Here is a 144,179-nt window from a genome sequence, read left to right as displayed (position 1 = left end):
GTTATACATAATTTCTACCACATGATTCTTATTAAAATTGAAAAAACTCAATTTCTGACATATTATCTTCTTTGGTAATTATGCTCCTCATTTTGTAATTATATTGTATATTTGAATAATATTGAGCGGTATCGTATTACATGCTATCTTACTTGAGAATGCACCATGCATCTCACTGTGGAAGATAAAATGATGTTTTGCAAGTATCCAAGTAGTCTAGTGGATTTCAACCATCTAAATACAAACTATTTCGGATTTGAATGTAAAACTTAATTCCAATACAAAGTCTTTAGAAATACTATTTTTAATAACTTCAAGATATTATAAGCACAAATTCTTTTGTTATTTGTTAGTTTTATTTTATTTTTTAATTTTTAATTATTATTTTTTAAAATTTTTAAATCCTAATCCTAGATAGCGAGCTTCGGTAAGCTATAATTCTCAATCTGATCGTCCAATTGTTGTAAAACTTCTACCACTATTGTCTTTGCAAGTCTTCTAAATGCTCAAGAAGTTTCAATCCAATCTAACTTATAGATTGCAAGAAAACGTCGTAAATCCACACTAATGTCCTTTGACCGCCACTTACAAAGTAGATGATGAACCTTGACTTGCAATTTTTCCTTCTCTAACCATTAATTCTCATTCAAACCTTGTGTGTAGCTCTCATTTACAATTCTTCGACTTATGACATCAAAATTCACCTTATTCCAACTGATAGATCTCCAAATATTATAGAAACCCTAAACAATCTCAATATGCCAACTTTTGATACCTCTTTACACTAATGATCAAATATCCTCTATCTGTACTGTTAGATTAATATAAATTTTTGTATGCACTTGGCATATTCAATCATCTAGATATCTCTAAAATTTCAATTGTAGATATTTTTCCAATTTCACAAAACAATCAAGAGTACTAGCCTTAACTTTATTGCAAAAAATCCAATCACCAATACAAACATTGACTTTGAGCAACGATTGCAAAGTCCTCCCAAATCCTATGAAACCCAAGTTTTACATCTTTTGAAGGAGCTTGAAGCTAGCTCTCCAATTCCAAAAATTCTGATCTCCAAATGCCTTCTTCTTTTTCCTCTCTTTTTCCTTTAACTCCGTGAGGTCTCCTATTCTTCCGCCTTGGACTCAAAATTGGAACAACAGACCGCACTTCTATAGAATTTCCACCTCTTAGAGGATCTTCTCACAAAAAAGACGTTTTTCTTGAAACGACATAGAGAACGGAACAACTTGAAATGCAACCGAAGCCTCTGTAATCGAGACCTCATTAGGTTGCCCAATCGAGTCAGGTATCATATCGGATAAGAGGCTCATAACAGGACCTAGATTGGATGTCTCCGTAATTGGATCAAATTGGTCCTTCGTATCAAGCTCAATCAAATGTTGAATTAGTCCTTTCTCCTTTTGCCGACTCTTGGTAAGAATGGCTTGGGCACATTCCACCTGATTTACTAGAGTATCTTGAGGACCTCAATTTATCTCTTCAATTTTTCGATAGCTTTGGATCTACTGATCCTAATTATTGAAATTGAACGAAGCATTACATTACTGATAAGTATGCCTCGACTGTTTGTAATTTCCACACATTAGTGTGTAATCGTCACTAGCTTTGGAATTGGGACATTCATTAGCATAATGACTAATTTGTTTGCAACGAAAATAACCAAGTGGTCTTCTTGTACCCTCTATCAGGCATATTGGGTGTCTCCATTGATATATACCTATTAGGCTTGTTCCATGTAGGGTTAAAAAATGATCTTGGTTGTCTCATTGATACAGAGGGTACTTGATTCGATAATGTCAGCGGAGCATATTGCTGATGTCACGTACAGTGGTATAGCTTACAATGGGGTGATATTAACTGGCCCTTGAATATTGGCATTAGAATTGGCCACTGTTCTTAACATCCAAGATGACTAATTATTAATAAAATCTTTTTCATTTATATTTTCACCATAAAGTCATGTTACAACACGACATCCATCCCCTCTGAACATGTGCATCCTCTGGTATGCACCAAATAACCTAATTGTTGTTTGATTCATAATATGTTCTCTAAGTCTTCGTTCAAATCCTCTTCATCACTTTTGTTATCCAAGTCAATTTCATCCTCCTATTGAGGAATATCTATGTCTTCTCCAACGTCTTCTATACTTATTTCTGTGTATCTTTGTTTAAATATTTTTACTCGATTCCTTGCAATTGATATTTTTTACCTCGTTCCATTTAACTCCCACAATGAGTAAGTTACATTATCATGAACAGTTGTTACCACATACGGTCCAAACCATCGTTTAGAAAACTTCTCTAAAGTACTATGTTGAATATCCAAGCTACTATCATAGATCAAAATCCAATCACCTTCTTCAATTGCTTTAGGCTTTAATCGATGCTGCTTATCAAATCGTGCCTTGTTTTGTAACCTTGCTCTTTTTAACCTTTCTAATGCTATTTGCACATCTTCCGACCTTTGCTCTAATTTTTGAATTCTAATAGCTAGAAGTTCTTCTCTTGTCAATCCATCTTCCCATGGTAGCATACTCCAAGTAGGTACCTTTTTTTTAATTGGCATAATTGGTTTTTGACCTGTCATAAGCTCAATAGGCATATATCCCGTTACTGAGCTATGAGTTGTTCGATTAGTCCATAATACAAATGACAAAAGTCATGGCCATTCTCTAACCTTCCCATTACAAGCTTTAACTAATACTTTCACAATTGGTGGGTAACCACGTTCACTTTTTGTATTTCTTTCAGGATTATAAGTAGTAATCAATAATAGTTTAATTCCACATCTTTCAAAGAATTCACAAGCTTTTTGTGTATTTAATTCTCCATAATCTGTAGTGATTTTTCCTATACATCCATAGGGACAAATAACAACTTCAAGAAAAAATCTACAAATTCCTTCCATAGATTTTGTTCTCAATGCTCTTCCTTCTACTTGATTTGATAAATCTTCACGAGCTAAGATCAAATATCTCATTTGCCATAACCCAATTGGCATAATAACCAAATCAAAAACTCATTTAAAATGAATAGCTAGAGGATATGTAGGATGAAGACCATCTCAATGTCGTATATTAGAATATGTTTGACAAATTTTACATGACTCTACAAATAAGAGCACATCTCGATACATATTTTTCTACCAATATCGTTCTTTAAGCTTAACAAAAGTAGCCCAAATTTCTCTATATTCTGCCTATAAACTATCATGAAACCCTTTTAATAATTTTTGTTTCTCTTTCTTACTGCCTATCACTCTTTGTGGCATTCCAATTCCTTTCTTTGGTCTCTTCCATAAAAATCCTTCTTGAAACAAAAATCCATATGTTTTTTTCTTATTTGTTTAAATTTTTCTGTAGACCAATTTTGTTGCTTAGTTAAGTTATTCAAGTAATGACCAATATCCAATAATTCTCTTTCATAAAATTCTTCAAGAAATAGCTTGTCTTCTTTGTTAAGATTTGATATTGAATAGAATTTTGATCCAACATCATTAATGTCTTCAACCATTTTGTCTTCTCTTTCATATCTTGCTCGAGATAGCATGTATACTACTAAATTATCTTTTCTAGCAACATTCTTAAATTCCGGATTTAATGACTTAATATAAGCAATCCATCTTAACATTGCAATATCCGGCGGTTAACAATTAATAATCATTCTAAGTAATGGCAAGCAATCTATTTCAATTACTACTGCTGCACCAATGAAATAATCCCTTTCAACTTTTATAGCCGAAATAACTCCTCAAATTTCTCTTTTGACTTGTGAATATGCACATTGAAGAATACTTAAAACTTTAGCTCCAAATCGAACAACAAATCTATTTCCACTTAAATCATCTTGATCCATAGTCCATTTAATAGCAATAGGACTAGTATCCACAATAAGAATTATTTGTCTATTACAGTTATAATCAATTCTTCTTAAAATTGGAGGTATCATCAATAACACCTTTAGCTTCTGAATTACTTTAATATGCTTTCTTTCCCATTTAAATTGATAATCTTTATATAATAATTCATACAATGGATCCGTTATATAAGCATAATAAAGAATCCATATACGATAAAATACACAAGCTCCTAAAAACCTGCGTACTTTTGTTAAAGAGTCACATGAATCTTTCATCCTTCCTATTGCATCAACTTTGCTTAAATTTGACTTTCTTCCATAAAACCCATACAAATGTCCAACAATAAGAACTTCTTGCACTCCAAATGTAGATTTTGCTCCTGAAAGTGTAAGATGAACCTCTTCAAGTTGAATTAAAATCTTTTCACAATCATGTATATGATTAACAACATGATTGCAACATCCCTTCTCATCTAAAGTTTCATCTTTTTTTCCTTCTTTACATCCTTTGATAAGAACATCATCTAAAAAAGGCATAGTTTTTTCAAAAATGAAGTCTCTTAATATCTTGTTCATCCCATTCATCATATGAGCAATTGAGTTAGTAGTACCTTGTGGGAGAGTACATATTTTAACTAATCCAAGTGGCATTCTCATAGTTGTTAGATCTCTACTCCTATGCGTAAGTTAAAATTGATCATAACCCGAATATAAATCATCCATTGAATAAATTACCTTTCCTACAAACGCTTCTGTAAACTCGTCTACTAAAGGTCCTATACCTACATTTCTTATAGTTACTGCATTCTTTGGCTGCATATCTTGAATAAAATGTAACAATCTATTTTTCTTAAGCATCGTAAATCAACGACTAAAATATAGAGAAAAAAAAGGCTCCAAAATTTTTATTCACCTCTTTTCTTTCAATAATTCTACAAATTTAGATAAATGTGCCCTCGGCACGGAAATTGGCCTTAAGTTCCAAGGCACATGATGTACTATAAAGATAACCATACGAGCAACAATATTAGAATCTACACATCCTATTTCACTAGACCCAAAGGTAAATGATTTACCTCGTTTCGCAAGCATTTTTTTAAAATATTCAATTTTTGTTGGAAATAAAGAACCATCATATCCAATCTTCAATTCTTCAAAAGTCTCCTTTGTAAACTAATGTCCAATCTTCTTTGGATCTCTTAAACTCTCTTCTTTTGATGCTTCTTTCATTTTTTCCTTAAAATCTTTTAATAAAGGTCCGGCAACAGATTTTATCTTTTTATCTAGTGTTTTATATTTTGTCTCTACAATAACTTTTGGTGCTTGAAAAGATTCAAGTATAGTATAAACCTCCCTGGAATAAATTTCCACAATCTTATCATTATCTCCTAATCCAATAGATGCAATTAATTCCAAAGAATCCTCCAATCTATTTTCTTTATAAATATCTAAAATCCTTTCATCATCTTTTAATGTCCCTAACTTGCATAATTTCCTTTCAATACTATATAATCTTTTTTTTTTCTTTTCTTTTAAAATCATCAACTTTCTTATATATAATATTTCCATTCTCAAAAATATCAATAAAACTTGCATCAAAGGCACCTACATTTCACGAGAGTACCTCCTCTTTTGTACCTCCATAATCTCGCTTTATAGTGGTACTTCTTCAAAATTCTTAAATTCTTCAACAATCCTTGGCAATGGTTTCTTCCTCAACCTATCTCGATTTCGATCATGATTAAGAGGTACTGTTAGAAATTATACAACTTTCCTTCCATCTTCACTACGTATCCTTGTATAAGTAGAACCATTATCAAGTACTTTTGTTTCCATTCTTGTTGCAGTAATATAAGGTTGTCCTAAAATCAATGGATAAGATGTTGTATCTTGAATAAAGAAATGTTGTTCTGTCCCAACATCTCCAATCTGAATTTTGACATCTAAACAAGCTCCATATAATTCACCTTGTGTGTTATTAGCTACCCGTATTACCCATCTATGTTCCAAATCAATTGGCCATTTTTTGCTTCTTATAAAGATCCTTAAACATAATATTTATTTCAAAACCATGGTCAATTAAAGCAACAATTGGTTCTTCTATATCTCCTACTTTTATTAATAATTTAGTAGTTGCTCTTGCCCAATGCTTTCGAGTATAATGGCTTAAAGCTTTCATTTCCTCATCACTATAATCTTTGAAACATACTCATTGATTATATTTATTCTTTTTATTTGTTGATTATTTATAACCATTATCAACTTTTTCTTCATCTTTATATAATCTTGCATCAATAGCATGAATCATTCCAGCTTCATCCATTAATTATCTCTTTTGCTTAATGCTGTCAATGATAATATCATGAAACTCCTTTTTTGCAATTCCCAAAATCTCTTTCAATGTAAATTCGACCTTGACATTTAATATACGTTCTTCTAGCACCCCTTTTAAATTGGTTGCCGCTTCAATATCAGAAAGTAGCTTATAAGCAATTGATTTATCCTTATCTTTTGTCTTCTTTGTTTTTTCTTCCAATGATGCTGAAGTATCCTTTAGAGGCAATTCTTGTGAAGCCGCCTCACGAGCCTTGTCTCATCGAGTTTGCTTCTTAGAAGAATTTCCTTCTCTTGTATCATCAAAATTTTCTCATCTCTTTTCTTCCATCAAAGCTTCATATTGGCTCTTAGCAATATATGCATGAACTAAAAGAGACTCAATAGGATCTTTCCAACCTATTGCACCTCATATTGTAGCTGTAGTCCTCAATAACACTTTTCTAGGCATTTTTCCTTTTTGTATTGTAGAAATGGCAGAAGTCCAAAATTCACTAGTTTCTATACTTCCACCAAAGTCATCATCTATTCTAGCACTATAACTTGTACTCTCTCATGTTGCTATTCCATGTTCTATTAAATAATCTTGAATCAATGCTTTCATACCTCCTTTGTCAAAATTGGTTTGAAAAAGACCCTTTGTATCCTTTAATACAATCTTTCCAACTTTCCAATAAATAACTCTTTGCTGTACTATATTATTAAATTCATTGCAATCCTTCCTAGTATCTCAAGCGTCATCACACAAGATACATCTTTGTACATATCTTTATTTTGAAACATTCTTCAAATTATTTGTAGAAGTGTTTTCTTCAAGTCTTACCAATTTGATTTGAAGATCTCGTATTCCACGTATAATTTCTTCAATTTTCATATCTCCATTCTTCGATAAAGATATTGAAGGTTGAACAGTAGGCATTGTTGATTGTGTTGTATGTACTGGAATTTTAGGTGCTTGTACTACTTTTGGAATATTACTTGTATCTTTCTTCCTTTCCCTTTTTATAAGCAAATCCACTGCATTTTTAATATTTTTTCACTTTCTTGTCAATCCTTCATCTTCTTCTTTGTCTTTAAGAAGCAACTCCAATTTCCCTTGTAATTTTCCATCAACAGCTTGAAGAAATAATTCAACCTTATTCGGCTCTAATGTCAATTTTTCTACCTTTGATAATTGAGAATACTGCCTCTCAAATTTCTTTAGTAGCTCTATTGCTTTCAAATTCTTATCAAGCCGCTCAATCCATTCTAGAAATAGTTTCTTATTAACACAATCAGTGTCCTCCAAAAAATATTCGTCTTTTAATGCATGCAAAAAAATCTCCAATGAATTTCCATAATACTCCATAATTGATGTAATATGCTTTCTTATTTTTGGTATCATGGCAAGTCCAAATAATTCAACCATCTTCTTTTGAGAAATCCAATTTAATTCCATTTCCCGAACATAATATCTTAAATACCTTGAAATATCCCTTCCATCAAATTGATCAATTTTATTGACCTAAAGCTTCTTTGCAATCATTGCTTTGTTGTTGCTGCATAGATAATGATAAGGCTTGAAATATACTAGCAATGGATGGATCCATGTACATACCTTATCTTTTAGAAGAAATCCCACCACAAGCTCCACTTGAAGCTCCTTCCAAAGCTCCTTCAAAATTTTTATTCTCATTCTCCATAAAATAAAAATAAAAATAAACAAATTTTAATATCTCCCACCTCAAGCATTTCACATCGGATTCACCACTTATGTCGTATTATATGCTCTATTGCTTCAGAATATACCGGATATTTTACTATGGAAGATAAAATGATGTTTTGTAAGTATCCAAGTAGTCTAGTAAGTTTCAACCATCTAAATACAAACTATTTCGGATTTCAATGTAAAGCTTAATCCCAATACAAAGTCCTTAGAAACACTATTTTTAATAAATTTAAGATATTATAAGCACAAATTCTTTTGTTATTTGTTAGTTTTATTTTATTTTTTTATTTGTATTATTTTTTTTTAATTTTTAATTATTATTTTTTTAGAATTTTTAAATCCTAATCCTAGATAGCGAGCTTTGGTAAGCTGTAATTCTCAATCCGATCGTCCAATTGTTGTAAAACTTTTACCACTAGTATCTTTGCAAGTCTTCTAAATGCTCAAGAAGTTTCAATCCAATCTAACTTATAGATTATAAGAAAACGTCCTAAATCCACACTAATGTCCCTTGACCGCCACTTACAAAGTATATGATAAACCTTGACTTGCAATTTTTCCTTCTCCAACCATTAATTCTCATTCAAACCTTATGTGTAGCTCTCATTCACAAGTCTTTGACTTATCACATGAAAATTCACTTTATTCCAACTAATAGATCTCCAGATATTATAGAAACCCTAAACAACCCCAATATGCCGACTTTTGATATCTCTTTACACTAATGATCAAATATCCTCTATCTGTACTATTAGATTAATATAAATTTTTGCATGCACTTGGCATATTCAACCATCTAGATATCTCTAAAATTTCAACCGTAGATATTTTTCTAATTTCACAAAACAATCAAGAGTACTAGCCTTAACTTTATTGTAAAAAATCCAATCACCAATACAAACATTGACTTTGAGCAACGATTGCAAAGTCCTTCCAAATCCTATGAAATCCTAGTCTTACATCTTTTGAAGGAGCTTGAAGCTAGCTCTCCAACTCTAAAAATTCCGTTCTCTGAAAGCCCTCTTTTTTTTCCTCTCTTTTTCTTTTAACTCCATGAGGTCTCCTATTCTTCCGCCTTGGATTTGAAATTGGAACGACAAACCGCACTTCCATAGAATTTCAGCCTCTAAGAGGATCTTCTCACAAAAAGGATGTTTTTCTTGAAATGGCATAGAGAACGAAACAGCTTGAAATAGAACCGAAGCCTCCGTAATCGAGACCTCATTAGGTTGCCCAACCGAGTCAGGTCTCATACCGCATAAGAAGCTCGTAACAGGACCTTGATTAGATGTCTCCGTAATTGGATCAAATTGGTCCTTCGTATCAAGCTCAATCAAATGTTGAATTGGTCGTTTTTCCTTTTGCCGACTCTTGGTAAGAACAGCTTGGATACATTCCACCTGATTTACCGGAGTATCTTGAGGACCTCAATTTATCTCCTCAATTTTTCCATGGCTTTGGATCTACTGATCTCAATTATTAAAATTGAACGGAGCATTACATTGCTGATAAATATGCCTCGACTATTTGTAATTTCCACACATTAGTGTGTAATCATCACTAGCTCTGGAATTGGAACATTCATTAGTATAATGACTAATCTGTCTACAATGGAAATAACGAAGTGGTCTTCTTACACCTTCCATCAAGCATATTCGGTGTCTCTATCAATATATACCTACTAGGCTTATTCCATGTAGGGTTAAAAAATGATCCTAGTTGTTTCGTTAGTACGGAGGGTACTGTCACGGACATACTTATATAAGCTAGTAATTACATATACAAATAGGTGGAAGTGAGTAAAAGTAGGTAAAAATAAATTAATTCTATAGTATTTAATATAGAAGCTTCTAAGAAGCTTTATAGACACTGTTTTGACTTCATAGGTGTCTTTAATTGACTTTTTGGATTAGAAACGTGGTCAACAAGTTGGCCATGTGCCACACATTTTGTTAGCTTGAAGATCAAGCTAACTATGTAGCCCACACGTAGAAAAACTTGTCTTGTAAGTCAAGGCATGTATCCTACAAAGTCAACACATATTGGAGGTCCTATAGAACGTCGCCACGTAGTCCCTAGTTGGATAGTATATATAGAGACAAGAGTGAAGACTTCTTCACTCTTGTCAACTCCTTTCTTGCTTCTAGTCTAGTTTCAAGGGTCTCTAGTTTTCTTATCTTTTGGCAATAGCCATTCCAATTTCTCTTTCAATATACATACTTATTTATTTATATTTTATTATTTTTTTTTGAGTGAAGGCTCACTTGTCTAAATTGTTTTTTCATCGAGTTCTTATTCTTGACAGATTGACAAGATTATACCTACAATATCAGAGCTTTGTCTAATCTTGATTAAGAGTGGATTACACCTTTTTCTTGATAAGATATAAGCATATTAGAAGTTGTAGATTACCCTCTTCTAAACTGATATTGTCCTTAGTATTTTCTTTGTTCTCAAGCCCTCTCTTCTATTTGTCTTGAGTGATATTAGACATCTTCTCTTTTTTAAGTGTTATCATGGCAGAACTTGTTGAAATGAAGAATGCAATGGCACAAATGCAAGAGCAATTGAGGGAGTTAATGCTTGCGATGCATCAACTCAATTTACCACCACAAGGAGCAATAAGATTGGCAGGAAGTGAAGATATAGAAATGGTTGGAGTTGCTTCAACATCTGTACCAGACCATGTCTTTTCTCCTATGGTGGAACGCCCTTCTAGTGTTAAAGAATCAAGAATTGTCCTATCCGAGAAGTTTGATGTCACCAGATTTAAGTTTCAAGGATTTATCAATCAAGTGTAACTTGTGATTGAACTTCAACCCCAAAGCTACCCAACTCCAGGATCATAAGTTAGATTTATTGATACGCTTCTTTCAGATTCAGTACTATCGTGGTTTTCATCTTTTCTTGAACGACGACATCCAATATTAGATAATTTAGAAGCTTTTCTAACGGAGTTTCGATCCATGTATAGAGAACATGATGCAATTCGTGTTGCAACCAATAAGATCCATATTTTACGACAAGGCAATCGATCAGTAACCTTGTATGCTTCACAATTTTGATAACTTGTAATTAATATCAAGTAGGATCATGTTGTACTTATTAACCAATTTCTCTATGGATTACAATATGAGGTAAAAAAATTAATGCTCAACTTACCTGATCCTCAAACATTGAGTCAAGCAATTGACTTTACTGTGAAGTGCGACAATCGCCTTTTTGAATTTCGATCTGAGAACCGTACAAGTAGACCTCAACGTTACTATAATTCAATGGCAACACCAACACCTCTTCAATACATACATTCGGAAGTAGAGGATATGAAAATTGATGCAGTACGTTTTAAACCTCTTACAGAGCAAGAAAAGACTCGTCGGTGTCAAGAAGGATTATGTTTATATTGTGGAGAACTAAAGCACACTGCTCAACATTGTCCAAAGAAACGACGCAATCACAAAATGAGGAGTATGGCTGTGAAAGAAGACAATATGTCCGAAAACGAGTTTGTCCAGCTACAATAAGGACTATGCGGTTGAAACCTTGCACAACATCTAATAAAGGTCCTATTCTTTCTTCAAAGCCCTCTCCTTGTTTTACATTAAATGTTATTTTAGGACCTAAATATTACAAAGCCTCTGCCTTGTTAGATTCAAGACCCTCGGCGTATTTCTTAGATGAAGAATTTACTAAAAGACATAGCATATCTTTAGTAAAGAAAACTAAACCTATTCATATAGAAGTCATAGATGGTCGTTTATTGTCTTCAAGAGATATTACTCACAAAACCCTTCCTATAGAAGTAATAATCAATAGTCATAATAGTTTTGTAGTACTTATTATCATTAGATTTCCCTCTAATCTAGTAATTTTAGGTTTATTGTGGTTAGAAAAATACAACCCTCAAATAGATTGGATTTCTCGAACTCTTACTTTCTCTAAAAGTATAATTAACAATGTAGTTAATTAAATAGAGAGTCATAAGTCCAGTTCAATTAAACCCGTATTGATAGGTGCAAAAGCTTTTTTGCATGCTGCTATGAAAGAATCACCATATATTATTTATGCCACACCTGTTTTTTCTAGTGAAAAGACTTCAAGTGGCATTCCAAGCCAATATGAAGAATTTCAAGATGTATTTGAAAAAAAGAATGCGGATACACTCTCGGAACATCGTCCCTATGATTGATTAATTGACCTTCAAGAAAGAGCATAACTGCCATTCGGACCAATCTATAGTTTATCATAAAATGAGTTGACTGAACTCAAGGAGTATATTGAAGAAAATCTAGCCAAGAATTTCATATGCCATTCTAAATCTCCGGCAGGAGCTCCAATTCTATTTGTGAAGAAAAAAGATGGATCATTGTAGATATGTATTGATTATCGAGGACTCAACAAGATTACTATCAAGAATAGGTATCCACTACTTTTAATATCTAGACTTCTTGATCAGTTGAATCAAGCTAAGTTCTATACAAAAATAGATCTCCGGGGAGCATACAATCTAGTACGCATCAAAGAAAGGGATGAATAAAAGACTACGTTTCGAACTGGGTATGGACATTTTGAATACAACGTCATGTCTTTTGGACTTACAAATGCACCAACAGCTTTTCAACATCTAATAAATGATGTTTTTTGAGAGTTTTTGGACGATTTTGTGGCCTGTTATCTAGACAACATCTTGATCTATTCTAAGAATCCAGAAGAACATGAACTTCATGTTCATCATTTGTTATAAAAATTAAGAAATACAAAACTCTATGCCAAGATAGAAAAGTGTGTATTCCACACTATTCAAGTCAATTTCTTAGATTACATCATTTCAAATGATGGACTTATCATAGATCCTAAAAAATTTCAAACTATTATAGATTGGAAGATCCCAAAAACGGTAAGAGATGTCCAATGTTTTTTGGGATTTGCCAACTACTATCGAATCTTTATCAAGGACTTCTCTCGAGTTGCAGCTCCACTTACATATTTGACTTGTAAAGACAAACTTCAATAGAATGAAGAAGCGGAAGTTGCTTTTGAATCTTTGAAGACAACGTTTGTTTCTGCACCAATCTTGTATCATGTTGATTTTTTCAAAGCATTCTTTATGGAAACAGATGCATCAGACTTTGCTCTAGATGTGATTTTATCATAAATGGGAATAGATGACAAACTTCATCTAGTAGCCTTTCATTTAAGAAAATTCTCAACAGCAGAAATCAATTATGAGATCCATGACAAAGAACTTCTTGCAATTGTGGATTCTTTTCAAGAATGGCATCAATATCTAGAAGGTGCTTCTAGTCCAATCACCGTGTATACTGATCACAAGAACCTCGAGTATTTTATATCAACACACGTATTAAATCATCGTCAAGGTCGTTGGAGTATGTCTTTATCAAGATTCGAATTCATCATCACTTATTGGCCAGGAAAACAACAAGGTTTGTCCGATGCCTTGTTTAGACGTTCTTATCTTGTACCAAAAGAAGGAGATGTAACTTTTGAGCAACAAAGAATGGTTCTCTTGAAGCCGGAGTAATTTCATCTTTTAGCAATAAAATCAACATTGACTATTGATTTAACTTTTCTTAAGGAAGTCCAGTTAAGTATGTCTTCAAACCCTCTTGTTCATGATATCAAGAATAATTCTTCTAAATCTCATGATCCTTCTAAATTTGAATTCAAGAACAACCTACTCTATTTCGAAGGATGCCTATATGTTCCAGAAGAAGAAGCACGTTTACATATTCTTCAAGCTCGTCACGACTTTCCAATAGCAGGATATTTTAGATATAATAAGACTTTGGAGCTGATATCTAGAGATTTTTGGTGGCCTCAAATGTGGAAGGCAGTCAAAGATTTTGTACAATCATGTGATGTTTGCTCAAGATCAAAAACTCCTCGTCATCAACCTTTTGGGCTTCTTCAGCCATTATCCATTCAAGAACAACCATGGTCTTCTATTTCTATGGACTTCATCACGGATCTTCCAATGTCAGATTCTTATGACTCTATATTCGTAATAATAGATCGTTTTACCAAGATGGCACATTTTGTACCATGTACAAAATCTATCACTGGTGAAGAAACAGCTAAGCTCTTTCTTGATAATATCCATCGCTATCATGGATTACCCAAGGATATTATATCAGATAGGGGAACACACTTTGTATCAAGATTTTGGCGGACTCTTTTCAAGATTCTTAAAGTGGATATAAAACTATCTTCGACATTCTATCCTCAAACTGATGGACAAACGGAGCATGTTAATCAAGTTTTGGAGCAATATTTAAGATGTACCATTAATTACCAACAAGATAATTGGACAACTCTTTTGCCATTGGCAAAGTTTGCTTACAATAACACGGTACATTCTTCTACAAAACAAACACCTTTTTTTGTTGATTATGGTTATTATCTACGACTTGATACTTTTGACTTTTTAAAAGTTGATAATCCTGTTGAGAAAGATATGGCGATTCATTTATCAGAGCTACATGCAACGATAAAGGCGTAGTTAAAAGAGGCTCAAGAACAACAAAAGGTCAATGCGGATGTATATCGAAAGGAACAACCACCATTCTTCTTGGGTAATAAGGTATGGCTACTTCGTCACAATATTAAGACCACTCGTCCTTGTGATAAATTGGACTATCAAAGACTTGGACCATTTTCTATTTCTACACAAATCAATCCAATTGCATATCGTTTACATCTACGAGAGTCAATGAAAATCCATCCAATATTCCACATGTCTCTTCTTGAACCATACAAGACAGTGGACATACCAAGAAGATGACAAGCTCCACCTCCTCCTATAGAAGTGGACAATAATAAAGAATTTAAAGTAGAAGAAGTCTTAGATTCAAGGCAGTGCCGAAATAAATTAGAATATCTTATCCATTGGCATGGATATGATATTAGTGAACGCACATGGGAGCCAATAAAGAATCTTGCAAATGTAGCAAAGGTAGTGGAGGCTTTTCATCAATGATATCCATCAAAATCAAGATGAAAATCTTTTTTATAAAAGAAACAACTTCTAGGCAAGATAACATTCTACTTTCAATCTTTGTTCGTAGCTTCTTTGTAGTAGTGATGCTTAGGAGATGGAGAACCAACAACCAGTGGATTTGACTCGAGAGCCTTCATTTGCTGATCTACCAGATGAGATATTACGATTGTCACAACCTTCAAGACGACACAATTGAGATGAAGATCTTCAAGAATGACATGTTCTTCCTTGAATAGATGGCGAGATACAATGCGTTTGGTATCACGATTTGGGAAGGGACTCTCAATGTTTGATGATTGTGCTAGAGGTAGGAAAAACTCCTGATGGTGTTCCAAATGTTCTATTTGAAGGAAGTTATGAAGGCCTCAACAATGATCAAATAACTGGGTGGTCTTCCCGCCCTAGTATAAGACACTACCGATGGTTGAGAGGCCCTATCAATCATCTTCGAAGAGAACAAAGATTAGAGTATGTGGCGAATACAATTCTTCGCATGATAGATTTCCTCAACATATGATGACCACTCCTCGTGGAACTCGTCCCTAGAAAGGAAGGTAATGTCATGGACATACTTATATAAGCTAGTAATTACATATACAAATAGGTGGAAGTAAGTAAAAGTAGGTAAAAGTAAATTAATTCTATAGTATTTAATATAGAAGCTTCCTAGAAGTTTCATAGATGTTGCTTTGACTTCATAGGTATCTTTAATTGATTTTTTGGATTAAAAACGTGGTCAACAAGTTGGCCATGTGCCACACATGTTGTTAGCTTGAAGATCAAGCTAACTATATAGTCCACACGTAGAAAAACTTGCCTTATAAGTCAAGGCATGTGTCCTACAAAGTCAACACATATTGGAGGTCCTATAGAACGTTGCCATGTAGTTCCTAGTTGGATAGTATATATAGAGACAAGAGTGAAGCCTTCTTCACTCTTATCAACTCCTTTCTTGCTTCTAGTCTAGTTTCAAGGGTCTCTAGTTTTCTTGTCTTTTGGCAATAGCCATTCCAATTTCTCTTTCAATATACATATTTATTTATTTATATTTTGTTATCTTTCTTTGAGTGAAGGCTCACTTGTCTGAATTATTTTTTCATCGAGTTCTTGTCTTTGACAGGTACTTGATTCAATGACGTCGGCAGAGCATATTGCCGATGTCACGTACGGTGGTATAGCTTGCAATGGAATGACATTAACTAGCCCTTGAATATTGGCACTGGAATTGGCCATTGTACCTAACATCCAAGATGACTAAATATTAATAAAAACTTTTTCATTTATATTTTCATCCTATAGTCGTATTACAACACGACAATGGTGTACTTAGCTTCTCTACAATATAAACATAAACCTTCTTGGCAACAATGAGTCTTTTCCTTCTTCGTGAGAGGGTTGAAATATATCGTTTCAATTTACATTAGTTCTAGCTTTGATGAATATGTTTCAAAAAACTTAGGAGTTGCCACTATTATTTGACTTGTTCTTCTTTAGCCAAGTCTTTATTCTTGACATCTTTCAAATAATCAATTGTAGCATACAATGGCTTAAGTAATAAATTGTTCCAAAGATTTTACTTTTGGTATTGTTAATAACAAATCTTTGACATTATCTTTCAATCCATATCAAAATTGATTGATAAGTGCTTTGTCATTCTAGTCCACATTACAAGCAAGGTTTTAAAATTCAGTAGTATATGTGGTAGTTGATTGTGATCCTTATTGTAAAGGTAAGAATTTGATCTTTGCTACTCGTTTTCAATCACTTTCTCCAAATGTGGCCATAAATAATTCTAAGAATAAATTTAAATCATAAAGAAGTCGAGAATCCTTTTCCATCAAAGGTACAAATCAAGAGAGAGCACTTCTAGATAGAAGTGTGCCTATGAAGCCAACTTGAGTAAATCCATCTGCATATTCAAATGGATGTAATCTTAAGTAGAGCTTAATTTATTATAAAAACCTTCAAAATTTTAATCTTATTCCATCAAACTTCTTGGGCATATTAATTCTTATTTTTCTTGAGCTTGTAGAAGCAAGATCCCCTGAATGTGGTTGTGAGGCTCATTGACTTGTTTCCTTCAATTACACAACTTCTTGATATAGACTCTAGACTTCTTCCATGTATATAGAAGTAGTGCTCCCATGTTTGATGTTGGTGATGCATGAAATTTCTGTCCTAAGAGTGTTGACAAGCTCATGAAGATTCGCAATAGTTGTAAATCTATTCTCACTTTTGCTAAGAATAGCATCCATAATCTTTCCTTCGATAGATAATTTAAACAAATCCAAAAAATTAAATTAGAAAAGAATAATCTGCAACCTCTAATAAAAATTTCTACAAAGAGAGATAATCCACTCTCTTGTAAAGAAAAGATCAATGTTAAAAAATAAGATTTTTTGTTTAAAGGTGGATAGTCTACAACCTTCAAAACACAACAATAGAAGTGGAATAATCCACTTACTTCTAAAACAAGACAAAAATTGTATATTAGCACTCTTGTCAAACTGTCAAGGACATAAATCTCAAAGAAAGATAATCCTCAATATACTCTTGTGTCACTGAAGAGAACTAAAAAGTCACTCAAAAGGTGATGTAATATCAAATTAGAATGGCTATCACCAAAAATAAGAAAACTAGAAAGTCTTAGAACAAGACTAAGGACTAGAAAGACATTGACAAGAGTGAAGAAGGCTTCACTCTTGCCTCTTTATATACTTATAACTAGGAGCTACGTAGTGATGTCATATAAGACTTCCAAAACGTGTTGACTTTGCTAGTCATATGTCTTAACTTGCTAGGCAAGTTATCTATGTATGTGCCACATAGTTAACTTATTCCACAAGCTACCAACATGTGGTTAGTTTATTGGCCAAGTTTCTAACCTATATATACATCTAAAGTCAAAACCCCATCTATGAAGCTTCTAGGAAACTTTTCTAAAAGACTTGATGAAATTAATCTATATTCACCTACTTCTATTTAATCATATAAATAACTATTGAGGTAAATGTATATATTTGTGACACTTAGTATATAATCATGTATTCTTAAATTTATTTAGTATGAAGCAAATATGTTGCTTATATTCATCTATATTCTTAAAATACATAAGAATGTTGATCAAGTAACACAACAAAATTATCTAGATATTCACAAAATATATTATTCATCAAATATTAGGAAGCAATTAGAACATTTGTAAATCCAAAAAGCATGATATTATATTTAAAAGAACTACACATGATCCAACATATAATAATATGAGCTATAATATCATTTAAGACCAAAACCTCTATCTTAGTATGAATTGTAATATGGGTAGTAGTGACATGAGTAGCAGGCTTAAGGTGGGTCGTTGGACCTCTTTTTCAATCAATGCGACCAGTTCACCCTGCATGTATCAAAAATCACGATACAAGACTCCTTACACACGGGAGCCAAGGAAGTGACGATTTGAATCCCAGAAGTCCTCAACAGGCAGTGTGAAATGAGCCAAATCGTGGCCCTCCGTCGCCGAATGAGAGCGGAGGAGTCGGTGACGAGTGAGGACAAAGGTGACGGGAAAGGGACGGAGGAGCGATGGCAGCGATGATGAAGAGATTATGCGCCACGACTCAAAGCAAGAAGCAGAGCTGCAGCAGCAGATGAAGCACAGAGGAGAGAGAGATGAGATGAGCGATGAGAGGCAGCGGAGAGGCCTTTCCCAGGCCACGCTTCGATCCCCACCCCGCAACCCTAAAGCCTCCCTCCCTCCCTCCCTCACGCCTTGCACCGTTCAGCGCCACTGCTGATTTGGGTCTCTCCGCCTCGAATGCCCAAGTATTGTTGTAGCTCTGCTGGGATGTCGCTTCCTCTTCTCGTGAAACTCAATCGCTACTTATTTCGTGTCTTGGAGTGGGGCTTTGCGATCGCGTTGTGAATTGGGCTGACTTGGGGTCGTTTGGTTGTTGCGACCGTGATGGAAGCAACGGGGCTTTCTCTTTCCGGAGCTAGGCAGTGTGCGCAACCATGGTCGCGTCGGATTGAGCACCAGCACCGTGGCACACTTGGCTCTCAGAATTCTCTGTCTTGTCGTCAAAAGGTGGTGATGAAATTGGATATTGAATCAAGGTTAAGCTGCTCTGTTCAGCACAGGGTATCTTCAGTACGTGCCAAGAGGTTTGGGTTTAGCGTCGTTGAAGCAAAACCTCGGGAATCGACCAAGGCAAGGTTAGGGTTAGCGAGGTCCAGGTCTGCTGTAGTTTGTGCTAAGAAAGAAGACGTAGAGCACCAGGATCTTGAAAAAGCGGAGAGTAATTCGTCTGGTAAGTTGATTGTTTGTTTTTGTTGCGAGTTCATCTCTGCTTTCTGTAAGTTTTAGATTGGGCTTGAAATGGTTTACGGAATTCGTTAACGTCTTCAGAAACGTTTTGCATTCTTTTGCAAATGAAGAGTAGATCTTGAAAGGTCTCTGAGCTTTATTCTGCGCCGAGAAAACCTGTAGTTGTCTAGGGTCAGGGGTGCGTAAAGTCGACCATATTTTGAAGGACTTATATAATGAATAATGAACTCTCACAATCCGTGACTGTTCGTGTAATTCGATCTCCAGGCTGCTCTGTATTCTGCGGAGGGATACAGCGATTTGCACTGTCAATTTCATATGCGACATGTGTGACCCAGAGTGATTACAGGCAACTGTCAAGTTTATGTGAGCTGATTCTTCTCGTGGCTCTTGGTTTGTGGGCCGCAGAATCATGGACTTCGCGTGCCCAGAGGGCAAATATTGTGTCTCGAATCTTCATGGTTACTTTTTTATGGATTTCTTTATTCTTTGGGATTAGTGTGGCAAACAATGAACTCGGTGGAGGGAGGCCGGGCCGACGGGGACCTCGCAAATAATCTCTTCAAGCAGGACTCTGCAGCAACTTATCAATACAGGGCGAGTACTGACGAATTCGTAGCCGTGCCCAACCTCTCAATGACCACCAACTCTATCAAAGTGTTTAATGCACGTAGGCATCCCTGCTGCATGTTTAAAGAAATTCAATCAGCTCAATTCTGGATTTCAGCAACACGTGAAAACCTATGTAGCACAGTTTTAGCTTTAGATTTGTGTCACCCATTCTTTATTTCTGCAGTGTAGTGAGCATATCAACTCAACTTGCAAGATTCTTCTGGTGAGTGTCGACCTCTGTATCAGGCATTTTGTAGGGGATTTAGAGGTTTGGTGAATGAAAATGGAGCATTTATGTACATGATCGTGTAGCTTGTTAAACGTCTAGTAAACTACGATACTAGTGCCCACTGTACATAGGTAGGTTACTGAAGTTGCTTCCTTAACGATGCAATGTTGATTGGGGCAGCATTCTGCATTATTAGATGATGACTGTAATATTGAAGATTATTGTACATGTACTTGGTAATGTTTCTGGTTTTGTGGATATGACGCTTCTAGGTGCTTGATTTTGGTTCATTCTTTGAGTACCGATGAATAGGAGTGATGGAAATTGAATTTTCGTAACATTGGTTTACTCTGTGGTTGATCATTTACGTTCAGAGGTTGAAGCTTGTAGAACGAATTGTTTTTCGATAAAACAGCCGGCATTGATGCAATGGAGTCTTGTAGGTATAAAATTCTACTTAGAGGTACACCAGCACAAGACATAATTTCAAAAAGAGGAATCTATATTAGTGTTTTCAGTTGCTTTCATTGGTTCTTTTTGGATTGATTGAAAAATTAGCTTGATTAACAAATTTGAATAGTTGTCAATTATTAATTTGATAAATGTAGACTCTTGCAATTCTCTCATCCAAACATATTGTCTGGAATTGAAAACTAATGCCATGTGAGTCTCAGGATCACGGTCACCAATCCTCAATTGTTGTCTGTACGCGTTCATTATGTCAAAAAGAGTGACTGTAGCTCCCAAATCAACACCTTAACTTTGAGTGCTTGTATTTCTTTCATATAAACTCCAAACCATAAACTTGTACCAAAACCATAGCCAAAAACCTAAACCTTTTGATCTTAGCTTTCAAAACTCTAATAGCCTTGAGAAACTAATCCTAATCCCTAATATGGCCTCAGGTAGCCTCCTCAAAGCTCATTGGTCATGATTTTTTACCAATAGGAATGGAGATTTTCATTATTCATCTCTATTCATTTATATTGGTGTCTTAATTATTTTCTTTGCTACCAAAATCCTTCTTCAATCCTTTTTCTTATAAGATTTACATAATTTATGCTCTAAACACCAAATAAAAGAACCAAAAGAAGTTTTCAAAGGTCACTAATGTCTAACAAAGGTGACTCTAAATATTTAGAAGTTACTATCAACCAAAACCAATCTTAAAAGCCACTATCAAAAGAAAATTAAAATTATACAAATTCTATAGTAATCTTTTTAAACAACCTCTTTTCAAGGTAATAATCAAATTATATTCTACAATCAACTAAAATCTACTAATATGGCTCTCACCATGTTACTTGATAAATCATATATTAAATACATAATTACATTATTTTCATATAGTAGCTAAACTACAATACGACATCCACCTCCTTTAAACTTGTGCATCCTCCGGTATGCACCAAGAAGAACCAAAGTTGTGGTCGGCATTATATTACCTCCTCAGTAATGTCTTCTTCAAAATCCAATTCTTCTTCCTCATACCTAGATAGATCAAATTCTTCTTCAACATCTTCGAGGACTAGTTCTTGATCTCGTTGTTTGAAAAGTTTTATACGTTTTCCTTCAATTGGAATTTTGAGTCTTGTTCCATTTAATTCCCTTAACGCATATGTAGCATTATCCAAAACATGTACAACTACATAAGATCCAAACCAATGCTTAGAAAACTTTTTGAGAGCACTATGTTGGTTATCCAAGCTATTGTCATATACTAAAATCCAATCACCTTCTTGAATATCTTTTGGCTTCAATCTGTGTTGTTTATCAAATCTATCTTTATTCTTCAAGCGTGACTCTCTTAGCCTTATAATTACTTTTTTTCATATCTTCAGATCTTCTTTCTAGTTGAAAAATTTGAAGTACAAGAAGTTCTTCTTTAGATATATTGTCTTGCCAAGGCAAGATACTCCAAGTAGGTATTTGCTCTTCAATGGGCATAATGGGCTTCTATCCTTGCATTAGTTCTACCGGCATACATCCTGTCACTGAACTGTGAGTAGTACGATCAGCCCAAAGAGCTAATGGTAATAATCTTGGCCATTCTCTTATTCTTCTTTTGCAAGCTTTAACAATGGCCTTTACAATAGGAGGATGACCTCGCTCACTGTTAGCATTGCCTTCCAGATTATAAGATGTAGTATGTGCTAGCTTGACTCCACATCTCTCAAAGAATTGTCTAACCTCATCTGCATCCAATTCTCCATGATCAGTAGTAATTTTTCCAATACATCCATATCTACAAATCACATCTTCTAGTAAAAATCTACAAAGTCTTTCAGTGGATTTTGTTTGTAGAGCTCTTCTTTCTACTTGGTTAGATAAATCTTCTCGTGCCAAGGTCAAGTACAGCATTTGCCATATTCCCATAGGCATAGTAACTAGGTCCACAACCCATTTATAATGTATTGCAAGTAGATATGTAGGATGCAATCCATCTCTATGTCGAATCTTCGAGTATATCTGACAGGTTTGGCATGATTCTACAAACTTCACCACATCTTTATACATGTTATGCCACTAATATTTTTCTTTGAGCTTGTTAAAGATGGCATAAATACCTCTATGTCCAGCCCACAAACTATCATGGAATTTATGGATTAACTGTTCTTGCATTTCTTTCTTGCAAACTACTCTTTGTAGCATTCCACTATCCCGTTTGCATAGCTTTTATAGGTAACCACCTTGTAAGAGGTAGTTGTAAGCCTTCCGTCTAATCTTTTTGAAATGAATATCACTCCATCTTAATTGTCTTGATAATGTGCTTAAATAGTGCCCAATATCAATCCATTCTTCTTCATATAATTCTTCTATAAATGGACTTGGATATTCATCCTCTACTTGTTGTGCCCTAGAATAAAAGGTAGTACCTACATCTTCAATATCTTCAATCAAATCTTCTTCTTGTTCATATCTAGCTCGGGATAGCATATCTGCTACAAGATTATCTTTGCCTGCTATATGCTAAATTCAGGATTCAAAGATTTAATATATGCAATCCATCTTAGCATAGCAATATCAGGGATGTTACAATTGGTAATCATTCCCAATAGTGGCAAACAATTTGTTTCTACTATCACTGGTGCCTCAATTAAATAATATCTTTCATTTTTCATAGCTGTAACTATTCTTCATAGTTCCCGTTTCACCTGTGGATAGTTTCTTTATCATTCACTTAATACTTAAGCTCCAAATCTAATAGCAAACATGTTACCTTCTTCATCATTTTGTCCTAAAGCCCAACCAACACCTATTGGACTAGTATTAATTATAAGTATCACCGATTTGCCATCCTCATAACTTATCCTTCGCAATACAGGTGGAGAAGATAATAATTGCTTTAGCTTTTGAATTGTTTCTTTGTGCTTCTTCTCTCATTTAAATCTCTTCTCTTTTTATAGCTGTTGTACTCGTTGAGTTCAAGCTTCGATATATCAAAGCAATTGAACTATTAGAGGTGGGTTCGAACACGGAGTAAGACTGATTATATGAATTGGGTCTATTAGTGTCACAATTGACTATACTCTAGCTATCTGAAATCAATTATCAAACTACAAAACACCAAGGCTTACTACTTCTATCTTAATTCAATACATAATCCATTCTACGACTATCAATTCTATAATACTTCTCTCAATCACAATTCTTCATAAGTAAATAATAAAAGCAAAGAAAAAAAAGAGGTAGTACCAAGCTTACTCCGGCTTACGACTCTCACAGTCTAGCTCTTGGCTTATCACTCTCTCAATGTGGCTCTTAGCTTACGACTCTCATAGTCTGGCTCTCGGCTTACGACTCTCACAGTCTAGCTCTCGGCTTACTTTTCTCAACCTATTTATTTTACCAAAAAGATGATCTATCGGCCAGCGGATTCAAAATGTTATGACCCTTTGAAATCTTAAGCATTTATTCCACTAACAACCTACTGTTATCAACTAAACTGTATAACCATTAGTTTAATTTTTAAGGTTGTCAATAACCAATCAGTTACTTACCACAAAGTTTATTTACCTATTCTACATAGCCCCACTCTTAATTGTGCAACCTCTTCGTAAATATTATTTAGTCTCAGCATATAAAGACATAGCAGCGTTGGCTTCTTCAGTCAATGGCGTTGGCTTATCATCCTTTGAATTCTTAATCTTTTCTTCTGCTACATCTTCATCGTCTGCCTCAGTATTCGAGGATTCTCTATCCAAATGCGTCATCAGATCTTCATTCAACAAATCCAATTCCCGTACCTGAGACTCACATCGGGCAATTTAGTTGTCACGCTCCTGCAACATCTTTTGCCATTCTTCTATCGATTTCAAAGGTATCTTCGAAGGTATTGTTGCTGAAACTGGTGTATTGGTTTGTACTAAATTATTCGCCTCCTTTGCTAATGCGACTAGTTTAGTCTTTAACATCGCAACCTCTACCTACAGCTGCTCTTGCCATTTCTTCCAATCAATCTCCATCCTTACTTTCTCAAACACCATATTCGCCATCTTTTCCTTAACCACAAAAGAAAACATGATGCTTTTCAAGAGCCCCCCACCTACTTCTTACTATGGTCAAATCAATTGGATCGACTCCCCCTTTTGTAACAAAAAATGTGTCCCGTATTTATGTATAATAAAATTTAAGCCGATTGCCATTGATCTGTGTCGTAAATTTAGTATCCATAAAATCTTCCAATTGTACTGAACCATTTGGAAATCCTTCAATAACTCGATATGGCCCATGCCATCGAACTTCAAATTTTCTTGAAAAATTTTTAAATCGACTATCATAAAGAAGTACCAAATCATTTGGCATAAAAGCCTTTGGTCTAAGCTTACTATCATAATAAGTCTTCCTTCGTTTTTGTACTGTTTCCATTATTATTAATGTATTGGTTCTAGTTTCATCTAATTTTTCCAATTCTTCTAAACAGTGTTGTAATGAATCCTAATCTCCTAATCTAGTATCTATAGCAATTCGTAAACTTTGGACTTCCAATTCAATAAATAAGATTGTTTCTTGGCCATAAACCAATTGGAAAGGGGTAGCATTGGTAGTAACTTTATATGCAGTACAATATGCCCATAAAGCTGCGAACAACTTAGTGTTCTAATCTGTTCCCGCTCCTGAAAGTATTTTTGTTAAGATTTTACATAAAATTCCATTAGTCTTTTCCGTTTGTCCATTGGCTCTAAGCTGATACGGTGTTGTAGAATAAGTACTTATTTGCTGATTTGTAGATACTTAGTTTATAGTGTAAACAAGGATAGATGACTATTGGAAAGGTAGTTCAGTAGTTAAAATGGATGAATAGTTAGGAAAAGTAGTTTTCATTAGAGATGTAGCAGTTGGTATCTCGTGGTAGGATAAGGAGGATGAGAGAGAGGAAGAAACAGCCATTACTGTGATAGTGTGAGCCGAGGTAAGCTTGGTGCTACCTCTTTTCTTTTGTTGTTATGTTCTTTGAAATAAGAGTATTGAGAGTTTCTGAATATTATGAAGTGAATCATGGAATGAAAGTGTGATTGGAATTATATGTTATTGAATGAGAAGAAAAGAGATTGAATGCTGAAATCTGAATGTAGTTCAGCAGAAAGAGTGAATCTGTGGTTGTGTGAAACACTGTAATGTGAATGGTAGTTCTGTGTGAAGAATTCTAATAATTGGAATGAGGGTAATTGTGTGCTGAAGCTGTGATGTTGCGGTATTACAGTTGGAAATTATAAGAGTGAAGATATATTGGTGGAAATAACAGTTATTGGTATGACTGAATTGTTGTAAGGAAGAGATTGATAAGGTGAAAGGAGAGATTATAGTTTCCTTGTGTGCTTAGATAATGGAAATAGAGACGATACATTGGAGGTAATTAATTGTGTGATCCTAACGTGAACGCTTAAGCAACTAGTCACTCCCCGTATTTGAATTCCCCTATACAGGTTTATTCTGGGAGGTTCCTTTCAAAATAAGTAAAACGATCAACCACAAGTGTCGTATGGCGTGATTTGCTATTTGAAAATACACCAGGTATCTAGCTGCAGAGAATTTATGTTTCACTTGTATATTATGCCTTAGCTCCCAAAAATCCTCTTTGCTTTGTATAAAAACTCAAAATATATTAAAATCCTTTAAAACATTTTTCTTCCCGCAAAGACCTTTTTACATCAGACTTTAGGATCTCATATATCTCGATCCAACCGTTTAGTTTGTTTCAAATTTCTACATAAGATAGATGCTATTCTTAACCCTTATCACAACAAAAATGAACTATGCATCTATCACCGAACTTTCAGCATCTTAGAAACCCTAATAGATGCACAAAATCCTAACTTACAAGCATCCAAAAACTATTTTCCCTATATCTCAAAAATCCAAACTCCAAATTCTACAAAACTTATGTATAAAGTTTTATAACAAGATTATACACAATCTTAGAAATTTTGACTCAAAACATCATCAAATTATCTAAGATATAGCTCAAATCACAAGTATAAGTAATTCGGGCTACTTATTACCCTTAGATTCCAAGTACTGACTTCAACTGCCAATATCTCTTTTATCAAAGCTTGGAATTTGACAAACAGTAGGCATAAATTTTAGCCGAAAAAGTGCTCTCTCCAATTCCAGTCACCGATCCTCGTTTGCTGTCTGTATGCGTGCGCAATGCCCCAAAGAGTGACAGTAGGTCCAAAAACTAACACCTTAACTTTGAGCGCCTATAACTTCTTCATAAAAACCCCAAATGACACAAATTTTGCAGAAAAACCATAGCCAAAAACCTAAACCTTTTGATACCAGCCTCCAAAGTTCGAATGCACTCGAGGAACTAACCCTAATTCCTAATATGGCCTCAGGTAGCCTCTTCAAAGTCCATTGGTCATGATTTTTGACCAATAGGAATGGAGATTTTTATTATTCATCTCCATTCATCTATATTGGTGCTCTTATTACTTCCTTTGCTACCAAAATCCTTCTTCAATCCTTTTTCTTATAAGATTTACATAATTTATGCTCTAAACACCAAATAAAAGAACCAAAAGAAATTTTCAAAGGTCACCAATGTCTAACAAAGGTGACTCTAAATATTTAGAAGTTACTATCAACCAAAACCAATCTTAAAAGCCACTATCAAAAGAAAATTAAAATTATACAAATTCTATAGTAATCTTTTTAAACAACCTCTTTTCAAGGTAATAATCAAATTATATTCTAAAACCAACTAAAATCTACTAACATGGCTCTCACCATGTTACTTGATAAATTATATATTAAGTACATAATTATATTATTTTCATATAGTAGCCAAACCACAACACAACAATGGTGTAGTCTTTTGATGTTTTATCTCATATTTAGCCGTGAGTGCTTTGATTGTATTATTTATAAAATAAATTCCTCGGTCACTAACCAATTCTCATGGACAATCAAACCGTATAATAATATTTTCATACAAAAAGGTTGCTACTGTACATGTACTATCGATTTTTGTAACTACGGCTTTAGCCTATTTTGTTATGTAATCCATTGCTATCAGTATATACTGTTTTTGTTCATTTCTCGAGGTTGATGCAATGGGTCCCACAAAATCAATTCCTCATTTTTTAAAAGGTGCTCGAGCCAGAATTGGTACCAATGGCATTGCCAAAGTTCCAGTAGATCGATCCGTTCTCTGACATGGATCACAATGATGGACGAATTGGTGGGCATTTACAAACAATGTTGGCCATTAATAACTAGCCTGTAAAGCTTTACGAGCTGTGCTATCCTCTGCAAAATGTCCACTACAACTGTCCAAGTGGCAATCTTCTAACATAGTACACACTTCAGTTTGATAAATATAGAATCACAAAACTCCATCTTTGCCTTGTTTATATAAAGCTTCACCAATCATCGTATAAGGTGCACATTTTAATATTAAGCGTTGTTTAAGATTTTCATTGAAATTGGGTAGGAAGGTTTGAAATGTCAAGTATTGAATTATTTCACTATACTCCAAAGTAATTACATCTACCACAAACAGTTCCACATTGGGTAGTGCATTGTTAATGGATTCATTACCGAATATATTAGATAACCAAGATAAATGGTCCGTTTTGGAATGTGATTTTCTTAGTCTTACTTGAATAATAAAGTCAAATTCGTACAAGAGTAGAACCCATCGTGCAATATGACCACTCAATTGAAGCTTATTAATCATATATTTTAAAGCATCATGGTCGACATGGAAAACAAATTTATAACTAAGAAGATAATGTTGAAACTTTTGTATGAAATAAATCATTCCCAATGCTTCTTTTTTGGTTGTTGTATAATTTCTTTCAGTTTCTACCAATTGACGACTTGCATAATAAATAGGGTGATCAAAACCTCGGTCATCTTTCTGGTTTAGCACAAAACCAATCGCGACATTAGATGCATCTACATAAATTTGGAATGGTTTTGTCCAACAAGGTGCTATCAATATTGGTGCTGAAACCAATTTCTATTTCAATGTTTCAAATGCAATTGTACATTCCTTTGTCCAAACTCGACTGGTCCCATCAGTTGGTAGTTTCTTCAAGAAATTTTTCAAGGAAAGGCATATAACTGTGAATAGATAGATAAATCATTGATAATAACTGACATGGCTACCAAATGCTCGAACATCCGTAATAGTGTCTGGTTGCTTTAATTCTACTATAATCTTTATTTTATCCAGATCTGTAGCAATACATACCATCGAAATTATATGATCCAATAGTTTACCAAAAGGTACACCAAATTGGTATTTATCTAAATTTAAAGAAATTTCATATTTTGTATATTGATTCAAACATTGACCTAGACATTCTAAATACTTGGCTCTTGTACTAAATGTACAGAAATCATCTAGAAATATTTCCATTGAAATTCATAGATAATCTTAGAACACTTGTGTCATTATCCTTTGAAATGTAGCTACTGCATTACAAAGCGCAAACAGCATAACCTTATAGGTAAAGGTCCCTCAATCCATAATAAAAGAAATTTTTAACTGGTCTTTTTTTGCAATATTAACTTAATTATAATTAGAGAATCCATCAAGAAATGAATAACATTCATGACCAATGACAGCATTCAATATACTCTCCGTGAATGGTAAAGGAAAATAATCCTTCTTGGTAGCTGCATTTAATTTTTAGAAATCTTGACAGATACAAATTTTTCCATTCTTTTTTGGTACTATAACAATTGATGAAATCTATGCATTGAAACGAACTGGATAGATAAGTCCAACCTCCAAGAGTTTATCTAGTTCTTCTTTTACCATAAGTGAGTATTTTGGATTAAATTGATGTTTTCTTTGGCATACTGGTGTAGCGTTCTCCTCTAATATAATTCGATACCCACAAACTTTAGCTAGAATTCCTTTTAAATCAGCATACAACCATATAAAAATAATTTTATGTCGTAAAAAGTAATCCACCTAAATTTCTTTCTCCTTGCCTTTTATACTATCATAAATCTGAATGATTTGGAAAGCCTCCCTTGTACCTAAATTAATTGGTTGACATTGTAGAAATTCAAAAGTCCCTAGAATAATGTTCTACTTAATTCCAAAACATTTCATAAAATCCGACACATTAGAACTTTCTAACTCCAGTTCCATAGTACTAACGTGATTAACATCCCATCTATTCATCTAATATGCAATCATATGATCAGAATCATCAATAACATCTGGAAGAACTAAGTACACTCTCGATCCCATACACTAGTAGTTTACTCTAGTGTGCTCGACAACTTCCCTTGTATCAGCATAAATTGGGGCAAGTGCATCAATTTCTTCTTTTATAGATTCATCTTTACAATCCGACATGAATTCTGAACTGGCAACTTGAGTTTCTCCATGATATTGGACAAAGTACATTTGAAGCACAATTTTATCATTATCTTTCCCAATTGTCAATGTACCATGGCCCCAGTAATTTCAAGCTTTAGCTTGATATAACCATGGTCACCCTAATAAAATTGGGTATAACAATATAGAGCTTCACAATCAAAAAATAACATAATCAATTTTGTAGGTAATCCCCGTAATTACTGTATCAATACTTCGTAAAATATCCATAGGTTTAATTCAAGTAGAGTCAGCTATTCTCCAAACTACTATAGTAGGCAATAAGTGATTCAAATCCAACTCCTCTATTGTAGCAACATTTATAAGATTTACACTAGATCCTCTGTCTACTTGCACTCCTTATAGTAACACTCCATCAATTGAGACATCAATCGTAGGTGCACCCGGATCGGGATTCAAACTTACTTCTTGGATTTCTTTATTTCGAGATCTACAACGAATTAATGAGGAATTCAAGATAGTTTGGCACTCAGGTGCTATCGCCAATAGTTGCTTCATAGAGATTGTAGGCTGTATGGTGCCCAAACCTTTTAGAATATCATATGGTTTTGTATTAGTATTAATTCCCAATGTCTGTTTCTTCTTCCTAGTCCTAGACACCAATGCATGTAAATTGGTTTTCACTATATTAGAAATTGATAAAGCTACTGGAGCTAAATTTGATGGAGCTTGTAAAATCATTTCTTTCAACGGGTAAGATTGTTCTCCCAATTGGACTGATATTGATTCATTGGAATTCATGCCTCTTAGAGAATCTTTCAACGAAAAGGACGTTTTTCAAAATTATATAGAGAACGGAACAGCTCGACACAGAATCAAAGCCTCAATAATTGGTACCTCATTAGGATGCACAACCAATTCACGTCTTATACTGAGTAAGGAGCCCATGTTAGGACCTGGATTACATGTCCTCGTAATTGGGTCCAATTGGTCCTTCGCTTCAAGATCATCCAAATATTGAATTGGTCTTTTCTTCTTTTCTTGACTTCTTGTGTGGACAGCTTGGATTACTTCTACTCAATTAATTGGTGAATCTTGAGGACCTTGATTTATCTGCTCCATTATTTCTTGGCTTTGGATCTTCTGATCTCGATTATTAAAATTGAACGGAGCATTATATTGCTAATAAGTATGTCCCGACTGCTTGCAATTTACACACACTAGTACATAATCATCACTGGCTCTGGGATTGAGACATTCACTGGCATAATGACCAATCTGTCTGCAACGAAAATAATGAAGTGGTCTTCTTGTACCTCCATCTGGCATATTGGGTATGTCCACCGATATATACCTATTAGACTTGTTCTATGTAGGGTTAGAAGATGATCCTCATTGTCCCATTCGTATGAAGGGTACTTGATTTGATGACATCGATGGAGCATATTACTGATACCTTTGTTGCTTCTTCTTGTAGTTCTAGGGATTTGATGCAGACCCCTGATAAAAATTGGAACTTTGAAAGTTATTGAATGTTTGATTTTATTGATTAGATCAATTTCCATTCCATCCATACATTTTTTCCATTTGAACTTGATTGACTTCCCATTGAATCGGTGGGATCATGGTCTGATTACTGAATTATTGTTGCCTTTGTAAATACCAACAGTTTTGGGTAGGGTGCTTTCCTTGGCAAAATATATATTGAACACCCATTTGTTTGAGTGATGGACATTTCGTATCAAAATGACCTTGTCCCTTACAATTATTACACCATACATTAGGTCTTGTATTAAAAGGCTTATATCATTTTTCTTTATTTTTAGTCAAATTCACGGCCAATTCTTCCATCTTCTTTGTTAGATTTAATAACAAGGCTTCATTTGGATATTTAACATTCACATTTGTGAACAACTGCAGTTGTTGATAGGTTGGCAATGTAAAATAAGGTGTCATTCTTATTGGCGCTATTGCTTGGAGTGGTGTAGTATTAATTGGTTGTTGCAACATAACATTCTTCACATTGGAGGCAACTATTTGTAGATAATTATTCATCGACACATTTCTCGATTATATTTGTTGGCTTCCTAAACTTAGAATCATTGTGGCCCCCATTCTTAATAATTGGTCATAATGACATTCGTCCCACACCTTTGTTCATGCCAACAATGCCTCTATCGTAGCTAGTCGAGCCTCTTTTACAAACATTTTTAATTCTGGTGGATGCAAACCATTGATTAATATCCACAATATAAACACATCTGACATTTGATTATTTGACCATTTACGAAGTATATCCGTGATCTGGCCATAATAGGACTCTACAGATTCTCCCAAAAATATCTTGCTATTCATCAAACTTTCTCGAAGCCGATCTTCAAATCCAATTGGTCTAAAATGGATTAAGAAGGTGTTTCTCAAGGCCTCTCAATTGAGAAATCTATCCACTGGTTGCTGAATATACCATTAAAAAGCTGTATCTTTTAAAGTTGCTAGTAACCATCTCAACCAAATGTCTTTAGTTCTACCATTATTAGCCACGCAGGCTATCAAGAATTGAGATATATGATGATCAAGACCAGAGTCCGGTATCGTATTACGTGAAGTCTTGCTTAAGAATGCCCTAGGCACCTCATTGTGGAAGGTAAAAGAAATAGGCAACAAAAGATCCAATTAGTTGATGACCTCAAAATTCCGCTCAGATATTGGTCGGCCTCTCCTTCTCCAATCTGATGCCAACTTCCAATGCTGATATCTCTTTTTTCCATCTTTCGATTGCTTCCAAATTTTACTTATATATAGGAAATCAAGTCTTCTATTGATAAAATCAAAAATCTTCCCAATCCAAATTGGCAGATTGCTAGCTATCTAAGAAAACCTTATTGGTCCTAAAATCCTAAATTTCGAGACCTTAGCTCATAAAACCTTCATATGTATTGATCTAGCCATTTGATTGATCTCAAACCTCTTGTACACATTTACAACAAGCATACCAATAAGTCTCTAAATTTTTATCCATAAAAATGCTATAAAAATCATGAAATCCAAAAATTTGTAAACCAATTTTATTTCTCAAAGATCTAAAATCACAGAGAACATCACTCGCTTTGAAAATCCCTCAAAATCCAATATTAATCCAAATGATACAAAATAACCTCGTCCCAAAATCTCTCCATAAGTTTGCCCCCTAATTCGGTTCTCCGATCATCCAAAGAACCCTTGAGTTGCCGTCAGAGCGCGGTTTTGTGCCTTCAGGTCTCCTTGAATTGGTCCAGTTGACGGAGCTTTTCTCCCTCATGTGGTCCAATCTTCTTGCCTTGGATCTCTCGAATTGGTCTAGCTCATGGAGCTTTTTCCTCCATGTGGTCCAATATCCTCTCGCCTTGGACTTCCCAAATTCGTCTAGCCAACGGAACAACTTACAACAGAGCCGAAGTCTCTGTATTAGGACCTCATTGCATTGCTAATCAAGTCAAGTCTCATATTGGATAAGAGGCCGTAACAAGACCTGGGTTGGACGTCTCCATAATTGGGTTAGATTGGCCTTTCACATCAAGCTCACTCAACGTTGAATTAATCCTTTCTCCTTCTGCTGACTCTTGTTATTAGAATTAAACGAAGTATTTTATTACTAGTAAGTATGCTCCGACTGACTGCAATGGGGTGACAATAACTGGCCCTTGAATATTGGCACTCGAATTGGCCGCTACTACTAACATTCAAGATAACTAAATATTAATAAAAATCTTCTTCCTTTGTATTTTTACTATATAGTCGTGTTACAATACGACATCCATTTCTCTCCCTTCCCCCTGAACCTGAGCATCCTTTGATATGCACCAATTAACCTAGTTGTTGTTTGATTCATAATATGTTCTTCAAATCTTCGTCCAATTCATCTTCATCATCTTTACTATCTAGATCAATTCCATCTCTTCCCTGAAAAATATCTTTGTCTTCACTGTGGTCTTCTATATTTATTTCTCAATATCTTTGTTTAAATATTTTTACTCGCTTCCTTACAATTAGTATTTTTTATCTCATTCCATCTAACTCCCATAATGAGTAAGTTACATTATCATGAATAGCTGTTACCACATACGGTCCAAACCATCGCTTAAAAAACTTTCTTAAAGTATAGTGTTGATTATTTAAGCTACTATTTTAAACCAAAATCAAATCATCTTTTTTAATTACTTTAGGCCTCAATCGATGTTGCTTATCGAATCGCATCTTGTTTTGTAACCTTGTTCTTTTTAACCTTTCCAATGCTATTTGCACATCTTTCAATCTTTGCTCTAATTGTCGAATTCTAATAGCTAGAAGTTCTTCTCTTGTCAATCCATCTTCCCATGGTAGCACACTCCAAGTAAGTACCTTTTCCTCAACCGACATAATTGGTTTTTGACCAGTCATAAGTTCAATAGGCTTATATCCTGTTACTAAGCTATGAATTGTTCGATCAACCCATAATGTAAATGACAAAAGTCGTGTCCATTCTCTAACCTTTCTATTATAAGCTTTAACTAATGCTTTCACAATCAGTGGGTGACTACGTTTACTTTTTGCATTTCCTTCCGGATTATAAGGAGTAGTCAGTGATAGTTTAATTCCACATCTTTTAAAGAATTCACAGGCTTCTTGTGCATTTAATTCTCCACGATCTGCAATGATTTTTTCTACACATCCATAGCAGCAAATAACAACTTCAAACAAAAATCTACAAATTTCCTCCATAGACTTTGTTCTCAATGCTCTTCCTTCTACTTGATTTGATAAATCTTCACGAGCTAAGATCAAATATCTCATTTGCCATAATCCGATTGGCATAATAACCAAATCAACAACCCATTTAAAATGAATAGCTAGAAGATACGTAGGATGAAGACCATCTCGATGTCATATATTAGAATACGCTTGACAAATTTTACACGACTCTACAAATAAGAACACATCTCGATACATATTTCTCCACCAATATTGTTCTTTAAGCTTAGCAAAAGTAGTCCAAATTCCTCTATGCCCTACCCATAAACTATCATGAAACTCTTTTAATAATTTTTATTTTTTTTCAATACTGCCTATCACTCTTTGTGGCATCCCAATTCCTTTCTTCGATCTCCTCCATAAGAATCCTTCTCAAAGCAAAAATCTATAAACTTTCTTCCTTATTTGTTTGAATTTTTCTACAGACCAATTTCTTTGCTTAGTTAAGGTATTTAAGTAATGACCAATATCCAATAATTCTCCTTCATAAAATTCCTCAAAGAATAGCTTATCTTCTCGATTAAGATTTGATACTAAATAGAATTTCAATCCAACGTCATCAATGTCTTCAACCATTTCGTCTTCTCCTTCATATCTTGCTCGAGATATCATGTCTGCTACCAAATTATCTTTTCCAGCAACATGCCTAAATTTCAGATTTAATGACTTAATACAAGCAATCCATCTTAACATTGCAATATCCGACGTCGAACAATTAGTAACCATTCCAAGCAATGGTAAGCAATTTATTTCAATTACGACTTCTGTCCCAATGAAATAATCTTTTTCAGCTTTCATAGCCGAAACAACTCCCCAAAGTTCCCTTTTGACTTGTGAATATGCACATTGACGAGTACTTAAAACTTTAGCTCCAAATCGAACAGCAAATCTATTTCCACTTGAATCATCTTGATCCACAGCCCATCCAATAGCAATAGGACTAGTATCCTCAGTAAGAATTACTTGCCTATTATAGTCGTAATCAATTCTTCTTAAAATTGAAGGTGTCATCAATAACATCTTTAGTTTTTGCATTGCTTCAGTATGCTTTCTTTTCCATTTAAATCGATAATCTTTACGTAATAATTTATACAATGGATGTTATGGTTATGGTATTCTTTGACTGCATATCTTGAATAAAACGTAACAATCCATTTTTCTTAGGCACTATAAACTAGCGACTAGAATACGAAGCAAAAGAAGGCTATAGAATTTTCATTCTCATCTTGTCTTTCAGTAATTCCACCAATTTAGGTAAATGTGCCCTCAGTCTTGGAATTGGCCTTAGATTCCAAGGCACATGAGGTACTGTAAAGATAACCATAGGAGCAACAACATTAGGATCTACACATCATATTTCTCAAGATTCAAAGATAAATGATTTATCTCGTTTAATAAGTATTTTTTTAAAATTTTCGATTTCTGCTGGAAATAAGGAACCACCACATCCAATCTTTAATTCTTCAAAAGTCTCATTTGTAAACCGATGTCCAATATTCTTCAGATTTCTTAAACTCTCTTCTTTTGATGCTTCTTCCATTTGTTCCCTAGAATCTTCTAGTAAAGGTCTGGCAATAGGTTTTATCTTTTTATCTACTATTTTGTATTTTGTCTCTACAATAACTTCTAGTGCTCGAAAAGATTCCAGTATAGTATAAACCTCCTTTGAATGAATTTCCACAATCTTGTCATTATCTCCTCCTCTTTTGTACCTCCATAATCCCGCTTTATAGTAGTACTTCTTCAAAATCCTTAAATTCTCCAACAACCCTCCGCAAAGGTTTCTCCCGCAACCTATCTCGATTTTATTCATATTTAGGAGGTACTGTTAGAAATTGTATAGCTTTCCTTCCATCTTCACTACGTACCCTTACATAAGTAAAATCATTATCAAGTACTTTTGTTTCCATCCGTGTTGTCGTAATATAAGGTTGTCCTTAAATCATCGAATAAGACGTTGTATCTTGAACAAAGAAATGTTGTTCTGTCGCAACATCATCAATTCGAACTTTGACATCTGGACAAGCTCTATATAATTTGCCCCATGTCTTATTAGCTATTCATATTGCCTATCCATGTTCCATATCAATTAGCCATTTTTAACTTTTATAAAGATCCTTAGACATAAGATTGATTTCAGAACCATGATCAACCAAAGAAACAATTAGTTCTTCTATATTTTCTACCTTCACTAATATTTCAGTAGTTGTCCTAGTCCAATGCTTTCGAATATAATGGCTTAAAGCTTCCATGTCCTTATCACTATAATCTTCAAAACGTACTCATTGATTATACCCATTCTTTTCATTTGTTGATTGCTTATAACCATTATCAATCTCTTCTTCATCTTTATATAATCTTGCATCAATAGCATGATTCATTTTAGCTTTGCCCATTAATTACCTCTTTTGCTTAATGTTGTCAATGATAACATCATGAAACTCCTTCTTTGCAATTCTCAAAATCTCTTTCAATGTGAATTCCACCTTAGCATTTAATATATGTTCTTCTAACACCTCTTTTAAATCTGTTGCTGCTTCAATATCAGAAAGTAGCTTATAAGCAATTAATTTATCCTTATTTTTTGGCTCCTTTGTTTTTTCTTCCAATGATGTTGAAGTGTCACTTATAGGCAATTCTTGTGAATTTGCCTCCCAAGCCTTGTCTCTTTGAGATCACATCTTAGAAGAACTTTCTTCTCTCATATCATCAAAATTTCCTCGTCTCTTTTCTTCCATCAAGGCTTCGTGTTGGCTCTTAGCAATATATGTATGAACTGAAAGAGACTCAACAGGATCTTCCCACCCTGTTGCACCTTGTATTGTAGCTGCAGTCCTCAATAATGTATCCCGAGGCATTTTTCCTTCTTGCATAGTAGAAATGGAAGAAGCCCAAAATCCACTAGTTTCAATATTTCTACCAAAGTCATCATCTACTCTAGCACCATAACTTGCACTCTCACGTGCTGCTGTTTCATGCGCTTTTAAGTAATCTTGAATCAATGCTCTCATACCTTCCTTGCCAAAATTGATTTGAAGGAGAACCTCCGTATCTTTTAATGCTAACTTTCCATCTTTCTAGTAAATAACTTCTTGCCATATCATGTTATTAAATTCATCACAATCCTTCCTAGTATGCGAAGTGTCACACACCAAATACATCTTTGTACATACCCTTGTTTTGAAACATTCTTCAAAGTATTTTCTTCAAGTCTTGCCAATTTAATTTGAAGAACTTGCATCCCTCATATAATTTCTTCCATCTCCATATCTCCTTTCTTTGATAAAGATGTTAAAGGTTGAACAGCAGGCATCATTGGTCATGTTGTATGTATTGGAATTTTAGGTACTTGTACTACTTTTGGAATATTACTCCTATCCTTCCTCCTTTCTCTTTTTGCAAGCAAATCCATCGTACTTTCAACATTTTTCCACTTTGTTGTCAATCCTTCATCTTCTTCTGTATCTTTAAGAAGCAACTCCAATTTTCCTTGTAATTCTCCATCAGTAGCTTGAAGAAATAATTCAACCTTGTTCGGCTCTAATGTCAATTTTTCTACCTTCGATAATTGAGAGTACTGCCTTTCAAACTCTTTTAATAGCTTGATTGCTTGTAAAATCTTATTAGGTCATTTAATCTATTCTATAAATAGTTTCTTAGTAACTTGATTAGTGTCCTCCAAGAAATATTTATCTTTTAATGCATACAAAAAAATCTCCCATGAATTTCTATAATGATCTATAATTGATGTAATATGTTCTCTTATCTCCGGTATCATGGTAAATCCAAATAATTCAACTATCTTCTTCTCAAAAATCCTATTTAATTCCATTTCTCGAACATAACAACTTAAATACCTTGAAATATCCCTTCCATCAAATTGATCAATTTTATTGACCATTGCTTGTAATGCTTTGGTTGCTAAAGCTTCCTTGCGATCATTGCTTTGTTGTTGCTACATAGATAATGATAAGGCTTGAAACATACTAGCAATAGATGGATCCATACACACACCTTGTCCTTTACAAGAAACTCCACCAGAAACTCTTTCAAAATTTTTAATCTCTTTCTCCATAAAAATAAGAATGAATATAAATAAATTCTAATACCTCCTACTTGAAGCTTTCACGTCGAGTTCACCACTAATATCATATTACGTGAAGTCTTGCTTGAGAATGCACCGGGCACCTCACTGTGGAAGGTAAAAGAAAATTACAACAAAACGTCCAATTAGTTGATGACCTCAAAATTCCGCTCGGATATCGACTAGCCTCTCCTTCTCCAATCTGATGCCAACTTTTAGTACCGATATCTCTTTTTTTCGTTGTTCAATTGCTTCCAAATTTTATTTATATATAGAAAATCAAGTCTTGTACTAATAAAACTAAAAATCTTCCCAATCCAATTGGCAGATTACTAGATATCTAAAAAAATCTTATTAGTTCTCAAAACCCTAAATCCCGAGACCTTAGCTCACAAAACCTTCATATGTATCGATCTAGCTATTCGATTGACGTCAAACCTCTTGTACACATTCACAACAAGCATACCAATAAGTCTCTAAATTTTTATCCATAAAAATGCTATAAAAATCATGAAATCCAAAAATTTATAAATCGGTTTTATTTCTCAAAGATCTAAAATCACAGAGAACATCACTCGCTTTTAAAATCCCTCAAAATCCAATACTGATCCAAATGATATGAAATCACCTCTCTTCAAAATCTCTCCACAAGTTTGTTTCCTAATTCGGCTCTCCGATCTTCCAAAGAACCCTTGAGTCGTTGTCAGAGCGCAATTTTGTGCCTTCAAATATCCTTGAATTGGTCCAGCTGACAGAGCTTTTCCTCCTCATGCGGTCCAGTTTTCCCGCCTTGGACCTCTCGAATTGGTCTAGCTGATGGAGCTTTTTCTCCCATATGGTCCAATATCCTCCCACCTTGGACTTTCCAAATTCGTCTAGCAGACAAAACAGCTTACAACGGAGCCGAAGTCTCCGTATTGGAATCTCATTGGGTTGCTAATTGAGTCAAGTCTCATATTAGATAAGAGGCCGTAACAGGACATGGATTGGACATCTCCATAATTGGGTCAGATTGGCCCTTCACATCAAGCTCACTCAATGTTGAATTAGTCCTTTCCTCTTTTGCTGACTCTTGTTATTGAAATTAAATGAAGCATTTTATTATTGGTAAGTATGCCTCGACTGACTGTGATGGAGTGATAGTAACTGGCCTTTGAATATTGGCACTAGAATTGGCTGCTACTACTAACATTCAAGATGACTAAATATTAATAAATAGATGGTCTATTAGGATGTGGTATAGGTATTTCTTTATTTTGTGTCATTTCTGGATGCCTTTGAGATCTCTTCTTGTTGGTTGGCTCCTCAAAATTTTCTTCTATTTCATTTCTTCCTCTTTTCACTTCCATTAGAGCTTCATGTTGAGACTTTGCCAAATAAGTATGTACAGACATAGTATCTATAGGATCATCCCATCCTGTGGCATTTCTAATTATTGTGGCTATATTAAGTAATACATGCCTTGTTATTTTTTTTTTTTATTCATGCTGATAATAGCATGTTTCCATTGATCTCCTATGTTTACATGCTTGTCAAAAACATCCTCCTTCTCTCTTACAGCCTCAATGCCATAAGTAATAACTTCTCTTGATGCCATAGCCTGTTGAGATAAATTCTCTTCGAAAACCTTCTTCATCCTTCCTTTTCCAAAATTGGTTTTGAAAAACTCACCTGTATCTCGCAATGCAATTTTTCCATCCTTCCATAAAATTACTCCTTGTCACAGAATATCAGCAAAATTTCCACACTCCATTCGAGGATGCTCCATACTATTGCACCAAATACATCGTAGTATATATCTTAGCTTTGATACAGATTTGCTCTTAGATAATCCTTCTTTCTCTTTTAGCTTTGCCAGTTTGATTTGTAAGTCTTTCATTCTTTTTACCAATTCATCAATTGCATCTTTATGTGGTGCAACTGTAGACATAGGAATTGGAATAGTACTTACTGGTATAGTAGGTTTTGGCAATTACCTACGAGATGTTGTAGTTGGTAGAGGTCTAGTCTCTTGACTTACTACCACCTTACTCCTCTCATACTCTCTTTTGGCAAGTATGCCCACAGCTTCAAAGACTTTCTTCTTATCACTAGTAAGTCCGTTGTCCTCTGTATTATCCTCCAATAGTAATTCCAACTCCCTTTATAAATCATTACTAGCTGATTGAAGAAATAACTCCACCTTATCATTTTCAGATATAAGCTTTTTCACTCGAGACAATTGAAGAAACTGTCTTTCAAATTCTTAGAATAACTCTATTGCAATCAAATCCTTATTAGATTTATTGACCCATTCCATAAATAATTTTTTTGTCACCCTTTCTGCATCTTCCAAAGAATACTCTTCTTTTAGCTGAAGGATAAAATCCTCCCATTTCTCTCCATGAGTTTTAATAATGTCCTTTAAATGATCACGAAGCTCTGGTACAACTGCAAGCTCAAATGTAAGGATCTTATCTTTTTCTGGTACTTTAATAAGCTCCATCTCCCAAGAATAATACTTAAGATATTTGGAAATATTTCTTCCATCAAATTGGTTCTATAAACCAACAACAGATTACAAGGCTTTAATAGCCATTACATCCTTGTGTTCCACTGCTTGCTATTATTGTATAAAAAGTGCAAATGCTTAAAACATTTAAGTTGTAGCAGGATCAAGTTACAATGGAAATTCCCCAATGCAATTCCTACTGCCACTTCTTTGCCCCCCATCCATAATCGAAAGCCAAAATATTTCTTCAAAACTCTCTACTCTAGAAATTTTCATGTCAGGTTCACCAGGTCTGTCATATGGTGTGATTTGCTATCTCCGAATATAGTGGATATCTAGCTGTAGAGTATTTAGCTTAAAACTTTATATGAATCTTGTATTAGCCTCCCAAAACTCCTTTATTTTGCATAAAACTCAAAATATAACAAAACCCCTTCATAATATATTTTTCTCGTGAAGAATTTTCTTATCCCGAAATTTAGAAAATCATAAATCTTGATCTAATCATTCAACTTGTTTCAAATTTATAGAATAAGTAGAATTCACCCTTAAATTTTATCACAAAAAAAACCAACTACAAATTCACTTCCAATCTTTTGGTATCTAAGAAATCCTAGCAGATTCTCTAAACCCTAATTTATAAGCATCTAAACACTATTTTCTTAATATCTCAAGAACCCAATACTCAAATGTCATAAAACTTATGCATAAAGTTTACTAACATAAAATTACACATTTCTTGAAATTTTGAGCCAAAACCTTATCAAATTGCTCAAGCTATAGCTCAAGAGACAACCACTAGCAAATCGGGTGACTTCCTACCCTTAGATTGCATATGCTGACTTCAAAATCCAATTACTACTTCACTTTAACTTAGAATCCAGTAAGAATTATGTGAAAAGTGTAGCCGAAAAAGTATTCTCTCTAGCCGCAGTCGCCGATCCTCAATTGCTATCCGTACGCATTCGTTATGCCAAAAAGAGTGATAGTAGCTCCCAAATCAACACCTTAACTTTGAGCACTTGTATCTCCTTCATATAAACTCCAAACCATACAAAACTTAGACCAGAACCATAGCCAAAAACCTAAACCTTTTGACCTTAGCCTTCAAAACTCGAATGGCTTCGAGAAACTAACCCTAATCCCTAATATGGCCTCAGGCAGCCTCCTCAAAGCCCATTGGTCATGATTTTTTACCAATAGGAATGGAGATTTTCATTATTCATCTCCATTCATCTATATTGGTGCCTTAATTATTTTCTTTGCTACCAAAATCCTTCCTCAATCCTTTTTCTTATAAGATTTACATAATTTATGCTCTAAACACCAAATAAAAGAACCAAAAGAAGTTTTCAAAGGTCACCAATGTCTAACAAAGGTGATTCTAAATATTTAGAAGTTACTATCAACCAAAACCAATCTTAAAAGCCACTATCAAAAGAAAATTAAAATTATACAAATTCTATAGTAATCTTTTTAAACAACCTCTTTTCAAGGTAATAATCAAATTATATTCTACAACCAACTAAAATCTACTAATATGGCTCTCATCATGTTACTTGATAAATTATATATTAAGTACATAATTACATTATTTTCATATAGTAGCCGAACCACAATAGAACACCATTCTATTTTTGAAAGAAATAGATCACTAGCTATTCGAAGGTCTACGGAGTTACGTAAGTGTCGGGGCTGGGATTCAATTCTTGCAGGGGTAGAATAGAGTAGCTTTTTTTTTTGTGAACTATAGTTTGATACCTCGATATTGTTCTTTCTATCTGCATTGATGTATCGATAAATGCCATGGGACGTGGGAAGAGGTGGAGCTCCGATGAGGACATGTTTCTTGCTCATTCAGTGGTCCATGTGAGTCATGATACTATAGTAGGTGCTGACCAGAAGAGTTCCAAATCCTACTATCGTGTGATGCAGCAGTTCGAGGTCTTCGTTCCTGATTCCAATCAAACCTTTGATGCACTGTGTAACTGCTGGAAAGAAATTTGTAGGACATTTCACCATGTCACTAGGAGATCCAAAATCAAGACAATAAAAAGACTATTACATTGAAGAGGGCCTTGAAATTTATGTCAAGATTGAAAAATCTTCCTTTAAATTCTGCCAAATTTGTGAATATCTCCGAGAGCACATTCCAAAGTTTGAACATGGTCTGACTTCCAAGGCTAATCATTCCAAATACATATGGCCAAACGAAGATGTTATGAATTTACCTTTCGATGAGGGTCAACCTATCCCATTGAAGTGTCCTATAGAAATTGAAAAGGCTAAAGAGATCGTTCGAAAGAACGTGGATGAAGATGACGAGTTAGTTGGTATTTAGTGCTCTTACGTGGTTGAAGCACGACGTCAAAATGATTTGATTGAAGAACAGAATCGGTTGGCTCTTTTCTCTGTAGATCTAATAGCATTAAATGATATTGTCCATTAGTTTCATGATCTGAAACAAAAAATTGAGTTGGAAAAATTAAAACAAGTCCAAGAAATGGAAATTTATTCAAACTAATACATCAACAACGAGATTTCCTATTGTTCATTTTCAGCCTTTTGCCAAATATGAGATATTAAATTTGATTGTAATTCATGATATATGGCCTGATCACGATGTCGTAATACGTGAAGTCTTGATTGAGAATGCTTCGGGCACCTAGCTATGGAAGAAAGAATGGAAATTACAATAACAAAATCTTAATTCTTATAGAATACTAAAAATGCTCTAATTAGACCATAATAATACTAAATAAGCTTAATCAAATTCAAAAAAAAACCTGAAAGAAATTTCAAACAAATAATAAGAATTCTTAAAGAAATATTAGAAGGATCACAAATATCACTCAAATACATCTCAATTCAATTTTAATTTAATCCTAGTTAAAATCCTATTGAACTTCATTCAAACTTTAGGCCAAAACTAATTGAATTTTAAATCCTAATAAAATCCTAAATCCTGAATCAAACCCTAAATAAATCTTAAACCAAACCCTAAACCCTAAATCAAACATTAATCAAACTCTAATCCAAATCCTAAATCCTAAATCAAATCCTAATCCAAACTCTAAATCCTAAATAAATCGTAACCAAATTCTAATCCAAACCCTAAATCCTAAACCAAACCCTAACCAAATCCTAAATCTTAAATCGAATCCCAACCAAACCCTAATCCAAACTCTAAACTTTAAATCAAATCCTAATCAAACCTTAAATCTTAAATAAATTCCAACCAAATCCTAAATCAAATCCTAATCGAAACCCTAAACCAAATCCTAAATCAAACCCTAATCAAAACCCTAAACCAAATCCTAACCAAATCCTAAACCAAATCCTAGTAATTCCTATAATAGATTTAAATCTCAATAACTAATGAATAAACCATTGATCTTAATTCAAATTTTGCACACTTCTAAAAAAATAAGTTAAAAACAAGCACAAAAAAATTCAAAAGGATCCAGATTACCAAATTGACAATAACCTCAAAAATATGCTTGAATATTGGCCAACCTCCTTCTCTAATCTTGATGCTAATCTTCTAGAGTCAATATCTCTCCTTTGCACCATTCAATTGATTTCAAAATTCTCATATACATAGAAAAATAAGTCTAATATCTTTTCACATAAGTTTCACTCCAATCCAATTAGTAGATTGCAAGAAATCTTAAAAACCCTTAATAGACCTAAAATTCTACTTTCTGAGACCTTAACCCACTTAAACCTCAATATTCCTCAATTCAACCATTACATTGAGCTCAAATTTATGATACATATTAAACACAACTATAGCCATAAATCCACAAAATTTCACTCATAGATCTATTACAAAACTCTTGAAATCTTCCAAAACATAAACCCTATTTTATTTCATAAAATCCAAATCATCCGAAACAAACCTTGACTTTGCAAAGCTCTTACAAAGTCGTATCAACTTCAAATCATCCAAAATTAATGCCCATAGAAATCCTATCCAATCTGCTATCAAATTCCACTCTTAGATCTACCAAAGAGTCCTTGAGTCGCCGTCAGAGCATGGTTTTGTGTCTCCAAGTATGATTTCGACCTAGGTTCATAACTGGTCCTCTTTAGGTATCAACTTTCATCTTCTTGAGGTTATTTTTTACTAATTTGCAGTCCTAACTCTTCCCTACATATTTCTATGTCCTTTATTTTTCTAATCTACTTTGTTTTGTCTTATTTATGGCCTTACAAAGTAAATAGAAGTATAATTTATAAATAGGCAATATTAGTATTTTTAATTTTTCTATCCTTTGGCAAATATCTATTTTTCCAAGATAATTTGCTACAATATTTTTGAAATGAGATCCTCAAAATATGATATTTTCTTCACCCTTTTACTTGATATCTGTGTTACATCAGGATAATGAATTATTTGCATACGAGCCACCTTGATGGCAAGAGACTATACGGGCAGATCTTCAATGGTAGTACGATAGATCTCGATTGGTTGCACTATCCTTCGATGGCAACTGCATCAGCAATCCAGAAGAATCTCGCCTGTATCAAACTCCTTTTCTAAGGTAAAATCTGGAGAGTACCTTTCATCTTCAACAATCATGTTATGCAATATAATGCAGGCCTTCATGATTGAAGAAAGTTTCTCCTGATACCCACTGTGGATTGGGTTCCTAACAATGGCAAATCACTTTAGTGAGACACCAAAAGTTCATTTGATGTCTTTACGGCACACTTCTTGCACCATTGCAAAATGTTTTCTTGTGGCTCTTTGAAGATTAGAAATGGATCTCATGAAAATCGGCCAGTTTGGATAGATTCCATCAGGTAACTAATAGGGCATGGAGTATGGACTTTCATTGACCACGTAATTGACCGATGGCATCTTGCCTGTGATAATAGAATGCAGCAATGGGGACCGTTGAAGAACGTTGATGTCGTTCATGCTATCGGGCATGTCAAAGAAAGCATGCCAAAACCAAAGGTCATGAAAAACGACACCTTTGAGCACAATCGACGTTCCTTTGATCCCTCTATATAATCCATGCTATGCTTTTGGATAATTTTTTTATTTCCAATTATAGCAATCAATGGAGCCAATCATCCCAAAGAATTCACATGTAATATTTTTTGTGAGAATTTACTTCAAATCTTTCTCTGTTAGCTAGCGTAAATACTCTGGACCAAAGTGTACTTTAATTGCCGCACAGAAATGCTACAGACAATTGCTCACTGAAGACTCACTAATTCGAATATAATCGCCAACTATATTGTAGCTACATCCATAGGTAAGTAATCAAATTACAGCAACCACTTTTTAGAGCAGATAGAGACCTTTCTTTCCAAGTGCATCAATTTTCTGTTCAAATGAAGGATCCTGAGCCTTAACGCCATTCATGATTCTAAAAAATACCTCATGGCACATATGGAAACGTCGCCTGAACAACTTAAAAGAGTAAATTGGATGATCAGCAAAATAATCTTGAAATATTTTTCTATATCATTCTTCAAAATCATAGTCAGTGTTGGCCGCTCAACCTAGACGAGAACCTCCATGATCAGGCTCGTCAGGTGTCTTCTATTTGAGACTGAACAACATTTTGGACTCCTCTAAGTCATTGTCAAGCAGATTTTCATGTTGGGCGTAATCAAACTAGTCTCGAATGCTCAAGATCATTGCACTTTAATTTGAATGATAGACAATAGTGCGCCTGTGTGTTGTACGGGGTTCTATATAGAACCATTCTATTTCAACTCTATGGAGCAAAAAATTATCAATAGACCTTAGATTAGACTCTACACATTGGAGATGCTTTAAAATTCAAATATTATAAAAAATTTATTCAAATTTTATTAACATAATATTACACATTTTTAGAAATTTTTGGCCAATTATTTTTCAAGTTGCTCTAGATATGGCTCGAAACACAACCACTAGTAAATCGGATCACTTACTGCCTTTAGATTGTAAGCATTGACTTTAATTTCCTATAACTCCTTTATCCTAGCTTAGAATTCATCAAGCAACACATAAAAAGTGTAGTAAAAAAAGTGCTCTCTTCAACATTAGTTGCCAATCCTTTACTGCATTTCATATGTGCATGTTATGTCCAAAAGAGTGACAATAGGTACAAAATCCACATCTTAACTTTGAGCGCCTATATCTCTTTTATAAAAACTCCAAATCATTCAAAAGTTTTATTAAAACCATAGCCAAAAATCTAAAATCTCTAATTCTAGGTTCTTAAGTTCGAATTCTATTGAAAGAATAATCCTAATTCTTAATAAGGCCTTGGACACCCTACTTGAAGTCCATTGGACATACCTTTTGGCCAATAGCAATAGAGATTTTTATCATCCATCTCCATTCATCCATATGAATGCCTTTACTACTCTTTTTGTTATAAAAATTCCTTTTCAATCCTTTTTTTTATAAGTTTTACATAATATATGGCCTAAACATCAAATAAAAGAAATAAAATAAGATTTTGATAATCATCAATGTCTAATAAAGGTGGCTCTAAATATATAAAAACTATCATCAATATAAAATCAATCTCAATAATATCCTTTTTAAACTAACAACTTTAAATTAATAATCTAATTATATATTTTGTCACTAATTAAAATCTAATAATGTAGCTCTTATCACATTCTATAATAAATTATACATTAAATATTAATGTAAATGATTTTTACATAGTAGTTGAATTACAACACAACAATGTTTAACCACCACATATGATGATTAATTTTAAAATTTTGTTTGCAATTTGGATTGGAATAACAAATTTTTCATCAACTAGTTTCAATATGGATTAAAAGATAATGTCAAAGATTTATTATTAATAATACCATGAGTAGATTTGTTAGAGTAATTTATTGCTCAAGCCATTGTATGCAATAATTAACTCTTTGAAAGATGCCATGAAAAAATATTTGATTAAAGAAATATAAGTCAAGCCATACCATTACCTTTCAAGTTTTTAAAAGCTTACTTATTTCGACCAAAGCCTATGCAAATTGATATAATACATTTTAAACCTCTTATTGAGCAAAAAAAGATTTATTGTTGTCAAAAAGGTTTGTGCCTATATTATGGAAAATCCAAGCACACTGCTCAACATTGTCCAAAGAAACAACACAATCACAAAATAAAGAGCATGGTTGCCAAAAAAGACAATATATTGGAAAACAAGTTTCTCTAATTGTAATAGACATCATGTGACTGAAATCTTGTATAATATCTAATAAAGGTCTAATTTTTTCCTCGGATCTTTCATCTTATTTCACAATAGAAGTTTATTTAGGACCAAATCACAAAATCTCAGCCTTTTTAGATTTAAGAGCCTTAACTTGTTTTATGGACAAAGACTTTGTCAAAAAATAAAAAATATTATTAATTAAGAAAACTAAATCCATATATGTAGAAGTTATAAATGGTTGTTTGTTGTCTTTTGGAGATATTATCCATGAGACTATTCCTTTAAATATAGTAATTAAAGAATATGATAGTGTAGTAATATTTAATGTGATAAAATCTTCTTTCAATTTGATTATTTTAGAATTATCATGGTTATAAAAATATAATCCTTAAATAGATTAGATTTTCATAAGCTTAATTTTTCTTGTAGTTTGATCCAAAAAAATTTTAGTCAAGTAAAAATATATAAATTTAGTATATATAAATCCTTATTAGTACATGCATAAGCTTTCATGCATGTAGAAATTTAAAATATTTTTGTTCAAGACACTACTTCATACCCAGTGATTCTTGGTCAACCATATATTACAATTGTGAGGATGGAGACCAAAATTTTGGATGATAGATCAGCATGTGCTCGTATTAGAAGTCAAGATAAAAAAAGGGCAGTATAATTTCTAATAGTACCTCCAAACCATGAGCGCAATCGGGATTATTTATGAAGTGATTTATTATCAAGGATTAGTGAAGAGTTTACGGATTTTTGCAGGGTACCACTATACAGCGGGAATGTAGTGATACATCAAAAAAGGTACTTTTGCATGAAAATAAAAGTACTTTTTGTACAGGTGTTGTAGAATTATCTAAGAATGGATTTGCTATCTATATACAACTTAATGATCTACCAAAGTGGAAGAAAAAAGTTGTGCAAAAATCTGAAAAAGATCTAAAAAGAATGGATGTCCTTGATGGAGATAATAAGATAGTAGGTGTATATATGGAGACTAGTTTAGAAGATTTTATAGAAGAACTTTTAGAGGTTGAAGAAGGAAATGAAGATCAAGTGGTGTAAGTACATTCAAGAGAGCTCTACTCAGCTATATAAGCATTTCAAGATTATGAAGTCAAAGTTGAAACTAGGTACAAGATTATAGAGAGAAAAATAAAACCTATAGCTATACCATTACCTAGTGATTCCAATCATCAAGTTCAATAAGCTTTGAAGGAGAAGGGCTTACGAGATCCTAAACAAATTAGTCATAAGTTTACCAAGAACATTCTCAATGAGTTAAAAATAGGATCTACAAATTTTCTATTGCCTATTGAAGAAATGGAATTTAGAAATATGTTAGGTATGCATGGAAAGGCCTTTACTTTTGAACCTTCAGAAATTGGATGTGCCAATTAAAGTGTTGTGGCATCAATGATTATATTTGTAGTTCCGCATGTTCCTTGGAATTTAAGACCAATTTTAGTGCCTAAAGCACATCTACTTAAACTTATGGAGCTTTTAAAAGAAAAGATACAAATGAAGATCCTAGAGCCATCATTTGTACCATATTACTATCAAAAATAAGTATCTCTTAGCTCTGATTTCAAAACTTCTTGATTAATTCAATCAAGCAAAGATCTATACAAAAATAAATCTATGAGGAGTATACAATCTAGTCCGCATCAAAGAAAGAAATAAATAGAAGACTTCTTTCCGAGCTAGGTATGGACATTTTGCTTCTATATGTATGATAAGGATAAGGATTAATATGCCCCAGAATTTTGATGGAACAAGACCAAAATTTTGAAGATTTTTGCAATAAGTCAAGCTCTATCTAAGGTTGCATTCTTTCTAATATCTTGATGGATTTACTCAAGTTGGATTTATAGATGCATTTTTATCTAAAAGTAATCTTACTTGATTTACACCTTTGATTGAAAAGAATTCACCATTCTTTTATAATTTGAATTTATTCTTAAAAGTGTTTACAACCACATTCAAATGAAGTGATTGAAAAAGGATAACAGAGATCAAATTCTTATCTTTATAATAAGAATTACAATCAACCATCATATATGTTGCTAAAATTCAAAACCTCACTTGCAATGAGGATTGAAATAGCAAAGCCTTTATCAATTAATTTTAATATGGATTAAAAGATACTGTCAAAGATTTATTATTGACAATACCAAAAGATAAATCTTTGGAATAATTTATTACTTAAGCCATTACATGAGACAATTGATTATTTAAAAAGTACCAAGAATAAAGACTTGGTTGAAGAAGAACAAGCCAAATAATGACGGCAGCTTCAAAGTTTTTAAAAACTTATTTATCAAGGTCGAAATTAATGCAAATTGATATAATATTTTTTAAATTTCTTACTAAATAAAAAAAGATTCAATGTCATTAAAAGGATTTATACTTATAGCATAGAAAAGCTAAACCTACTACTCAACATTATCCAAAGAAGTAACATAATTACAAAATAAGGAATACGATTGCTAAAAAAGATAATGTGTCAAAAACAAGTTTCTTTAGCTACAATAGGGACCATGCAGTTGGAATCATGTATAAGACCTAATAAAGGTTTTATTCTCTCCTCAAATCTCTCATCTTATTTTATAATAGATGTATGTTTAGGATCTAAAAATCTTAAATTATTTATATTATTAGATTCAAGATCCTCAATTGGTTTTAAAGATGAAGATTTTGTCAAAAAATAAGAATTAATTTTAATTAAGAAAACTAAATCCATACATAGAGAAGTCATAGATGATTATTCATTATCTTTTGAAGATATTACTTATGAGATTGTTCCTTTAAATATAGAAATTAAAGATTATAATGGTTTAGTAATATTTAATATGATAAGATTACTTTCCAATCCAATTATTTTAGGATTATTATGGTTAAAAAAATATAATTCTCAGATAGATTGGATTTCTTATAGTCTTAACTTTTCTTGTAGTTTAATCCAAAATTTTGATAGTGAAGTAGAAATAGATAAGCCTAATACATCCAAACTCTTATTGGTAGGTGTAAGAGCTTTCATGCATGCGAAAAAAGAAAGGCCATCTTTTGATATATATTTTATACCTATTTTTGATAATAGAAAGATGTCAAGTAGTATTCTTAGCTAATATCAAGATTTTTAAGACATTTTTGAAAAGAAAAATGTAGATATTCTTCTAGAGCATTGACCTTATGATTATAAAATTGATCTATAAGAAAGAACTCAACTACCATTTGAATTGATTTATAAGTTATCACAAAATAAATTGGTTGTATTAAAAGAGTAGATTTATAAGAACTTGACTAAGAACTTCATATACTATTCAATATCTCCAGTAGGAGCTTCTATCTTATTTGTGAAGAAAAAAGATAGATCTTTGTAGATGTGCATAGACTATTGAGGACTTAATAAGATTATTATCAAGAATAAGTATCTCATATATTTAATTTAAAGACTTCTTAATCAATTCAATCAGGCAAAGATCTACTCAAAAATAGATCATAAGAAATATATAACCTCATCCACATTAAAGAAAGAGATGAATGAAAGATTTCTTTTTGAATTAGGTATAGACATTTTGAATATAATATCATGCCTTTTGGACTCACAAATGCATGAGCTGCTTTTCAACATTTCATGAATGTTGTCGTTTATGAGTTTATTGATGATTCTGTTATCTATTATTTAGACGACATTCTAATCTATTCTAAGAATATAGAAGAATATGAACTTAATGTTCATTGTGTGTTACAAAAACTTATAGATGCAAGATTATATGTAAAGCTGAAAAAGTATATATTCTACATTACTTAAGTTGATTTCTTAGAATAAATTATTTTCAACAAAAAATTAATGATGGATCTTAAGAAGGTTTAGACTATTATGAATTGAAAGGTCTCAAAAATAGTTAGAAATATGTAATGTTTTTTAAAATTTGTCAATTATTATTCAATCTTCATGAAGAACTTTTTTAAGTTGTGACTCTTCTTACATGTTTGATATATAAAGACAAACTTGAGTAGAACAAAGAAGCAAAAAACATCTTTGAAGCCTTGAAGATAATATTTATTTTTATACCAATTTTGTATCACGTTGATTTTTTAAGGTGCTCTTAATAGAAACAAACAAATTGAATTTTGCTATAGATGATGTTTTATTACAAATAGAAGCACATGATAAGCTCCATGCAATTATTTTTTATTCTAAGAAATTTTCAATAGTTGAGATTAATTACAAGATCTGTAATATAGAGCTTCTTGAAATTGTAGATTAATTTCAAAAATAATATCATTATTTAGAAGATTCTTTTAGTCTAATTATTATATATACATATCACAAGTATCTCAAGTATTTCATGTCAAGATGTGTTTTAAATTATTGCCAAATCTATTAAAATATATCTTTAATAAGATTTGATTTTAAGATCATCTATAAACTTAGAATATAATAAGATTTATCAAATGGCCTTTGTAGACATTCTTATCTTGTACCAAAAGAAAGAGATTCAGCTTTTGATCAACAAATAATAATTTTTTTGAAGCCAGAGTGAGCTCAAATTTCACCACTCAATGAAATTGATATCACACATTAGGTTCAGAAGGTAGGATGAAAGAACTTCCAATTGTATAATTGCTAAGTTAATTTAAATCTTAGTATTTATAATTAAATTCATTTTAAGCCTTCCAAGCAATAGTTATCAATATTAATAAAAATATTTAATAAAATTTACTATCGTCTTTCAAGGCTATTTCCACAATCTTGAGTTAATTCACAATTTTTTGTTCAAGATCATTTATATGGTTCTTATTTAATTACTAAAATTTATGTGATTAAAAATCATAATTAATTAAAACAAATAAATTATCAATTAATTGAAACTTATAAATTATTATTCTTTTAAAAATAATAGTAAAAATAATTGATTAAGATATTATCATTAAATTAAAAATTAAATTTAAAAGTAAAAGAGATGAGATTAAAGGTTAAAAGTTAAAGAATAAAAATTAAAAGTCAAAAGTAAAATATAAAATTTATATGTTATTGAAAGAATAAAAGTAAAAATAGAACTAAAGAGAGATATAAGTAAAGGTACCTTAATAAGGCCTAAGAATTGAGGGTAGAAAACCACTTCCACTCCAAAGTTTGCCAAAAATCGTGATTAGCTCTAAAGTAAATTGTTTTTAATTTTTTGTAAGATTAACTTAAAGGCGCTCTTATTCCAATAATTTTCAATTCAATCTAACATCTAAACCACGAAAAATACTCTTTCAAAGTTGAGTGATTAAGACTTCCATAGCAAACAATCTCTTTTTACTTGGAAATTCATCAAAAATTCAATTTGTCATAAATTTCATTAAAATTTATGCAATTATAAGCTCAGATTTAAGATGAACTTACTTTCAGAAACTCACAATAATCCAATCAGAAGGCATTGAGAAATATTATTTTTTAAAGGTAGTTGATCTAAACTGCCAAGGTTGCCCACCTTCTTACATTCAAAAATTTTCCAAAAATTTGTTCTTAATCTAAATCAATTGAATCTTATCTTGTTAAAAAAGATAACACCAAAATCTAAAACCACAAAAAATTTCACAATGAAACTAAAAAAATTGAATGATTTATTAAGGAGAATCCAAAGTTTGTAGAACCTTCAGAGTATCTACCACAATGAAGTATGTTTTAAAACCCAAAAATCATTATTCACAACTTAAGATCCATGCACATACATCCAAAAAGTTCACAATAAGATTTAAAATCAAAAATGAAATTAAGATTAGGATTTAAGACCAAAATTTGACATAGATTTGCCTTTCACTAAAAAGAAAGAAAAAAGGCTTGGAAAACCAAACCATTCTTTTACAATTGAGTGGTGGCTTGTAGAAGGGTGTCCACACCTCCATCCTTGATTTCTAAGATCTCTAATGTAGATCTATAGCCTTCATTCATCTAAAAGCTAATTTCGTTACCAAGGTTGATGGTTCTTATAAGTGATCAAAAAAGAATTTTTTGATAAATATAACTTTATCATTGTATTCAAGAAATATTCTTATGCTAAGATCAAATATTCACATGCCTCAATCCATAATCATTTTTAATTTTTATGAAGGTTTTTATCTACAAGGATTTTGGTAATTTTTATAAAATTCTTCAAAAATGAGAATTTCATTGCTCCACTTGTATTTTGAAGGAGAGGGTGCTGATATTCTTTTCTTCACTCCACGGGATGAATCCAATGTAGCCATTGCATATGAATGGCTTCTATTTATTAGAAGAATCACTTTGATGCTTAAATTTATTGAATTTAGAAAAAATCTTTAAAACCATCATTTTTAAATTTTATTAGATCTTTTAGAAAATTTTAATTCTAATTCATTCTAAAACATATGAGATGATTGTAGGTGAACTCATAGGCTCTTAGTCAACTCTCATAGTAATTACAAATGATCTCTAAATTATTAAAACTAACTAAATTGCTACTCTAATTTTTTAACTTTTATTACTTTGGTCCTAATAAGCTTCATTCAAGGAATTAGGCTATGATTTATACCATCAAAGATTACAATCCTAAAAATTCTATAAAACTAAATTCTATTTATATAAATCTTAATCTAACATATTCAATTTTCATAAAATAAAGAAATAATAAAAATCTAAAGTTTGGAGTATAATTGAGAGCTCTTACAAAGGATTTCTCTCTTCAAGCAATGAAATCAACATAGATTTTTGATTCAACCTTTGTGAAGAAAATTCAATCAAGTATGTCTTTTGATCCTCTTGTTCATGATATTAAGAATAATTCTTCTAAGTCTTATGATAATTTAAAGTTTGAATTTAAGAATAATTTATTCTATTTCAAGTGACAATTATATATATTCCAAAAGACAAACCATAATTATGTATTCTTCAAGCTTTTTATGGCTTTTCAAGAATTGAATATTTTGGATATAATAAGACTTTAGAGTAAGTATCTAAAATTTTTTGGTGGCCTCAAATGTAGAAGGTAGTCAAAGACTTTGTACAATCATGTGATATTTTTTCAAGATTCAAAATTCCTTGTCATTGATCTTATAGACTTCTTCAACTATTATTTATTTTGAAACAACTATGGTTTTTTTATTTATATAGATTTTATTACGAATCTTTCAATCTCAAGTTTGTATGATTTTATATTTGTGATAGTAGAATGATTTACGAATATGACTTATTTAGAGCTATGTATGAAATCTATTATAGGTGAAAAAATGGCTAAGTTTTTTTTTGACAATAATTATTGCTATCATGGATTATCCGAGGATATTATATTGGATAGAGGGACTTAATTTATATTAAGGTTTTGGAGAATCCTTTTTAAGATATTAAAGGTAGATATAAAACTTTCTTTGGCTTTTCATCTTCAAACTAATGGAAAAATAAAATGGATAAATTAAATTCTAGAATAGTATTTGAAGTGTACTATCAATTATCATGAAGATGATTGGACAACTCTTTTATAATTAGCAAAGTTTACATACTATAATTTGGTATGTTCTTCTATTCAATAAATACCTTTTTTTACCAATTATGGTTAGCATCCACAATTTGATACTTTTGACTTTTCAAAAGTTGATAATCTTACAATTGAAGATGTGGCAAATCATTTTTGAGAACCACATGCAATAATAAAGGTATAATTAAAGGAAGCTCAAGAACAACAAAAGATCAATGTAGATACCTATCACAAAGAACAATCATAATTTAATATGGATGACAAGGTATGGCTATTTTGTTGCAATATCAAGACTATTTGTACTTGTGACAAATTGGACTATCATAAGCTTCAACTTTTTTTCTATTAATGAATAAATCAATCATATTATTTATTAATTAAATCTATCAAAGTCTATGAAGATTCATTATGTATTCCATGTTTCTTTTTTTGAACCATATAAGACAATAAATATCTCAAAAATAGATAAATGCTACCTCCTCTAAGAAAAGTGGATAATAATCAAGAATTCAAGGTGAAAGAAGTCTTAGATTAAAGGTAGCACTAAAATAGATTAGAATATCTTTTTTATTAGCATAAATATGATATTACTGAAGGTACATGGGAATTAGCAAAATATCTTGTAAATATAAAAAATAAGGTTGATATTTTTTTTATTGACAACATCTATAAAAATTAAGATCAAGAATAACAAATCTTTGTTATAAAAGAAATAAGATTTAGAAAAGGTAGCATTCTATTTTCTATTCTTATTTGGTACTTTTGTGCATTTGTGATATTGAAGAGATTAAAAATCAATAACCAACAAATTCAACTCAAGAGCTATCATTTGCTGATTTATTAGACAAAATATTGTAATTTTCACAATCTTCAAGATGACGTAATTGAGATGAAGATCCTTAAGAAAAATACATCTTTTTTTTGAACAGATGGCAAAATATAATATGTTTGATATCACGACCTTGGAAGAGACTTTCAATGTTTGGTGATTTTATTAGAGATCAAAATAATTCATAATAGTATTTTAAATTTTTTATTTGAAGGGAGTTATGAAGACTTCAATAATAATTAAATTACAAGGTTTTCTTCTCTCTTTAGTATAGAACACTCTTGATAGTTAAGTGGACCTATCAATCATCTTCAAAGAAAATAAAGATCAGAGTATGTTACAAATATAATTTGTTACATCTTGAATTTCTTCAATATATAATGATCACTCTTCATGGAACTCATCTCAAAAAGAGGAGATAATATCATGAACATAAATATTTATTTTATCATTAATCTATATAATCAAATAAAAATAAATTTATTTTATAATATTTTTTAGAAAAGATTCTTAAAAGCTTCATAGATACTGCTTTAATTTTACATGTGTTTGTAGTTGATTGATAGGTTAGAAATATGGTTAACAAGTTAATCTATGTTAATAGCTTGCAAAATAAGCTAATTATGTAATATACATATAAAAAACTTTCTTTATGAATTAAGATACATATTTTATAAAGTCAAGATATTTTAAAGGTCCTATAGGACACCACTATGTAGTTCTTAGTTAAGAGTATAAATGGAGGCAATAGTGAAGCCTCCTTCATTCTTGTTGTAAGTCATCAAATTGACTCACTAATTGTTTTAGGATAAAATAATAAATGTAGAGTACCAAAATTACAATTATCAAGTGAAGATGTAATTAAAGGATATTAAATAAAAGAAAATATTATTAATAGAAAAGAAATAGAGTTTTAATAAGTCTTGAAGGCAATTATTTTAGTTGATTTAGGATTTTTACTTATTGTTGAATAGTGAGCATTAGTTATTAAGATCAATATCTATATTGATATTTTATCTATAAAAAACTATAAATATTAGATATTAGTTAGAAGAAGCATGAGAGAGAATCTCATACCTTCTTAATTAGTTATATAGAAAGTAATATTTATAGTAGATTTAGATTGATTTTATTACAATAAAAATCATCAAGATAGTAAATTATAGCCTTAAACTGATATTAGTATTATATAGCTATTATAAAAAAATTTAGAATTTATTTATAATTTATTTAAAATAATTTAGGAATTTTTAGAAAATTTTCTAAGACTTTAGTAAAAATGTGTTTTTACTACTTGAAGAGCCATTATGAAGAAATAGAGGAAGAATTGAAGGTCACACAAGAATCTTGGACTAATAGGGTATTTTTGAACACCATGATAAAGTAAAAAATGTAAAAAAATGAGTTTTATTAGTAGAAAATAGGAAGACCAACAACTAGTCTAGTCCTTGTAGGAAGGGAGGTATATAAGTTCCATATGGATTGTAGCACCTTGGGTATAGATAGGAAGATAAGACTAAGGCCTCGTGGCCTCTCTAAAGACCCTTATATATTACATGTGAGCCTTGGAGAGGCTCAAACCCTTGATCTATAAGTAAGTTATCCTTGAAATAGTATATTTTGACTTCACTTTTGAATTATTTACTTCCAATTTTTAAAAAAATTTAACTTACTCATAGTAATTCAAATTTATATTTTTTTTATATCATTGAAAAGATAATAAAATTATCTATATAAATATATACTTTTATTTTTTATTTTTATTTTTTATTGAATCAAAATATAATAAACAAATAGTGATTTAGTTTCAGGTATTGTAATTATTTGATTTCATTTCTTTCACTTGTATTGTGGTTCTTCTTCTTTGGTTTTTTGTCAATTGCATACTTTACTTTATACCATCAATTACAAGCAACTCTTAATTGATGCTATCTTGTAATTAGGATTGAGGAGTGAAATTTATACTCATACTTGTCAATGCCTTTCTAATCCTTAGTTTTGTTTTAAGACTTTTTAATCTTCTTGTCTTTGGCAATAGCCATTTTAATTTCATATTATATCATCTTTGAGTGAATTTTTAGTTTTTTTGAGTAACACAAGAGTATATTGAAGATTTCTTTTTTTGAGCTTTATGTTTTTGATACTAACATAATTGTTAAGAGGTGTACAAAATTTGAATTAAAATCAATGGTTTGATTGTTATTTTTGGAGTTTTTAATTTTTCATAGGATTTATTAAAAATTTATTTAAGATTAAAATTTTTCTAAATTTTAATTAAGATTTGATTAAAATTTGTCTAAGATTTGATTAGATATTTTTTGGAATTTGATTAGAATTTGTGTAGGATTTGTCTAAAATTTATTCAAAATTTGACTAGAATTTATCTAAAATTTGATTAAGATTTTTTTAGAATTTATTTAAGATTTGATTAAGATTTTTTTAAGATTTAATTAGAATTTTATTAGAATTCAATTAAGATTTATGAGATTTTTTTTAATTTTTTTTTTTTAATTCATTTAAAAAATTAATAGGACTTAATCAATATTTGATTATATTTATTAAGCTTTAATTGTAATTTATATAGGATTATTTAAAAGTTGTACTATGGACATACACATGTAAATGAATAATTACCTATATGATTAGATAAAAGTAAGTAAAAGTAAGCTAATTCTATAATATCTTTTATACGAGCTTCTTAGAAGCTTCATAGATACTTCTTTGACTTTATAGGTGTCTATAATTGACTTTTTAGATTAAAAACGTGGTCAACAAGTTAGCCATGTATTACATATGTTTGTAACTTGAAGAACAAGCTAACTATGTAGTGCACACATAGAAAACTTACCTTGTAAGCTAAGACATGTGTCTTGCAAAGTAAACACATATTAGAGGTCTTATAGAACATTATCACGTAACTCGTAGTTAGATAGTATATATAGAAGCAAGAATAAAGTCTTTTTTACTCTTATCAACTCTTTTCTTGCTTCTAGTCTAGATTCAAGAGTCTCTACTTTCTTTGTCTTTTAGCAATAGCCATTCTAGTTTCTTTTTAATATACATATTTTTTTATTTATATTTTTTTATACTTATTTATTTACTTTCATAAAGTTCTTATTCCTGAAAAATTAACAAGAATATATTTATAATATCAGAGCCTTGTCTTTTCTTCATTAAGATTGGATTATCTTTTTTTCTTCATAAGACATAAGCATATTAGAAGTTACAAATTATCCTCTTTTAAACTAATATTATTTTTCATATCTTCTTTGATGTCCAATCCTCTCTTTAACAATACTTTAAGAAAATTAGATATTTTTTTAAGTATTTTTATGGTAGAGCTTGTTGAAATGAAGAGTGCAATGGCACAAATGTAAGAGTAATTGAAGGAATTAATGCTTGAGATGCATCAATTTAGTTTACTATCACAAGAAGCAACAAAAATGGCAGGAAGTGAAGATATAGATATGATTGAAGCTACTTCAATATCTGCACTAAATCATGTTTCTTCTTCTATAGTAGAATATCCTTCTAATGTCGTATTGTAAATATTCTTAATATGTAAAAATTAGTTAAAATATATTATATATTAATAAATCTAAAAATGTATTAGAGTGGTTAATAGATTAAATTACAAAGAGTTGGTATAAAAAAAATTATTTATTTATTTATTTTTACTTGTTTTGATTTTGGCATTAAAGAAAATATAAGGCCTAAATATTTAGTATGAAGCCTTGAGAGAAGGTAGAAGCCTAAAGATGAAAATCTAAACTAATATGAGGCTAATTAAGAGGGATGAAAGCAAGGCATGGTTGGATGAAGGCAAGGAATAGGAAACTTCATCCCTATTGGTTGAATACTAAGCCCAATGGACTTTGAGAAGGTTGCCTGTGATCTTAACAAAGATTTTGGCGACTTCAAAGAAAAGAATTTGGAAATTAAAATCTAAGATTGTAAAGTTTAGGATTTGGACTACAATTTTTGTACAAAAATTAGAGGACTTGGAATAAAAATAAAGAAGATATAGCCGTTTGAAGTTAAGGTACTAATTTAGAATATACTATTATTCTTTTGAAGATATGAGGAATTTTACGACAGCTTTTTAAGTTCAAAAGATATAGCTAGAACGGAAATTTTAAGGCCTACATTTCTTATCAAAGAATTATTACTTTTGGAGTTCATGTAAAGGAGTTATAGAGAGTTGAAGGCAGTACTTCCAAATCAAAGGTAGTTATTAAGTGGTTTCATTTATAATAATGATTGGAAACATAACTTGAGTTTTTACATGAATTTTTCACTCAAAATTTTTGGAAAATTTAATATTTTGTATTAAAAAGATATACATATAAACTTCGTGGCATTTGAGCTTATAATTTGTGAGATATAAAGAAAGTTGCACGTGGATGTATAAAGTCAAGGGTTTGAAGCAACTATTAGGATTTTTAAGATATCTCAAGATCCGCAAAAAATTTGTAGTTGAATTTTATTGTAAAAATTAATAATACATCAGTACCTTATGTAATCAAAGCTATCCAACTCTAAGATCATAAGTTCGATTCATTAATATACTCCTTTCAAGTTCAACATTATTATAGTTTTTATCTTTTTTTGAATGACAAGATCTAAGATTGGATAATTTGAAGGCTTTCTTAATAGAGTTTTGATCCATGTATAGAGAACATGATATAACTTGTGTTGTAATCAATAAGAACCTTATTTTATAATAAGGCAATCAATCCATAACATTGTATATTTTATAATTTTGATAATTTGCAATTGATATCAATTAAGATGATACTGCACTTATTAGCTAATTTTTCTATAGATTAAAATATGAAATAAAGAAATTAATGCTCAACTTACTTGATCCTCAAACATTGAGTGAAGTGATTGACTTTGTTATAAAGTATAACAATCAACTTTTCAAATTTTGATCTGAGAGTTGAATAAGTAGGCCTCAATATTATTATAATTCAATAGCAATATCAACGCTTCCTCAATATATACATTCAAAAGTAGAGAATATACAAATTAATATGGTATGTTTCAAACCTCTTATTGAGTAAAAAAAGAGTCATCACCATCAAAAAGGATTATGCTTATATTGTGGAAAACCTAAGCACACTACTCAACATTGTCCAAAAAAGTGACATAATTATAGAATGAGGAGTACAAATGTCAAAGAAGACAATATCTCGAAAAACAAGTTTATCCAACTAGAATAGGGACCATACAACTGAAACCTTGTACAACACCTAATGAAGGTTTTATTCTCTTTCAAAACCATCTTCTTATTTTATATTAAATATTATTTTAAGACCTAAATATTACAAAGCCTCTGTCTTACTAGATTCATAAATCTCTAAGTACTTCTTAGATGAAGAATTTGCTAAAAGATTTAGTATATTTTTAGTAAAAAATACTAAATCTATCCACGTAGAAATCATAGATGATTGTCTGTTGTTTTTGAAGATGTTATTTACAAAATATTTCTTATAGAAGTAATAATCAATGATTATAATAACTTTGTGGTATTTTCTATCATTAAATCTTCTTCTAATCCAATCATTTTAGGCTTATTATGATTATAAAAATATAATCCTTGAGTAGATTAGATTTCTTGTATTCTTAATTTTTCTAAAAATATAAATAAGAGTATAATTAATCAAATAAAAAATCACAAGTTTAGTACAATTAAATATGTATTTGTAGGTACAAGAGCTTTCTTGCATATTGCAAAAGAAGGATCATCATCTATCATTTATGCCATACTTGTTTCTAATAGTGCAAAGACTTCAAGTGGCATTTCAAGCAAATATTAAGAATTTTAAGATTTATTTGAGAAAAAGAATATAAATACTCTTCCAAAATATTGTTCCTATGGCTGTTCAATTGACTTTCAAAAAGAAATACAACCGCCATTTGGACCAATCTACAATTTATCACAAAATAAATTGGCTAAATTTAAGGAGTATATTGAAGAAAATCTTATTAAGAACTTTATATTCTATTTCAAATCTCTAACAAGAGCTCCAATTCTATTTATGAAGAAAAAAGATAGATCATTGTAGATATGTATTGATTATTAAGGATTCAATAAGATCACCATTAAAAACAAGTATCTTCTATTTTTAATATTTGGACTTTTTGATCAATTGAATTAAGCTAAGATCTCTACAAAAATAGATCTATAAGGAGCATATAATCTGGTATGCATCAAAGAAAGAGAAAAATAGAATATTGTATTTTAAATAAAGTATGGACATTTTGAATACAATGTCATGCCTTTTGGACTTACAAATGTACCAATAACTTTTCAACATCTTATGATTGATGTTTTTTGAGAATTTTTAGATGACTTTGTTCTTTGTTACCTAAACGATATCTTGATCTATTCTAAGAACACAAAAAAATATGAACTTTGTATTTATTTTATATTACAAAAATTAAGAGATGTGAGACTCTATGACAAGATAGAAAAATATGTATTTTACACTATTTAAATAAATTATTTAGGATACAATATTTCAAATGATAGACTCATGATGGATCCTAAAAAAGTTCAAATTATTATAGATTGGCAAATCTCAAAAATGATAAGAGATGTCCAATGTATTTTGGAATTTATCAATTACTATAAAATCTTTATGAAGAATTTTTCTAAAATTGCAACTCTACTAATACGTTTGACTTGTAAAAACAAACTTCAATGGAATCAAGGAGCAAAAATAATATTTGAAGCTTTAAAGATAATCTTTATTTCTACACCAATCTTATATTGTATTGACTTTTTTAAGCTATTTTTTATGGAAATAGATGCATCAAACTTTATTTTAGATGCTATATTATCATAAATAGGAACAAATGATAAACTTCATCTAATAACTTTTTATTTAAGAAAATTTTAGCAACTAAGATCAACTTTGAGATTCTCGATAAAGAAATTCTTGAAATTGTGGATTCATTTCAAGAATGGTGCTATTATTTAGAAGGTACTTCTAATCTATTCATTGTTCATATTAACTAGAAGAATCTTAAATATTTTTTGTCAACATGTGTTTTGAATTGTTGCCAAGTCCATTGGAGTATGTCTTTGTGAAGCTTTGATTTTAAAATCACTTACTGACAAAAGAAACAATAAGGTTTGTTAGAAGCCCTTTATAAACATTTTTAATTTGGACCAAAAGAAAGAAATGCATCTTTTGATCAACAAAAAATATTTTTCTTCAAGTTAGAGTACTTTCATCTTTGAGCAATAAAATCAATATTGACTATTGATTCAACTCTTATTAAGCAAATTAAATGAAGTATTTCTTCTGATTTTTTTATTCAAAATATCAAGAATCCTTCTTCTAAGTCCCATGATAATTCCAAGTTTAAATTCAAAAAAAATCTATTTTATTTTGAAGGATGCTTATACATTCTTAAAAGAAAAACATATTTACATATTCTTCAAGCACATCATGACTTTCTAGTGGCCAAATATTTTGGATATAATAAGACTTTAGAACTTATATCTAGAGATTTTTTATAGACACAAATGTAGAAGGCAGTGAATGACTTTATTTAATCATGTGTCATTTGTTTAAGGTCAAAAACTCCTTATCATTGACCTTATAAACTTCTTCGATCCTTACCTATTTTTAAATAATTATGGTCTTTTTTTCTATGGATTTTATTATAGATCTTCTATTCTCAGATTCTTATGACCATATATTTGTGATAGTAGATCATTTCATCAAGGTAGTATATTTTATACTATGTACAAAAACCATCTTAAGTAAAGAAACAGCTAAGCTTTTCCTTGACAACATCTATTACTATCATAGATTGCTTAAGGATATTATATTAGATAAGAGAACTCAATTTATATTAAGTTTTTAGAAAATATTTTTTAAGTTTCTAAAAGTAGACATTAAACTATCTTCAACTTTCTATCTTCAAACTGATGGACAAATAGAGCATATAAATTAAGTTTTGAAATTGTATTTGAGGTGTATCATCAACTATCAATAAGATGATTAGACAATTCTTTTGCTATTAGAAGAATTTATTTATAATAACATAATATATTCTTCTATATAACAAACATCTATTTTTACTAAATAAATATATTATATATAAATATATATTATTATTTATTTATTTATTCTTTGATAAGAATGTTATTTAAATTAATATTCTATTATTAATTTTTTAAATTAACATAAAAATTTACTTAGAATTTTTTAAATAGAATTTATAATAGAATATTAAATCTCAATTGGATTTTATTAAAAGCATCAAAATATTACGAAGTAATTATAAAAAATAATTTGAAGATTTGCTTGTTAGATTGTAATAAAGTATATTGATAACTTCATGTTAATTATTATCAAATAAATCTACTATAAAAATACAATTTTAATTAAATAATAACTTTAAAATAAAAAAATATTAAATAGATCCATACTTTTATTGAATAGACCCACTCTTGATGAACAATATGGTAATCAAGGAGAATGTGGTTGATTTTTATTGGTTGTAAATATAATAGTGGAAAAATGAATCTTGAGTTTATTTATTTATATCTTTCATGATGGATAGGTCAATTTAAAGTAAACTTGGATCTATTTAATATTCCCCTAAAAATGATGTATTTCAACATAGACACAAATAATTGATTAGATAGCCAAAGGTCACATGTTTGACATAAAACATAATCATTGATAATAATTGAATATTTTATAAACTATTTTTTTATTAATAATATTTATTAGTGATAAATTTTACAAAGAATTAAAATAAACATAAACATAAACATAAATTATGAAGTTATATTTCTATTGATATTTAGATCACCATATTGTTAGAAGAAACATTTAAAAGGTAGTCTAATATTTTCAACTATGCATAACTTGAACTTGGTCATTCATTCAATAGTAGAATATTATCGAATCTTTAAGACATGCTTGTTAGTGGACCATGTTTCAATCATATGGTGCAAGGGACTTCAATATCATATAGAAGCAACAGGCAATATAAAAGAGTAACAACAATAAACGTAATTTGCTTTAATAATAAACAATAAGGGTAGTTGCTGCCAAAAATATCTCTTTTGATTTGAATGTTTCTGAAAAATCCAATAAATATCTGTGTATATGTATTTATATTACAAAATCTTGAAATGAAAACTACATCACTATAAGATCAATTTGAAAACCATGAAAACTACGTAGAAAGATGTCTCAGATTTTGAAGTCAAACAACTTTAATATCACTGACAATTGAGTCCACTATTTGAACAGTTTTCAGAATTTGTAGTTATTAAGTTATGAAGGGGTTCCTTCCCATAGGTAACGCATGGCACGTCTGTGGATTGTGAATGTTCTCTTATATACAAATATTTTCACTTGGAAATGTTTCTGTATTCGGATTGTGAAAGATATCTACAAGTTTGCAGTCTCAGAATTGTGTGTGTGTGTGTGTTTTTTTTTTTTTTTTGAAAAAAACAGCGAATCCAGAAGCATGATGTGGTTGGATGCTGCAGTGCAGATTACTGTGCGATAGTTGCACCGTTCCTGCCCCGGAGGCTGTTTTGCAGCGGCAAGTAGCCATGTCTACACAACCTGAGCGTTGCATATGGGAGAGGTGGGGAGACGCTGGGCCGTAGAACTTATCATCGGACGGATACGATCTCCATTACTGCTGTGTGGTGACTGTGGTTCCAGCGCTGGCGATGGCACTGGCATGATCGTAGTTTACTTGGCATGTCGACATTAGAACCTCCCGTTGTCCAAAACTAATGTAGCCTGGTAGCCAGGAATCATTTGTCAGAGTGGTCCTTGTAAGGCGCTCCCAGACGGTATCAATTCGGCGTCTACAGGCTCCTGGAAGGGCGTCTCAGCTTCAGTCCCTTTGTAAATTGGAGCGTCGTGGTGCTCGTGTTCCTGTACGTTCGGATTAAGATAGCTTCACCAAGTTCGGTGTGTTTCAATAGTCGGAAAGGACGATTCCGTATGCATTTAAAGTGGTAACTACTGGTAGCGCACGTTCTGACTGCCATTGAACTTCAAACAGTGGAACTGTTTGTTGGTTCAAGCTGTGATTGCTCACGCCTGCAGGATTCACATTCGACATGTCCAAGTATGACCCACTACGAAGCAGTCATGGGAGGCCACGAAGGTGTTTAGGATTGGGACTGAGGTCCATTCACGAAATGAACCAGTCAAGGTCGTCGAATGATACAGATGTGCATGTCGAGCGCTTAACCCTAGATCATAAAGAGCGAGAAAGAAAGTATCGTAATCAAGCAGTGCTCTTAATCCATTTCGTTTGTTGTAGAGACTGCGAAGGCAGCGGATGGCTCGGAAAGTGATGCCACCAGATTTACTGTAAAGAAGTGATTGCTTTCAGTCCGGCTGATTGTTAACAGTGTCGGCCGGCTCAAGACCCATGCTCGATCACATTTCTGAAGGACTAAATACTACTCATCAACACTCTTTAATCGTATCAGAATCCTACGGTATATCAGACAGGCTGATCTGTTGCCGTTTGGTCTTATGCACCATCGGAGAGTGTGGCTATCAGAAGCTTTCATCAGAATTTCCCGAGGTCTCAAGCTGCCACAACAGCTTCTCGAAGTTACCAGCTTCGCATGCAATTCGCAAACCCCCCTCAGTTTCAAACCCGTATTCCTCTTCACTTCTCCTCAACAATTCGCGGAACACGCGTGTGTACAAGAAACTCGTCTGGATAACGAACCTGCGCCTCTTCGGGCCAACGTAGACAGCTAAACTGCCCGATGGAACGTCTTCCGGCGCGTCTTCGTCCCAGCAGTCACTCTGGGGACCATTCCCACGCTCCAGTGATCGGCCAGATCCACGATTTGACGTACTTGATGAGAAAGATGACGCCCTCCCTGACCAACGCTTCAAGCTTCGGGGCGAACTCCTGTCCAGATTGTCTGAATCCCGAAACGACTCTACTCGCATGTACTTCTGCACTAGTTTTCCAATTTTCTTCCCCGACATCATTGTGTCTAGATCCGGATAGTGAAGTCAGAGACACAAGAACGACAACGGTGAAGAGCAAAGATCGAACGAAGAAGTAAATGACAAAAAATGTCCGCTACCAAAGATTTTTGATGTTCGTGACGAAGACGCTACAAGAGATTGGGTTTGTGCGGTCGTAAACCACTCTTCGGAGGTATTGATGATGCAGTTTTAAACCACGTTGTGTACGAGTTTCTCTTAATTGGGTGAGGAATGCTAAGGTGAAGTATATGTAAAATCTATTCCACAGCTTCAGAGCGGCTTAAGCGTCCCGACACTAGAAGGAAGTGATCGACAATCCTCAAATGAAAGCGAATCAATGCATTCTTTCTATAGAAACTCGACCAATCACCCTATCCACGAGGCAACTAAGGCGAGCTTAAGATGTGAAGCAAGAAAAATTCGATCACACCACGCTGGGGCACAGGCCATAAACACGGGCGGTTGTCGGGAAGCGATGAGGCCTATTTGGACACTGGGCTATGGCGAATCAGAAGATGACGTGACCTACGATATGAAGAACTTTAGGAACTCGATGAAAGTGGGATGGGTCGCAAGCATAGCACTCCACAGGCACGGCACAAACACCATGAAGCTACACAGCTTAGGAAGTGAGAAAGAAGCGCAGTCTAGGTTGCGAAACTAGGTGTTCAATTCATGCAGGTGAGGATACGGACAGTTCATTTATACCCAAAGCTCTAAGAGACTTACAGTTAAGCTGGCCCTGCACGTACTAGAACCCTCAACAGTGCTCTCACTGCTCTGCGTACGCAACTTGGAAAACGGTCTACTGTTTTGTCCCACATGGCAACTTTTCTCGTTTCTCGCACCACTCGAACTTGTTTACCGCTTAATTTGGGAACCCTCTCGTCAGGTCGTGACAAGTCACGATAAGGGGTTGAAACACTAGGCTGATATTCAAGACTGAGTACACTTCAGTTGATTCTGTCTTCTCCAATGATCGCAGATCCGTCACTCCCACCGCTGCACTGTTCAAAACCGAAGTGGCTTGGGTGCGTTGCAGAGACGCAGAACTGGAACCTGCTACACTTACCAGAAAAATTGTAGGTTACAACGTGTTCAGCGCCTGATGAAACATATTATCTTCGCTAGGCAAAAGTGGAATTGTGAATTTCGGTGGTATATTCTTTCCACAGAAAGCTGAATTTAAGGAAATGCTTCTTTTCTTTTCTTTTCGTTTGTAAGAAGTTGTAGTAAGACGCCAGTTGTGCATCAATACAGACAGAGCCCTTATAACCCCTTCATGTAGAAAAAGGTACTGACGGCGAAGTTCAACTGCCGCACACAACCACAAGATTGCTTAGAATTGCAATAAAAACTCCAATTGAGCGCGTTGGAAAGATTCCAAACAGGTCCGGCCATAGTTCAGGGTAATTGAGCATGGAATCTTTGATTCTCTATTTGCTTCCGACAAGCATCAGAATTGCCTTGATTTGTAAGAGGACATGGCTTCCGGGCCATTGGTCAGCGACCTACTTTTGTTATAGTTTATTATTTCCATTTTTTAATTTTAGTTTTAAATCCATATATTACCATAGAATATTAGGTTCTTCGAGGAAGTTGTAATGAGCACACAAGTATGGCATATCTTCTGCAGTATTCAGAGATACTGGGACTGTATAAGCAAGGGCCCTTTCTCACAGTGAGAAGCTGGACTGTCGAGCTGAATTCTTAATGCTTCTAGTGGTTCAAAAAGGTGGGTTCCTGCCACACAGCTCTCAAAACAAAGTGTAATAAAAAAAAAAACACTAGGGCTGATAAGATGATAAGGTATCCCACATATCTTCATTTGGAGGATGACTTATGAGGTCTTGGATTTTGTGACAACTGCCACCCTATGAGTGCCTTTGCACCAGAGGCCAAGGCTTGTGATTGAATGGTTCTTTTCTAGTTGTAAATTCTAGTTATGATATGAAAAACATAGAAAAAATAGCTTAAAAAGAAAGTTATGTAGTGAGCAATAGTGACAATTATTGCCACTGGATGGGGAATATAACAAGAGTTATGAGCTCACAGAAATGATTGGGCTTGTACAAGTGTGATAGTAGATTGTGAGATGTTATGGAAGTTTTTTATGAGTAAGCCAGTGCAACTCATCAATATTAGTATTATTCATACATACATATATGGAATTGCACTTTGATTTTAAAAGAAATACAAAATTATCTCCCAAATGATTGCAAGCACACACATACACACGCACATCGATGGATGGATGCATATGTACGAATAAAAATCATATATATACATATATATTTATACATACATATTTATTTATTTATTTGCAACTATGTAGACCTCCAGAATTTTCCACCACCATAGCAAACTAAGCATCTACGCCACCCTTGTATGCACCCAACGCAATAGGATCTTTTCGACCCACGAGGACCATGATCCCCGTGAGCAACTTCGAGCGGAAACGACATGCGACTGTGTCGGGATATAATGAATGACCAAGACACCAGTGAATTCTGCAGACCAAGAAAGCGAAATACACATAAAAGTGGCTTATCTTGTACACCCAATGAGTAAAAAAAGGCAAGAAAAACTGGACTTCTGGAAAGACGATGCATGAAAGAATCGTGGGGCGGGTCACAAGCACATAGATTTCTTTGCCGAGGCCACCTCGATGATTACATTTTTTGAGTGTGAGATCTTGTTCCCAGACACGTGCGAGGTTTGGTTGCGGTATGGAACACCTAACTTGAAACGACTTTGCGATGACTGGCGGCTGCCTCGATCGCGGCGTGAGCCTGGAAGTACCACCCTGGGGGCCTGCTTGGACCATGTTGTGCAGCAGTTCGGCGCGTGAAAGCAACTAACGATCTCGTTACCCACTGCGACGAGTACCAGTGGGCGACAGTTACCAGTCTGTCCCGCCCGTGGTATCCTGTTCCGTCGCGACTCCGACCCTACTCGTCGTCGTCGATATGTGATGCGCCGGTCCACCCTGATTCACGAAAGATCTTCATCTAGGATAATGTTTCGGCCAGGCTCTCGAGATCGGTGGGCACTCCGGATTCCCACACTGTCAGACGGCCCCCATTATTTTATCAACGCCCCCCTTTGGAGTTTCCTCTTCTCCTATATGGGATAAGGAATATTATCCTGGGACACATCCTCAATTATAGATTACTCCTGTTTCGGCTGGCCACAACTATGATGCATTCAGTGGGAGAGGAAGGCGTGAACGAAACTCCATCGCCCGCCTTGAACGATGCGACACAGGAGCTCTGGACAAGCTTTTTTCCTTCCCACCAGGTGTGGTTTTGGTTTTTGGTTTTTGTGTATTTCGGGGTCCTTGGCAGATGCGCCAGCAGGATAATGCAGTTGATTGCGAGGGAGACAACGAAGACGTCAAGGACCACATATAAATACACACCCTAAGCACTTAGAGTTCGTATCTCCATGGAAGCCAGGAATCAAGCCCCACTGATGGAATTTGCACGATCAGTGGGAAAAGCAGAGAGTGATTCTTGCTGGCAGCATGTGAGGGGGATTGTCCACCCCTGCAAACTCTTGCCCAGACAATGCCTTCCACAACTCTTCATTCCTGTTTAATGTTCAGAGAAATTTTCAGTGTTTAGTATTAAAAGAAAGATAGAATTGACCATTGGTAACAAGGATGGCATTATGCAAATGACTGTCATATCTCAGTTCTTTGGCAGATAAGCAACCACTGAAACAAATTTTGGGTGAGATCCAGTCACAGAAAAAGCAGAGGTAAGAAGGATCTAAACTATTACTTCCAAATTGTGAGAATCATCTGATTTGAATTTCATCAAAGAATGTGAATAATAAAGTCACATTCTGTTCTTTGGTGGTGCATTGGTTAGGTTGTTGAATTACAAGCTATGCCACCATGGAATGCAGTTTAATGTTCTTATTCTGTTCGTGTAAACATTTAGTTGAATGTTTTAGGCCAGGCTGAGCAGGGTTATTTGAAGGTTTGTTTCAATGAAAACGAATTAAGTCTACAAACTCAAGCTTGTAAAAAGTTGAACCTGAGAATTGTTCAGATCACTGGTCCACTTAGATGAACATAGCAACATGAAAATCAGTCAACAAGATTGGAAATTAGGAGATGAATTGCCAACTAAACTTGGTCATCAACACAAGGTTATTGTTTCAATTGGTGATAGAATTCAATACAAAAATTGGTATGACCGTGAAGTGATGTCGAGCAGTTTAAGATATGTCTTGAAGCATTTACAAATTGTAGATGTTTATTTAGGCTTTCCAATAAACCAAGCCAATTAATGGTTGTGATAATTGTATGCAATAATACTTGAGAATACTTTCAGAGTAATCACCAAAAGATGCTTTAGGGTTGTAGATTAGGATAGTTACATTCTAAGTAGGTGTGAGTAGAGCTAGGATTTTATTCATTGTTTTCTGAATGTAACCAATTTAAATACAAAGAATTTCTACAAAGATTGAATTTGGATCAATTTATTGATTTTAAAGTAAAACATGCTTAAAATGAGGTAGTACTACCACAACTTATTGAGATAAGAAGTTTATATATATGTATATATATATAGTATTTTTTTATTGAAAAGTGCAGCTACGATTCCACTTCAACTATTTTGCCTACTGGTCACAATGTAGTAAGATACTTCTTGCTTGTGGTAGACCACCACAATGTGTGAGAATATACTTTTTCTAGAGCTAAAGATTAGCGGAAAATTGGAAATTACAATCATTCATCAAATGTTAGCTTTAAAAATCAGTTCAAAGTTGGGACATGTTGACAATGTTGTCTTTTCTTTTTACAGATTTTCATTATTACATCTAAACAAATATTTGTGATTTCTTACATTGAAAACCTTATGTAAAAATGTAGATATGATACTATGCTAATAATATTTCAATGCACTGAGATGGAGATTCAGTCTCCCTTTGGCAGTGTGGGCAGACCATGTCCATGGCTTGTAGTCCTTATGCCAAGTGTTTGGGCAATCCATGTGGCACAAATGCCTATAAACAGTAGGCAATAGAATGGCTCCTTGAACAGATAAGACAACTATATATATGTATATATATATATATATATATATACACACACATGTATATTAGTTGAAATTTCCTTGACAAAAAAAGAAATGAATAAAAGAAGTGAGAAGACAAAAAGAGAGTTGTGATCATAGTTACATTCTCTGAAATGTCCACAATTCTTTACTCAGCAAATGTGTGATAGTTTCTCATTTTTCTTGGGTGCCACATGTGAGCCATCCCTCATCCACTTCAGCCCTGTACTTTATTGAAAATAATGGCATTAATTCTTTTCCTGTTGGCAATGGTTGATTGCTCAAAAGATGGAGGATCCCTCTCCATACCATGATACTCCAATTCAACCAATGCAATGCCAACACTAGTTACTGTATCCCATTTTTTATGCCACATTTGCAAAACCATTCTCTGTAGTTCTTCAAAACCTGCTTTTCCACTAGATTCAATAAAAAAAATCCAACTAAAGATAATAAAATATTTGTATAGAAAACATATTAGTAATATTAGTAATATGAACCTAATTCAACAGTGGATTCTAATCAAATGATTGGTTGTTCTAAGAATGATGATTTGGGCATGCTAGAATCCTTTGATAGAATGGGACCCCCCTTACTTCATTTTGTATCAACAATAGCACATTGAGAGGCTCTTTTAATCAAACCTTCTAGATTCCCCGGCCTCTTGTGTTATGCTTTGGACACATCAAGACAAAAAACAATAAAAACAAAAACGTATTAATAAATGATGTGCAACAAACTTCTAGTTTAGATGGATGATAGATACCTTGCTTGTGTCATGGTGCTTATGGGACACAATCCCTATCATTATTGATTGGGCACATGTGTAAATAGATTAAAATTCTTTGATTCTGATTCATCAGATTGGTTTAGAGGAACATTGGATTTTGAATAGAGCTTCATGAAACCATTCACACCAACATACTTGCATCTTTAATATAGTTTTAGGTTTTGTTTTAGTTTTTCTAATGTTACAGTGGTTTTGTAGTTTTAAAAGTAAGAACTTCATTGTGATATAGTTTCATTCTTCTTTATAAAATTATGAATAAATGTACAATAAAAAAAATTAAAAAGGTAAAAAGCATTTACTTCAAATATGCATTTTTGTTTTATGGTATGCAAGTTTTGATTGTTAGATTTACTTTTTGCCAGTAGATAGATATTTTTGAAAGATTAGGACAAATATCCACTACAATTTATTTTATTTCATTTTATTTTTAACTTCAAATAATAAAGTTAGAAAAAATTGATTTAAAAGTAATTTGGATTTAATTTTATCTACTTAATGTATTACATAATTTTTTTATTTAATATATTAAAACTAGCAATGTACTTTAAAATAATATTTTTGGTTACAAGTATAATATTTTTTATTTTTATATCATTAAAAATTATTTTTATATCTTTATCTATATTTAATGTATAAGTTATTTATTCAAGATAAGAGGTTTTTATTTTTAGAATTGCCTTTAATTTTAGCCAAAACAGATATATCTTACATTGATGATAAAGATCTCAAGAATTTAAGTATTTGAAGGTGTATGAAGTAGTTTTCACTTTTTGATTTCAAAATGCCAAAAATTACATCATTTGAAGATGCAATTCAAAAGTTAAAGATTTTTGAAAACAATTGAGAATAAAAGACACAAAAGTAGCCAAGTATTCTAAATAATCACAAGAATATATATATATATATATATATATATATGTGTGTGTGTGTGTGTGTGTGTGTGTATAAAATCGATCAGATTGAGACAATGAAAAAAAAAAAAAAAATTAAAATTAAAATTAAAATTAAATCGAAGATAAAATTACACAATTTTCTACTGACTATTTTGGATATTCTTTATGAAAGATGGATTAAAAAAAAATTACTAAAACTTTGTAAAAAATATGATGAACAATTTAATGAATTTGAAAATCCTAGTAACAAGCCATTATTGAAAGATTGTCTTAGAAGGATGTTATGAAATATTTTATAGATTTTGAGTGCAGAGAAGAAATTCAAGGATATGACAAAGTATAAATTTGTCTTTAAAATAGGCCTTATCTAGATCACATCCTACTTAGACCTTTATTATTTCTATTATATGGTATTATTGTGAATTTTTTGAATTGGTGGTAAGAACCAAAATTCCATGTATATATTTTGAATTTTTTTTTGGATTTATCATTGGATTATTATAACCCTGATTTATAGTTTAGATGATTTTCACAGAAAACTGATATCTAAATTTTTAACCAATTAGTGGATTTGGTAAAGAACACCCTACAATAAAAAATCTATAAGTAATATACGACAATTTCTTATAGTTTGAAAAATGAAATAGTAATTTAAAATAATTTAAAATTAAATATAAAATATAAAAAATACTTGGTATTCAAATAGGTTTGTTTGAATATTTTCTTGCGAAATATTTAGAAAAATAATAATTTTATCTCATCTTTATATTATTTACAATAAAAAAGCATGATTCATCGTAGTATTTAGAAATTATAATTAACTTTTTTTAAAATTAAAATATGTTTTTTTTTGTTATATTTTTAATTATGCAATAAATAATATTTCTACCTAGCTAGATTTTTAAAAAATTTATTAGTAAAAATTATAAATTAAAATTTTACAAATAATAAATAAAGCCAACTAGCATCTATTCCAGTTAGGCCAATAAAATCTATAAAACAAGATGCTATACTTTTACAATGTATACTAAGTAGCTATATATTTTAATTTATTTTATTTTTTTAATAAAATGTGTATGTTTGTATATATGTATATATATATAAACTTATAGTAATTATTATTCAGTATTGCAACTTAAAGAATCTGAGAGAATTTCATATGTTATATTTGATAAAATTGACTTTAATCAATCTCTTCAGTAATAAATAAGATGAGATTTCTTTTCCCTTATGTTACAGGTACCAATGTTATGTAGTTTAATAATACTTATTATAAAACTAAATACACTAAGTAATATTGTTTAATAGATTTATCCTGCTTGTCTTTTAATAGTTATATCGTCATATATTTTTTGTGCCAATAATTTAAAAATTAAAATTCACTAATAGTTTTAATTAGTTAAATATTACTAAATGATTTAAATAAATAATTTTTACTATATCTTATATCATAAAATTGTGAAAAGTAGTATTAACTTAAGAAATATAAATAATGTCTTAAATTAATGCAATTAATTTCATATATAAAAACTAATCTTGTAATTAATGCATAAATTGACACAAAAAAATCCAATTAGTAAACTTCAAGTATTTAAACTTGTGCCTTGATTATATTTCTTGAAATTTCAACCAAAAATATTTATACCAATTACCATTGAAAAAATTTATTTAAATAATTTTCTTAACAATAAAAATAAATTAAAATTTGGTTTGATAACATTGATTAATATTTTTATTTATTTATTTATATTGATATTGAATTATTGTGCTTTATTTTATTCTACCATAATAAAATTATAATACAACATGTTCTTTGTAATTACAGAAAACCATTTTCTGTAATTTCATTATATTTTTATTTTTAAATAAGTCAAAAATTCTAAAGTCTAAATATTCACATTAAAAATAAATAAAAATTAACCTTATAATTTTAAATAAAAGTCATATTCATGTATATTTAGAAAGATTTTATATTTCTAATTTTGTGTCCATAAGATTGATTTGATATAATTTGTTAATGATATATATATATATATATATATATATTAGAATTATTTATCTCTCTTTATATATATATATATATATATATTACAAAATATTTATAATTTTATGATATCAAAAATAAAAATTAAATACATTTAATCTCATCCTATCTTTCATGTTATATATTATTTAAAAAATATATTAATCATATTTATATTAATCATATGACATTCTTGAAATATATAGTTTTTTTTTTCTATTTCTTTGTCTAAATATTTCTATTATTTTAAAAATTCAACTGTTGATTATTAATAAAATTATAAAAAAACATGTATATATATATATATATATATATATATATATATATATGTAGTTATATTAGATTTTATATATATTAATTTTTGATTTTTTATTTGAAAAAAAGGACATAAAATATTTGTTTTAGAAATTGACTTTCTTTGATAAGAATTTTTTTACTAAATATAACATAACAAATATATTTTTTTAACAAAATAAATAAAAAGAAATCACACTTACAAAGCAATCATCAACAAATGCAAATGTTGCACCACTCTCTCACTGAAATTTTGCTGCTGCAGAAGAAAGAGTTTAGGAGTCTCTTCATGCAGTTTCAGAAAAATACCTGCTCTGCTCACATCAGTGAAGTAGACATTACACTTTATTCTGTACAATGACTCATAGACCTCCCAAACCCATGGGATTGTGTCTTCATCTTAGGATAGCTTCAGAGTTTTTAATGTTTGAAAACATACATGTTTCCATGATTACAAAGAACCTCATCTCTCTCAGTCTGATTTCAGAACTAATTCTTTAGTATTAAGACCCAAAAAAAACCTCCCCCACTAATCAGTTTCCAAAATTTTCATTACTTCCAGATTGTCTTTGCAATTGCACACAACTACCACACAAGCTTAAGATGACCTTATTATTCTCCCTTGAGGATAATCCTGTTTCCAACCTGGGGTTATGACGAAAACATGAGCTTCACAGCCATCATACTGTGATCAAACTATGGATTCATGAGAATAACAGGCTTCATTTACAGATTGTTCTCAAATAACAAAGTTATGATGGACCTTCATTGAGACCTGTCGCTGCATTCAGGCAGGATTGAACTAATTAAACCCCCTCACAAAGCCTTATAGCAATATGAAAACTTGGATATGAACATGGCATAAGGGCATATGTGATTAAAATGTAGCAGATAGCATAACTCCCACAAATAAACTGGTGTCATTGACATCCTATTCAATTTCATACTGTGATAGTGATGCCATGGGTATCTAGAAAACACAAAGGATGTGTGTGTTGCCTAATATATTTAGGGAGCAAATGCTCACTTTTACTTAGAATACTACAAATACTGAATTGGATCTCCCCCACAAACTAAATCCAAGAGCCAGCAAGTCTCTGTGACACTTTGATGCCTACTACCTTTGCCTGCATGCCATTGATTCCAACTACACTTAATCCAATCTATATTAACCCCAAAAAGATTCAATACAGCTTTAAACCAAACCCTAAAATCATAGCAAGATGACATGAAAACTCACTGGGCGCTTCATGACATTCCATACAATTCCTATGCAAACCTGCTAGACATTGTGCTAGTTTGGGGCAATAAGTTGCAGTTGACACAATTAATAAAAATTTAGTTGGTTGATTATTTGGATCAAAAGCCAATTTAGTATTAAATATCTTCTCTAAAATATGCTCCAAGGTGCTTTAGAGGAGATTACAATTTATAGTAGTGGTGGTAATCTCTCTAGACCAAACTAAAAAAAACTGAGACCAAATTAAACCAAGTCTTCTAAAAAAAAATTAATTATTCAAAAAAATAGACTTTTTACTATTTAATGCAATAAGATGTGCTATTGTAGTAAATTTCATACTTCTTTTTATTTAGTTATTGAGAGGTATGAAATTTATGAAATTTAGGTATGAAATTTACTATAATAGCACATCTTATATTACTATTATTATAGTGATATAATATTGCTAAATAAAAAGAAGTATGAAATTTACTATAATAGCTCCACAATTTGCAGTGCGAGCTGCTATGCGGACTTGGTTGTTTTACTGGTTTTTGTTCCTACTGCCGGAGCAGGAAGTTCTTTTGGTTTTGTTCCATGGCAGTGCTAGTAGTACTGATAGTTGAGAGCTGTGGTTGTGGCGACTTTTCTATTTTAGATTGCAGTTGAGAGCAGGAGTTGTGGCGATTGTTTTATTTTAGATTGCGGTTGGGAGCAGGAGTTGCGGAGGTTTGCAAGAGTGATCAGTCCTTTACAAGGTGCTGCTGTGCAGCCTCAAGTTCCTCCAAGGTTTTGTTGCTAGATTCTGTGTCGGAGCGGTGGCGGCCCGTTGCTGGAAGGCTCGTGTGATTTGCCAACGAAGTGTTGCGGTAACGGCATTGGCTCCTTCAAATTTGGTTGTCTTCTGGAGATCCAAACCAATGGTGTGCGGCGACTGGTGAACAATTTAGTTGAACTTTTGGGAGTGTCGGCGTGATCAGATAGCTCTATGTTGTTTTTCTCATGTCCTTGATCTGTGAAGCGAGACTGTGATCTGTGAAGCTTGGTTCTAGAATACGTCGAAGCTGCCGATCAGGGGCTAGTCATCATCAACATCAACTTGTTGTTTTTTGTTGATATCTACAAACTGCCAATTCCTAGGTCCAGTTCTATGAGAAAACTGTGCCGTTGCAGTGGTGGTGGAGAATTTTTCGATTTCATTTTATCATTCCTTAGCATAGCGTTGAATCAGTGGTGGTTGTGGTGCTTGTTCATACCATTGAGTAGGGTAGTTTTAAGCACCTGCAGTAGAGCGCCGAGTTGAAGTGAACATCGGGAAGGCGAGGTGCCGTGCCCTCTGGATTTAGCAGTAAGGGTCAGTGTTCCACACTGAGCCATCACTCCAGTTGGCCTGCTCGTTGAATTTTTTCTGTTGCCGCTCTAGTGCTCTGTGCAGTAGGACATCTACACTGAGGGTTGTGCATAGCCAGGAGCCTATGAATTCTTCCTGCTATACAACTGCTATTCTTGACTACTTCATTGTCTTTTATTTAAAAAGAAAATAAAATAAAAATAATTTCATGATAAATTAAATTTAAGTAAAAAATCATAAAGAACTGACTTGGACTTGGTTGACAAATTAGGTTAGAATGGGATGATGTTAGGTTAATTGGATGAACTTTTGAATTGGATGAACTTAGATCATGGATGAATTTTCACTTCTGGATGAAAATTCATTTGAGGATAAAAACTCATTTATAGATGAAAATTCATTTGCATACAAAAAAATATTCTTGGATGATTTTTAATTACTAGATCAAAAATAATAAAATTTAAAAAGAAAAAAAATATTATAAAAATAATTCTTATAATTGTGTAGGATTGTTAGAAATGATTGGTTTGATATGTTGAAAGGTTGTGAAGTATTTTAAGTACTAATAAGGTCACTTAAGAGAGATTAAAAGAGTCTTTTATAAAGGCTTAGAGGATTATTTACACATGATTGAAACTTAAAATAATTAATTGTTGTTGATTTGAATAAGTTTCCAAGTAGAGGAGATTTATTTAAGTTCTTAGGATGTTATCAATTAAAAGCTTTAATCTTTTTTGCTATATTTGTAAGATTCTTTGATGGCTTTCACATGCATTCACTAATATCATATTTACGCCAATATATAAAATATTTTAACCTACTTCAATGCCGCTTTGATATCAAGGACATAAACTACAAATAATAAAATCTTCAATATATTCTTGTATTATCCAAAAAAAGTAGATATTTACTTGAAAGTAATATAATATTAGAACTAAAATAGTTATTGCTAAAGACAAGAAGACGAAGAATTTTTAAAACTAGACCAAAAATAAGAAAGGCATTGATAAGAGTAAATAAGGGTTTATTCTTACTTCTATATATACTATTTAACTAAGAGTTATGAAGCAATATTTTTATAGGATCTTCAATACATGTCCAACTAATAAAACAAGTTTTATATATGTACATTATAGGATTTACTTATACCACAAGTTACTAACATGTATGATGCATGGTTAACTTGTTTGCCAAATTTCTATTCTTTCAATTAAGTACAAATACAAATAAGGTCATATCTATATCTATGAAGCTCATAAGAAGCTTCTTTATAAGATATTATCAAATCTATCTACAATTATTTTCTATCTAATACTTTTTATCTAGATAATTTATATATATCTATGATATTGTCTCTCTTTTTAAGCACAAGTTCCATGAGGAATAATAATCACAACTTAATTCGTTATTTTGGTTTTAATAGATGTTATTGATGAAAGTATTAACTTTCTTTGCTATATTTATAAGATTCTATACTAGTTCCTACATACATTTATCAACATCATATATGTGCCAATGTGCAAGATATTCTAATTTATTTTGGCACCACCTTGAATTTAAGACTTCTTCAATATCAATCTTTTAATTATTGTTGACTTTAATAGGAAGAAGTGGCATTTGTCTTCTTTCCAGTATATCCATTGTCTTGTATGGCTTAAAAAAAGACACATAAAATAATAGATGAATTTTACATTAATAGATGTAATTGATAAGTAATGAAATTGATTTGTTCAAAAATAAAAAAAATGATTTAAGTCTATAGTAATCCAACTTATTATAAAAATAAATAATCTTGATATTATATTAAAGTAATCATATCTACTTGTTTATATAGTATTGATGTTAATTTTTGTGATAGACATCTATATTCATCTTTTATTATTTTTGACTTTCTTTTAATTGTACCTTCTTTGTTGCATATAGTTATAATAAATAATTTGCCAAATCTTTTGCCATAAGATTATTAAATTTTAAAAAGTAAAAAGTATGAAGTTGTATATGATAATGATAATTAACATAGAAAGTTTTTGTTAAATTTAAAAATATCATATTATTATGAGTAAACTTTGTTAATAGCAATAAGATTATCTAATCATCTTGATGATAATTAATGGTATACCTCAAATATTACTTCAAAACTTAATTCATCTATTCTATTTATCTATTAATTTAAAGATAAAAAGCCAAAGTCTTATCATGTCCATAATATCTTTGAGCTAAAAAGTCATTAAAAGCTTCAAGAATATATAACCATGCTTCACTTTTTGAAAAATATAAGCATTTTTTAAAATATAATAGATTATTTTTGAACTCAAACTTAGAAGTTTTATGAGACTTACAAGAATTGTTCTTAATATCATGAATAAGATGACTAAAAGACATATTCAATTGAACTTTCTTACAAAAAGATTGAATCAACAATCAAAGTTGATTTTATTACTCAAGATAAAATTATTCAAGCTTCAAGATGATTGTCTTTTATTAATAAAAAGCTGCATTTTATTTAATTAGTGCAAGATAAGAATATTTTAAAAAGGTGTCAAATAAATCTTATTATTTTTTTAGTTGATGAATGACTTTGAATTTAAATCTTAATAAAGATACAATCTAACAGACTTAATAATAATTTAAAATATATCTTTATATGAAATACTCAAAGTTCTTATGATCAATATACATAAAAATTGGAATAAAAGCACATTTTATATAATAGCGCTATTCTTAAAATGGATCCAAAATTGCAAGAAGTTTTTTTTGTTGCAAATGTCATTGTTGATCTTTATTACTCAAAAATTTCTCAAATAAAAAGCTATTTAGTGAAGCTTGTCATTTGCTCCCATTTGTGACAACACTATACTTAAAACAAAGTCCATTGTATTTATTTCTATAAAAAATGCCTTAAAGAAGTTGACTTGATAAAAAAAATTGGTGTAAAAATAAAAGCTCTTTTTAAAGCCTCAAAAGCGGCTTCAACTTGTTTATTCTTCTTAAGTTTATCGTTATAAGTCAAACATGTAATTAGAATTACAACTTGAAAAATATTTTAAATAAAGATTTGATAGTAATTAAAAACTCTTAAATAATATTATACATCTCTCATTGTTTCTAGAATCTTTCAATCTATGATAATTTGAATTTTCTTAGGATCCATCATAAGACTATTATTTAAAATGATGTATCCTAAAAAATCAACTTGAATTGTATGAAATATACACTTTTCAATCCTAGCGTATAAACATGCATCTCTAAATTTTTGTAATACACAAAAAACATAAAATTCATGCATTTTTGTATCCTTAGAGTAAATTAAAATGTAACTTAGATAAAAATATAAAATAAAATTACATAAAAAATATCAAAAAATATCATTAATTAGATATTAAAAATCAATTGGTATATTTGTGAATCTAAAACATATGATATTATATTCAAAATATCTATATTTGATTTAAAATATAGTTTTCTATTTATTTCCTTTTTTTTATATATATTAGATTGTATAATCTGCATAGATAAATTTTGATATAAATCTTTACTTGATTTATTTGATCAAATAGTCTTAAAATCAAAAAAAAAGGATATCTATGATTAATGATGATCTTATTGAGTTTTTGATAATCCATGCATATTTATAGTAATATATCTTTTTTTTTACAAACAAGATACAAACTCATGTTGGAGATTTAAAGTAATACATGAAATTTTTAGCCAAGTGCAATCAATTATATTCCTAGAAAGCAGTCAAATCATTTAGTGATAAGTTATAGATTAGTTCAAATAGCAATTGAGATTTTTCTTCAAGATCAATTAAATAAATATAAAGATAATATTTTAAAATAATATCTATATTTTTCTTTTCAATGATATTTTGATAATCTTAATATTGGCTTAAAATGCTACTTAAAGTCTTTTTACAATAAAAAATGAGTATAGCATAAATAGAACAAGGTGACCTTTTTTTTGTACCATACATAAAAGTTCTTGCAACTACTAATAAAAGTTTGGTTATATTAGACTAACGACTTCCTACAAAGTTTTTGATTAGACTATGGAAAAAATTGAAATTACAAAAAATTTAATTTATTTAAATATTATACTTTTTTAGATATAATAAACATAAAATAACTAGATTTAAAAGAAATTTAACAATATTAAATATTATAAATCTATTATGACTATCAACTGCTATATCTAAAAAATAATTTTATAAATAACATCTCTAAAAGATAGCAAACAACCATCATATTTCATTGAACTTCGCAGAGGGATTAGAACTCCTTATCCTCGTGACGCAGGCAGTGGACAAATCGTCCGCGTCGCATAAGTCAGAGAATTTATCATTCAACCCTTCAGACGCCGCCTGTGTCACATGCTGCACTAAGGTACCACCATAGCCGAAATTGATGAAGAGTGTTCAGACGAGAGAATTTTACTAAGAAGGCTGCAGGAGCTCTATCATCAGCGCCAGAAAGACCCCTCACTTGGTCAAGTCTACACCACGATTAGCAAAGCAAGGTGGTGAAGAACGCAGAGGCAGAGGCAGAGAGGGACGAAGTGAGGCAATTGGTGAAGGAGGCGCAACGGTCGTGTGAAGCGGAATCGGGTTCTCACCGCGAGCAGACCCTTCTTCTCCTATTCCCGTGTTACGACCCATGGCCGCAGCTTCCAAAGTGGGCTCAAGGCTTGTCACAGATTCGGACAGATAAAGTGGTAGGGTGGTGATTAGGCAATGTTTATAGATATTGCTCTGTATTGAAGGTTAACATCTGCTGTGTGGCTTTTGTCAAATATTTCGTCTGACTTCCTTTTGACACTACCGACTTACTGTGTTTTTCTAAAATAAAATCATGTTGTCCTGCTGTCTGTTGAGGTTTCGAATATTTGAACAATTAATTATTGTTGATAAAGTAAATAATTGTAATTACTTTAGTGTAAAAAAATCAGAAAAATTTATGACATTTATAGGAATAATACTTTAAAATGTATAAATTCATATATATATATATATATACATATATAAATACACATGTTTAATTTGTGTGTTTACATTTAAATACAAAAATGCCACAAATATCAATTTTTATAATTTGAACACTTTCTTCTAATTAGATAAAGAGTTTAGAAATTCATAAAAAAAATGAATTTAGAATCTAATAAAAACCAGATAATATTTTTAAGGTTAAAAAAATAATAATAAACTTGATCACTATAAAAGTACATCCATTTACAATTTCTTTGAGGTTAATATAATTTGTGCATATTACAATGGTATGTTGAAGGTTTTAACCGTCAACTACATTGATTATTTTTATTTTTTAAATTATAACCTAAATAGGTTAATTATTTTACTTTTATTTTTTTCAATTGCATTATTCAGACATCTCTTATTGAAGTAAGAAGTCATAGATTTAGTACAACCAAATCCTTATTGGTAGATGCAATAGTTTTTATGTATGTTGCAAAAAAAGATAATTTATTATTATTTATGTGACATCCATTTCTGTTGGTAGAAAGACTTCAAGTGGCATTCTAGGTTAGTAAAAATATTATTAAGAAAATTTTTATAAAAAAAAAATGTAGATATTCTTCCAAAGCATTGTCCTAGTGATTGCTCAATTGATTTTTAAGAAGAAACTCAACTATCATTTAGACCAATTTATAGATTATTACAAAATGAGTTGGTTGCATTCAAGGAGTATATTAATAAGAACTTCGCAAACAATATTATATACCATTTGAAATCTCCAATAAGAGCTTCTATCTTGTTTATAAAGAAAAAAGACAAATCACTACGGATGTGTATAGATTATCAAAGACTAAATAAGATCACCATCAAAAGTAGATATCCTCTATTTTTGATATTAAAACTTTTTAATTACTTGAATTAAGCATAGATCTATATAAAAATAAATCTACAATAAATATACAATTTGAAATGCATCCAAAAGAAGATAAATGAAAGATTGTATTTTGAATAAAATATTAATGTTTTGAATATAATGTCATGCCTTTTGTATTCACACATATTGGCAACTTTTGAATATCTTATCAATGATATGTTTTTTAGATTTTTCAAATAATTTTGGTATTTAGACAATATTTTAATCTACTCTAAGAACACAAAAGAATATGAACTTTATGTTTGTCATATCTTACAAAAACTTAGATATACTATTATTTAAATTAGAAAAAATGACAAATTTTATCAAATAGTTTTTTATTTAAGAGAATTTTAGCATGTGAAATAATTACAAGATCTACAACAAAAAACTTATTACAATTAATGATTCATTTTATAAATAGTACCAATATCTAAAAGGTTCTTTTAATCTAATGACTATTTATATAAATCACAAGAACATCTAATATTTAATATTGATGCATGTTAAAAATTATCGCCAAACTTGTCATATCATGTTTTTGTCAAGGTTTAAATTCAAAATTACAAATTTGACTAGGAAAATAACAATGTTTGTCAAACAAATTTTTTAGATATTCCTATCTTGCACCAAAAGAAAAATATGTAATTTTTGATGAACAACAATCAATTCTTTTGAAGCTAAAGCAATTTCATTTTCAAACTAAAAAAACAACATTGACTTTTGGTTCATTTTTTTTTAAGTAAGTTCAATGAAATATGTCTTCTAATCTTTTTGTTTATGATATTAAAAATAATATATTTAAATCTTACAATACTTCAAAGTTTGAATTTAAGAACAATCTTCTCTATTTTGATAAATTCTAATAGATGTTTTTAGCTATTATCTATTTTAAAATAATTATGATTTTTTATGAACTTTAATAAAAATTAATTAATTTTAAGTTCTTATAATTCTATATTTATGATAATAAATTTCTTCACTAAAATAAAATATTTTTTACTATGTAGAATAATTATTATATGAAAAGAAATAATTAATTTTTTTCTTGATAATATCTATTATTATTATAGATTACCAAAGGATATAATATCTAATAGATGAATTTAATTTGTATCAAGTTTTTAGAGAATTCTTTCCAACATATTAAAGGTAGATATAAAATTATCTTTGGCTTTTTATTCTTAAGCTAATATATAAATAAAATGTATAAATCAAATTTTATAACATTTGAAATATATCATCAACAATTATTAAGATGATTGAACAACTTTTTTGCCATTAATATAGTATGCTTATAGCATAGTATATTCTTCTACTCAACAAACACATTTCTTTATTAATTCTAGTTATCATCTACAACTTGATACTTTTAACTCCTAAATAGTTGATTATTTTATTGTAATATCAAGACTATTTGTCCTTCTAATAAGTTGGATGACCATAGACTAAGATTATTTTTTATTTGTAAATAAATCAATTTAGTTGCTTATTAATTATACATATAAGAATATATAAAGATTCATCTTATATTTTATATGTCTCCTTTTGAACCATATAAGATATAGATATATTAAAAAAAAGAAAAATGCCACATCTTTTGATAAAAGCACATAATAATAAAAAATTTGAGGTTTAAGAAGTTTTAGACTTAAGTATTACAGATATATATAAATTATCGAAATAAAAAGTTTTAGATAAGACATGATTATAAGTAGATTTAATAAAATCTTATAAAAAGCTTCATAGATAAAGATATGATTTTTTGTATATTTATAGTTGATTTATAGATTAGAAACTTGGCCAATAAGTTAATCATATGTTGCACATATTAGTAGCTTATAATACGAGTTAATCATATTGTACACATTTAACAAACTTATCTTACAAATAAGATACATGTTTTATAAGTTAAACATGTATTGGAAGTCCTATAGAATACCGCCATGTAGCTCTTAGTTAGATAGTATATACAGAGGCAACAGTAAAGCCTTCTTCATCCTTGTTAATATCTTTCTTATTCTTGGTGTAGTTTTAAGAGTTTTTAATCTTCTTGTCTTTGACAATAGTTATTTTAGTTATAATATAATATTATTTTTGAATAAATATCTACTTCTTTTTTATGATATAAGAATATATTCAAATTTTTATTGTTTATGATTCATGTTCTTTATAGTTTGACAAAAGTGATAACTCATTTTTCTTATTTTATTTTACAAGTGTGTGGATTATGACAATTTTTTACTTATATTTTAAAAGTTATAGACTATTTATTTTTAAAATATATATATATATATATATATATATATATAACATTAATTTTTTTCTTACAAAAAATAGACTAACTTTTATTGTAGAAATTTTTATTTGATATTAGAGGTTGCTAATTAATTTTCTTTAATTTGACTTGTAGATTTGTCAAAGTTATTTGTTATAAAAGAAAAAATAATAAATGCTATACTTGATAGAAGTAAGAATAAATGTGCAACTATTGCAAATCTTCACAAGCTTGTTAACACTTTGATGGTGGAAATTTACATATTACTAACATCAAATATGGAAGTATTATTCTTATACCTATGAAAGAAGTTAAAAATGAAGTTTAAAGTATATGCCAAATAATTATGCAGTTGAAAGAAGTATGTAGATCAAGCTCATAATTGAATCTAAAGAGTCTTATTATTATACATATAAAAGAAGCAAGGATAAGTATGCCAAAGAAGTTTAATGGAACAAGATCAAAATTTTGAAGATTTTTACAATAAGTCAAGACTTATCTAAGGTTATATTCTTTTCAATACCATGGTGGATTTATTTAAGTTGGATTCATAAGTGCACTTTTATCTAGAAGCATTTGTTCTTGGTTTGCATCTTTGATAGAAAATGATTTATAACTCTCCCATGATTTAAATTCATTCTTAAAAGTATGTACGACCATATTTGAAAAAAATGATAAAAAATAGTAATAGAGGCCAAATTCCTATTTTTACAATAATAATCATGTTTAACCACCATATATGTTGTGAAATTTCAAAATCTTTCTTATAATATGGTTTAAAATGGCAAAAAATTTATAAATCAATTTTAATATATATTGAAAGGTAATTTCAAATATTTATAGTTGACAATGCCAAAAAACAATAAATATTTTTAGTTTCAAAAACTAGGCTTATGCATGTAAAGACCTTATTATTACAAAAGTTATATAAGATTAAATGAAGTAACTTTATAACAAAATCTTATGAAGCAATTTTATTAATTCTAGAAAAATAATAAATAGAAATTTAATTTCCATTGATTTGATAATATATTATATTTGAAGTACAATTTTATATCAAAATATTTAATTTAGGTAGAACTTTGAAACTAATTCATACTCCCTAAAATTCTACCTAGTTTATAATAAGTTTATATAATAAGAACACATAAAAGAAGCAATAGTGAATAATTTTTAAAACTTGCACTAAAGTTTTTAAGAGTTAAACAACTAAAATATTATGTAAACATGATAATATTTATAAACTAAACATGTGTATTATAATATGCATATAAATTCTTTATAAACTATATAAATATTTTATATATCTATTAGAAAAAGAAAAGTTGTGACTACTTCTATAATTATGAGATATTCAACCTAAAAATACATTTACCTATCAATAGTACTATTTTAAAAGTCTAAATCTAACAACAATAGTAAAGTCTATGAACAATCACTAAATTAGACTGGATGACAAAAATGAAGAATGCCTTGGGTACACTTCCTATAATTTCTAAACAAATAAAATATATAATTTATGTGTCAACATCCATACTAAAATATGGACAGACCTGAACAAGTTTGTTGTCGACATCAACTTCATCGATCGCAAGTGGCGTGCACGCGCAAACTGAGCCACCGACAACGTCGCAAGACCAGCACTCTCTCAAGTTCATGCTTTCCACGCACGGTTTCACAGCGGCATGGATCGTCGGTAGTTTGTGCTGTCAGGGTGAGTCCATTGTGGACGTGAACTCGGCTTCCATCAATCAAGGAGCTAGGCTGCTAATTGGTGTGAAGTAACAGCCAGTCGGTAGCTATGCTTAACAGTGTCCTTTGTTTTCGTTGCAGTATTCGGACAATGCATAATATGCATGCGTCTCTCTGGATGTACCCAACTTGCATTCTACGTGTGCCATTGTTCCCGCTGAAACACAGCATTACATGAATAACGTGCTGATGCAAGTGGTCTCATCCATTCCAGCGGCGCTGCAATGGATTAAGGGATTCTATTAATATCGACGCCGTTGTGTTGCAGACCTTCATGCATGTGCAGATCGGGTTGGAAGTTGTATGATTTTACAGGGGAAAGCGGCTACATTGAACTCAACAGAACACCGTACGGTACCTTCTAAATCATTCCCTCCGGAGAATCCTGAGTAAAAGGATTGTCCGGGAAGAGGATGCATCGTCCGTGGCGTCTCTGATATCGATGACGGACCGTAACAATAGTACTCGACGCGCTTGGGACGGGCACGGAAAGTATGCACCAGTCTAAATATGGATGTGCGGAAGGACCATTCAATTAAACTATGACTACTAACACGAGTTATATTAAATTTGAAAGTTCAGAAATATCCTTATATCACTGATCCCTATTTAGACTTGACAACGAACTGCTGGAACATAACAAATGATCTTTTAGTCATTTGAATTGAGTCATGCACCCTAACAGAAGGGAGCCACTCACAACAGTGTTCCATGTCTGTGAAATAAGCTCTGCTTCTATATTTAAGGTGAAAGACACGAGCTCACCCACGGCGCAGTTCCTCAATTGCGTAATTAGTTCATCTGTTTCCATTTTATGGACAGGACAGGCTGGACTCACAGTTCTCTAAGCCTGGACAGGACTTAATTTTCCAGCATGCCATTGGCTAATCATAGAAATCTACATTCCAGCAGAATGCACCCTATGATCCTACCTCACGTAATGTATTACTGTTACACGTTGAAGTCTTGCTCCACAATACCAGGCTCAGTATTTGAAGACGTGGAGAACACACAACTCCCAAGACTCCAAAAATATCCGACATCACGAGCTCTTCTGTAGAAGCTATGCTGGTTTCAGACAGTGGATCCGGATGAAGTCCGCAGAAGCGTATCTAACTTTTCTCTGCAAGTCCTACAAAAGAAGAGAAAATAGAATTATGACGGAGACAGCAAGTTGATGAACTCATTTGTTTTCAGCTGCACAAAAAAAGCAGAACTATTCTACTACACGCTGCCGATGTAAACATGTAACGTCTAAGCAATACGTAGATACACTAACGACAGAGCTATGATATATATATATATATATATATATATATATGCGTATATAAAAGCCCTTGACAATGCAATGTTAAACACGGTTGTCTACATCAAAATGTTTAATGACGAAATATAAACTTCTGAAAACTAAACATAAAACTACGGTTAGCGATTCAAACGATCACTTCAGTTTCTTTCCTCAGTGACAACTAGATATAAATCATTACTGTAATCCGCCCCTATGGTTTATACGTCCACTCTTAAAGTCTGACCAACCTGAGGTAACCAAATTGGTTGGGCAAAGGCGACCACGAAAGGTACACTCCTGAACCCCCACAGATGAGCACATTCCTGGCGGCGGATTTTCCTCGTGGTTCCCTTGTCCAACAGAATTTGAAAGCATGAATCAAGAACACAACCCCTTAGAATTGGTCCAATTTCGAAACACAGAATGCAGTGGCGCTGCCACCGGGATATCTTTGCCCTCATTAGGCTTACCTGGTTGTTCCCACGCCAAAGCTCTCGGTTTGGATAGATTAGATTTTTTTTCCATACCCATGTATCATAAAGATGAACTGTAACCGCACACCACGTTTGGTAAGTACACTGAAAAACCACAATCGACACACGTGTACTAGGCTTTGAAAAGGAGGAAACGTGCACGAGTTTGCCCAAGTCGTCAACATCCCGCACACCATGTCCGGCCGAGACGCAAATCAATTGTGATGATCGAAACTTATCCTGTCGTAGAACCAATCTACCTCGGTTTAGATTCATGATGAATCCACAATACTAACCGTTTAATGCACTAATCAGTCCTAACGAAAATGCACGGCATTCGCCTGACTTCTGCCCCTACAACCACAGAGTATCCTTTCCGGACAGCTCACAAGTGACGCAATCTCCAAACACCCACAAAGACAATGTCCGCTTTCGTCGTAGCCATGAACTCAGAACGAATTTATAATACGAATGAATGCGTTACATCGCTGGCGCCCAAGCCATTCAATGGGCACTTCACTGAAACACTGAGAGAATCACCTACTCGGAAATGCTGAAATCATCTCACAATCGATCTGCCTACGCTGCGCAGTCCTGGGGCCCTCCGCGACTTCGGACTTGCGCAGAAGCTCTTCGATCGCGTTGCGATGGGAGAAACAAACGAACGGGCATTCATGCCAGCGGTTACAACCACAATCTATTACCCCGTCCGACGTCAACTCCTCTCCACACGTGAATCCCGTCACAAGGTAACGAACGTCGTTGCGATCAGCAACAAGCTCAGTAGAAGTGATGGAGCGCCGGAGAACACTGCAGTCGGTGCAGCGTGGTTCGCTGTCTGACCAGGACCAGGAGCACCCACGGGACGTGGGGGCGCCGCCACGAAATCCCCCGTTGCCGCGATCGTGAACTTCATGCCTTGGTTGCAATGGACCGGAGTGCCGCATATGAAGTAGTAGGTCCCCGCCTTGCTGATGAACACAGCGTCATTCCCCGTCACCCACTTGTCCACCGGGGTCTTAGGCACCGTACACGCCGTGAACTCTGCCTCCGTCGCCAGCTGCAGCACGCTGTGGGTGGCGTTGTTGTATTGAAACACTGTCAAGCGTGAAACCAACCTCGTTAGTAAGCCTGCAAATCACACGCGCCACATCGTCAATCAAATCCAAAATGCCGGGTTCGAGTTTGGCCACCCACACAGAGAGTCGCCGGTCTTGAGAGTGACGTTCTGTGCCCAGTCGTTGTAGAAAGACGCTTTGTTGTTAGCGTGAAGGAAGCTCCACTTCGATACTTCTCCCCCGACCACGTGCTGCACGGCCACCGCTCCCTCCAGAAACGACGACACGGCCACCAGCAGAACTGCAGCGCAGAACAACACGTCTCCGCTTCCCTGCCTCATGGCCGCCATCTTTTGATCTATGATCTGGAGGTGTTTGGGTGCTGGAGTCGGTCGCTACCTCAGGAGAGCTGCTGGCGATCAGGATCAGGAGGAGAGATACGGCGAACACACCGAAGGCGTGTTGATCTGATGAGTCCGCGCCGTTATCCCCAGCGGCCACGCGCTGATATACTCACCGGGTCGAGGCATATCCCGCATAAACAACTCTCGCCCCCGAAAACGCGCCATGCTACAAATGGACTGGCACGCCACTGATTCCAGATTTGGAATAGTACTTTCAAACACGTTCGTCAGAGATTCGTCGGTAGCCGTTTCCTCTGGAACATATGCGCTGCGCAGGAGGGTATGATCATGCGGGCGCTGATGTAAGTGCCGGGTATGGTGGCGCGGCACTGGCCAGACGTCGACATAAGCAAATCCGAGTTTGCTTCGGCAGTATTTAGCGCAGTCTACACTCGCTCTCAGTTGCATGTTTAAACACATCAGTCTGGGAGTGGGTGACATCCGTCCTCTTCAGGTTTGGATTTCCCGGTGAATCCACTCTGGAGAGCAACTGCGGTTGTCGGCGGATCGACCCACTCTTCAGCAATTCGTGCCAACTGACATCATGAAGTCGTCGCTGCTGCTGATCGGAGTGATCTGTAGCTTGTTAGCTTTGAGTGCTTCCGCCGAGGAGTGTCCATTCAGCGGTCGGCGCAACCTCCTCCAAGCTGGAGCTCCTGGTGCAGCCCCGCCGGCACAGCAGGGTGGTGCTCCTGCTCCAGCGGCAGTTGGCCCACGCCCAGTGGGTAAGGATGTGTACGGCGAGCCGGCGCTGGATTACGATTTCTACACCACCAAGTGCCCCACCTTTCTGCAGATTGTGAAGACGGAGGTTGCCAAAGCTATCGCCGCTGACTCCCTCACCCCCGCCCAGCTGCTGCGTTTGTTTTTCCACGACTGCTTCGTGATGGGATGCGACGCGTCGCTGCTGCTCAAGTCCACCAAGGTGAATCTGGCGGAGCGGGACCACCCCAACAATTTCACCGTCGACAAATTTACCGTCATCGACGCCATCAAGGCCGAGCTGGAAAAGGCGTGCCCGGGGATTGTGTCGTGCGCGGACATTCTGGGAGCCGCCGCTGCGGAGGCTGTGGAACAGGTAAGTTTGTCGCTATTCTTGTTGTGACTGTCGTTTCGGGACGGGGGCTTGTTGTTTGTCTCGAACACGATCGGCTCAACCATGGCTCATGATGTCGGGTTTTCTGGTGCCAGGCGGGAGGACCTCACATCGATCTAGCATTCGGCCGAAGGGATGGGCTGGACTCTTTTGCGCTTGCTGCGAAGACCAATCTGCCCGGCAGCACCTTGAAAGTAGTGGGACTGGTCGAGAACTTCGCCAATGTCGGGCTGAACAAGACCGACATGGTGGTGCTGTCCGGAGGTCACACGATCGGTCAAGCCCGCTGCTCCACGTTCGCCGACAGATTCGCGCCCGGGGTGAAGAACCCTTTCCCCGACACCAAATTCGGCGAAGCCCTCCAAACCTACTGCACAGACGGCAACACGGCGGGGCTGGACCGCAGAATGACGCTGGACGCCAACAGCACCACGGTCTTCGACAACGGCTACTTCAGGAGCATAGTCGCGGGCCGCGGCATCTTAACATCCGACCACGTCCTGTTCACCGATCCGAGCACCAAGCCGCTTGTCACTCTGTTCGCGGCGAACCAGGATGCGTTCTTCGCCGCTTTCAAGGAGTCCATGGCGAAGATGGGCCGCATCGGGGTGCTGACGGGCACGCAGGGGCAGATTCGCAAACAGTGCTGGGTGCGCAACCCGGTCGACATCACGACCACGCCCGACGCGAACATGGACTTCGCTCCAGTGAGTTCCGAGTTCTGCAAGCCAGCGTCATGCGACGCCACGTGCGCCAGTCCTACTTCATAGAATTCCTGCGAGAGAGTTTGCGTTGCTAGGAACAGGCAGCAGCAATTCTTAGTGTGTGTTGATTGCGTCCAGGCAGCTGCGGTGGTAGTGGATCGCCGCCGCAGCCTCGAACGGGGTCTAGATCGGGATCAGGTCGGATTCCTTCGAAGTCGTGGTCGTCTCGTCAACCGCTTTGTTGGTTCATTGATTGGGCTCAGGCTTCAGATTATTGAGTTCAGTTCCATCACCTGTTGAGGTGCATGAACGAGACAGTGGAACACTTGAGGTTAGTTTGGGTTCTGATATTTGTATCGCCTTTTGAGTTCTGATTATTCAACCAAGATGAAATTACAACGTTTTATTGTTGTATGTAGTTTATTTATTTTTAAAATAAGTGAAACAATGCAAAATTGCAGTTGACTTCATGTTTTAGCTGTCATATTTTTATTTAGAAATCTTAAATAAATCCTAATTCAACTCTAATTAACTATAATTGAAATCCTAATGAATCTTAATCAAATCTTAAATAAAATCCTAATAAAATCTTAATCAAAATTCTAATTAAAATCTTAATGAACATTAACCAAATCCTAGGTCAAATCCTTATAAAATCCTAAACTTCAACCAAATCCTAAACGCTAGACCAACTCTAATAAATCCCTAGAAAATCCTTAAATCCTAACCAAATCCTAAATCCTAAACCAATCCTACAAAAAAATCCAAATAAATCTCAATCAATTAATATAGTTGTTTGAAACTTCAATAAATATTAATTAAATCTTAGATCTTGACTAAAATTTCACCTATACTTCAAAAAACAAACAATTAACAAGTATACAAAATTTGAAAAGAATCAAACTTATCAATTGTAAGAAAAGCTCTCAAAACCTTGTAATTATTGGCTGCCTTCCTTCTTTGATTTGAATGTTGATCTTTCAACAAAGATTTTTTTTTATTGAATTGTTTAATTTCTCCAAAAATTAAGGTTGTGTGTAGATATTCAAGTCTAAATTGCTTTTATTAAATTTTTCTTTAATCAAACCATCAAATAATTTTAGATCTCAAAATCCCTCACTTACTCTAAATCTCAATTTTTTGAGACCATAACTCACAAAAATCTTATTCTCTTTAATCTAACTATTTATTTAACCTCAAACTTTTCACACTTATAAATTTTTACATGTAAATTTTTATTTAAAAATATTATTAATTCTTTCATAAAGATGCATATATTATTTTTTTTTCATTTATATTGATTTGAAGTATTTATGCCCTTATAAAGTAAATAAAAGTCTTTTCAATAAAAAATAGCATTAAGACTAAATTTTTTTCTATCTTCCTATCATTTATCCTTGTTTTTCTACTATATCTTTTTATTAGGTTTTTTTATAATAACATCCATATTTTTTTATTTTTCACCATATAATCGTATTACCACATGACATCTAACTCCTTTGAACTTGCACATTCTTTGATATGTACCAAATAATCCAAATCTTATTATCATGGATATACATAGGTATTCTAGTAAATACCTATATGATTGAGTAGAAATAGATAAAAGTAGATAAAAGTAGATTAATTTCATAATAGCTTTTAGAGAAGCTTCCTAAAAGCTCCATAGACAATGCTTTGGTTTTATATGTGTTTGTAATTGCTTGATAGGTTAGAAACTTGATCAACAAGTTAACCTTGTATTGGTAGCTTGCAAAAAAAGTTAATTATGTGGTGCACATATAGAAAACTTGCCTTGCAAGTTAAGATATGTGTCTTGCAAAGTCAACACGCTTTAGAGGTCCTATAGGACATCACCATGTAGCTCCTAATTAAGAGTATATATGGAGGCAAGCGTCAAGCCTTCTTCATTCTTGTCAATGCCTTTCTAGTCTTTAGTCTTGTTTCAAGACTTTCTGGTCTTTTTGTTTTTGGCAATAGCCATTCTAGTTCAATACCATATCATCTTTGAATGATTTTCTAATTCTTTTTAAAGTCACAAGAGTGTATTGAAGATTTCTTTCTTTGAGATTCATGTCTTTGATACTTATTTGATTCAAATTATGTTCTCTATGTGTCAAGGACAAGAACTCGATGAAAAAACAATTCAGACAAGTAAGCCTTCACTCAAAGAAAAGTAACAAAATATGAATTATAAGTATGTATATTGAAAAGAGAAACTAGAATGGCTATTGCCAAAAGACAAGAAAACTAGAGACCCTTGAAACTAGACTAGAAGCAAGAAAGGAGTTGACAAGAGTGAAGAAGCCTTCACTCTTGTCTCTATATATACTATCTAACTAGGAGCTACGTGGCGATGTTCTATAGGACCTTCAAAATGTGTTGACTTTGTAGGACACATGCCTTGACTTACAAGGCAAGTTTTTCTACGTGTGGGCCACATAGTTAGCTTGATCTTCAAGCTAACAACATGTGTGGCACATGGCCAACTTGTTGACCACGTTTCTAATCCAAAAAGTCAATTAAAGACACCTATGAAGTCAAAGCAGCATCTAGGAAGTTTCTAGGAAGCTTTTATATTAAATATTATAGAATTAACTTACTTTTATCTACTTTTACTTACTTCTACCTATTTCTATATGTAATTATTAGCTTACATGATTATGGCCGTGACACTATGTCTCCATCCAAATCTTCTTCATCATTTTTGTTATCCAAGTCAAAATCAACTTTTTGTCTTGAAAGATTTATATCTTTAAAAAGGTCTTTTATACTTATTTTTATATGTCTTTATTTGAAAATCTTTTCTTTCTAAAAGCAAATATCTCATTTTCCATAATCTAATTGATATAATAATCAAATCAACAATCCATTGAAAATGAATAGCCAAAGAATATGTAGGATATAAACCATGTCTATGTCATATATTAGAATACGTTTGACAAGTTTCATACAATTCTACAAATAAAAATATATTTTGATATAGATATTTTTTTACCAATATCATGCTTTAAGTTTATGAAAAGTAGCCAAATTTTTCCATGTCTTGCCTACAAACTATTGTGAAATCATTTTAGTAGTTTTTGTTGATCTTTCTTATTTCTAATCAATTATTGTGGCATTCCAATTCTTTTCTTTGGTCTCTTCTAAAAGAATATTTTTTGAAGCAAAAATTCATGTATATTTATATATATATATATATATATATATATATTTTATAATTTTATCCATAAATTTCTTTTTTGTTCATAACACTTTCATTTTCAAAAATGCCAATAAACTTGCATCAAAGACATCTATATCTTACAAGAGTATCTTTCTTTTTGTACCTCAATAATTTTGCTTTATAATGGTATTTTTTCAAAATCCTTAAATTCTTCAATAACTCTTGGTAATGGCTTTTCTTTCAATCTATCTCAATTTTTTTCATGATTAGAAAGTACAGTTAGAAATTATACCACTTTTTTTTTAACTTGACTGCAAATCTGTGCATAGGTTGAATAATTATTAAGTACTTTTGTTTCTATTTGTATTATCATAATATGTGATTGTTCTAAAATCATTGAATAAGACATATCTTAAATAAAGAAATGTTGCTCTATTGCAACATTTCTTATCTGGATTTTAACATTTGAAGAAGTTTCATATAATTTACTTTGTATATTATTAGATGGATGTATTGTATATCCATGCTCCATATCAATTGGCCATCTCTATTATAGTGGTGGAGAAAATTTATCTTAAAAAAGTGTTGGGCTTCTTGCTTTCACTAATTGCTCAATCAAGCTTCAAGATTAAAAAAAATACCAAGTTTATGTATAAAATTGTCCTTATAGGCGCAATTACATCAATACATAAGTCCTGAGTACCAAAGATCATCAAAATTGTAATAAAAATATTATAAAACCTTATATATTCTTAAGGTAAATTTTTTTCAAACTTCAACAACTCATATCTCACAATCGGACCATCAAAATAAATCCAAATTTTACATGAAGTACTAATATACTTTTAATAACTACTACAACAAATTTCAACTATAATTTTTTTATGATTCTTGAGATATTGCCAAAATTCTAACAATAGCTTCAAACCCTTATTTACATATATCCATGTGCAAATTTCTTCATATCTCACAAAATAGATACTCAAATACCATAAAATTTTGATATATAGATTTTAAACCTAATAAAACATATTTTTAAAAATTTTGAACTAAAAATTCATTTGAAAACTCAAGATATGTTTCCAACCATTATTATCAACAAACAATTCACTTATTGCCTTTGAATTACATATGTTATCTTCAATGCTCTATAACTTCTTTATACAAACTCCAAATGCAGAAATATTTTTAAAATGAATGTAGATCTTAAAATTATCATTGTGGCCGCATCTTTCAATCTCCAAAATCTATCATAAAACTTCTTATATCCTAAAAATAGTAACAATATATCTTAAAAAGATGCTTTAACTTCAAATATCTATAACTTTATCATCCTAACTCTAAATCCTCTAAAATCTATGTATAAATTATAGCCCAAATTCTAAACCTTATAATCTTTACTTTTGATTTTCAAATGCCTCTTTTAAAGTTACCAAAATCCTTGTTATGGTCGTAGAAAGCTTGTTGAATGCCTATTAGGCATGGGCTTCAACTAATAGGAATGAAGATCTTTACTTTTTGCCTTCATCCATGCATATCTTCCTTTCATCCCTCCAAATAAGTTTCTTAGAGGTTTGGATTTTCATCTTTGAGCTCCAATCTTCTAATTAAGTTTTATATTAAATATCTAAATCTTATATAATTTAAATACTATAATTAATATAAATAAATTTCAAACTAAATTTTCTTACATCAATTTTCTTTAAATTGACCTAGTAAACATTCTAAAGTATATCAATACTTATAAATATATTATCTATTTTATTTACTTTTTATATACTATAAATAATTATAATATGACATCCATCCTTTCTAAACCTACACATCTTCTAGCATGTGCCAATCTAACCATGCTTGTCTTCTTCATCATCTCTATCTGTTTGTACATCTTTCATTTGATCCAAATCTAATGTTTCAAAATCTAAAAGATTATTTGGAATAAATTTGCCATTTCTTGTCTTGAATGCCTTGATTTTCTTTCTACTCACATATATCTTCAATATTGTATCATCCAACTCATGAAGTGAATAGGTAGCATTGTCATGCACTACTACAACCATATATGGTCCAAACCACCCTTGAGCAAACTTCCTAAGAGTGCTATGTTCATTTTCCTAACTACTATCAAACATTAATACCTAATTCATAACTTCAATTGATTTAAACTTCTAAAAATGAGTTTTGTCAAACCTCTCTTTGTTACTCAATCTGATAGCTTTTAATTTTTCCAATGCCATCTCTTGATCTTTAAGTAATTTTTCAAGCTGTTGAATCTAGAGCTTCAATAATATCTCTCTTGTGATATCATCCTTCTAATCCAATAATAACCAATTAGTTACAAAATCTTCTACATGCATGATTAGCTTTTGGACTAATATTAATTCAACAGGCATATAACTATTAACAGTGCTATGAATCATTCTATCTATCTATAAAGCAAATAATAGAAGTCTTGGCTATTGCTTTGGCTTATCTTTGTAATCTTTGATAAGAGCATCAATGATAGGAAGATGTCCTCTCTTGTTCTTGCCATTAGCTCCAAGATTATAAATAATTGTCAACTTCAACTTAATACTATATCTTTGAAAAAAATCTTTGGCCTCTATTATATTCAATTCTCCTTGATCAGCTCTTATCCTTCTAATGCATCCATATCTATTAAAGATATCTTCCAAGATGAATCTATATACTTCTTTTGTGGTTTTGGTCCTCAAAGCTCTCCCTTCAATATAATTTGAAAGTTCTTCTCTTGCCAAAACAAGATACTTCATGCCCCATAATCCTAATGGCATAGCCACCAAGTTAATCACCTACTAAAAATACATAGCAAGTGGATAGGTAGGATGTAACTCATCTCTGAATCTGACTTTGGACTACAATTGGCATTCAGTGTAAAAAACCACAAATTACTCCGCATCTGTATAGAGGCTCTTCTATCAATATTGCTCCTTGATCTTATGGTAGGTAGTCCAAATTCCTCTATGGCCTACCCAAAGTATATCATGGATCTCCTTGAGAGCTTGATTTTTGGTTTTTGCATTATTTATCACTCTTAATGGTACTACATCCATCCTTTTTGGTCTCTTCCATAAGAAACTATTTCTCAAAATATAGTCATAAGCTTAATGTTTGATATCTTTGAAGGCCTTGTTTGACCAATCTTCTTGTCTCTTCATGGTACTCAAAGAGATACTAATGTCTTTTAATTTGTCTCCATAAAGATCTTCTCTAAAAGCCATATCTTTGTCACTCATGCTTATTCCATTAATGGCTAGCACATAGCCATAGTTCTCATCTTTATCATCTTTACCAATTTCTTGTGTTTCTATTTCTTCTTCACAAATATATCTGGCTCTAGATAGCATATCTGCCACATAATTCTTCTTACCAAAAATAAGAACCAACATAAGATTGAGTGATTTAATGGAGGCTATCATTCTCAATATGGAAATATCAAGAATAAACAATTAGTAATTAAGTAATTAAGTCTAGCACCACATTGGCTCCAATTAAATAATTTCTATCTGCTTTTATAGCTATAAGTGCTCCTCAAAGCTTCTTTTGTATTTGTGGATATGCTCTCTATTTATCCGTAATAATTCTTGCTCCAAACCTAATGACAAACCTCTTATCTTTTGTATCATCTTGAGTAATAGTCCATCCAATAGTAATAGGACTTGTATCAACAATAACAACAATTGGTTTGCTACAATCATAGTCAAATTACCTCAAGATTGGTGGCAACTTCAAAATCTTGTTTAGACCATCGATGGCTACCCCTTGCTTTTTCTTCCATTTGAATTTAGTTCTTTTTTTTAATAGATTATATAATGGCTCAATTATGTGAGGAAAGTGAGAAATCCAAATCTGATTAAAGACACAAGCTCCTAAAAACCTCCTTACTTTAGTGATGCTACTATATGCTTTCATCTTAGCAATAACATCAATCTTTTTAGAGTTAGTTTTTTTGCCATACCTTCGATATAAGTATCCAACCACCACAATCTCATCAACACCAAACTTGGACTTATCAATGGATAAGGTTAAATCTACTTCTTCAAGCCTCTTCAAAGTCTTCTCCACATCTTCGATGTGATCCTTTACAAACCTCCTACATCCATCAATATCCAATATCAAGTCTCTAGTCTTGTCTTTGCAGTCTTTGATAGGTATGTCATCCATGAAAAGAAGAGTCTTTTTAGGTACAAAATTCCTCAAGATTTAGTTTGTGACATTTTACAAATGAGCTATTGAATTAGTAGCATCTTCAAGCAAAATGCACATCCTCATAATTCCTAATGGAATCTTCATGGTTGTCAAAACTCTAATTTTTAATCCAAGTTAAAACTAATCACAACGAGAATAAAGATCTCTAATAGAATATATAACAAGTCTCAGCAACTTCATCCACAATCGATCTTGATCCCTTATTTCTCATTGTCACCTTGTTGTTTGGCTGCATGTTTTGAATGAATTTCAAAGCTCCAAACTTCTTTGGTATTGTAAACCATCAATTAAAATATGGAACTATAGATGGTTCAAGTATTTTCATATGTATCTTTTCCTTCAATAGACTCACCAACTTAGGTAGCAAGGCTTTTGGCACAAGAATTAGCTTCAAATCTCAAGAAACATGTGGAATAATAAAAATGAACATTGGCACAACAATCTTTGGACTAATACATTCAATCTCATTTGATAAAGAAACAAAAGCCTTACCATGCTTGGAGATCATTTCTTAGAATCTTTTTTTTTCAAGTTCTTTCAAGAACTCAATTCTTCCAATCTTTAGCTTAGTCAATGTCTCTTTTATGAGATTGTATCCAATCCTTCTTATCTCCCTCAATTTAGGCTCTTTTTTAGCCTTCCTAATATGATTTTCAAAGTCCAGTGGTAATTATATTGCCAATGGCCTCACCTTCTTTGCTACAGTCTTATACTTGGTATTCACCATTACATCAATCTCTAAGCTATAACTCTCAATCAACTTTACATCAGTAGCTATCTTTAATATTTCTTCATACAGTCTTCTTGAATGAATCTCTACCATCATGTCAATAGATTCAATGACTTCTCCTTGAAAAGTTTCTAAAACTTATAAAACATCATTTAAAAAATCTTATTCTTTAATAACTCTAGAAATAGACTCATCACTAAAAATCACACCTACTCTTTTTTATTTTATTTTTATTTTTTTAATTAATCTTCTATGTTTAGAATCCAAATCTTTAACCTTTTAAAAACTCATACATCTATTTTTTGTCAAACTCCAAATCTTACAACTACTTCTCTATATATTGGAGCATGCTATAATAGATGATTTCTTTGCATCCATGACACTCCATGCTCAACATGTGCAATCTAAAAATCCAAAAAATTATCATATTCATGGTCCATAGAAGTCTCTCTAAGTTGATCTCTACACCTCTCATGATTTGGTCTTACTATAAGAAACTGGACTGATCTCTTATCATCATGGCTACAAATCCTTACACAATATGAACCATCATCCAACACCTTGGTCTCCATCCTTGTTGCAATGATATATGGCTCTTCCAAAATGATTGAATAACTTCCTTGATTTTATACAAAGAAATTTTGTTCCACTTCTACATCACCAATTTTGATGCCCATTGCTAGACATGCTCTATAAAGGCTACCTCTTTCATTGTTGGTAGCTCTCAACATCCATCCATGGTTGATATCAATTGACTAATTATCTTTCTCATAAATCTTTCTAGACAAGATATTGATCTCAAAGCTATAATCCACTAATGCTAAGATTGGCTCTTTAAGGCCTCCAATCTTTACATGTGTCTCTATAGTAACTCTTACCCAAAATGGATGAGTATAAATTGTCAATGCTTCACCATTATTCCTCCATAGCTTATTAACCTCACATTGAGATACCTTGGCTTCCATTGTAATATTTTTTTCTTAATTCTTACGAGTGTTGGCATCCACCTTTATATTAGCTATTCAATCACATAAAAATATTTGTAGCACTTCATCCTCTATTTCATCACATAAATCTTCCTTTATAATTTCAACTTTTGTTTTTACAATCTTATCAAAAATAATTCCATACTTTTTGTTTTGGTCACTATTGTCCATATTATCACATTTCAAGGCAAAAACTTATCTAAACTATTTTTTTATTTTTTAATCATTAGAGTATCTAATACTCTTGCCATCATTGTTTTAGTTGTCATTTGCTTTTTTTTCTGGATAACATCAATGATGAACTCATGAAAACCTTTCTTGGCAATACGAAGAGCTTTCTTTAAGATAAACTCAATCTTGGTATCCAAAATCCTTTCTTCTAAGATGCCTTTTATGACAATTGAGGATTCAATATCAGATTGAAGTGTATAGACTCATGTGTTATCTTTTCCTTTAGTATTGTCTTTCTTATCCTTATCCTTGCTGCTATCCAATCTCTCTTCCCACTTTTTCTTTGAGAGTGGAACATCAGCTCTTAGGTGTAAAGTAAAAGATCTAGTCTCTTGCTTCTACTTTATGTTTCTTATTGGTCTTTTTCTTGGAGCAATGTTTCTACCACTTGGAGCTTTTTTCTTATTAGTTGGCTCTCCTATCTCTTCTTCTTCATCAATTCTGCATGTCTTCATCTCGTCTCATGCATTATAAGATTCCTTCTCTCCATGTTCACTCACCAAATAGGCCCTAATAGTGGTTGCATCAATTGGATCATCTCATCTAATTAGTCTTCTAATAGCTTGAGCCTCCCTTACCATTACTTCTTTAGATACATGTATAGAGGTTCCCACCTTGATGTATTTAGCCTCAATGATATAAGTCTTTGTTTCTTTACCAAGTAAAGAGTTATTTTTCTCTAATCTATCTTCCATCAATTTCTTCATACTTCTTCTCTCAAAGTTAGTTTCTAGAGGCTCATTTGTTGCAGCATCTCTAATTTTGCCTTCTTTGAAGGTAATAATACTATTCTTCATAGCATCTGTATATAATCCACAATCACCATGTTTGTAGTTTGGATCATTATACCAAATGCACATCACCACAAATCCCTTTGATCCTTCAATTTGTCGTGAAGTGCTTGACCTTGTGTCTTTCTTTAAAATAATTATTTCTATCTTTAATTCTTTCAGACTCTTCATCAACTCATAAAGGGTTTCTTCACCTATATTCTTATTTCTTAAAAAGATTGATAGATGTAAGTGTAAAATTCACTCCTTTATCCAATTATAAGATGGTCTCAATTAAGAGTTGCTTGTAATAGGTGGTGTGAAGTAAAAATAGCAAGAACAAGAACAAAAGAAGCAAAACACATAACAAGTAGAACAATTGGAGCTAAGCAATTGTATATTATAAATTTATTCATAGTTTGTTCACTAAATTTTTATCTTATGAAAAATAAAAATAAAAAGTTAAAATATATATTTTTAAAAAGATAATTGTTTTATCTTTCCAATGATATAAGAAACATATAAATTTGAATTACTATGAGTAAGTTATGAAGGTTTAAAAAATAATAATTAAATAATTAAATAATTAAATAAATAATTTTTACCTCAAGGATAATTTGCTTAAGAGATCAGGAGTTCGAGCCTCACCTAGGCTCACAAGTAGTGTATATGGATTCTTAATAGAAGCCATGATGCCTTAGTCTTATCTTCTTAACTACCTTCAAGGTACTACAACCTATATGGAACTTGTGCACCACCTTTCTTACAAAGATTACACTAGCTGCTGGTCCTCCTACTTTCTACTAGTAAAACCAATAATTTTGCATTTTTGACTTCATCATGGTCTTTGAAAATACCTTGTTAGTCTAAGAACTTAATGTTGCCTTCAAATCTTACTCTATTTTTTCATAATGGCTTCCAAAGTGATAAAATTTATTTTTATCAAAGTCTTGAAAATTACTCTAAAAACTCCTAAAACATTCTAAATAAATTATAAAAATTTATATAATATTTTATAATATTAAAATAAATTTAAAACTATATTTTATTACCTTTATAACTTTTTATGATAATAAAATTAATTTAAATCAACTATAAGTCCTTCTTTCTATATAAATAATTAAAAAGACATGAAGTTCTTTCTTATGATTCTTCTTAATACTAACTAATATTTATAGTTTTTTATAAGTAATATATATAGATGAAAGATTAATATAGATATTGATCTTAATAACCAATACAAACTACTCAACAATAAATATAAATCCTAAACCAACTAAAATAATTACCTTCAAGACTTATTAAGACTCCATTTCTTCTCCACTTAGACTATTCTCCATCATTTAACATCTTCTAAGTACATCTTTATCTTAAAATTGTAATTTTGGCACTCTACATGCATTCTCTTGTCCTAAAACGACTAGAGAGTCAATTTGATGACTTACACATATCAAAAAAGTGTTTGATAACAATTCTTTATAATTAAAAATACTAAATGGTGAACTATTTTCAACAAGAACATAAATGAATAGATGTAAGGAGTTTAAAGTATAAATATTTTACTTCATAGAAGAAAAAATATTATACTTTGTGTTTACATAAAGGAGTAAGGATCCAGCTAAAGAACTTAATCAAACTTGATATTTATCAACAAAATGAGAATCTTGACTCATCAAGAAGATAAGAATATCTTTTACAAGGTTCTCAGTTCTACTAAAATATTATCTCTCTTTTTTAATAAAGAAGGTGAATCAAAAAAAAAAAAAAAAAAAAAAAAAAAAACTTTATTTTATATTATTTAGAAATGACTTGGAATTAATTAGCATCCTTGGAGTATTAGGCAGTTGGCCACAAAAGTGGTTATGAAGGAAGTGGCTTGGATTCAAATCTGGTCCAAAAAGGCACCTATCCATATGAGCTAATATTAGAACAGAAAAGTGGCCAACATGTTCAACTTAGAGGATATGTAGGTCTCATAGCTACTAACTTAAATTCTTCTCTCTGAATAAGAATTATATAGCACCAACTTTTAGCTTTTTACATAGAATTATTTTATTTTTCTTCCTCTTTTTTTTGTTTCTTTTTTTATTCCATAGAATTATCTCACCTTACTTTACTATATAGACAAATTTCTTCAATAATCATCTAACTCGAGAGAAGTAGGACTAGAAGATATGATTGCACTAATATTGAGTATGATCTTTCATATGAATAATTTTAGTTTGGTTCTATAGCACTACTAGTACAGTATTGATAGAATATTAAATCCATTTGCCTAACTTTAGATAAGGGCCTACTTGTGGAGTAAGAAAATTTAGATATTCAATGACTCATATATGTCCCAAATAGTCGCCATATATGAGTCATTGAATTGACTGACTTGGAAATTTAGTATAAAAATGCGCTTATTGTGCTTAAAATCACAGATTTTATGAGTTAGTAGTGGAATTTTTAGAAAAAATAGAAATTAGATTATTCATAGTAGAAATGCAACTTAGAATAGAATTTATTGAGACAAATTTCCATGATGAATAGATTTTTTTGTAGTTAACAATAAATGATGGCCAATGGAAGTAGCCCTCGTTGTCAAAAGAAAAGAAAAGAAAAGAAAAGAAATAAAAATAAAAAGTTAAAAGGTGACCAATGTGGCAAGAGACTGCCCCTAAATGGCGGCAGCCTCCTCATCGATAGGGGTCCAGCCACTGGATCTCTCTTGTTTTTTGGTTTTTTCTTCACGTCTTCTCGAGCTCTGGGCGCTCCGAAACTGTTTTTTTCCTCCTTCGATTGGTGTGTAGGGTGAGCTCCGCATGAATCGAAGTCTGCGGCTCTCTATCTCTACTAGGCATGTGCAGCGGTGCTGCATTTGGGGAGGCTGCCTAGGAGCAAAATCGTGCTCAGTTCTGGCAGCTGATGTTTTGCGGCTGACCTGGTAATTGAAGACTGCATTGGGTCAATTCTAGTGTTGCTGGAGCAACAATGGAGCCAGTTTGGTTTCTTCGAGGTGTTGCGGCTAAGGTAGCATCAGTGTTCATGCTACGGTGGAGTTGCAATTGCCTATGTCGTTGTGCAAATGACTGAGGAACATGTGTTTTTTTTTTCGTTTCGATTGTGGGAGCGGCTCGTCTTTTGCTGTGTTTCTTTAATTCTTCATGCGCCGATTCCTAAACCCCCAAGATCTTGCCACAGTTCCTCGTCGTGTATTTATTTCATTGGTTCCCTCTAGCGGCGTTCCCTTTTGTGTCATTTTTTAATTCCCTGGAACAACTGATTTTCATCGATGTGGAGTTGTTGTTCCTCTAGCTGATCCTGCCCTCGTCACCATTGCTTCATTCACTCATCCTAGTGATGTTCTCTGGCTGGTCAAAGGTGGCAGGCGACGGCGGTAATTGTCACCATCACAGCGCCCTTGCTGAAGTTATCTTGTGACCCAAAATTGGGCACAAGTCATTGGGAAGAGCGATTTTGTCCTAGTGCACTAAAAACTAGTCACAACTCTTCTACATATGGAAGGTTCTCTCAATTGCAGCCGACTCAAGAAGTTCTCCAATGTGGTCAGGCCCTGGTGGTCTCCGTTTTTTATTTAGCTAGACATGCAAACCAAGTCAATACAGTTCATACTATGAGCGATATTATTTTTGCCAAACCACTGTTGTTCTTCACAACCAAGTGTTCCCTCTAGAACACATCCGGAAGATGTTGTAGGAACTGTTCTCGTAGGCTGCCAATGATACGTTGAGGTTCTTGTTCTTATTGCTATTTATCGATCTTGTTGTAGATTGTTAGCTGTGCATTGGAAGAGCGTGCTGGAATAGGTAAACATCAAAGAGGGAAGGCACTTACCCTCTCCACAATCTTGCTGTTGTTCGATGAGCCATGCAACCAATTTGCGACTAGTATCATTCAAACTGGAAGGATCGTAAGGGTTCATGCTACTGAGCATGTGGGATAGCAAGGCAAGAAAAGCATTGACTATAGTTAGTTTCATCAACTCTCCGCTTCAGGGAGATGATGCACTGAGGAGTGGGGCTGCTCAAAGCAAAAGGCATCAACCCCAAAGGAACAGGAGTGACCTTCTCTAAGAGAACATGGCAACTCGGCTTTAAGACTGCAAACCATTAGAGGCAGAGCTAAGGGAGAATAGAAGTCGTCCCAAGCTTTAATCACTCCCAATTCTTTGAATGGTCGGAATCCAAGATTAAGTACAACTTCAACGACTAGGCAAGATTACCAAGTTTTACTGTTAAAAGTTTTTAGTAAATAAAAAATTATTTTGCATGAATTTAAATCAATAGAGATGAACCAAGGATTTCAAATGGGAGAGTTACTAGAGAAGACAATGATCTAAAGTTAGATGAATTCTTATTTACATATGAAAATCCATTCATGGATGGAATTTTCTTTTGGATGAACTTTGAATTTTGGGATGATATTTAATACTAACAAAAAGTAAAAATTAATAATAATAATAATAATAATAATAAGATAAAACAAAAATTATTTAAATCATATAAATTTGTCTTTTAAGTATATGTTGTCAATTGAGTTATTTTATTATCTTGTATTGGAGTTGTAGTGTTCTTTATGTGGTTGTATTGTTACCATAGATTTGACAATGAGAGTTAATTGGTAGAGAGTTGAAAAGTAAAAAAAATAGGAAACAACTTATTCAATTAAATTATATGCTAATTGATATTGATTAATTAAAATAGATTACATATTAGAGGGATTTATATTAATCACGATTGGGATTTTTTTTGGATTATAGAATACCTAATTAAACAATAATAGATACTTATTGGAAATTTGGATAATTACATCGTTGTAAATTAGAATATATTCTTAACTAGTGGATATTTATTTTTGCTTCACATAGGTATGAAGTATTGTACTACAAAAGACATGCTTACTAATATGCTTAGAAAAGCATTACTAAAAGATAGACATCACAAGCTCATAGAGGCATTAGACTTGAAAGCCTTTTGACAATCAACAAAGTGAAAGTCTTGAAGATTAGCAAGATCTTACATATTTTACACCATATAGGATTAAACTATAATAAATTACTAATAGTCAAAAGATAGCAAAGGATTAAAACAAGTTACTTTGGTAGTAGTTAGGATTCTAAGTAAGAACTAGATTAAGAAGAATTTACAATATTAGTTAGATGTAGTAAAGAAAGATGAAAATAATTATAGATGAAGTTCATCTATAATAGATGTAAACTTCAACTATAAGTAAAGAGTGTTAGAAGTGAGAATTATCTTATTCCACACTTTTCTTTGTATGCAACCTTACTGATACTAAGTGTTGTGGCTTCTAACTTCTCTTTCTTCATCATGTCACGTAGCTAACTTATTGACTAAGTTTTTAGCCTACAAACATATATAAAGTCACAACAACATCTATAAAGCTTCTGATAAGCTTTTATAAAAGATATTATGAAATTAATCTATTTTTATTTACTTCTACTTGATCATGTAGGTAATTATTGAAGTAAATATGTATGTCCGTGATAATTCTAGTTTATATAAAGTTTGGTATATTTATTTTTTAAAATTATTTTTAATAAATTTTATTTTTAAACCTTTAAAAATATTTAAAATATATTTTTTATTTTAAATATTTTTAAAAAATTAATTATATATCTTTTTGGCTAAGTATTTGATACTAATTTATAATTTCTAAAACAAAATATTAGATATAGTTATTAAAATTATCTACTCTATTATAATTTTTATTTTATTATAATCTAATTTTTAACTTATATTTTAAATAATAAATTATAAAAATTATCTTTAAAATACATAAAAAATATATTTATTTTTTTAATTTTGGTATTTGGTCTTAAATCTTTAAAAACTTTAATAGAATAAATTTTATTTTTTAATTTCTTTATATTATAAAGAAAAATTAAAATTCATTTAAATAAATCACATTAAATTCATCTAATAATTTATAAATTATAATATTTATAAAATATTCAAAAATAATTGGAACAATATTGTGACCAAAAAGCATAAAATTGTATTCAAATAACCATACTTAATTCAAAATATAATCTTTTATACATTGTTTTTTTTATATGTCTTTTTTAAAGTTCTATTCAAATCTATTTTTTTACATATCTTAGTTGTATTCTATTGATAAAAATTATTATACAGTAAAAAATCAAAAAATAAATAAAAATAAAAAATTGCTAAATACATAATTATATACAAATGTATGCAAAGATTTTTTTTTTTTTTTTTTTTTTTTACTAATTTATATATATTGGAATAATTACAAGAGCTTTTAAATGTAAAATTAACTATTTTTTAAATGTATTGCTAATATTTATTTTAAAGAAAATAGTTTGTTTATTGTTATAGTTGTAGAATCAGTCCAAACAATAGTTGATTTTCTTCTTCATGGTTAATTATGCAATCATAAGAAAATTGCTTAAACAAGATATTTCTATTCTTCTTTTTGAATACATCTTAATTCATTTCCTATTGCTTTAAGACTTTGGTACAAATTTTGCTAAAATGAAGACTTAATACTATATAGGTATTTTTTACATACTTAAAAATAAATCAAACTTAAATTAAGAACTACAAAATATTTAATCTATTATGGATTACAATTTTCATATCACAAAAAATTCAAAATGATAAGATTAATGCAAGATTTTATAGTAATACATACTATTAGAATTTTCTAACTTTTTATAGTTAAGTAACATCTCTAAAGAATAAATATCAGCAAACTATATATTCTACATACACATACATATATATATATATATATATATAGATATATATAATAGATAAAATAGATAAAATAACGTAATAATAAAAATATGAACAAACACATGTATAAAACAAATCATAAAACTATTAGGTAGACACACATCTTTTTATAAAATTGGCAACCTCCTTTGCTGCACACCTCTTCATATACATCCCTATATAAAATAATTAGTTTTGATTTAAAATTATGATTATTCTTATATTTTTTTCTTCAATACCAAAATTTGATATATCCTTATCCATCTATATTCTATGGCTCCATATTCTCTCAACCTTCAATTTTTTGTTCTTGCAATTTTTTAAAATAATAAAAAAATTGATGGTTGTATTTTATCACTATTCATCAATGACAAACAAAAATAAAAATAAAATAAATCTCATTTAAAATAAAATTTAATTCTTTTTTGTCAAGGTGTCTATACAAGGATGTGTGATACAAGATGTCAATACAATACAAGAATTCTCCAAAATAATTCAAAATTCAAAATTATATATATATATATATATATATATATATATATACATAAAATTATTAATAATTAATAAAATATAATTATATTTATATTCTTCTTTTAAGTTATCATGATTTAAAAAATATCTATTTACAAAAAATTATGAATAAGTATATTAATATATTTTGATAATTTTTTCTATAAATATTTAACAAATAAAGTATTTTTTTGGTATTGTCTTAGTTCTATCATCATATTTATCATAATGTATTACATTATTGTATTTATTGTTTAGATTATATATATATATATATATATTCTCATTAAAAATAGATTTTTAAGTTTTATTAAATATGAGTTTCATGAAAGTATACTAGATCTTATTTTTGACATAATATCACATTAATTCGTTTTTATCTTTTTAATTTTATGAGGTTAATTATATAGTTATTCTTTCTAATCTGTAATAATTTTGGTTCATTTAATTGTTGCTTGATGGAATTAGTTTCTATTTTAAAATTTTTATATAAATAATTACATACTTATAAATCAAATAATTATTCTTAAATGTATGTTTCATGTACATCTTATACATAAAAAATCGCAAATTAATAAAAAGAAGAAAAAAGATTCTGTCATAATTTATTACATCAAAATAGTAAATAAAATAGCTTGTGGTTCCAAATAAACTCTATGTTTTATTTTTATTTTTTAATGTAATTTTGCAGTTAAATAAATCTTATTTATTTATATATTATAACATTTAATTAATTTTTTGATAATTATATGTTGACTTTGAGAGGTTGAATCAGCACTTAATTAGGAGTAGCTTTCTCAATTTTAAACTAAGTACAAACTAGATGATAATTTGAGCTTTGTTTACACATGTTGAAAAACTGGATTTTTAATTCTTTTTTCTTTTTCTTTATGAAGATTGTAAAAGAAATGTTCTACTACTTCAATACACAATCTGTTCTCAATATTTTTAAGTTGGATTTTTCTAATTTATATTAGAACTAACACCTCAGGATTATACTACATGTTATTTTTAGAAATATTAAATTACAATATAACTAAGCCCATTCAAAAATAAATAAAATAAACAAATAAAAAGGCTGTCGATTGATTCATCTCAAAAAGCTTCTCTAATTTCATCGCAAAAGGTTACTTTCAAAAAAAAAAGTAATATGAAAACCCTATTTTCCTGGATTTCCAACATCAAATCAAAAAAACATAAAGCTCAGTCAAATGGGATAGCACACAGAATAAAAGATTCGATGCCACGTCATCCATCTGACTCAGCCCACATTTTATCCCACTCGAGGAAGGGGGGACCTGCCAGGTCAGCACAGCGTCCATGTCAGCACAGCTTCGTCATCGATGCTTTCAGTGCCTAGGATTCGACGCGACGACGTCGGTGCCTGCGAAACCACCCAATCGTCCCGTCGCGCCTGCTTCCGAAACCTAATCCGAATTGTATGTTGCTGCTGCTGCTGCTTTGCTGGGATTGATCTAGTCCAGACAGACAGAACAAAAAAATTACTGGTTTAATTGAGATGAGTGACGCTCTAAGCTCATCCGGATACGAAGATCGTGATTTCGATCGTTCAGACTGAGTTTCGATTAAGCCAGCATCCCTGCAGAATCAGGAAAAATCGGGTTGATCACCTGGGTTCCTAATCCGCCAGTGAATCGTCTTTCTCGCTACAGACAAGAAGGCTGACGCGCTCTGCAGCTACGCTTTATTCGATCTCATCGTGTCGATCCTGCTTTGCGAGAGATCTTGCTTTATCGCTAGTGGACGACTTACCGCTTCTCCTGGGTGCTTACAAAGCTCCTTGTTCGTCATCGTTATCGCAATTTCTGTGCATCAGTGTGATTACTCGGCTTATGTTTTCGCGGTACCTCTACTAGCAGTGCGAGCTGAGATTATCCGTCTGCCTGGTGGGAGCGTTCGTAGGTGATTCGCGTCTTTTGCGAATCGCGGGATTGGTAGCAGTGAGGAAGTGGTGGGTGGTGGTTTTTGAACTAAGCTAGCCATGACGATGTTGTCGCATCGCTGCTTGCCCCAGTGTTCATCGCCTGTTGTCCTCGTTTCCAGCGGCGTTGTGAAGAAATCGGCTACTGTTCAATTGGCTTCTCAATGCCGACACTCCCTTGCATGCCGAGCTAGCAGCAATGGGAGCAGTGTGAAGGCTTCTCGCGAAGAAGGGAGTACTTCGACTCCTCCGGTGAGCTCAGCATACAGTTTCACATATGACATTGTTTCTTGGCATCATCTCTTCGCAGGATAGAATTTTGCACTTTGTTCAAGTCACTTCCCTCAGGGCTACTGTGAATAGCAGATAATCGCATCATCGCAAGCATTGCTTCAAGCAGCTTGGATTAAGAGAATGATTCGTTCCATTTAACAGGTTTTCGAGGATTCTACTGAAGGCATAGTGTGCTACATCAGCAAGGAAGGCGAGGTGACTTGTGAAGGTTGGGACGAAGGAGGTCACTTTCAACCTGAGCCACAGAATCAATTCACCTTGAGGTCAGTAACGCATCCACTCCATATCTCCTGCAGTCCTTGAGGTCGGTAACGCTATTCGTGAAAAGACGCCAGAACCTCAGAATTTCATCAAAGTTAGGCAGATGCTTTAGGGTTCACTTTAGACACCTGACGTTGGGCCATAGTCCGTGCGAGTTATGGAAAAACACCGTCTCGGAGAAGGATGTACTGAAGGAATGTATTGGAAATCACGCAGGAAGAGAAAAACGACACCTCGTGCTGTGCAAAGCCGAGGAGAAGTTGTCGAGAATACCGTCTTCGAACCCAAAGGTGGAAAGATGGAAGACTCCATTCGTGAAGGCGAGGCAGAAAGGAGCTTTAACTCATCTGAGCTTTAGGTATGTGCATACGCATTAGCTTTTGAAGTACAGGAGCAGCTGTTGTCGATTGCAGCATCGGAAGAGAGAAAGTAGGACAGTACCTGGTGTTTCCAATCTGTGAGACATGGCGGCTCAGCACTTAGAGTCCATTCGGAACTGAGAGCTTACATCCGGGCCTACTTCTGTATATGTGTATGTATTATTAGCATTACATGATCTATTGCAATTCATTATCCTCACAAGTGCAGAGACGTCGATTTGCATAATGAGTTTCTGACACGATGATGGGACATAGGTTGCCTGCTAACGTGAAGATTTGGGAGTGATTTGCATTCCAAATGATGTAAATACGTCGAATTCTTTTGCCGTGAGTATGGAGAGCCATGTCACTACTGCCTCACTCTCGCAAGGTCAAATTTCGAAGGAGATGTTGTTCCCTTAGATGTCACTTCCACCTTTAAGCAAACTGATGACCTGCACTATCCTATGACTAGATTAGCTATGTGTACTTCAGCATGAATCTCAAAGTGATTCAGAAACCAATTAATCACTTTTTAAGTAGGCACCTCGGTCTTGATTTCACTCCGGATCTGTCGTGTCACGAGCGGAATCGCCATACAATTCGCTGAACTAGTTAAACTGGAGCATAAAACATCACAATCGCAAAGCGCAGGTCACTGTCAATTGCACAGCGCTACCATCTCCACTATCAGTAAAATTTCGAAAAGTTTAGGATCAGTTGTATTATAATTAATCTAACATTCAATCACTTCCAATCTTAAGTTCAGAAAACAAAATAAAATAAGAGTAAATAAAACGCATAAAGAAGAAAAAATATATTAATTAAACAGATAATTACCATTTGTGTCCAAGCTCACAGTTACACATCAAAATCACATCATAATCACACCGAAATCCAGAACCTGACTAACTTGCGTGCAGATGGTGTTGTAAGTTTTGAAATCTGGCGTGTTCTTCAGTAAGCGTGCGAAAGAAGAAAATATCTCATAAAGCAGAAATACTATCAAACATGATAAGTATGAAAAGGAGAATATGGCAGACAATGCTCTCGTGCCAGATGGGTAGCACTTTCCGAGCTTTTACAGATCAGACTAATTAAACTTTATAAAAACGACAGCAGAGTTCTCGTACTTACAGTCTTGATATTATATTGCTGCTTCATCGCCAGACCAGCTCCTTTAAATCTACTAGAATTTAGAAAAAGGAAGCTCTACAAGTACCTCAGATTAAAACCCGAAGTCCTAGTAAGGATACTAGATGCTAAAATAAACAAATTATTGGGAGATTATATGAAGGTTGTTTGTCCGAGGATTTAGAATAAGTTTTAAAATAGGATTCATAAAATTTAGATAAATTAATTGTCAATAAATTTCTAATTATTTTATCTTTGCATTTTTTATTTTTTATTTTTTATTTTTCCAAATGTTTCTATGCACTTTTTCTTATATATTTAAAATAATATATATGCATATATATACCAATATGATTATTATAACTATTTTAAAATTATTATTATATTATCTATTTATAAATTGATAAATCTTACAATAAAAATATTAAAAAAATTCATTCAAATGAGATGAAAAAATCAAACTAAAGAAAAGTTGGATCTTCTTATTTGAAATAGAAATTAGCCATTATTACTAAAGCATAGAAATCTTTTTAACAATAGAAATTAGCCATTATTACTAAAGCATAGAGCAAGATATGTAGTACTTAAGAGATAGCAAAAGATGCACATAACAAATTAGTAATGTTGTTGCTAGAATTTTGTTAAGAATTGGGCAACCATATTCATAGTATAATTGATGTTAGGATGGTTGAGTATTTGAGTAATAAGAAGGTAATCTATAATAATAGAATAAAAAAATGGAGGCTAGAAAATTGTATTGATAACGTTAAGCTCAACATTTGGATCTACATATATCCTTAAAAGAGTGCAATTTCTAAAACCAAAACATGCTAAGATGCAATAAAGGTAAATAACTTGATGGATAAAGATGTATTTTTTAGTTTGTAAACAGAGGATATGCAATCTTACATAGAAATTTGCATTGAAGCAAGTGATATTAAAATATCTCTTCTATATAATGTATAAGATATTTAATCTATATTAGTAATGAACAACTAATAAGTCCATCATTTACAAAAAGTGTGACAATGAGTCAAAGATTTGACTTCAAAATATGAATGTATGAATTAGCTTTCATGGATTTAAGGTCAAACTTTATGAAAAAACCATAGAAAGTATGGTTTCAAATGCATCTAAATTACTCCAAATTGTATAAGCTCTTCATGAATAAACAAATAAAGATTGATGTATACAGGTTGGTGATCTCATTCTCTAAGGTTATAACATATAAACCATTGTGTCAAGAAGTTTATAGTAGAACATTGTTTAAATGTCAAACTAGACAATGGTTATATTCTATTATATGAAAATATTAAGTACTATCTTGATAGATTCATAATTTATAATATAATTAAAAGTTTGATTGTAGTCTACTTCATAACTTTGGATGTAGCTTTTTGCAATAAAAAGACGCCTTAAATTTTTCCATATATTCATTAAATTTTATCTTTATTCTATAAATTCACTTACATTTTATTTGTTTGCAACTTATATTTTATTGGTTTACAATAAAAATAGAAAGATAATACTAAAGCAAGAAATTATATTTTATTTTCATTATATGTTACCATTCTACAGCTTCAAAGTTAGCTAGAGATTCTTCATATGTGTCCAAGTCATTGAAAATGTACTCACTAGATACATGACTAGCTAATGAATAGGAAACAATATAGTCTTGTAAGTAAGAAAGTATGTTGCAAATATATAAGATACATGATACCAATAGTATATGTGGTGAAGCTAGCCTTGACATAGGTGGACATTCAATGCTTGTCATCTAGCTTTGAAGAAGTGAATGAGATAATGAGCATGCATGTTACTCATTGTTGGACTCAAATATTATAGGCTCCTCAAACTTACTCAAAATTTGAGTATTATATATTAATGTTATAACTTAATTTATATGAATTGGATTGCAATGGTAGACATGGCACTATTTGTACTTAGAAAATCTTTAGTAGATGCTTCTTGAAATAAAAATAAATCCAAGAAGACTTTGAAGGTGGCTTTACTAGAGTTTGAAAGCTCATCAAATATAATGTTGCAGCTCACAATCATCTCACGTTGTTGTGCATCTTAAAGTCGACATGCCTTTATATTAATGTATTAATTAATAAAAATTATTTTTATGCTCTTTCGATCTAGCTTCAACTTATTTGTTTTTGGTATATGGATATATTCTATGCATTCAAATATCTATACATAAGCAACTATAGGTATTTACTCAATCCAAAGCTTATGAGGAGTTTTGTGATCTTTTATGCAAAAGACCATATAGTTTAGCAAGTAAGAGGCAGTTTGGACCATCTCTCTTTAAAGACTTAGGTTGAATTTCTTTTCCTATAGTATTGTTTATATACATGTGACTAAAGTGTAATTTTTTTGTTCAATGCTCTTGTTTTGCTCTAGGCTATGAAGGCTTGTGAGCTCATGCCAAATATTAGAGTTAAGTAGGAATATCATAAACTCTTCATCTAAGAACTCTCTTCTTTGATAACTTTGTAACATTTGGATGTAATTTGTGGTTTGTTGGAGGATAGGAATGCATAGATGCTTGAATTTTTTTAGCCCATTAGACTTTTAAAAAATATAATAGACTATGCAATAATTTAAAAATTGATCCTTTAAAAAAACAAAATTTTGAATTTTTTTCAAAGATTTTGTATTTATTAGTCTACAAACATTATTGCAAATAAAGAATTTAGGTTTTTTAATTCTTGATGATGATGTTGCTTTAGAAAAGATTGCATAGCACTCTTTTCAATTACACAACTATTTCAAAATTTGGCTTCATTTTCATATCTAAAATTGTTGATGTAGCAATTGCATATTTTTTGTGGCATTTTGTTTATAGACTATATACAAGAAATGCTACATTTAATTAGATGTGTAGCAATTCATTAGACTACATGTGATTTTTTTTATTTATAATAAAATTAAAAAAAGATTGAAAAGTTACATCTTTATCAAACCATTCTTCTTCATCAGCAAATGATTTTATTGGAGTTGTGTTATTTACAATATCTAATAATTTTTGTATACTTAGCAAGGTCTTTATTTGAATGGAAAAAAAAAATCGTGTGAATTTATCAATGTATGATATCAAGACTTATGAGGTCATATGTGAAAAGAGGATGTGCAATAAAAAGTGGTAGATCAACATGGATCTAACTTTAAATAGATTCATCTAAAAAAAAATCTTAAACAAGCATAAGCTCTGTGTAATGAGGTCTTTTGCAAATTTCTCCTTCCATCATAAGAAAAAAGAAAGAATATTAAAGCAAAACGGAAATTTGAATTTAATTCTTATAAAAAAAAAATCATGCGAATATACAAGTAAATATAGAAGTTAAGAGAAATAAAACAAAACTTGAACAACTAATAACAATTTCTATTTTCTTACTTAAACTTTTTTTTTATTCTATTTACAAGAGAAACAACAAAAATGTGGATCTATAACCTATTGAATATAATTAGAATTAAGATGCTTCAAACCTACACATCTAATGTTTTATTGTAAAAGAGCTTTTGCATTAATTACATTAATAAGAAATTAGAAAATGAAGTAGAAAATTTTCTATAGGTTAAGCAAATAATTGATTTTACATAAATGATTGATATTACATAGGTTGTAACAACCTTAATTATTTAGTTAATCAATGTAATCATTATTTGTTTATCCAATTTGATTTTGGATCTAAATACTCAAATAATATTTTTCATCTCATAAGTATCTAGTTCTTTATGGTTTTAGAGTAGTTCCACACAAATAGAGTATGGAATAAAATGACTTTCACTTCAAACACTTGTTACTTATAGGTGGTGATTATTGTCTTTAACAACAATTTCTATCCTTTGACTTTTATATCCATCTAAGGATATATCAAGTTTATCCTTTGGCATCTTATTAATTATAAAGATATGTCTTTTGTATAACTTTTATGCTCTTAGGATCCTTAGTTAATTCATCTACTTCAAAGATATCCTATAGCATATACTTTATACTCTTATCTAGTCTTTGGACTTTGCTTCTTGGCCCTTGACTACATCTAGAGACTAGATAAGAGTATAATCTCTAGTTGATTATTTATCCTTTGGACATATAATCTATTTTAATTTTTTAATTAATTATTAATTATATTTAAATTTTATTTATTTTTTATTAAATAGTTTATTTTATGATTAATAAAAATAATTTAAGATTTATTAAAATAAAATATAAAATTAAAATATTTATGATTTAAATTTATATAGATTTTTTAAAATTAAAATTAAAAAATGTATCTTTATCTATATATATATATATATATATATATTTGGAATAAATATTTTAAAAATCAATTGTCAAAAGTAATATTTTACTAGTAAATTTATAATACATATTGGTCAAAGTTGAATTTAAAAAATAAAATAAATTTTGATTGAAGATTAAATTAATATCCAATATTTAATAGAATTCCATCTATTGAGCTAGTAAAAATGGTAGGACTATGTAATTATGTAAAATAGTTTAATTATTCTAAAGATAAAAAGTAATAATATTTTTACTTCTTAGTATTCTATCTATTACAAGTAAAGTACAAAATCTTGCAAAATATAAATAACAGATTTAAAAATCTTCAATTTTATATTCCAAACTACAAAAATCATAAAATCTTATATTGAAGAATGTATAAATTATAATTTTATGGTAAAATTGTTTATAAAGTGCTATCACAGTGTGTAATCCAAAAATGATTTGTATCTTTAAGTAATGTCCTAAACAACCACCACAACTAATTTTCCTTTGTATGAAAACTATTAAATTGCTAAATATATTGTTCCATAGAAAGAAAGAAAAAAAAAAAAAAAAAAAAAAAAAAAAAAACTATATTATGTAAAAATAGACAAAACTTACTAATATTGCTAGAAGTATTTTGTTGTCCCAAGTATTATTTATATTTGTATCTGGATACAAAAGCTTTAAGGTTATGTTTTGTGGATTATATTTCAGATTAAAGTAGTATAAATTTCAACTATAAGAACAAGAAATAGAAAAATTGAAAAATGTAAGTTATTTATTGTACTAGGTTTTACCTAACAGCATATTTTAATATGAAATAAATCATAAAATAATCTTAAATTTTTATTATACAATACCTTAAAAAATTAGAATATCAAAAACCTAAAGGACAGATTTAGGTACATTGTTAACCATGTTGCAACAAAATTGTCTGATTCTTTACAAACTTTCTAAAAACTACCAATTACGTTTTCATAGTAATAAAAATAATCTATTTCTAAATTTTTCAATAAGGAATAGCATTTCTTTTGATTGAACCATTTTAAACTTCCTAACATCTTTTTGAAAGCAATTAATAAACACAGAGCTGCAGAAAGCAGCACAGCAAGCAACAACACAATTGAACTACACTCTGGCATCTCCAAACTTACACAACTACATAACTACAAGAATTGTTATGACTTGACTGCATTGCAAGATAGCGTATGACTACCACTTTTCTTCATAAATACCCAAGAAATAAAATAAAAAATCAGCTTTAGAAACATACCACAGTGCAACTCGCTCTCTTCACCTAATTACTTTTCTTTAAGTGACAGTATTTCTTCAATCAAAAGAAGAAACCAAATAAACAAGTCTGAATTATTATTGAGTGTTTGATACATGCACATTCATTCACCCATTTATTCTAGAATGAAACCTTCGAAACTAGTAACTCAGAATGCGGATCAACCAGAGCACCACAAAGCAAATGTGATATGAAATGCACCAAGCCTCAAACAAACTGTGCAGAAAAAGTGAAGAAGAGGCCAAAATATGAGCGACAGCTGAGAGCAAGCAGGGCAATTCAACAGAACCACATGTATCTTCATTATCACAGTATAACAACCCTCCAAAACTACGGAGCCAGAAATGTGAACAATACACAAAATATTGCTAGTCACCTCCGTAGTTTTGACTATCTCATAAAAAAAATTAAAAAAAATAAAAAAAAGTTTCGTCCAGAGGCTTCCTCCACACCAAAAATCTAGCACCTGCAAAGTGTGGGCGGCGACTCGCTAATATACCAGTCAGGCCGACGCCTGATGCTCTTGAGCTGGCACAGTTCACTTAGCTGCACAGCCAAATTGTGTGGCCCTACCGATCGATAACAAAATTTAGTCGGAGTCGATCTATGAACATGATAATGAGGCGGATAGCGGTCTGAAAAGAGGAAGCTACTCACATCTCCATGTTCAGCAAAACTGATTGAAGATGTGTGATGTTTTTCGTACCGCCGATCCAAACCAGATTCTGCATAGTCGTGAACTGCGCCACCATGTGCAATGAGTCCTTGATCGAAAGCGACCATGTGCGTTGGTTTAAGGGACTGGTTGTGCTCCCGCAAATAATAGATGGTGGTATTGATCACTGAGTTGAGGTCGACACCCACACAACGTCGTTCTGAGTAATCCAGTGGCACGCCTCAGCTCCACGATGGATCCTCAGCGCAGTGAACGCCGGGTGCTCCGATGCCCACAAACTGGTGTCGAGATGGCAAATGCCCACGGCGTTGATGATGCTATTGTCCTGAGCGCGCAGCGAGGCTTCGACCACCTTCGTACCGGTGACGTGATGGCAGTAATACAATGCCGAGGGGAACATTATGGTGTGGCAAATGATGATATGTTCACCCTCTGCCAAGCTGCGCTTTGTCACTGCTTCGATCTTCACAGGAGACTTTTCGGTTGGAGCTTTATTTGGGGCGCCAGTGGTGTAGAGACTCTCCACTTCAGAACCCAGCTGTGATAGTACGAACTGCCCCATTGCTGCCAGAGAGATGGGGCAGTCCTTAGCTTCTCCGGGAAGTGCCGGGTTTTCGCACAGATACGCCGCAGTTCCCATCATGGTGGCCATCGTGGTCATGTCAGCAATGTTGAAAGTCTGCCTTAGTTTCGGCAAGTTGGCTGCAGCAAGAGGAGGTAAACTCTGAGCAACGACGTGGGGAAGGAAGGGGCGGTTGGGAATAGGGTCGTGGAGATTTTCGGACAGTTGCATTTCGCCTCCAGCGACGAGATTTTCCTCCAGGAAGAAATCAAACTGAAAATCATTGATAGTCTTGATTGAGAGGGATCTGGGGGCCTCTTCGACGTTTTCAATGCCGTAGGACGAAACTTGGACATTGTTGTCACAGACTAGACATGCAGCATCGCAGAATGATGCGCTCACTTCGGGGAACAAGGCTCCACGGGAAACCGCATTGGCGAATCGGGTGGCAATTGGAGAATCCTCAACAGGGGATATAGACTGGCGAAGAGCATCTGGGAGGATAACATTAGGCAACACGGAACTCCAGAGTGCTGCCGAGTCGCCCGCTAAGGTCACTGGCCACACACTGACCTGCAAAACAATTCCAGAGCATTAATCCCACGTAGAAAGAGCTATGAAAGCATCGCGGTTCAGATTATCCGTTTTCTTTCTTGAGAGGTACAAAGAGACAGAGAGACAGAGAAAGACAGCGACTCAGGGAGAGGCTATAAGTGTGTGTGAGTGGCACCGCTTCCAACACCCGTGTATTTGACTTCGAACGCCTTCCACCATAAATATAACTTCACCATACAGCTGGGTGAAAGCTCGGAATGAAATTCCATCAAAGAAAGCAACAAGTAGTAAACGCCGTTGAAAGGAATCGAATAGCACTGACTCTCCCATGAATATTCATTAATCTGCTGTGCGACCACACAAAGAAGCTAAACTACTGACCCTGACTTACGATAAGCTTGAGGAAAACCAGGAGAGCTTCAAAACCACAAATAAGCCGTGCCCTGCAAGGCCACGTTCTTCCCAATTAGACGCAAACTCCTCGACATGAGTATTGTCAATATATGTCATGCTTACCAGGGAGAAGAGAACCAAAACCGCCGCTGCATGTTTGGCCATGGATACCAACTCACAGACGCTGACTCAAACTTCCCTCTAGTGAAGTGGAGTCAAGCAGCGAGCAATATCCGATTGATAGAAAATGGAGTGAAATCGTAGACTGGGGTGGTAAGAGATGAGGAATGCGAGCGAGGAGGGCGGGTATATGTAGCCGCCAGCCACTATTATTTTCGGCAGAATCTACTCTTTTGTAGAATTACCTTTATCTCAACAATATGTAAAAATATGAGTTTGTGTATGTATATTTATACATGAATGTATGACTGTATACATACACACACAACCACAAAAGAACACAACAAAAAAATCTTAAATAATTCTGTTTTTTTAATCTTATGGATAAAAAAATGAATTCGATCTTCATATATAGAAGAAAAATGAATGAATGTGGAAACAGAAGGGTACCCAGTATATGAGTACTATTCATCCCAGCCCTTTCTGCACATATAAAAATATTTAGAGAGAGAAAGAGGAAGTTTATATTCTCAGAATAATGGCTTGGTAGCCCCACCAGCAGCGGTCATTCTCCTCTGCTAAAGCCCGAGTGTTACAAAGATGTTTTCATTTACCACCCACTAGATTCCTTCCAACTTTGCAAGTGCTGCCATGAAGCGAGATGCAAAAACAAAAGAACCGATTCTCTCATACGCACTCTGATGGATTGGCAGGGAGGGAGGAGAGAAACCAAGGTTCACTTCGTGCATAAGACCCTCCGCGCCGTCGCCGCTGTTAGTAGCTCTCGCAGCCAGCAAGTCCGTCATACTCAAAAACTGCGCCAATGCTTGTTCCCCCACAAGTCAATCCCTCCCTCACTCCCCCACATGGCAGCACGCGATCTGTTCAGGACGCGAGCTCATGATCCAGCTACTCGAACCAAGCTTCGACCACTTCACTAGGCTATCAACCAGTCAGTCTCACAACACTCATGCGCAAATATGTCTTGGTTTTTTCACCATTCCAAACTTTCCAGGGACCGTGTCGAAGCCCATTATGCTAGTTTTTTACTGGAAACATTCTTGGCTTTCCACCACCACATTCAACAACTCTGTTAAGGAATCTATTGGTCTAACCCAACTCGCGCCGCGCCGCGCCGCGTATCGCTGGGGTTTAAGCGCTGCTTGCGTGAAGCTCCGCATTTCTTCATTCATCCAAATAGGGTTATGCTCAATGAACAGAGCGTTCTGGACGGAGGATTTCGATTTATTCTCCTTCTTTTCTTTTTTTCTTTTTCTTTTTTTTTAAGGGGCAGTGTAGCCCGTATGAGACAGGCAGTGCCCGGGCTGTCCTTCCCCAAGGGTTTAATACAGATCATGAATATGATGTTACAGGTAGCTGTCAACATTCCCAAAGTTGTGCACTCTGCTTGAGAGCCGTGATAATTGAGGATGATTTCAATGCTGACCGTGACAGTTACCAACCCTAAACACCCACTCAAAAAGTAAAATAAAATAAAATAAACATAAACAACTAACTGGGTCTGCCCGGGGAGGGCTGCCCACCTCCCCATCACAGCTTGAGTGACATGGGATGGAGAGATGGCTGGCCAAGGAAGGGCCCTATTACTAACTCCTCATGTGGGTGGACTCCATTGGGTATGTATGGTACCCAACTGAAGCTTCACAAGTAACATCAAATCATTGAGAGATAGCTCCACAATGAGAGGGTACATGTGGCCTTTTAATTAGGACACAACTCATGGCTTGATGCAAATCTTACCAAAATCTCTCATACCCTATAGACTAGACTACACAATCTTCATACTTATTAAACTAAAAAAAAAAAAAAAAAAACAAAAAAAAACAAAACAAAACATTGAGTAATGTTCCAATTTGGATCTTTAATATACATTGCAAATTTTGATGTGCTTTGTAACATGAACTATATATGTTCTATATATTTTCAATTAAAATGGTGATTTTTGGTTTGTTCTTTTACATGTATTGTACACATTTTGTAATTTTAGTAATGAATCAATGCTCTCTTTGATATATATCTCTTTAATATATATTTGAAGATAAGTCAAATAGAAATTCTATTTATGCCATAAAGGAAATAAACACATTCTATCTCATATTTTTCTTTCAGGAGGTTTGGGCTTATTTTTTAATGTTTTAGCCATTTACACGAGACTTCTTTATTTCAATCAATCAAAATATTAAAAATTAGCATCTTCTTACCTTGTCTCACAAGTATAGAGTATTTCTAAGGATATATATATATATATATATATATATATATAATAAAAATAAAATAATCAAAAATATAGTTGTAATAATAATAATTTTTAAATAAAAAATTAAAAATTAAAAATTAAAAAATACAATTTATTTTTTAATTTACACAAGATTAGTTTTGACTACACTTATAAAAAGAATAGTTTATAAAAAGATTTATATTATATCAATTTTATCATTTATATATATCAAATAATTTGAAACTAATAGATTCATTAAAAAAACTCTAAACCAATTAAAAATTTAAAATCATATTCTAAAAAAAATTAATAATTTAGAATAAGATGTTTATATATTTTAAAAATTTAAGTACTAAATTAGTGGAATTTCTAAAATCTTGCTATAAAAAGATTATATACATTAAATCAATTAAAAATTTAATTTGGATATTATATATATATATATATATATATATATATATATATATATATATATATATATCTAAAATAAACTTTAAAAATTAAGTTCAATTAGTTGTGAAAACAAAATAAAGGAAAAATTAAGTTAATATTGTATTGTAACTGTTTAATCTTAGATTAATGTATAAATATATTAAAAATTGTTAAAATATTATCAAATAATAAGTTAATTGAAATTTGATTTTATGAAACTAAATACATTAAAAAATCTATTATATATATATATATATATATATATATATATATAGATATATATTATTTTATCAAAAAAATTATTTTTACTTAAAATTTATCATGAATATCTATACATGTTAAGAAAAGCATTTTGAGACCCAATTTATCAAGATTATTTTAAATAAAGACATTATTATAGATATTAGTATTTTTTCTAAAATAAAATATTAAAAATAAATTAAAAATAAAAAATTAATCAAACTTCTTGTAATAATGATCATATACTTGTCTTTTACAAACATAAATTTTGAACTAGTAGAAAATTCTTGGCACTAATAGATTAAAAAATATAGAATTTATAAACTTTACACTATGATAAATAAATATTAAATTTCCCATGTTCAAATAAATATGAAATTCCTTAAAATCTACATCAATATATATATATATATATATATATATATAGAAAGTAATGGCTAAAATATTTTTATATTTTAAATATATATATATATATATATATATATAGAAAGTAATGGCTAAAATATTTTCATATTTAAAAAATATATATATATATATATATATATATATATATAAACTTAAATAAATTAATTTACTATTCTTAGAGCTTTATATAAAATTAAAAACTTATAATTTATACAAGAAAAATATATTTCTAAATCGACATAATTTTATTTTAGTTTTAATTAAATATATTTGAAATTGTTTTTTTTTCACATTTTACAATTCTCTTTTTTAAACTTATGAGTTGAAAATCTCTCTTCACACAACTTAGAGGTCAACTACTATTTTACCTACAAATATAAATAGTAGATATACACAATCTATTTATAATCTAAATGATATATATATTTTACTAAATTTATAATATTAATAATAATTTTAAAATTAGTATTTGATTATTATAGTAATAAAAATAAATATTTAAATTATAGATTAAAAATATTCAGTAAAAAATTATTTTATAAAGGTAGAAGAAAAAAATCAACAAAAAAATTAAGTTTATATCGAATATATATATACATATATATACCTTAATTTTTTAAAATTATTTAGAAAATATTTAAAATACCTGATTATTGAATAAAAGTATATAATAAGTTTTAATTGTGTTATTTGAAATTCTTAACCTTTACATGAATAATACGTGAAAAAACTGTTATTTTATAGAATGCATACATAACTATATTTTATAAAAAAAATAATATCAATGTAGAAATTTAAATTTAATAATATGTATAGATACTTTGGATTTTATTTTTTATTAGATACTTAACATAGTTAGAAATTATATATATTTTTATAAATACTCATAAAAATAGTATGATTTATACATAAAAGTATATCATTAATTTCATTAAAATTATAATGGATATATGAAACTATATTACATGCATTTTATAAAATATGTATCCATAATTTTAAGTTAAGTAAATAATACTTAGACGTATTAGTTAAGTTTTCTGTACTAATGATATAGTATAATTTTTGAAAATTATTCTATTAGAATAAAATCATATTATCTAGAATAAAAGTCTTATTTTTAAAAAAATATATATTATTTAATTAAATATAAATAATTAAGAGTAGTTAGAAATATATTAAATAAATTTATAATAATTTTAAAAACTTAAAGAAGTTCTTTTTTATAGAAGTTCTTAAACAAATTAAATTAAATCTCTAGCTTCTTTTTAATATTATCACATAGCTATTATAATTTTTCTTATAATTTTATTTTTATTTTAAAAAAATTGCATTCACAAAAATCTAAAATTTGGAACTTTGAGCCCTATGGTCTTTAAGAAATTTCTAAAAGACCTTTTTATTAACCAATAAAAAATAACACAAATTATAGTTATTTCTAAAATTATCAAAATAATCTTGTATTTTAGTCTTAATTCAAGATTCTATAATTTTATTTTATTTAAAAATAACTATTATTATTATTTTCTATTTTGAAATTATTTCTTCTTTGTTTACTTTCTATTTTTCTTAAAAATAACATATTACAAAGAATTAGTTTTATTGTCTTTATTAAAGTAAAAACATATTTTTTTGATATATTTTTTTAATTTATGATTAGAAGCTACAGTTTTTTATTTAATTGTTTTTGTAAATAATGTTTTAAAAAAAACTAAATCTTCTGAAAAAAAATTAAAATCTTTTTATAATATCAAGAATATTTATTTTAATAGAAATTTGAATATTTTTACCAAAATCTATGTAGCTTTTATTTTAAATTTTTAAATATTAAAAATTACTATAATTAATAATTTAAAAATTTGTTAAAGTAAAATTACAATATCATTCAATAATATTATTAAATTTCAAATTTCAAATTTAAAAAAAATTTTAATTTTTAGATTTACCATAAGAGTATATAAAATATTTAGTGGCAATTGTTTCACATTACATCAAAATTCTACAAAAACTATTTTATCAAATATAATATATTTTAATATAATAATGATTATAAGTGCTTAGAGTTGTGAAACAAATAAAAAAATAGAAAAATCTTTATTTGCATAAAAATAAGATCTCATTAGAATTTATAAAAAAATATCTCGTTGACATAATATTTATTTAGAATTTTTAATTTAAGAAATAAAAATAAAAATTGAATCAAATAAATACATCTATTTAAGTGGTTAAATAGTAAAAAAATATATTTAAATATATAAACATATATATATATATATATATATATATATATATACATATCTTCTAAAGAATTTCTATAAAATTTTATGAAATATATGTAAAAAATCACTATATTATTGAAGTAAATAGAAATAAATAAAAGTAAGTAGAAATAGTTAGAAATACATTAGAAAGATAATATATTTTTTAAGAAGCTCCAAAATAATTTCTTAGATGTTGATTAAATATGTCTCATAGTTATTGCAACTTGTCCCACCTTCAAGAAGTTATCTTGGAAGCAATTGATAGCTTAATGCTTGCACCATGTTAAGAATGTTTAGAAAGACACAAGAGTAATAGTAAGTCATACATACACACAAGAGTAGTAGTAAGTCATACACACAAGAGGATTTTTAAGGAGAGAGAGCTTCACACACACAAATCTATTGATCTGGTTGTATTTCGTATACAAGAAGAGAAAAGAGGAGAGGATAAACATTACTTCTTCATTAGACTCTAAATATTGTAACTATGATAATTACTATAGTCTAAAATAAATATTATGGAGAGCACCGGCTACATTTAATGATCTCAACACTCCTCCTCGCTCATCATAATATTTACATAATATAAAATTTGTATAGAATTATGATCTATACTTTTCTGTGATCTTGCAAGATCAACAATTGTTGCCTCATTAAAATCTTATCTAGAAAAACCTTATTTTATTTAAGGACAAAACCATAGATGAAAGAAAAAGAGTACAATATCATTTTCTTTAATTATTTAAAGAGCTTATTAACTTTCATATTCAAGAAAAGCAAGTCGCCACATACCAATGCCATAAGTAAGTCGACGATGGTTGCTTAATGGGAGAGCTTTGGTGAAGAGATCAGCAAGGTTATTTGTAGATTCAATTTTTTTAATTATAAGTGCTTGATCAGTGATCAAGTCATGAGTATAACTAAATTGTATCTTTAAAAGACTTTTACCATGATTAATTTATTTTTGTTATAAACCTAATAACTTCTTTTTAGTTCTATTTAAACTAAGAGTGTTTAAATTCTTGTAACAAAAAAAAAAATATCTTTGTTACTTCAAATTTTTAAAATTGTTTATATGTGACAAAAATAAAAAATAGTATTCAAATCACTTCTATATATTTTTATATGCCAACATATTATTAAATATATTTTTAAATTACTAGTATTACTTTTATAAATTTATTCTAAAACTAAATTTAATTATACTAAATAAAAACCATAAAAACTATAATCTTTTATTTTAAATTGTTCAAAACAATGGTTGTTATTTTTTGGATCAAAAGAATATATTTAGATATATTTATAATTTTTTGCATGATTAATAAAAGCACCAAACCTCTTTAATTATGAGTTTATCTTTTAGTGATGAAATTCAAATAATATTCTTTAAATTGAAATATTCTTATCATATACTAATGAATTTTTTTTAAAATAAAATTATTTAATACTTTTTTACATGACTATTAGGTTTATTTGTTACATAACTATTAGGTTTATTTGTTTCTCCATTCAAGTACTTGACATAAAATCCTTCATATGTTGTTTTCAAACTATTTTAAACCATGTATATTAATACCTTCTTTTTTGTGGTAATTCTTATAAAAAAAAACCCTAGAAACAAAATAATAAAGGCATAAAAAAATAGAAAACATTCCATCTAAACCAAACTAGTTCATTTGATTCCTATTCGATTTCAACAAAATTCATAAAACGTAAATTTCTAGTTCCTCCTAAAAACCATCTCATTTAGAACAAATCAACGTAACACAATCCAATAGTTAGGCCAACGATCATACAATGTAAGCTGTTCAACAATTAGGTCAGCGATAACGCAATTCAACATTGGTGAAACTGCGACAACGTCAACAACACAATCCAACTATTTCAAGCATAAAATATCTATAAATAGATCAAAACAAAATTGTGGCTGAACTGTCCAAATATGAGAAACCACTGGAGTGGGCTGCAGGCAGATTTCAGCTTTTGTCGGTGGCTACGCTCAATGGGAGAGAGGTTCAAACAGGCTTCGACGATTCGAACCATGTCGATGGACAAAAACACCGCAGCAATAAAAACAAAAACAACTTGGAGAGGACTCAGTGGAAACTGAAAAAGCGTTCCTAAGCTAGCACTCTCAAAAGCGACACAAATCCCATGAGAATCTCTTCGCGATTTTTCGAAATCAAACCACAAAAGCAGAGTTAAGATTAACGCAACCAAACAAACCCATAAAATCCGCGAATCCCCCCAGAACGATCTCCGGGGCGTTGAAGCGTAGGAGCAGATTCACTCGCTCCTCCTGTAGGGTTTTACCATTTTCCTAGCTGGCCAGGAGAGTCCAAGGCAACTCTTTCTTCCGCGATCCCTAGTTGCGTCGTAACCCGTGTGGAGCGATTCGCCACCATCGCATCTCAACTGCAATATCCCTGACACTCGAGATCGCATTCTGGGTACGGCAATACTCGCACCACCTCAACCTCGCGGTCGTACCGGGGAGGCGTAGATCCGCCCCCCCTCTCTGCTCGATCTTCCGAGTCTGCCAATGCGCCTTCTCCACCGCTGATTCTACTGCGACGCTGTCGCTGGGTTCAATGCAGTCACTGTGGGCTAGGGTCGTAGTACCTCGCAACCCAATCGTAGCTTCAATGGAGACAAAACGCAGCAGAGGGGGGAAAGTCGCGAGGATTTGGCAACAATTCTGGGGATTCTTGGGAAGAAGCTCTGGCGGTTATCTTTCATGTAGAGTTATAGTTTGAGAGGACTTGCTTGGACGGATCCGTGACGAGGAGGGGAGGAGATCTTAGTACATGTTGATACTCTGATGCCGCTGCCTATACCTCTGCAAATCCACCTATCCACCATCTCTTCCTTGAGGGAGGAAGAAAGGGAGGGACGACGAATCCCACATTGTTCACTTCCTCCTCTCACTATTCATAAATTCAATGAACACAATTAATATATGTTTATACATATATATATATATATATATATGTTAAATCGACCCACCCATCATTAAAAAATAATAATGATATCAATATTAGTTTCCCTACTATTGGATCTACAAAAATTCCTATATATATATATATATATATTTGTTTTGTTTGTAGAAGTAAAGGGGGAAGAGGAGATTTGTGCTAGTCTTCATTTGCCAACATAAACAATTTACAATTAAGTTTTGATTATTTTTACAAATATACATGTATTTTATATTGCTATATATAATACTTTTTGCAATTCTAAGTAATCTGAAAGGAAGAGAATAACTTAGAAAAAAAAATATTTAGAGAATTGAGAACACAATAAGAGAACACTAATATAAGATTTATTGGACAAAATATCAAGTTAGTGGAAGAAGAAGAATATGGATTATAATTTTGAAAGAACATAAAATGATAGTAAGAAGGGTGAGTCTAAAAGTCATAGAGATTACTTAAAATTGTCCATTTTAGTTATATTTTTTTAAAATTTAGTAAAAAATAAATTTAGGAGAATGTCAAATAGATCCAAACTTTTAGTAAATTGATCCATCCACCCATCCTAATTATCATGAATATATGTATATATATATATATATATATATATATATATATATAACCTCTAGATTCATTTTTCTACTATTGGAAAAATAAGTTGGCTACATGTTGCACATGTTAGTAATTTGTTCTACAATTTGGATATGTGGTGCACATATATAAAGTTTGCCTTGCAAATTAAACATGTATTTTGTAAGTTAAATATATGTTACATATTCTATAGAATGTTGCCACTTAGCTCTTAGTTAGATAGTATATATAGAAAGAAGATTGAGATCTTCTTTATTCTTTTCAAATCTTTTTTTTACTTTTGGTCTAACTTCAGGAATCTCTATTTTTTTAGTCTTTGGTAACAGCCATTCCAATTTCTTCTTATATATATATATATATATACTTATTTTATTTTTATCAACTTTCTTTGAAAAATATCTTACTTATTTTTTATATTCTTTAAGTTTTTATCCTTGAAAGGCCATATGATACATGTTTAACTTGTAAAGCAAGTTTTTGGTATAAATACCACATGATCAATTTGTAATACATGTTGTTAAGATGTGCAATATATGGCCAACTTGTTGGCAAAAATTTTAACCTATCAATTACTTGAAAACACATATAAAGCTTATAGGACTTTTGAAAAGCCTTCTAATATATATATATATATATATATATATACATACATTATTGAAGTTTTGAAAATATTCTAATGATTTGATTAAATATTATTATATTACAAGTAAGTTTTATTTTTTATTTTTAAAATATATACATATATATATATATATATATATATATATATGTATATAAATTTATTTAACCTTTTTAATTATTTAAATTTTTCTTTAATAATCTAGATTAATTTTTAGAATTTTATTATATATTATTTAATTATTTAATTCAATTAATAAAAAATAAAAAATATATCAAAATTAATAATAAAATAATATTTTATATTTTAGAAAATTTTATTAGATTATAGACAAAAATATATGATTAGTGTAAATTAATTTTTCAAATTACTATTATGCTATAGTTTAATTTTCTAAAATACATCATGTATTAAAATTAAATTATTTTTTATTACATCAATATGTATTGAACTAATCTTAAGCATGATTATGAAATAATGTCATTGTTGTATAGAACTAATCTTATTTATTGTAATTTAATTTTAAATATATAAATAATCAAATAATAAAAAAATATATCTTTATATTTTTGAAAGCATTACAGTATAGACCTTTAGAATATAAAATATCTAACATATTCAATATAGATAAATTGGACAAGCTTCCAACTTCAAAGACAAATTAATTTGACTATTCTTTTCTTAAATTGGAATTTATCTTATGTATTTCTTTTGAATATTATAAAAAAATTAATCTATAACTTTTTGTCACAATTTAATTTTCATAAGTTAATATAAATTTTTAGATTAATTTAAATTTATATAGATATCTTTAACTTTATAATTTATTATAAATTAAAATAATAAATAAATTATAAAAATAATAAATTCTAATAAGTATTAATAATAATTTAAAATATTAAATTTTATTTATATATATATATATATATTCATTAATAGTGATCTATTAAAAAAACAATAATAATTTATATTATTTTTTTAAAAAAATAAAGAAAATACTAAAGAAAACTAATTTTTTATTAAATTAACTTATCCATGATCAAGAATTTAATAATCATGATGAATGTGGTTGGTTTTCATAGGTTTTGAAGATATGGCTCCAATCATTACTATCAACAAAACAACTCACTTACTGCCTTTGAATTACATGTGTTGTCTTTAACGTTCTATAACTTCTTCATACAAACTCCAAAGGTAAAATTCTATCACAAAAAATATAGATCTTTAAATCACCCTTGCAATTGCATCTTTCAATCTTCAAAATCTATCATAAAACTCCTTGTATCCTCAAAAGAGTAATAATATGTCTTAAAAAGACACCTTAACTTCAAATGGCTATAACTTCATCATCCTAACTCCAACCTTTGTAACTTCTTTTAAACAAAATATTTGTAATACTATCATTAGTTATTTGTACTTCTAATAAAATCACCAATATTAGAAGTCTCTTCCCAAGTTGTGATATCAAACATGTTGTATCTTGCCATCTATTTGAAAAAAAATATATCATTTTTGAAGTTCTTTATTTCTATTACATCACTATGAAAGTTATAAAAATTACAATGTCTTATATGATAAGTCAATGTCATGGACATACATTGGAAGATTCTTCGAATATTCTTCTAGAATATTCTCTAAAGATTCTCTAAAGATTCCTTTAGAAGGTTCTAGAAGATTCTTAGAATATTCCCTAAAGATTCTCTTAGAAGGTTCTAGAATATTCTGATAGATTCTAGGAAGTTGCTCGAGAAGTTTTCTAATTAGTAGAAGTTGTTGGAGAAGCGTCCTAGTTAGCGGAAGTAGCTCGAGAAGCTTCCTATTCAGTAGTATATATAGGAATCGAGGCTGAAGGGTTCTTCAGTCTCGACAACACATCTCTTGGAGTTCTAGCTCACCTTTTTGGTGTTGTTCTTGTACTCATCTGTTTAATCTAGTTCTGCCACTTCTTCTTGAACTTCTTGTTAGATTTCAAGTCAGTATTTTGTGTCCGTGACAGTTTGTCGAGACTACATTTTCACTGGTATCAGAGCTAGTTCCTTCTTCTTACAGAGTGGATTACCTCTCTTCTTGAAGGTGTGCTAGTGTTTTAGAGGTTGCGGATTACCCTCCTCTAAATTGATATCTCTTCTTTCTCAATATTGGAGCCTTATTCTTCTTGGAGAGAGTGGATTACCCCTCATCTTGGAGTCTTAAGGCGTTTTAGAGGTTGCGGAGCCCTCTCCTCTGAACCAATATTGTCCTCTTGTCAAAACTCTTTTTTCTTCTTTCTGAAGGTTAGCCGAAGGTTAAGACGTTAAAATGGCTGAAAGTTTGGAATCCAAACTAGACGCCATCATAAATGCTCTTGCCTCGTTGTTACATAGGGCAACAGAGATCGAAGGAGTCATGGTAGGACTCCATAACAATGGAGCATCTGGGATAGTGCCATCTAAAGCATATCAGCCTCAAACTTCTGCGCCAGAAGAAGCAGTTCTACCTCCATTTCAACAAGATCGAGTAGTCCTACAACAAAAGGAGCCTCGAGTTAGTCTTTCGGATAAGTTTGATGGATCTCGTTCCAAGTTTCGAGGTTTTGTCAACCAAATCAGGTTGATAACAATTTTACAGCCCGAACGTTATCCGACGGAGGAAGCACGTGTTGGGCTTGTTGGAACCTTGCTTACAGCACAAGCTCTGTCTTGGTTTACTCCCTTGTTCGAGAAGCGATCGCCAATCCTGAGCAACTTTGAAACGTTCTTGGAGGCGTTTGCAGAAGCATTTGGCGAGCATGATAAAGTTCGATGGGCTACAACAAAGATCCGATCGCTACGACAAGGAACACGCTCTATATCAGTCTATGCCTCGGATTTCAGACAATTGGCAAGTGACATTAATTGGGGTGAAGAGGCGTTGGTGAGTCAGTTTTATTGGGGCTTGAAGGATGATGTGAAGGACTTGCTGTTATCTCTTCCTGATCCTCAAACGCTCAACGAAGCTATTAGCCAAGCTGTAAAGTGTGACAACCGCCTATTCCAGCGTCGCCAAGACCAACGTCCAAGACACCAAATGACTCGTTACAATGTGACTATGTCTGCAAATAGCTTAAACTCACATTCGGAGGCAACAGACATGCAAATCGACACGGCGCGTGTCCGATCTCTTACTCCAACAGAGAAGAAACGGCGTATGGAGGAAGGGTTATGTTTGTACTGTGGAGAAGAAGGTCACAAGGTTGGAAATTGCCCCAAGAAGCAAAATTGGCACCCTGTCAAGACTAGAAGTGCGATGATTCCAGAAAACGACGACGCCCAGCCACAGTAGGAACCGTGCGGCTGGACAATCTAATATCACGACAACAATCAGGTTCCTCCTTCTCTGTCCAACCTGCCAGTTGTTTTACAATTCCTTTGTTTTTAGGCCCTCAAAAACAAAAAACTTTAGCTTTATTGGATTCGGGGGCATCTACTTGTTTTTTAGATGAAGAGTTTGCTAAACGCAACAAGATCCGTTTAGTACAGAAGTCCAAACCTGTTCATGTAGAGGTGATAGATGGACGACCCTTATTGTCAGGCAATGTTACCCACGAATCAGAACCTATAGAAGTGGTGTTTAAGAACCATAGTAGTCACGTTATTTTTAATATTATTAGAACCCCATCAAGCCCTGTTATCCTTGGTCTTTCTTGGTTAGAAGATCATAATCCGTCCATTGATTGGAGGCTACGAAGGATAACATTTCCTGAAAGAAATAATAATAAACCTGTTGGTAGAACCTACATGAAGAAATCCATGTTTATTGGAGCGAGAGCGTTCTTAAGATCGTCCAAGGAAGGCGCACCATTTGTCATTTATGCAGCTCCAACTAGCGGCGAGAATATCTCAACATCGAATATACCAGAGCAATATAGGGATTTTGAAGACGTGTTTCAGAAGAAGAACGCCGATATACTGCCGGAACATCGACCATATGATTGCGCCATAGACTTAGAGGAAGGAGCGCAACCACCTTTTGGTTCAATATACAACCTATCGCAGACGGAGTTGGCAGAATTGCGGAAGTACATCGATGAGAATCTAGCCAAGAATTTTATTCGACATTCAAAGTCGCCAGCTGGAGCACCAATCCTATTCGTGAAGAAAAAGGATGGCTCACTGCGGATGTGCGTGGACTACCGAGGACTCAACAAGGTGACCAAGAAAAATCGCTATCCCTTACCTTTGATCTCCGGCCTCTTAGATCAACTTGGACGTGCAAGGATTTTTACAAAGATTGATTTAAGAGGAGCCTACAACCTTGTGCGAATCAAAGAAGGAGATGAATGGAAGACAGCCTTTCGTACAAGGTATGGCCATTTTGAATACAATGTCATGCCTTTTGGTCTTACCAATGCTCCAGCGGTCTTTCAGCATATGATGAACGACATCTTTCGGGAGTACCTCGATGACTTTGTTGTCATCTATCTGGATGATATTTTGATATTTTCCAAGAATGAAGAAGAATATGAGAAGCACGTTTGTTTGGTTCTTGAAAAACTACGCGAACGAGGACTCTACGCCAAGTTGGAGAAGTATCAATTTCACCAGAATGAGATGGAATTTTTGGGCTTCATTGCGACTACAGAGGGCTTGAAGATGGATCCAAAAAAGGTAGAAGCAATTATATCTTGGGAAGTTCCGAAGACGGTTAGAGATGTTCAGTGTTTTCTTGGATTTGCTAACTTCTATCGGATCTTCATCAAGAATTATTCTCAAGTTGCTGCACCACTCACGCGTCTAACAAGCAAAGACAAGCTCGAATGGGGATCACAAGCAGCAAAAGCATTTCAAGATCTCAAGACGGCATTCACTACGGCTCCAATCTTGGTACACCCTGACTTTGCAAAGGCTTTCTATTTAGAGACCGATGCTTCAGATTTTGCTTTGGGAGCTGTGCTTTCACAGATGGGCATAGACAAGAAGCTTCACCCAGTTGCGTTCTATTCACGGAAGTTCTCTGCTGCTGAGATCAACTACGAGATCCACGACAAAGAGCTGCTTGCTATAGTGGATGCCTTCCAAGAGTGGCGTCACTTCCTCGAAGGAGCTGCACATCCAGTGACTGTTTATACGGACCACAAGAATTTGGAGTACTTCATGATAGCTCAAATTTTGAATCGTCGTCAAGCTCGATGGAATATGTCTCTATCACGATTTGACTTTATTATCACCTACCGCCCTGGAAAACAGCAAGGATTATCTGACGCATTATCGAGGAGATCGTATCTTGCGCCAAAGGCTGGAGAAGCAGCGTTTGATCAACAATGTACAACATTGTTGAAACCAGAAAAATTCAGGATTTTTGCTACTGTTGCAACTATCGATGACGGCTTCCTCAGCGAGGTACATACTGCGACCATTGAGGATTCTATAGCTCTTGACATCAAAGAACGTGTCGATAATGACAAGTTTAAGGTGGAGGGAGATCTTCTGTATTTTGAGGAGCGGTTGTATATCCCGAAAGGACCAACTCGACTCCGAGTACTTCAATCTCGCCACGACTTTCCAGCTGCGGGACATTTTGGATTCAACAAGACTTTGGAGCTCATTTCACGAGATTTTTGGTGGCCCCAAATGTGGAAGGATGTGAAGGAATTTGTCCTTTCTTGTGATGTTTGTTCAAGATCCAAGATCCCTCGACATCGTCCGTATGGACTTCTCCAGCCATTGCCTATTCCGCACCGACCATGGTCTTCAGTTTCTATGGACTTCATTACGGACCTACCGCCATCGAATTCATTTGACAGCATCTTTGTTGTGGTGGATCGATTTACAAAGATGGCACATTTCGTACCTTGCAAGAAAACATCGTCAAGTGAAGACACCGCAAGACTCTTTCTTGATAACATATATCGTTATCATGGCCTACCAGATGATATCGTGTCGGATCGAGGTACTCAGTTTGTATCCAAGTTTTGGAGGTCCCTCTTTGAGATATTGAAGGTGGATATTAAGCTCTCTTCGGCTTTTCATCCTCAAACTGACGGTCAAACGGAGCGGGTGAATCAAGTTTTGGAGCAATATTTACGATGCAGCATCAACTATCAACAAGATGATTGGACTGCATATCTACCGCTTGCTGAGTTCGCATACAACAACACTCTTCATGCGTCAACTCAACAAACACCATTCTTCTCCAACTACGGATACCACCCCAAGCTCGATTTATTGAATTCTTCAGCAAATAACAACCCAACAGCTGAAGGATTTGTGAAGCAACTATCGGAGCTTCAAGCGACGTTGAAGCTTCAATTGCAATCTGCCCAAGAGAGTTACAAGGCATCTGCAGATAAATATCGAAATGAGGCGCCTACTTTTAAAGTTGGAAGTAAAGTATGGCTTCTTCGACGGAATATCAAGACCAAGCGGCCATGTGACAAATTGGACTATCGGAGATTAGGGCCATTTGTTATCAAGAAGCAGATCAATCCGGTGGCATATCGTCTGGAGTTACCAGCTACTATGAAGGTACATCCAGTCTTTCATATGTCTTTGTTGGAACCTTATCGAGAGTCAGCTTTTCTCCAAAGAGTACAAAGTCCGCCACCAAGTATCGAAATTGAAAACCATGAGGAATACGAGGTGAAAAAGGTACTAGATTCACGGCGTAATAGGAGAAAATTGGAGTATTTAGTGCATTGGAGTGGATACGACATCAATGAACGAACGTGGGAGCGTGCCGAAAATCTTGCCAATGCACCAAAAAAGGTACAAGAATTTCATCAACGATATCCTCATAAACCTAAGCCGATTCAACGATAGCTTCTTGCTGAAACTTGCTCATCAAGTAGCATAAAAAGGGGGGAGGGCACCTCCAAAACCCATAGTTCGATAGTGTAGAACTTTGTTAGCAACTATAGTTTGCTCTCATCATTTTAGCCTTTGGATATGGATAGTCAAGATACTACACTTGTTATGTCATCTCAAGCGACTAGCTCACGAAGACGACCGCGAGATGAAGAACCGCCTGCACCACGACGACGTCGGAGGATACCGAGCAACAGATCGCTAGTAATTGTATTTGAGGTCGAGCCTGCCTACGACGGTCAGCCAGAAGGTGTGTTTGGAGGACAGTTTCACAATGAAGACACAGAAGTCCACGCTTGGTCAAAGGTTGAAGGTGTTGGTCACTACCGTTGGCTCCAAGGGCCGATGAATCATTTGCCTCGCGAACAACAATTGGAATTCATAGCGGATGTGATGCGACAGATTTTCATTTTCTTGCGTTGGTATTGACTGATAATAACATTGCTTCTCGGAGACCTCGAAGTTAGAAGAGGAGGTGATGTCATGGACATACATTAGAAGATTCTTCGAATATTCTTCTAGAATATTCTCTAAAGATTTTCTAAAGATTCCTTTAGAAGATTCTAGAAGATTCTTAGAATATTCCCTAAAGATTCTCTTAGAAGGTTCTAGAATATTCTTAGAAGGTTCTAAAATATTCTGATAGATTCTAGGAAGTTGCTCGAGAAGTTTTATAATTAGTAGAAATTGTTGGAGAAGTGTCCTAGTTAGTGGAAGTAGCTCGAGAAGCTTCCTATTCAGTAGTATATATAGGAGTCGAGGCTGAAGGGTTCTTCAGTCTCGACAACACATCTCTTGGAGTTCTAGCTCACCTTTTTGGTGTTGTTCTTGTACTCATCTGTTTAATCTAGTTCTGCCACTTCTTCTTGAACTTCTTGTTAGATTTCAAGTCTGTATTTTTTATTCGTGACAGTCAATAAATGATAGTTCTTAAATTGAATTTAATGGTTGTTGATTCTCTATCTTATTACCATGACAAATACATAGAAATCACAATAAAGGATAGAAAATGGGATACAATGGTCTAAGACTCAAGACAATGCCAACTTATATAATAGACAAGAAATTAGGAAAATATTAATAATTATTAATACTACTTTCTTGTAAAAGATACTTTTATTTATTTTTTAAAGCCATAAATAAGAAAAAAAAATTAGATCAAAAAATAAATTCTATAAGAATTTTAAAAAAAAAGTTAAAAATAAGAATTAGCAAAAATAAAATTCAAATTATTAAGAATTGATATTCTAAGATTGATTATGAATCAAGATCGAAATTAGATCCATAGGCATAAAACCATACACCTGTAGTGATTCCAAAATTCTTTAGTAGTTTAAAGAATAGGATTTGAAAGAAAATCAGTGAGAGATTTTTTAAGAGTAAGTTTTATGTGATTTAAAAGACATATTGAGTTTTTGAGGGCTTTTCAAATGAAAGATGTACTTAGTGGTTTTGGATTTTGAGAAATATATATATATATATATATATATATATATATATATATTATTTATAATTTTAAGTATTGAATGATTATTACATCATATTTATAAGTAAAAGTTTGTATATTTGTCATTGTGCTTATCTTCAATATATTTGAGAAATTGTATTTCAATTGAATGGTTAGATTGAAGGAATTGAGAGTTTTATAGAAGTAAGATCTCAAATTTTTAAAATTTAGGATCAATGAAGATTTTTATGATCTTAAAAAAAATTCTAATTCAATTGAAGCAAAAATTGGTGAAAATTATCTTGACTTAGTAATCCACACATCAAATTTTTGTTTTTTTTAAGAAATCAAATAATTTAACAAAAAGAATTTTTTGCTAAGAGATCAACATCCAAATTGGAGACAAATGATAGCCAATATTTGAGAGGTTTAGAAGCTTTTTCTTTTGATTGGTAAATTTAATTCTTTTCAATTTTTGTATGATTTTTAATTTTATATAAATTAAAATGTGAATGAAATTTGAGTTGATATTGGCAATTTAATTAGTATTTATTGAGATTTTAAAAAAACTATAGAAATTGGTTAAGATTTACTTTAAACTTTTTTGGATTTGTTTGGAGATTGTTTAGGATCTCTTTAAAATTTATTTAAAATTTGATTAGGATTTGATTAGGATTTGATTAAAATTTGATTAGGATTTAAGATTTTATTAAAACTTGATTAGAGTTGGTTTATGATTTGATTAAGATTTGATTAGGATTTATTTAAATATTCTATTTTTAATATTTTTATAAGATTTCAAGAATATTTTAAAAATATTTTTTAGGATTTTTTTATTATATATATTACTTTAAGGTTAATTCATAATTTCTTTATGTTTCTTTTGTAATTTCTTTAAGACTTATTTTGGATTTAATTAAAGGTGGATTAATATTTTTAAGATTTAATTAAAGTTTTTTAAAATTTTATTAGAATTTTTAGAACTTTTTTGCTGCAAATTCTATTTTATCTTCTATAACTAAGTATTCAATGCATTCTAAAGTATACTTCATGGTATACAACACTAAGAGATATAATCAATAAGTAATTAGATTAATTTTTTACATATAAGAAATGGTCTAAATTTATGGTAATCCAACTTATTACAAGAAAAAAATAGTCTTGATATTATAATAAAGTAACCATACCTTATCTCTAATGTAGATATGACATAGTTAAATACAATAGGCATCTACATTGTTCTTTTATTCTTCTTCAACTTCTTTTAATTGTACTTTTATTATTGTATATAGCTCTAATAAATGATTCGTCAAATCTTTTGCCACAAGATTATAAATTATTGAGAAGTCAAAAGTATCAAATTATGGATAATAATTATAATTAGTAGAAAAAGATATTTATTAAATAAACAAATAAATAATATTATTAAAAATAAACTTTGCCAATAGCAAAAGAATTATTTGATCATCTTCTTGATAATTAATGATATACCTCAAATATTGCTCCAAAACTTAATTTATATGCTATATTTGTCTATTAATTTGATGATGGATAGCCAAAGATAGTTTTATATCTATCTTTAGAATCTTAAAAAGGATTATCTAAAATCTTGATACAAATTGAATCCTTCTATTCAATATAATATCTTTAAATAATCCATAATATCAATAGATGTTGTCAAAGAAAAACTTAACTATTTCTTTGATTGTAATAGATTTTGTATATGTTACAAAATGTACCATTTTGATGAAATAATCTACAATTACAAATATAAAATCATAAGAACTTGAGATTTAAAGATCCATGATAAATTCCATAGAAATAATAGATCATAATTGTTTTGAAATAGATAATGGTTAAATAAGTCTATAAGATTGATGACAAGAAGTTTTTAATCTTAAATAAATATCATATGATTGTACAAATTATTTAATTACCTTCCACATTTGAGGCTACTAAAATTCTCTTTATATTAGTTCCAAAGACTTATTGTATCTAAAATATCGTACTATTGGAAAGTTATGATAAATTTGAAGAAAATATAATTATGCTTTAGTTTTTGGAGTATATAAGAATTTTTCAAAATAGAGTTAATTATTCTTAAATTAAAACTTAGAAGTATCATAAAACTTCAAAAATTTATTCTTAATATTAAAAACAAGAAAATTAGAGGACATACTTGATTGAACTTACTTAAGAAAGTTTAAATCAATAGTTAATGTTGATTTCATTGTTGAAAGATAAAAATGCTCTAGCTTCAAGAAAATCATTCTTTGTTGATCAAAAGTTGCATCTCTTTCTTTTGGTATAGAATAAGAATATTTAGAAAGGGCATTTGATAAACCTTCTTATTTTTTTAATTGATAAGTGATCTTGAAATCAAATCTTAATATACACATGCTCCAAAAAGCTTGGTAATAATTTAAAATATATCATACTATGAAATATTAAAGGTTCTTATGATTTGTACATATAGTGATTGGATTAGAAGAGCCTTTTAAATAATGATGCCAATTTTGAAATAAATCCATGATTACAAAAAGCTCTT

General features: G+C 31.8%; 6 protein-coding genes, 1 long non-coding RNA gene and 1 pseudogene across 7 annotated transcripts; 4 read left to right on the top strand and 4 right to left on the bottom strand.

Annotated features, from left to right (window-relative positions):
- Positions 1-18,526: 18,526 nt before the first annotated feature.
- On the top strand, positions 18,527-20,367 carry LOC112289898 (uncharacterized). Its single transcript, XM_073537511.1, has 2 exons — positions 18,527-19,251; positions 19,677-20,367. Exons 1-2 carry the CDS (start codon positions 18,906-18,908, stop codon positions 19,823-19,825), a joined length of 495 nt encoding a protein of 164 aa, XP_073393612.1. The 5' UTR covers positions 18,527-18,905; the 3' UTR covers positions 19,826-20,367.
- Positions 20,368-46,064: 25,697 nt separating this feature from the next.
- On the bottom strand, positions 46,065-66,365 carry LOC141046046 (uncharacterized; annotated as a pseudogene).
- Positions 66,366-67,047: 682 nt separating this feature from the next.
- On the bottom strand, positions 67,048-68,493 carry LOC112289311 (protein SMALL AUXIN UP-REGULATED RNA 51). Its single transcript, XM_024534435.3, has one exon. The coding sequence runs from the start codon at positions 67,781-67,783 to the stop codon at positions 67,334-67,336; it is 450 nt and encodes a 149-aa protein (XP_024390203.1). The 5' UTR covers positions 67,784-68,493; the 3' UTR covers positions 67,048-67,333.
- A 23,037-nt stretch (positions 68,494-91,530) lies between these two features.
- On the bottom strand, positions 91,531-92,608 carry LOC112289415 (chemocyanin). Its single transcript, XM_024534606.3, has 2 exons — positions 92,290-92,608; positions 91,531-92,190 (listed from the first exon to the last, which is right to left on the bottom strand). Exons 1-2 carry the CDS (start codon positions 92,498-92,500, stop codon positions 91,835-91,837), a joined length of 567 nt encoding a protein of 188 aa, XP_024390374.1. The 5' UTR covers positions 92,501-92,608; the 3' UTR covers positions 91,531-91,834.
- Positions 92,609-93,098: 490 nt separating this feature from the next.
- LOC112289414 (peroxidase P7) lies at positions 93,099-94,824 on the top strand. Its single transcript, XM_024534605.3, has 2 exons — positions 93,099-93,632; positions 93,746-94,824. Exons 1-2 carry the CDS (start codon positions 93,099-93,101, stop codon positions 94,418-94,420), a joined length of 1,209 nt encoding a protein of 402 aa, XP_024390373.1. The 3' UTR covers positions 94,421-94,824.
- Positions 94,825-107,196: 12,372 nt separating this feature from the next.
- On the top strand, positions 107,197-108,107 carry LOC149988009 (uncharacterized). The gene is made up of 2 exons (XR_016505731.1): positions 107,197-107,479; positions 107,831-108,107. It is a non-coding gene; the product is annotated as an uncharacterized LOC149988009 (long non-coding RNA).
- Positions 108,108-113,575: 5,468 nt separating this feature from the next.
- LOC112289897 (uncharacterized) lies at positions 113,576-114,820 on the top strand. Its single transcript, XM_024535621.3, has 3 exons — positions 113,576-113,935; positions 114,119-114,240; positions 114,455-114,820. Exons 1-3 carry the CDS (start codon positions 113,744-113,746, stop codon positions 114,594-114,596), a joined length of 456 nt encoding a protein of 151 aa, XP_024391389.1. The 5' UTR covers positions 113,576-113,743; the 3' UTR covers positions 114,597-114,820.
- A 6,759-nt stretch (positions 114,821-121,579) lies between these two features.
- LOC112289364 (polygalacturonase non-catalytic subunit AroGP3) lies at positions 121,580-123,788 on the bottom strand. The gene is made up of 2 exons (XM_024534522.2): positions 123,611-123,788; positions 121,580-123,112 (listed from the first exon to the last, which is right to left on the bottom strand). The coding sequence occupies exons 1-2, from the start codon at positions 123,650-123,652 to the stop codon at positions 122,141-122,143; spliced, it is 1,014 nt and encodes a 337-aa protein (XP_024390290.1). The 5' UTR covers positions 123,653-123,788; the 3' UTR covers positions 121,580-122,140.
- Positions 123,789-144,179: the final 20,391 nt, after the last annotated feature.

This window comes from Physcomitrium patens, chromosome 12 (genome assembly GCF_059467195.1).
Source record: "Physcomitrium patens ecotype Gransden chromosome 12, ASM5946719v1, whole genome shotgun sequence".
NCBI classification, from domain to species: domain Eukaryota; kingdom Viridiplantae; phylum Streptophyta; class Bryopsida; order Funariales; family Funariaceae; genus Physcomitrium; species Physcomitrium patens.
Note: the sequence above shows the minus strand (reverse complement) of the source record. Positions and strands in the feature narration are given on the sequence as shown.

Excerpts from the sequence above, each read along its gene's own strand:
- LOC112289364 (XM_024534522.2), bottom strand. The coding sequence starts at position 123,652 with ATGGCCAAACATGCAGCGGCGGTTTTGGTTCTCTTCTCCCTG. Across the intron at positions 123,113-123,610 it reads TTTTGGTTCTCTTCTCCCTG|GTCAGTGTGTGGCCAGTGAC; the intron begins GTAAGCATGACA and ends ATTGTTTTGCAG.
- LOC112289897 (XM_024535621.3), top strand. The coding sequence starts at position 113,744 with ATGACGATGTTGTCGCATCGCTGCTTGCCCCAGTGTTCATCGCCTGTT. Across the intron at positions 113,936-114,118 it reads GGAGTACTTCGACTCCTCCG|GTTTTCGAGGATTCTACTGA; the intron begins GTGAGCTCAGCA and ends TCCATTTAACAG. Across the intron at positions 114,241-114,454 it reads CAGAATCAATTCACCTTGAG|GAAGAGAAAAACGACACCTC; the intron begins GTCAGTAACGCA and ends GAAATCACGCAG.
- LOC112289311 (XM_024534435.3), bottom strand. The coding sequence starts at position 67,783 with ATGATGTCGGGGAAGAAAATTGGAAAACTAGTGCAGAAGTACATGCGA.
- LOC112289414 (XM_024534605.3), top strand. The coding sequence starts at position 93,099 with ATGAAGTCGTCGCTGCTGCTGATCGGAGTGATCTGTAGCTTGTTAGCT. Across the intron at positions 93,633-93,745 it reads CTGCGGAGGCTGTGGAACAG|GCGGGAGGACCTCACATCGA; the intron begins GTAAGTTTGTCG and ends TTCTGGTGCCAG.
- LOC112289898 (XM_073537511.1), top strand. The coding sequence starts at position 18,906 with ATGGAAGCAACGGGGCTTTCTCTTTCCGGAGCTAGGCAGTGTGCGCAA. Across the intron at positions 19,252-19,676 it reads AGCGGAGAGTAATTCGTCTG|AATCATGGACTTCGCGTGCC; the intron begins GTAAGTTGATTG and ends TGTGGGCCGCAG.
- LOC112289415 (XM_024534606.3), bottom strand. The coding sequence starts at position 92,500 with ATGGCGGCCATGAGGCAGGGAAGCGGAGACGTGTTGTTCTGCGCTGCA. Across the intron at positions 92,191-92,289 it reads CAAGACCGGCGACTCTCTGT|TGTTTCAATACAACAACGCC; the intron begins GTGGGTGGCCAA and ends CACGCTTGACAG.